The following is a 144,179-nucleotide window of genomic DNA, read 5'->3' on the forward strand; positions in this document are numbered from 1 at the left end:
AAACAAACAAACACAGTGACTTTAATAATTTGATAGAAATAATATGATTATTAAAAATAATTCAAGCAGTTCAGAAAATCATCACAAATTACACTAGTCAGATACAGTAGTCCTTACAATGTGGTGGACAGCCTTACAGGCATCTATGTATGTATACAGAGAGAAGAACTGGTGGAAGGACAGACAGATGGATGGTTGGATGGAAAGAAAGAGAAGGAAGGAAAGAAAATCATATTATATGTGCTTTGGAGTTTTAAAGTGTTTTTAAATGTTTTTAAATTTTAGGATAGTTTTAAATTAACAGAAAAGCTGCAAGGACGGTACAGAGGGTCTCCTTAAACCTCGTGTCCAGTTGTCCTCACTCTCATGATTGGTGTTAGAGTTTTAGGGAGGAAGACCGCAAAGGTAAAGCTCCATTCTCACCACAACCCATCCAGGGTACGTGCTACCAACATGACTTACCAATGATGATGCGAAGCTTGACTGCTCCGCTGAGGCAGTGTTTGTCAGGTCTCTCCACTCCTGTCCCCCTTTCCACATTGAACTCTTGGGGTAGAAGTCGCTGTGCACGGCCCATACTCAAAGGTTTGGGAATTATGCTCTATCAATTTGAGAGTATATTACCTACATATTTTGAAATTCTTTTGTAAAGACGACTTGCCTATTCTTAATTATTTACTTACTCACTTTTTTGTGTCAATATGGACTGAAAGATATTTATTTTATACTTTGGGTTATAGTCCAATACTATGTTATTTATTTTGTTGCTCAAATTGTTTCAGCTTTGACCATTGAGAGCTCTTTCAGTTGGCTTTGAGTCCCTTTGACGTACACCCATTGTCTTGTTTTTTGAGTATTTCCTTACTTTCTGGCACCACAAGATGCTCCAGGCTCATCTCGTATAGTCCCTGCCCCAGCCCTGGAATCAACCATTTCTCCAGTGAGCCTAGTTTGCCTTTATTGAAGCATAGCATTTAGAATCCACGATCTGGGTGCTGGGTGTGCTCATTGCCACTGGGCGGTGGGGGGTACTTCTTTCCTCTTTGCTCCTTCTAGACCCTCTTAGTTGACAGAGTAAAAAACACACATGTGTATACTAACCAGTGCATATACACATATCTATAAATATTTCTATATGCATCCATCTTTATCTATATTAAGCTAAATATGAGTTCATATTAATGTCTCCAATTTTAATCCATTACCACACATTTTATAGATATTGCAACTGTGGAGAAATGTAAACCAACCTGATTTTCCCCTCTACTACATAACTCACTTTTCCTAACAATTTTGGCTATCTTTGAAATTCAGTCACTTCACCAGGCCATATATTGGAGTTGATCATTTTGACTGGACCCTGACTCCATGAGAGGGACAGAAGTGTTCAGAGGACACGACTAGGAAGCCACCTTCTCCACAACTCCCAGGCAAAGCCCTATGGTGGTGGCACCAACCCCGGGACAAGGAGTTCTCTTCAGCCTCTCCTTTTGTCCAGCTGGGAGAAAAGCTTTTCCCAGGGCAAAGAACTCCAAGTAAGGAATTTGCAATTGTTTTAAAATCACTTAATTTTTAAATTTATGTTTAGATTTGTACAGAGTAAAAGTCACTGTCTGTGATGCACAATTCCATTGCTTTTGACAGATGTATAGAGAGGTGTATCTACCATCACAGTCACAATACAGAACAGTTCACTTACCCCCTAAGTTCCCTTCTGCTGCCCTTTGTAGTCACCCCTTCCCCTCTCCCCTATCTTGGTCAACCGCTGACCTATTCTTCATGCCTATAGTTTCGTCTTCTCCAAAATGTCATGTATATGGAATCAAATAGGATGCAGCCTTTTGGGTCTGGCTTATTTCACTTAGCAAAAATGCATTTGTGATTCCTCCATGTTATACCATGAACTCACTTAATTTTAATATTAATATCCATGTCCTACATCAGCATAGTCTAGATTTTTGCTCTAGAGATTTCCTTGAATTCCTGTATTAGTTTCCTATGGCTGTATAAAAAATTACCACAATCTTAGGGACTTAAAACAACACCAATTTATTAACTCACAGTTTCCATGGATCTGGAGTCTGGGCACAGCTTGACTGAGTCCTCTGTTCAGGGTCTCACAAGGCTGCAGTCAATATGTCAGCCTGAGCTGATATCTCATCTGAGGCTCACAATCCTCTTTTAAAAACTCACTGGTTGTTGGCAGAATTCAGCTCCTTGCAGCCAGCTATAGGACTGAGGTCCTTGCCCTGTCAACACTTTGACTTTAGTGCAGTGAAACTGTTTTTGAATTTCTGACCGCCAGAACGGTAAGAGAATGAACTTGTGAGTTTTAAGCCACTAAGTTTGTGGTAATTTGTTACAACAGCAGTGAGAAACTAGTACTTTTCACATTAGGAGAGAAGTGTATGTCCAGGGGGTATGTTAAACTAGAACAGTGATTCTCAAACTCTTTTAATTGCCAACTCTTGGTAACAAATACATTTTACATCAATATTCAATATGAGCAAGCATACACAGTTGTACACACACAAATACATAAAGTTTTACAAATCAGTATTTATTCCACAAAGTATACTCTGACATTTTCTGTACTATTTTATCCTTTCCATCATTTCATTTTTTTTAAAATGCTGATTAAGACGCACTAAATTGATTTCATAATCTCCTACTGAGTACCTTGAAAAACACTGGAGTTCAGGGAAGAGACTAGGCCTGAGGAAGGGTGGATTGGGACGCAACTGAGATGGGCTTTAAATATGAACCTCTTGACAGCAGACAACAACGGTTCTTAGCAACTCATAATTGGTGCCACTGCCATCAGGGGCCTAAAAGAGTACAGACAATCCAAAGTTTTTCTCTAGAACTCTGAATTCTCTATTTCAATGGTTCTCAACTGAGGGTGATTTTGCAGCCCAGGAGACACTGGGCAATGTCTGGGGACATTTTTGCTGTTACAACTGGGAGGCAGGCCACTGCTGGCATCAAGTGGGTAGAGGCCAGGGATGCTACTGTGTATCATTCTACAATGCACAGGACAACCCTGACAACAACGAATTATCCAGCCCCAAATGTTGAGTGTCAAGGTTGAGAAAACAGCTCTAGTTGCATCTTCTCTTGGTCAACTATGTCCAGAATGACTCTATCAGTCTCTTTTGAAGCCCTTCTCCAGGCTTGTTCTCCCTTAACTATGTCCTAGGGTCCAAAATTATGCCTTTCCTACCCAGCATAAAACATCCACAGCTCTTGTGAATTAAGTTTGTGTTTTAGTCTGTTTGGACTCCTATAAAAAATACCACAGACGAGGCAGCTTATAAACAATAGAAATTTATTGCTCACCGTTCTGGAGGCTGGAAGTTCAAATCAGGGTGCCAGCATGGTCAGGTGAGGACCCTCTTCTGGGTCACAGACTTCTCGTCATGTCCTCATATGATGGAAGAGGCAAGCAAGCTCTACCCTCATGACCTAATCGCTTCTCAAAGTCCCCATCTCCTAATCACATCAACTTTGGGGTTAAATTTCAGTATATGGATTTTAGAGGACACAAACATCCAGACCATGGCAGCTTGTGGTAAGTGACAGCTGCATTTAAAACAGTTTACTGATGAATCTGAAAGCAGTGACTGGTGGAACGTGCAAGAGATCTTCTTGACAAACACACGCTTATTCCAGGATGCTGCTCCCAGTGAAGTACACAACCACACCTGCACATCGTTTCAAACTTGTAAAACTACAAAGTAGCTTCTCTAGTCATATAAAATCTACTACTTTAGGTTATTAAATTTTACTACAGCAAGATTTAAAGTACAACTTGAAAATCATTTGAATGAGACACAGGCAGCATTGGTCCACTGAAAACTGAAAAGATAATGACTTCCACATTATAAAGCTGTTTAGGAGTTTTTTCACTCTAAAGATAATTTTACCAGTGTCCCTAATTCTATGTTTCATTGTAGGGCACTAGAAAGCCGCTTAAGGCTAGAAGGAACAGTCAGTAACCAGCTTCTGTTGTTTCTACAAATAACTGGTATAAAATACACCATATGTTTAGGAAATGACATCTAATTAAAGCCAACATGGGACAACTTTCTAAGGGAGGCCCAGGCCACATTCACAGGGACACTTCACAGGTGGGCAGTGGTACACAAAGAGGAGGGAGTGGTGGTGCTTAGTGTCAAAGGGTGGATTGTGAAAATAATCTATTTTAGCCTTCATATTTGGGGGGTCTTTGGGAAAACAAAATTACATGTATTGTTAACTCCAAAATGAATGGTTTTGTGGTTTGGGTATTATTGTCTCTTCTAGTTTCATAGTAACATGAAAGTACCTATAAAAATAAACTCCAGGAAGTGGAAGATACATTACAAAGAGGGTTTTAAACATAATAAGTAGAATTTCTATCTTCTGAAACTAAGATAGCTTTACTGTGGAAAATGCTCTGATCTTAATTTCTATGTTGCAATATGCAGCCCCTCCCCAAGCCCGGGGGAGGTTGGAGTGGTGGTGAGCAGAGGTCTTAGTAAACCAAAATTAAGAGCTTGAATAGTTAAAGAAGGTGTCTGAAAGAGAAGGTTTCAGAAGGGCAATGTTCCAAGCAGAACAAATCCTTGAAAGTCAAAAACATTCTTTACTAACCATGTCTCTCCAATTCCCCCATCCTCAAAGCCCTGGTATTCACCATTTTACTGTCTATTTTTATGAGTTTGGCTTTTTTTAGATTCCGTATATGTGATATCATACAATATTTGTTTTTCTTACACTAAGCATAATGTCCTCAAGGTCCATCCATGTTATCACAAATGGAAGGATTTCTTTCTTTCCTATGGCTGAATAATATTCCATCACGTGGGGGGTGTGTGTGTGTGTGTGTATAGTATATGGTATATGTGTATTACCACATCTTCTTTATCCATTCATCTGTTGATAAGACCTTAGGCTGTTTCCATATTTTAAAGCTATTGTGAATCATGTCGCAATAAAAATGGAAGGGCATTTCTCTTCAATATCCTATTTTCATCTCCTTTGGGTATATACCCAGAGGAGGAATTGCTGGATCATATGGTAGTTTTATTTTTAATCTTTTGAGGAACCTCCACATTATTTTCCATTGTGGCTGGACATATTTACATTCCCCATCAATAGTTCTCAAGGGTTCGCTTTTCTCCACAGGCTCACTAACATTTACTATCTCTTGTCTTCTTGAAGCCAACCATCCTAACAGGTGTGAGGTGATATCATTGTGGTTTTCATTTGCATTTCCCTGGTGATTAGTAATGTTGAGCATCTTTTCATGTACCCGATGGCCATTTGGATGTCTTCTTTGGAAAAAATGTCTATTTAGTCCCTCTGCCCATTTTTTTTTATTGAGGTTATGATAGTTTACAACATTGTGAAATTTCAGTTGTGCATTATTTTTCAGTCATCTTATAGGTGTGCCCCTTCACCCTTCGTGCCTACCCTTCACCACTCTTCCCCCTGGTAAACACTAATCTGTTCTCTTTGTCCATGTGTTTGTTTATCTTCTGCATATGAGTGGAATCATACAGTGTTTGTCTTTCTCTATCTGGCTTATTTTGCTTAACATAATACCCTCAAGGTCCATCCATGTTGTTGTGAATGGACTGATGTTGTCATTTTTTATGGCTGAGTAGTATTCCATTGTATATATATACCATGTCTTCTTTATCCAGTCATCAGCTGATGGGCACTTAGGTTGCTTTCACATCTTGGCTGTTGTGAATAATGCTGCAGTGAACATAGGGGCGCATGAGTCTCCTTGAATTGCTGGTTTCAAGTTCTTTGGATAGATACCCAGTAGTGGGATGTCTGCCTATTTTTTAATCAGATTTCTTTTGTTGTTATTGAGTTGCATGAGTTCTTTACATATTTTGGATATTAACCCCTTATCTGATACATAGTTTGTAAATATTTTCTCTCACTCTGTAGGTTGTCTTTTCATGTTGCTGATTGTTTCTTTTGCTGTGCAGAAGCTTTTAAGTTTGATGCAGTCCCACTTGTTGATTTTTACTTTTGTTGTTTCTGCTTTTGGTGTCCTATCCAAAAAATTATTGCCAAGACCAACATCAAGGAGCTTCTTTCCTGTTGTCTTCTAGGAGTTTTACAGTTACCAGGTCTTATGTTTAAGTCTTTGATACATTTTGAGTTAATTTTTACGAGTGGTGTAGGATAGGGGTACAGTTTCATTTTTCTGCATGTGTTTATTCAGTTTTCCCAAGACCATTTGTTGAAGACACTATCCTTTCCCCTCTGGGTGTTCTTGGCTCCCTTGTCAAATATTAGTTGATTATACATGCAGGGCGTTAATTCTGGGTTCTCTATTCTGCTCTGTTGGTCTATGTATCTATTTTTATGCCGGTACCATACTCTTGTAATTACTATAACTTTCTTCTATAGTTTCAAATCTGGAAATGTGATGTCTCTGGCTTTGTTCTTCTTTCTCATGATTGTTTTGGCTATTCAAGGTCTTTTGTGGTTCTATTCAAATTTTAGGATTTTTTTTTTCTATTTCTGTGAAAAATGCCACTGGAATTTTGAGAGGGATCGCATAGAACCTATAGATGGCTTTGGGGAGTGATGTCAGCATCACGGCAGTATGAGATTTTCCTTTTTCCTCTCTCCTTTTATTTACAACTGATTGGTCATTCATAACCAAACAAAAGTGCCTCTGCAGATTACACCAGAATGCACAGGAAATTTCTACCAACCTGTGCTTCAGAAATTAGGTGAACAGAAACTTGGAGGGGGCTGTGGATCCAAGGGAGTCAGTGAGCCTGCCCCACACCCACTTGCCCTGACTGGGGTGGCAGGAGGGGAGGGCGGCACTGGAGAGTGCAAAATAGGCTTGATGTGCTCAGCCAGCTTGACAGGAGAATCAGGCACACCATCAGAGCAGGGTAGAGATGAGTTTGGAGACAGAAGACACGGAGAATCTCAAGGAGTTAGTCCCCCTCTTCAGGGCGACATTCTACATGCTGAGATTTCACTGGAAGCAACAATGACCTCCCTCGCAGATGAAGTGGAAAGTGAAGGCAGTTGAGTGACTGACTGCCCAGCCACATGGGTCACAGGGACCGGTTTCTCTCCAGCATCACGAATTTCTGAGGCAGGGCTGGGCGGATGGAGAGGAAAAGGGAAAAAGCAGATAAGACATAACATGGGGCATTGAAGGAATGTGTTCCTTGCAGTCAGCTGCAGGCTTTCAGCAGGAAGTCCACCCATGGACCCCTGGGAGTACCCCCACTCAAAGATCCCCCTATCGGGCAGTGGGCACTCACAAAGCCCAGGTGCTAAGCCCACACCTCCCCTGAAATCTGCCACCAGTTTTTTCCATGCCGGCTTTTTTTAATGTGTGCTTCAGAGCACAGCCCCAGAGCCAAGTCAGGTGAAGAGAAACCAAAAACTTGAGCTATAGTGCCACCCTGTGGAAAAGAAAGGTTTCTAATTTCCTGTGTGTCAAACTATAACAGTGAAAGTAAACAACTAAGAAAGGTGTTTGCTGGGCGGCCTGGTTGCGTAGTGGTAGCCAGGGAAAAAAATGAAAGTAACCTACAAAGGAACCCCGTTAGGCTATCAGCGGATTTCTCAGCAGAAATGCTATATATAGGCTTGGAGAAAGTGGAATGACGTATTCAAAGTGCTGAAAGATAAAAATTGCCAGCCAAGAGTACTTTATCCAGAAAATTTATCCTTCAGACACGAAGGAGAATTAAAGGCTTTTCCAGACAAACAAAAACTGAGGTAGTTCACCACCACTAGACCTGCCTTGCAAGAAATGCCGAAAGGAGCTCTTCAAGCTGAAATGAAAAGATGCTAATTGGTGATATAAAAGTAAATGAAAGTGCACAATACTCTAGCAATGATGAAAAATCAAGTCAGAATACAGATGGCTTTGGGTAGTATGGCCATTTTAACAATATTAATTCTTCTGATCTATGAACACAAGCTGTCTTTCCATTTGTTTGTGTCTTCTTCAATTTCTTTCAACAAAGTCTTGTAGTTTTCATTGTATAGATCTTTCACTTCCTTGGTTAAATTTACTCCTAGGTATTTTATTGTTTTTGAAGCTATTATGATTGGGATAATTTTCTTTAATTCTTTTTCAGATGTTCCAGTTGTTAGTTTATAAAAATGCAACTGATTTCTGTATGTTAATTTTATATCCTGCAACTTTACTGAATTCATTGATTAGTTCCAATAATTTTTTGGTTGAGTCTTTGGGATTTCCTACATATAAAATCATATCATCTGCAACTAACTTCAATTTTACTTCTTCTTTTCCTATTTGGATGCCTTTTATTTCTTTGTCTTTCCTAATTGCTGTAGCTAGGACTTCCAGTACTACAATGAATAAGAGTGTGAGAGTGGGCTTCCTTGTCTTCTTCCTGATCTTAGAGGAAAAGCTTTCAATTTTTCTCCATTGAGTGTAACGTTAGCTGTGGGTTTGTTGTATATGGCCTTATTATGTTGAGGCATTTTCCTTCTATACCCTGTCTGTTAAGGGTCTTTATCATAAAAGGATGTTTGTATTTTGCCAAATGCTTTTTCTGCATCTATTGAGATGGTCATGTGATTTTTATCTTTCATTCTATTAATGTGATGTAAAACATTTATTGATTTGCGTATGTTGAACCATCCTTGCATCCTAGGGATGAATCTCACTTGGTCATGGTATATAATCCTTTTAATGAGTTCTTGAATTCAGTTTCCTAATATTTTGTTGAGAATTTTTGCATCTATATTCATTAAGGATATTAATCTATATTTCTCTTTTCTTGTAGTGTCCTTATCTGGCTTTGGTATCAGGATAATGCTGGTCTCGTACAATGAGTTTGAATGTGCTAGCTCCTCTTTAATTTTCTGGAAGGTTTTGAGGATAGGTGTTAATTCTTTAAATATTTGGTGTTATTCACCAGTGAAGCCATCTGGTCGTGCAGTTTTCTGCATTGGGAGGTTTTTGATTACTGATTCAATACCTTTACTTATTATTGGTCTGTTCAGATTTTCCATTTCTTCCTGATTCAGTCTTCGTACATTTTGTGTTTCTAGGATTTTATTGAGGTTGTCAAATTTGTTGGTATATAATTGTTCACAGTAGTCCTATGCATTTCTATACTATCAGTTGTAATGTCTCCTCTTTCATTTCTGAATGTCTTTTTTTTTTTTTCTTGGTTAATCTAGCTAAAGATTCATCATTTTGTTTATCTTTTTGAAAAAGCAGCTCTCAGTTTCATTGATCCTTTTTTTTTAATCTCTTTATCTTTGCTCTGGTCTGTATTATTTTCTTCTTTCTGCTAACTTTGGGCTTAATTTGGTTTTTCCTACTTCCTTGAGATATAAAGTTAGGTTGCTTATTTGAGATTTTACCAATTTCTCAGTGTATGCATTTATCACTATAAATTTCCTTCTCAGAACTGCTTTTGCAGAATCCCATAGTTTTCAATATGTTGTGTTTCCATTTTCATTTATTTCAAGAAATATTTTTATTTACCTTTTGATTTCTTATTTGACCCACTGACTGTTCAAAAGTATGCTGTTTAGTTTCTATATATTTGTAGATCTTCCAGCTTTCCTCTTTTTACTGATTTCTAGTTTCATTCCACTGTGGTTGGAAAAGACAGTTGGTATGATTTCAATCTTCTTAAATTTGCTAAGACTTGTTTTTTTGTCCTGTCCTGGAGAATGTTCCATGTACACTTTAGAAGAATGTTTATTTTGCTGCTGTTGGATGGAATGTTCTGTCCATGTCTAAGTCCATTTGGTCTAAAGTAGGGTTCAATTCCAACGTTTCCTTGTTTATTTTCTGTCTGGATGATCTATCTATTGCTGACAGTGGGGTACTGAAGTCCCTACTATTATTGTATTATTGTCTATTTCTCCCTTCAGATCTGTTACTATTTGTTTAATATATTTAGGTGCTCCAATGTTGGGTGCATATATATCTATGATTGTTGTATCTTCTTGGCGTACTGACACCTTTATCATTATATAATGACCTTCTTTGCTTATTGTAACTGTTTTTAGCTTAAAGTCTATTTTGTGTGATATAAGCATGGCTACAGTCACTTTCTTTTGGTTTCTACTTGCATGGAATATCTTCCTCCATTCTTCACTTTGAGCCTATGTGTGTCCTTAAAGCTGAAGTGAATCTCTTGTAGGCAGCATACAGTTGGGTCTTGTTTTTTAATCCATTCAGCCACTCTGTGCCTTTTGCAATCCATTTACGTTTAGAGTAACTATCGATATGTAAGGATTTACTATTGCCATCTTATCCATTGCTTTTTGGTGTTTTGTATTTTCATTGTTTCTTTTCCCCTCTATTTATGCCTCCCTTTGTAAATTGGTGATCTATTAGCTTCATGATCTTGGATGTCCAAGTCTTTCCCCAGGTTTGTGAAGTTTTCAGCTATTATTTCTTTAAATAAACTCTCTGTCTCCTTCTCCCTCTTTTCTCCTTCCAGAACCACAATTATTCTAATATTTGGCCTTTTGATTGAGTCCCACAGATGACTCAGTCTTTCTTTGCTCTTTTTTGTTCTTTTTTCGTTGTTCACTTTTAACTGTGTGATTTCTAAATTCCTATCCTCTAAGTCACTAATTCTATCTTCCACCACTTCTACTCTATTAAAGATGCTCTGTATTACATTCTTCAACTCATTCATTGAATTCTTCAGGCCCAGAATTTCTGTTTGTTTCTTTTTAATGATTTCTATCACTTCAGTGAAGAGTTCATTTTATTTATTTATTTATTTCCTAATATCATTGAACTGTATTTCTGAGTTTTCTTATAGTTTGCTGAACGTCTTCAAAACAGCTATTCTGAATTCTTTATCAGCTAGATCACAGCATTTCATAGTTTTGAGCTTGGTTGTTGGAAAATTATTTATATCTTTTTGGGGTGACATATTTTCTTGATTCTTCATGTTCCTTATCTTTTTGTTGCTGCTCTCCCATTTGAACTGGCAGACACCTCCTTAAATCTTGCCTTCAGATGGGGTAGTGATCATTGGCGTTACTATATCTGGGGTTTCCTCAAGTTCCTCAAGGTAAACCTGCTCGATTCTCCTTACTCTCCCTTGTGGGAGGATTCTAAAGCTTTTACATCTTTTATTCTTGTAACTCACCAGCTGGCTGCCGGAAAGCTCTTTTGCTTTCCTGAAGGTGGCACTATAGCTCGTTTGTGGTTTCTCCCTCACACACAGAACCTAGGCCATTTTTTCTGAGAGCACTCCAATAACTGGACCTGCTCCCACCTCTGCACTTGGAAGCACTCACAAAGATCTGGCCACAGAGTTGGGGGAGATGTGGATTTAGCACTTGGGGTGACAGGGGTGCTCATGGACCCAGCGGGGAGATTCTCAAGCAAGATACTCTCAAAGTCTTGTAGGCAGGCATCCTACTGAAGTCCTGAAGCAGTCAGCAGGAACCATGTTCCTTTAATGCCCTTTGATATTCTTATCTGCTTCCTTCCCTTTCTCCTTCTTTCTCCCAGTCATGGAGGTCCTGCCTCGGTCCTCTGGGTGCTGTTGAAGAGAAATGGGTTTCTCCAGCCAGGACCCACAAAACTGGGGTAGTCAGGTACTCATGGTTTTTCATCTCCTCCACAGAAGAGGTCACAATCACTTGACAGCTTAGCCCCATGCAGTGTCACCCAGGTAGGGAGAGCAGACTGGTGTTCTTCCCTCTCCACTGTGTATAAACTCTCATCCTTCCTGCTCCCATAATGCACTGGAATCTCCCCTCGGGCAGGCTAGACTTGTACAAATTCTCTCACACACCTATAGGTATCTGAACAGGCCAGAACTCTCCAGGCTTTTCCCCTACCAGGGCAAGCGGGGACGGAACAAGTTTGCTGACTTCCTTGGCTCTGCAGCTCTTACCAAGTCTGCTTGTCTATTTTTGGAAGCACAGGTAGGCCAGAGTCCTCCTACGTCCCCTTGGAATAGGGTGCTTGGTCCCACAGCTCCTAGTGAGGCACTTTTGTTCATGGACGGAGTCTAATTAGATTTTTTTAAAAAGAGGAGAGAAAGGAGGAACATCTTATGTCACCATGATACTGACGTCACTCCCTGTCAATTCTCAGGGAGAAATCTCTTACAGAGATTATTCAGACATAGAAATTATATTCTCCAAATTCTGTGGTCTTACATAGGTAGTAGCCTAATAGGTATCCTCACCTCTTCTTGACCTGCAATAATAGGTGATGAGAGATTTTCAGATATTGAGGTATTTGGGGTAACTATTTGGGTTCAAAACAGATTCAGCTTAAACTAAAGAAGCCTGACTTACAGCCTATCAAACAGACACTTACATCTGCTTTAACCATTAAAGAATGCACTCTCTTAAGATAAGAATGCATACCTTCCCTCCTATGCCCTACTGGTAGCTCCCTGTTGGTAATGCCTGGTCCCTTTCATGCCTAGTCCCTTTCCTGACGTCCGGGTCATATTGACCTGCTAATTTACAACTGAAAATTCACCTCTTTGAAGCTTTGATGAATATGTATCCTGGACGTGTTTAATGTATGTCCTTTGTCTAACACTCTACTGAAAACAATGCCTCTCTGGAAAGCCTTCTTCCTTTCTGGAAAACACCTTCCCAGATTATAATCCTCAATTTGGCTCAATTAAAACTCACCTTATTTCTCTTATCTATAGAATGGTTATTGGTTATATTGCATTGACATAGGTCACTCTTCAGTTTGATATCTCTGTCCGTCTCTGTCTCTGTCTCTCTCTCCACACACACGCACATGTACCTGTTGTTTTAAAATCTGATTTTGGAGTCATACTGAGTGAACTTTGTTAAGTCAGCAGCTGGAACCCCAGCAGCACGGTCCTAGTGAAAGCTGATTATCTCCAAAATAGCTGTGATTTTCACTAGACAAGTCATGATAGCTACTATTTTTGGTGCTCTGCAAGATATTTTTTGGTTAGACTTCAATGAGCTGTGGAGGGATGGAGGCTAGGGACTCTTCTTTGCCAACTGGTTTTCTGATATGAAGAGCACGAAATCACTGGAGGGCAGCTGTAGATTAACGGTTAATACGACTCTTGTTGTGCCCCTGGAGGAACGACTTCCTTCTAGGAACCAAGACCTCCATACCGGTAGATCCTAGAGTTGTGAGGACAGGAAACAAAAATACCCCTAGGGGGTCACTGGGAATGGTTTAAAGGGGGAAAATCCTACTGCTACCCTTTGGCACCTGGACTCATGTAGTCTACCTGTTGGGAACAGAGCACCATATAATGGTTGTTGATTTAGGGTGTATGTTACACCTTAGAGAATGCTGCCCCATCTTCGCAGAGTATCATCTCGAAGCTGGTGTCTCAGGTGTGCCTTTTTAAAAGACCATTCCATCTCTCTATCAGTCCATTAGCCTCTGAATTTGGCAGCAAATGACAAGATCAGTTGATCTCATGGTTCTGTATTCACTGCCACACTTCCTTTGCTGTAAAGTGGATTCTTTGGTCCTTTGTGATGCTATGTAGGATCCTATGTTGGTTGATCAAACCCTTTGTAAGTCCTTGGTTAGTGATGTTGGCTGAAGCCATGCAGCTAGCAAAGGAAAGCACACAAGGAAAGGAAAGAATATGTGTCAACTCTATTCAGGATTAATTCACTCCCCTTCTAAGGTGGAAGGGGTCCAAAGATACTTGCCATCAAGCGTCTATTCGTTTCCTCAAGGGAAGGGGCTCAGCATTGGTCCCTGTTCCTGGTAGATAGGACATTTGACAGAAGCAGTAGCTAAATCATCCTTGGTGAGTAGGATCCCATGCTATTTGGACCTATGTGTAGCCTCCATCCCTGGCTACTCTGTTCAAGCTCCCATTATGCCAATACTGCAGTGGCCAATAACAAAGGCACAGTGACACTTTGCCGAGTCATCCTGCCTATTTGGTAGTATAGTCTCTCTTCTGTGACAGATGATCTCTGATGGGTAACTTGATTCAAAAATCTTCATATTTTAAAGCTCATTCCTACAGATCTATCCATATGCCTCCTCCCCAAACCTTCTTGTCCCTTATCTTCCAATCATTCTCCTTCTAGGCCTTTGGCTAACCAGCCAAGCCATTAGCTATTGCCTATGAGTCATACATACCTATTTCCTATGAGTCCTTGGGCCACTTTTATTTTCACACAAAATGGATGCCCATGTATACAACTCAATGCTCTGCCCATTGTAAGGACTTCTCACCGTTTTCCTTCCCTGGAGCTGAAGGAGAGGCAATGGCCAACAGTGGAGAATGAAACTGGGGCCAGGATTTGTGCAGCTTATTTGCACTCTCTACCTCCATTCTTTCCATGTACCACTTGCATCTTACTACAGATTGTTGCTGGATCTGCTTATGATTTTGTGAGTTTAACAGATCAAAGCTCAGTTCTGGATGTATGATCACTTCCATCATCAGATGCTTGTTCTCAACCAGGGCCCAGTAGCACCCAACGAACTATCTTTCAAAAGATGTATAATTTTCCACTGCAGGTGGCATGGTCTGGTTGCACTCATAGGGCGTTTATGTTGTAATTCTCCATCTGGAGCATGCCATAAACACCACACAGCATCTTTTTCCATCACTCACAGCTCTCATATCATTGGGTCTGTCAGGTAGAATAGTCCAAGAGGAAGGATCACTTGTATTGCAGCCTGGACCTGTCGCCGATCCTTTCGTATTCTAGGCCTCACTCAAAGCTAGAAGCTGTGTGTGTAAATGGGCTAGAATTGTGTTCCCAGCATGAAATATGCTGCCTCTAGAATCTGAAGAGGCCTACCAATCATTGTGCTTACCTCTGAGTGGGAAATTTGTGAAATACAGTACTTTGTTTTTACTTTGAAAGTGATATCCTAGGACATCCCAGATCATTGGATCCCTAAAAATTTCACCGATATGTTAGGCCCCTGAATCTTCACAGGACCTATCTCCCACCCATGGAAGGCATGTATCTTACCAAGGCCTTTGACGTGCTTGCAAGTTCTTATTCATCTAGTTTAAGTAATACAATGTTATCAATATGTGGACGAACGTGATATTATGTCCAGATGACCAATATCCCTTCTGACTATATCATGACTAAGGGTAGGTGAGGTAACATTTATAGTACACTGTTGTGTATCCAAAACTTCAACTTTCTGGTCCTCCCTCCTAACAGGGATGGAAAAGAAGGCATTTACCATATCAATGGCCACATACCATCTACCTGAGGCCTTGATAATCTGCCCCAACAAAGATGCCAAATCTAGCACAGCAGCTCCAAGGAGCTACAACTTGGTTGAGTTTGAGGTAGTTCACTGTCATCCCCTCCAGGATCCCTAGGGAACAGACTGATCAATTAAATGGGTATGTGATGGAGACCACCTTTCTTTCATCTTTTAGGTCTTTAAGTGTGGCACTAATCTCTCTCTTCTCCCCAAGATGCAATATTGCTATTTATTTACTATCTTGGCTGAGTAGGGGGCTATTTCAAAGCTTCCACTTTGTCTTCCTTTCTATAATAAACAGCTCATCTCACAGATTAAGGAACCACTATGGGTTTTTTCCAAACACTAAATGTGTCCATGCCAGTTAGATATATTCAGGGATGGGGAAAATGACCACTAGGTAGATTTGTGGACCCAGAAGACTCACTATGAGCTAGACCTAAGCCAGGACTAAATGTATTGCTCCCTGTAATGGGAGCAAGGGGGCATTACAATGTTTGGTCTCTAGTTATCAGTGTCAACTTGGAAACTGTGCCCAATAATCCTCAAAATATTGAGTATTTTCCATTTCTCTGTGTATGGTTACCCAAATAAGTCCCTTTGGGGAAGCAGTGGGAAAATCATTAACACATGAACTTGCCATGGTATGCAGGGTCCTTCTGGTAGAGATTTAGTCTGTCACTCAGTGAGTTCTGGGTCTGAGAATTGGCTTAGGACCAGAAACTGGAAAAGAGTTCCTGACTTTTTATTGTGGTGGCTGCTCTCAGCCTCCTGATCATCCACTTTTTATTTCTTTTGATTATACAGATTGGGCAATACCCTTACTGGCTGACCATCTATCTTGTACCTACCGAAGCTATGTTCCATTAACCATCTCTATAGCTCTCTGCAGATCACGACTTTAGCTGCCATCTTGACCTTGCAGTTCATTAAGATAATTTACTCACTTTGCTCCTACCAGTTAGGTACCACAACCTGGTATCTATTATTTCAGGATCTCATCATCTCCATTGTTATTAGGGCACGCAGCATTTCCTACCATCAGCCTTTGCCTTCAGAAGACAGCCACTACTGAGCTTCTAAATCATGCTGGTGTCCCTTTAAACAATACATTCCTCATTGCTTTGGTAAACAGAGGAACCTCTGGGCTATCTTGCCACACACAGTATATTCACTCTAGCACGCACACTTCTCTGAGCTTTTTGGTCCCTTCTTCCTCTTGTCTGCTTTGGAAGTTCTGTTATATTTCACTTAGCTGGGCCAAGCTAAGAGGCTCAGGTTTTCTCCAGGCATCCAAGAACTACCCTAGCTGTATATCAGCACTGTCTCCCCAGGTCCCTGCCAGAGCATTAAACCTTTTACCATGGGAGAGAGCTGACATATAAACTCTCCCTTATCCAGTTTTATATTTCTTTCCCCTTGATCCAGAACCCTTAGGATCCAGGCCCATACATATGCTCTAGGCTCCTCCAGGTTTATTTTGGCAAGGTTCTGCAGTAACTCTGGCAGGCCCAGCACTTCCCTAGCCCAATTATGCTGCAAATTGACCTTAGCTACTGGCTTGGTGATCAGAGCAAGTGAGGCAAATCCTGAGGAGGGTGCATGCTATCCTGCAAGGCACAAGCTTCTGCAACCTCTTCAAACAAGGGAGAGGGAGTGGTAGTTTAGCAGGAAGAAATGAGCTACTTCTGCAGGTCCATATCCAAGATTGTAGTGTGCATTAACCCAGATGTCCTCATCCCAAGTCTCAGGTCCTACTCCTTTCCAATCATATCCCTGACCTTGGTGTAGCAGACATGATGGGGCTGGAATCCAACTTCTCAAGGTCTGCCAATCCTACAGTTAAGTCCAGGGCCTGATTCACAGCTTTTGCTGTCCTCCAGCTGCAGGAGATGAGAGTCTTTTGATTTGCCGTCAAGAAGGTCATCTGGCTTTCATACACACTCTTTAATTGGTGATTAATCACTCTCAGCACTTCACTAACACAGTGATTGCCCCCAACAACAGCCATCCAATTCCATACTCTTTATAATTACCACTTCGCAATTGCCTGAGACACTGTCCCTGCCAGGGCAATCCCTGTATCCCACCCCTGTTCACCATTGGTCAAAGTGTCCACAGTTACAATGCTATGGCATGCTAGTGGTGATCCAGGCTCCACATGCCACCAGTAACAGGGCTCTCGAATGCCAGCCTGCCAGTGGGTGATCAAGCTCCAGAATCTCATTTGAGAATATCCCTCCTCAGACCGTTCTTGGCCATAAGTGTCTTAGATGGGCTTCCCTGAAAATCAGACTGAGATGGAGATTTGTTGGCAAGACATTCACTGTGGTATGCCGTTGGGATCAAAGCCTGTGAGGGTCCGAAGGAAGTAGGATGAGGCAGAGTGGGGAGTTAGACTGCAATGCAGTCACAACAAAGGCCTCAGCTGACGCTGAGCAGCACGGAGCTGGAGCTGGCACGGCCTTTCAGAGTTGTCCTGCCTTAGCCAAGGGGGCTGGGCTTTTAGAACTTGGGTAGAGGACATCTTTGGAGAGGAGTCACACCTTCGAGTGAAGTGGCTCCCTTCAGCTGGTGGCAGTTCTCAGAGATCAACTTAACTGAGTGCTCTCAGCCACCAGCACTGCCTGCAGCTGAGGGAATCAATGCCTCGGTCCTAAACGATGCAGCCAGAGCATCGCTCCAGGCATCAAGGCACTCTGTTTTGCTTTACCCCACAGTTCACATAAACACAGCCTCAGATTAAAAAGTATCACCAATACTAGGATTACAAAAAACATTTTAATTTTGGGGGGTCGGGGAGAGGGCAAGTTTTTTTGTCCTCAGTGGTATACAGACAAGTGTTTTAGTCGTGTGAAACAGTTATCTCTGGGTGACTATGTCATCAACTCACTATATAGTTCAATTCATCTGCTTTGCTTTGAATTTTTAGGGGTTACTTTCTTAAGATTTAATTTTGGTTATTAATTATGTAAAGTATTTACATGGTTCCAAAACAAGGTACATTCCAGAAAGTCCTGCTTCTACCCCCAAACTTCTGCCCTGTTTCCTCTCTCACTATAGATATATTTTAAATATATATATGGCTTATCCTTCCATTTAAAAATATAAACAATACACACACTCTCATTCTCCCTTTTTCTTAAATAACTGGCAGCATACTGTGATAGTTAATTTTATGTGTTAACTTGACTGGGCCATGGGGATGCCAAGACAGTTGGTCAAACATTCTGGGTGTTTCTGTGAGGGTGTTTTTGGATGGGATTAACATTTAAATGGGTAGCAGGAGTAAAGCAGATTGCCCTCCCTAAGGTGGGTGGGTCTCATCCAATCAGTTGAAGGCCTGAATAGAATAAAAAGGCTGACCCTTATCTAAGTAAGAGAGAATTCCTCCTGTCTGCCTGCCTTCAAACTGGGACATTGGCTTTCCTGTTTTCAGATTTGAATGAGTTTTATAATAAATCTTTTATGTAAGATATCACCAACACCATGATTTTATCTTATTTAAAGAGATTTATTATAAGGAATTGGCCCACGTGACTATGAAAGCTGACAGTTCCAAGGTCTGCAGGGTGTTGGTAAGCTGGAGACCCAGGAGAGCCTAATGTGGAGGTCCAGTCTGAAGGCTGGCAGGCTTGAGACCTAGGATGAGCCAAAGTTTCAGTTTGAGTCCAAAGGCAGACATTCTTATGATCTAAGTAATCTTTGAAAAAAATTCTTTTTTGGCAATTTCCTCCTGTAAGTTTTCTCTGTTAACTCCTCTCCTGAAACTCCTACTGGTCAGATATTGGATTACCTGATTCTCTACTTTCACCTTATCTTTTCTTTTCCACCTATTTGTCTTTTTCTTCTACCTTCTGGGAATCCTCTCAAGTTTATCTTCTATTAAATGTTCAATTTTATAATATTTAAAAATATATCCAAGAGCTTCATTTTGTCCCCAGATGTTCCTTTCCTGACTCTATTCTTGATCTGTTCTTATTTCCTTGGGTGTCTTAGCCTGGGTTCCCTGAAAACAGAGCCCATGACAAAGACTTAGGCACAGGCACTTTTGAGGGGAACGTAACCCCAGGAAGGTGTAGAGGATGAGGACTAAACAGAAAAGGAGGAAAAGTTAAAAAAAATGGATGCGTTAGGGAGTTGGTTACTGCTACCGGCAACTGGCTCTCAATCCCATGGGAATTTCCGAGAAATCTTTTTGAAATATTCTCAAACTGTCTAAGGTATAAAAAGGAGAAGTACCTATTCCACTCACAGGTGTCAGAGTGGTGTTACGTTTCTCTCACCTCCAAACTGTGCATACACGAGTGCCAAGAGGGCTGCTGCAATGTTCCAAAGGTGATGGCGGAAAAGTCCCAGGGCAGTGGGGCCTAGAGCTAGGGCCCAAAACATGGCAATGTCCAGTTGTGGTTGGGTGAAGCTGGTCAAAGACTACGACGAATTGGTTACTGCAGCAGGGGCTAGAGTAAGTGGTGGGGCCAAGAGGATTTTGAAGTGATATTCAGGGGTGTCTGATATACATGGAATAGTAATGACAACTTTTAATTTTCTTAATGTCTTTCCTATTAGTTTGATTATACTGTTTGCATTCATCTCTATCTTTCCTATTAGAAGCTCTCCTCAAGTGTTTGATGATCTGTGGCTGTCTGCTCATATGTGGGGCCCTAAAAACCTGACTGGAAGCTCTGTGTCCATGGAGAGGCTTTTCAACAGAGGGGTTTTAGTGGAGGAGGATATCATGAGACTGTATCAATGGGAGGCTTAAAACATCATCAATTGTAGTTCTTTTCTCTTGGGCTAATTTCCTTATGGGAGAGTAGGCTAGACTCTCCTGCCAATAGGGTGGAGTGGGGCCTGGCTGCCAACAATCCAGGAGGGAGGATGAGGGGAGTGGGCTGAGGTCTCACCATTGAGAAGGTATTCTTTAGGGTCATCTCCAGGCTGTTAGCTGAGTGCCTCTGCCCTCAGCTGTGTCTGTGCCTGTAGGGGTGAATGAGAGGCAATGGCAATCGCTACAGTTTGATATGGTAAAGGGGATCTAAGGGTCTATCTGCTTCAACATAAAGTTCTAGGTAGTTCTCCCATTTTCAGTCTACTACTACCTCCAATTCCTACAATCTTTCTGGGTTCTGCAGTGCAAATCCACATGCTTCCATGGTTATTCTACTGCCAACTTAAATTTCAGCTGTCTCAGATTTGTTCAGTTCTATCATTCATTCAGAAGTCTTCCAGCTTCCAAAATTTTATAGCTGTTATCATCTCTCTGATTCTCTTTGTCCTTCTGGATCTGTTATTAAAAAAAATTCTTTATGGTCACTTGTGGTTCGAGAGAGCCCGAATGTAAATGAATGTGTTTAAGAATCTATGTTTAACTGGAAGTTTCTCCCCTTTTACATTCTAAAATATTAAAAAGTATAAAAGTTTAAAGGCCAGCACGGTGGCATAGCAGTTAAGTTAACATGATCTGCTTGGGCAGCCCGGGGTTTGCCAGTTCAGATCCCAAGCGTGGACCTATGCACCACTTAGCAAGCCATGCGGTGGCAGGTGTCCCACATATAAAGTAGAGGAAGATGGAAATAGATGTTAGCTCAGGGCCAATCGTCCTCAGCAAAACGAGGAGGATTGGCAGCAGATGTTAGCTCAGGGCTAATCTTCCTCAAAAAAAAAAAAAGTTATTTAATATCCCTTATTGTGCACCATCCATGAGTAAACACTGTGAGAGATTTATAATAAGGGCCATTAAATAACTCACTCTCCCCCTTGCCTTCTGCTATGGGCTCCTTACTGTTTCTCAAACACCTCAAGCATGCCCCTAACTCTGCCCCTTGCCATTTTTTATTTCCCATCTGGACTACTCTTGCCCCAAAAATCCCCAAGACTCCCTCCCCACTTCCTGCAGGTTTTCACTCACATGCTACTTCATCAGAGAGGCCTTCCCCTACCCACTCTCTACAGCACAGCAACAGCCCAACTCACCTCCTACTCTGCTCCTATCCTTTTCTTTCCATAGCATTTATCACCACCTGACATACAGATTTATTGTTTGCCCCCATTTGAATTTATGCTCTAATATAAACTATTTTGTTCCCTGCTATATATACCCCACGACCTAGAACAAGCCTGGCACATAGCTGATGCTCAGTAAGTAATGATGGTGGGAAAAAGGGAGAGGAGGGGAACGAGGGGGAAAGGAAAGAAAGAAAGAAGGAAGGTTGCTTGGTTCTTTGGGCATTGTATTTGACAGAACACAATGGGAGACGAAACCCTTTTGACTGTTTCTTGAGATTAAAGTATGATCTGGCCCAGAGGTTTCCCTAATTTTGGCACATCCTAACCAAACCATAATTTAATCTTCCGATAATTTTTTCTCCCAAAACAAGGAGAAAAGAGAAAAGAAAATACTGTCAAGCACTCTGTGCAGCGCTGTATCTAGCTCCTTGCAGACAGGGACTTGTCCACCTGGCAAAACAGGCACTTAAAGAACATCTGTTGAATGACTGAAGACCAGGACCTCCCTGAATGTTCTGCTTTGCACAGCCTTCCACTAGGACCTTTACAAATCTCCGAAATGATGGACATTCTGATAATCACAGACTGAATTTCCTGTGGCCTCAACAGGATAGGGCTTAGAGTCAGATTAATTTTATTTAGAAAAAATAAAGTGACTTTTCTTACATCCCAGGGCTCTTAGAGTAAAATTCACACACGCCACAAATCTAAGGCAATGTTTCAAAGAGAACATTTGGGGAGGGAGGACTAAAACTGCAAGGAAAACCTAGGTCTAACTGGAAGAGGAACCCGCTCATGGTTCACAAGACCAAACACGAAAATGTGGGCCAATTACGAGAAATCAGAATGTGAGAATGTTAGGACTTAAAAAAACAATTTAGCTTTGACTTTGGGATGGAACAGTCAAGTGGAGCCGCAAAGGATTTTGCGTTCAAAAGCAAGTAAGTATTTGCTGAAATTATCTTTCATCATCTTAGCAAGAAGGGATCAGATACAAGGCTTAAACCTATGTGTATAAAATAGATCTTGCAATTTCTCAATAGAGATTTTAGAAAAAGATTTATCATCTCCCACTCCAGATCTCACCCTACACAATAGGCTATGAGATACACTACTCTTGATTTGAGAAATAATTGAGCTTCAGAACAATTTAGTGAGCTTCTGAATATTAAAAACAGAAGTACCAGTTAAATAAATCAACATAAACAGCTGCTTAACAGTGATAAAATATACTTTTATTTACTTTGTTGAACCTGAGGGTCGTAAAAAAAATTATTGCTAAAGTAGATATCAGGCAAACAGAAAGGTACTTTAGAAGCCCAGTTACCTTGGAGTTTATTTAAACTAAGAGAAAAAGGTCATAATGTTTTCATGCAATACATACTTGGTTCTTTAAATAACAATTGTGACAAATAACAGAAATAATTAAGGAATGCTGCACTTGTGATCCATACAAAACACCAACATTTTGGGTTGTACATAATTTAAAGAAATGTCTCAAACACTTTTCAAAATACTGTAGTAGCCAAAACACAGAGGCATGCCTTAGGTGGGCACAGGAACGCAGTTTAGAAAAGAAAGAAAATCACACTAGAACTACTCAATTTCTTCAAAATCACTGAGCAAGAAAAGCAACACTGCACTTCCATACCGATTTTACACAACTTCTATACAGTACCTTGACTTAAATCCAAGAGCAAAAGTTAAGACTCTCCTCCTCTATTTTTGGTAAACAACTGCATGGTAAACTTAGATGACTTGTCCCCCTGGATTTTACCTGGGAGTGGCCTTTTAAATTTTTTATTTAAAAGAGGGCAGGTTTGGCACTTTTATACTGATGTCACCAATGTTAATATTTCTTGGGATCTCAGGAAGATTCATATTCTTTACAGCTGATACAGCACGGGCTGGAGCTCCTGCTAAGCCAGCCTGTATACAGAAGCAAATAAAAGAAAAAGAAAATGTACAACTCAGGTGTAGCTCATCACAAAACACAAAAATGGAGGACAATGATAAAAGATTTTCATATAACAAGCTTAGAGACCAGATGGTAGTTTGAATTGGTATGGGATGGTTACTTTGAAATACTAATCTATAAAGAGAAAACAGTTGACACATTAAAAAATACAGTGAATACATGCAATGATAACAATGTAAAGACTGAAATACAAATTAACCTGTACTACTTAGATATCACACACAATATTGAAATTACAAAACTTAAGAGCTTCACCTATATCTTGATTTAACTGACTTAACGATATAACCACGAAACATATTTTACATTAGTTTCCTTATGAAACGTCTCTTGCAACAATAAGGATAGATTTTGGTGTTTTCTCATTTTTAAAATGCATTTATTATCAATATATGCTGTGAAATAAAAACTGAAAGTAATAGATCATGCTTGCTTAGTTTCTTGACTTAGGGCTAAACCCTTAAAACATTCCAAGTGATAAAATCTTTTAAAATTTATTTTTTAAAATTATGGAGGCTCCTCTAAACTTTTCTAGGAAAATTCTAGAACATTAAAAAAAAATCAGGTTTTTAACGAGAAGCCTCAACCAGAGAACAGTTCTGCCTAAAAACGACTGAAAGAAGAGGATCATTCCAACCCTTTGATGCATTAGTAAAAATATAATGATTAAAAATATTGTCATATACAGTAGATTCAACAATATTTTACAAAATACAAACTTAGAGAAAGAAAAGCATAAAGGCAAAAGGTAGTATATATAAATAAATGAATTTTAAAATTTCCAGTACCATTAGTGTACAATTTTTGTCTTTCATCTTAGGAAAATTTATAATTTTGAAAGAAAATACACTTAAAATATAAAAGGAAAATGAATATATATCATTTTTCTCAAATAGCTACATCAACAGTCTTCATATTTTTAAGGTTTAATTCATATACAAAATAGATTTCATCAATTTTTCTTGAGGCTATATAATAAAGTAAAGCCAACAAAAACATGTGAATTCAGTGGCATACATCATCTTGAACAAAAGCAGACAATTAAGTAGCAAAAACAAATCTTCCACTTTGCTTAGAATACATATATAAGAGACAATGTCCGTGTAATTAGGAACACTAGTTTTAAAGTTCCTTTTTGTAATTTTAGAATTTTTTTTCTCTCATGTAATCCTACCTCTTTCGTTAATCAAAAAAAAAAATAGTAATAATAAAGCTGTTACCTGAGAAAAATCTTGACTGATACAAAATAGGCCAGTGTAAACTATTTGCTGAATAAAGGATACAAACATTGTTAAGCAATGAAATAAAAGCCATGGATTATCAAGTCAGAATTGGAAATAATAGAAAAATCAGTAAAATAGTATTAATAATAGATATGTCCACACAGGCAATGATAAGGGTGATATGGATGAAAAACTCCATACCCAATTAAAGAATGAATAGGGCTGGAGAATTTAATTTTTGTAATTAAATGGAGGTTATTGTTTTTGTTACGTAACTAAAAATTTGATTGACCTCTACATTTATACCTACCTGAAGCAACGCAGTTTTTGTTGTACCCCATTTTCCTCCCACTGCCCCAAAAGACGTTGGAAATACAAATGAACATTGTTTAGGGTGACACGAATCATATTCAAAAGGGTTTTTAACTTGATTATTTCAAGTTCATTGTCTAGCTATCAAAATTTAGAATGGTTTAAGATCAAAGAAGAATCCAATTCAGAGAGCTTTACCATCCTTGTAGGCTCTCTTCATTTTACCAGGAAGTATGCTGTCTGCCAAGGGAACAGAAATTATTTTATAAAATTACAGACATCCTAGAACTAGTTCATTTTTCCAGGTAGAAGGATTTTGTAATTTTTCTAATGGAAAAACTAACTTGCCAATATTTTTACTTTGGAATTTCTATACAGGGTACAAATGATGAGTAGACTATAGAAAATTATTGATAAGATATTTGAATATAAATATTTCAAAAGACATGAATTATTAGAGGACTTTATTACTGAGAAAGAGAGAGAGAAGGTAGGTGTGAATATGTGTGTATATGTGTTTTACTGGATGCTATGGTTTACATTTATAAATAGTAAAAATAATTTTTTCAGTATTAAATTAAATGTCATTGTGAAGAAGCCTTCCTTTCCATAATACCCTGTACCATGAACAGCTAAAGTGAACTTAAGCAAAGTAAAGGAGAATAAAAATGAGTCCTGTTCAATTTCATTAGATTAAGTCGTTTCTTTGTGATCAAAGAGGGTGTTGACTGTTGGCTGCTAATGAGAATACATAAAGTCAATACAGCAATTGATTTAAATAGCATAAATGTGCCAAGTTCTTATCATGTAAAACCAAAAGAAGTTTCTGAGTACAACAAACTACAATTCTTCCAAACATAAGCAGCAAGCCATAGACATGCAAAGGATGGTAACTATTCAGAACACGCAAATGAATTAAGAGAATCAAATTATTTCTCAAGCATGTTCAATACTTTTGCGTAGTATGTCATGAATTTAAATGGTAGGAAATAAAAAAATTGTAATGTAGTACTTCAATTAAGTTTTAAACTAACATTTTAAGAAATCAGATTCAGCAGAATATAAAAAAAATATAAGAAGGACTGTTGTTCAGTAAGTAGATGCTTAAAAGACCTATCAATGTTCATATAGGAAAACTTAGGGCTTAAAAAAAAAAGATCCGCATGACTCAGGTAGTCAACACCAGAAGTGCTATGAAACAAATTTCATTTTCAGATTTCCAAGAAAGTGAAGTCTGAAACATTTTTACTAAAGAATAAAATGCAAAAGAGGTAATTTGCCATTAGGAAATCAGTTTGCCAACAGAAAGGTGTAAAGTAATTTTCATCTTAGTTAAGATTTCATTTTTCAGTAAAATATACTCAAAGCAACAGGATAACTTCTACTAACATAATTTTTTGAACACTAAAGTTTACAGAAATTAAGTTTACCTGACTTAGTAGTATGTACAATTTAAAATGTAAAAATAAGATACTTCTGACAATATAACACAGTTCTTGAAGATTTCAGATTACACAGCTGACACAAAGCAGAAATAAAAAGAATGAAACCCTACTGGAGAAATAACTTGTTTCCATCTGTTGTTATACTCGAGCACCACCATGGCAGGTAGACTGCAGCAACTCCACTAACAAAAACAAATATATGAATCCAAAGCAGTTAAGAGTATGAATTAGATGAAAGAATGAAGTACAGTATATAAAAGAATGGTCATGTTTTCTCTCCCATGAGATTAAATAAACAGAATTAAGAGAAAGAAAACAAAATGAAGTCTGCAAGTATACCAAAATGAGGCCAAACAGATAGAAGACTTATACAGACATACTCTCGGAAATTTCAAGCACTTGAATCACAAAGATAGTAATGGATGGATATGATTTGTTTTTTATTTTGTTTTTAAATTGCCAGACCCAAAAATAAACAAAATATGTGCAAGCAAAACTGAAAAAGCAGCATTACTAAAATATAATCCAAAGAATCTGAAAGCTCCCTTTTCCTCATGCAATAAGCAATTAACTTTCTTTAAGGGAAAGGGAAAAGAATCTGGATATGTATTTCATCTAAGACATAAAATACCATTCCACCATCTTAAAATATTTTTTCAAGCTTGAAATATAGCATCATAAGATGGTAGCTGGGATGATTTGTACATACTAAAACCTTTACCCACCCTTCCTGCTGGAAGTTGCTATATGCATATTCATCATTTTGACCTAACAGCAAAGTGAAAGAACATCAACATTAATAAACACAATAGTAAATGGTTTCAGACTCAAAATCATTAACAAAATAATGGCAGATTTTGAGAGCACGTTTTGAGCAAAATAGAAAATGTCAGTATTTCAATTTCTTAATGTAAGAGTAACTTTTACTCTGGGAATTTATAATAGGCTTCCTCATTGCTTTAAAGGCAGTGCTTTAACTGCAATTATAAACAGATTAGAAATGCTGATAACAATCCTATAGTGAGCAAGAACTACGGCATTATAATAAAAATTTTATCAAAATTAGAATATTTAAAAATTTTAAACCTTCCAAATTACTAGTCATTTTATATAATCTTCAGTTATAATTTCTAGCACAGGATTTGCCTGTATGAAATAAATATAGTAGACTAATGCCATTCATGGATTTATTAACTAGTTTTGACCATTACAAGTGACCTTAGGGGTCCTCACCATAATTTAGTAGAAGAACAAAATAACTGTGCACGTCAAGGAAGAGGGCAGAACCAACTCACAAGCTGAGTTTCCAACATCTGTATCTCAGGGCCATTTTTCTTATTCTATACTCTTTAAAAACGTTTGCTTGATTTTTTCTTTCAAGAAAAAGCTAATTACTAGATCTAGTGATGGAAGTTAAGAGACCCGAGCAGTTGATGGTTCTTTGCTAGAAAATAGCAATTTCACATTAGTTAAAGACTGGAACACAGAAATCAGCAGTGATTTGGATCAATGGAGTAAATGAGACAATTATGTATTATCTTTTCCGGGGATGAAGCAATATGGATCCGGGGACCAAAAGTGGTAGCCCGAGCTGCATAAGATAGCTCACGACTCAAGATAAGAAATTATAAAGCCACTTATATGTTGCTGCTTCTCAAACACATCCAGAAAGTAATAATTTAGTGGCTAAAAAGCAATGCCAAATTCTCAGCGGCATTTTTCTAATTAGTGCGGTACGTAATCTAACCTATTAAGTTTATAGATTTTGTTCCTCTATGGGACTCAATAAAGCATTTTCACTGTGAAATTTTTAAATGGAGGCTTCCATTTTCACTTTTCCTAAAATGGCTTTGTACAAAAAAAGTTGTTCATCATCATCTACATGGAAATTTTTAAAAAGTAATTCACACAGTTAACTTACGGTGTGAAAAAATGTAAAGTTAGGTCTACTAAAAATATTTCCAATATTTGCCAATACACTTTGCAAAAACCTTCAAGCTTTACAATATTTTTTATTAAGTCTTAATGTTTAGATGTCAGAAGGTTGCTACAGTGGAAATTCATTTTATTTTGGTCAATATATTTAATTCCATTTTTTAGAGCATTTAATTCAATTTTAGGAGATTTTTGATCTTACTTTCTGTTGGCCGCTGTTAGTCAAAGCTGTAAAAGCAATTCTGTTAAGACTTTGGAACTGAAAACCATTATGGGGGGTAAAAAGTACTATGTAACAGTCCCTAGTCTAAGCCTTCACTGCTTCCCACTTTGTATGCAAAACTCTAAAGGTTCAGCTTTTGGTTTTTAAATTAACAGCTTCCAAAACACAGCAGGCAATTTTATGTTAAGATCCTAATTTAGAACGATAGGGGGAAAAAAATCTCTGAGAGTTAAATTAAGATTGCTTCTGCCATATGATGCTCAAAATAAACTCTAAATTTATTACTATATACAAAGTAAACTGTCATTTCTACAGAAGTAATTTGTCAGTTAAATGACAATGTTTAAAAAAAAGAACAAAAAATTTAAACTTTCCTTTTACAATGCAGGCAGACAAAACAGAACAAACATGACATCAATGATATACTAGTAAAATACACTAAGTCCAATAAAAGATGAAGAAACTACAAGGAGAAACTAGAATGGAAAATAGGCTACAGGGACTATATGGGTTCATTAACACAAAAAATTTTTGAGTCTGGCCTAAATAATTAATTGCCTTTGACATCATTTTGCTTTCCCTTTGTTAAAGTACATTTTTCTCAAAGTCAGCAATACCTTGTCTACCTGTCCTGTCTGGGAGATTGAAAGATAAAGGTCTGTAAGAGAGAAGAATGGAAAGAGCTAGAAAGATCAGGATGTTCGGAAAAAAGAGGACTGACTTTAAAAAAGTAGTGACTAAATTCAGACCCATTTATTAATTTAAAAAAATAACATGAAACACATAAAAGCTAACCAGTCTCCCCAACCCCACCCCTCTACCTCCACCCCCAGGGAGTCCTTTTATTCCTAGGCAGATTCCAGGGCGCCTCTTACACTTCCCCCATAATCCCACCAACCTCCCATCTTAAACCCTCCTTTCCCAGGATCCCAATGGAATAGTAAACCACTTTTCTAGCAAAGTAGGATAGATGAAAACACATTGAGAATATATCTTTGCTTCTGCTCCTTTAAAGATCTGGGTGATCTTTGCTTCTACCTGTCTAGGTACTGGAATTAAACCAGTTCACTTTCGACTGTCACTGGAAATACCTTTAAGCCAAAATAAAATCTTCAATTTCTCACAAAGTAAAGGCACCTAGATGGATCCATGTTATATTTTAAAAGCTCTAGCTGAATTATAGCTAGGCTTATTTTTAAAAGATAACTGCTATTCTAAATATTACTTAAAGTAATTTTTAAAATATGATAACTAGGTCTTTTCATCAATCATGATATTCTGGATTTTAATTAAGTCTTTCTCGGTAAGTTTTTGCTTATGATAAATTTTAACTAAAATTTAGTAAGAGTTAGATTAATAAAAGCTTATAGTTTACTCTCAAATAATTTTGGATTATTCTGTGGTCATATATTTGGGAGATATAAACAGTTTAAGTAACATGGAAATGGAACCCACGTGAAAACTTTTGACATTTCAATGTGTCTGGAATAAAGTTGATAGCCTTCCATTCTTAAAATATATGAAAATTACTGAAAAATTTGAAGGTCAATGTTATTTTCAACACAATTTCTTAAAATCTGATCATGGCTTCACTTTGACTCAAAATCCTATGTTAGAACTAAAATATTAGCAGACATCACATATAGAGGAACGCTTGATAAGACATATAATATGTTGTGGTTTATCCCCAATCAGATTTAAAACATACTTTCTTGTAAAGGAGAAAAAGAAAAACTAATTTGGTAGCAGATAACAACTGATTATACAAGTTAAAAGATGATCAGTGGATGAAAAACAGAAGTATTCACCAGTATTCGAACCATTTTAAATAGCATTGCTTCTGTGAAAGGATTTTTAAGTTACAATATTCTTATAACTATTTCTATTGAAAATGTAAATTCTGTATTTTACTGCTCTTTATAGAGAGGGAAAACTGTCTCATTAACAAAGTTTTACTGGATAATCAAAAAGCAATATCCATTACGCAATTATTATAGGTCCTTCATGACTTTTGTCAATATTTTATATATAGCAAACTAAGGAGAAAAAGAAAAAACAAAAAGAGGACACCACCAATGGAAAGGAGTTAAACACCTGGAAATGTGAAAATTCCAGACAAGAGGGCAATATATTTTTACAGATGATTATGCAGAATTCACAAATTACCACATATTCATTCATTTTAGACTGATTATTCACGGATTGTGTCACTGTCTGTCTCTTGGCATTTAAAATCTATATCCATACAGTTTAGTAAAGCAAGGGTTAACAGATTACATAAGTCTCAAGTTATCATTTTAAGACTTTAAAAACTATAGCTTAGAGTTTTATAGTAAATCTCTTACTATACTAAATAATATATTGCAAATCAACTATTTTAAGTAAAATTGAGTCGTTTTGTCCTAAAACAAAATTTTCCCTATTAATCTGGTTTATGTTTTCCCTTTTCAAAAACCAACTTTTAAAAATTGGCTATAGAACACACAAAATATATACAGTTACTTAAAAGAGTCATAATTTTAAGCTCTTCACTATTACAAGCCTCTCCTTTGGGAAACCAACAGGGATGGTAAATTGACACAAGAAGTGCAGGATTATTTTAATTTAAAATAGAACACTGGAAGATGTTTTCAAACAAAGCTTCAACTGTTTCTAACACTCAGATTTCAGATTATGCATCATCCTGTGTTTCATTCAATTCCAATGAGCATAGCATTGTGTTAAACTGATGCTTTCAAGTGTCAACAAGATAAAAATTCTTCAAAACTCACCTGTTATAAATTAATGCTGACATATTTTTAATACCTTCCTGCTTTTATAGTAACATTTACCTTAAATCAACCAAACACCTGAACTTGTACTAATAAGTATAAATAAAATTTAGTTTTCTAATCTGAGTTATGACTATAAATACCAAAGGTTAACAGTATCCTCAAACATCGTGTTGAATGAGATATTGAGACTATTCATCTCTCCAGACTTCTGCTCTAGTAATAAGAAGCAACCAGAATAATATGAACTTGAGTGGCTCCACTACAGCACCCGTTACTGATGTTCAGCCTAGGTCTTGAGGGGAGAGTCACTAAAATTCTAATGTAGGGTTTTATACAATGCTAAAGTGCTGGTTGGTCCTCATTTACCCAACTTAACAGCACAAAGTTAGCTGTGTATAACTAACCAACTCCTTCTCTTATAGAATGCAATAAATGCCACAAATACATGTATTATTGCATAAAATATGTGACTTAGCTAACTTCTCAGTGACCTTTGGGAATGACCCAGAATTAAAAGATTAAGGCATTGAATTTCTTTTTTCAATGTGCACTCAGGCTTGCTAAGCACCTATTACAACATAACATTACTTCTTCATAAGAATTCTATTTCCTCTCCTTTCCTTTTCTAGAAAGTTTTGTAAATTTATCTATCTTCAAAATCTATCAGTTCTGAGATTTCCTTGATAATTACTGACTAGGGTTTTACAAAGCAAATATTGATTCTACTATTCAAATAAATAATTTTTTTTAAGCAACAAGAATTTGGAATTGTGTTTATTACCCAAGGCAGTTATGACCGTGTCTAAAAGAAGAATACACAAAACTATTTGGTAGATAGTAGTCACAGAACATTTAACATAACAAAATTCGTATATTTTATTTCTTAAAAGTGAATCAGCATACCAGCTGTACTTAAGGGGTGATACTGAAGGACAAACAGTGAAAGCTATAACTCATGCATAATTTATGATCATGCTTACTACCTCCATTAATCAGAGCACTTTCTATTCTTACCTCAGATTTCTCCAGTTTATTTTGTGCATCGATTTGTGTAACAATCTCATTCATATTGGTCTCCAATACCATTCCCCCCATCACCATTTCTGCAAGAATATTATGAACCTAAAGGAAAAAATATACACATCCATAAAGAAAACTCAGTAAAAAATGTTTATTGCTTTCAGTAGTTGTTGTTTCAAATACTCCTGTGTCTATTTTATAAGTGTGAACTGTAAAATAAAAATAATTTGGAGTGAGGGCTCATAATCCACTTTCATCACTACTGTGAAGCCTCAGGCAGTTAGTTACAAAACCTCCTAAGTCCTAGTTTAATGGACTGTAAAATAAGAGGTAACAATAGTACCTCCTCCACAGACTATTGAAAGGATTAAATGAGGTCATCCATGGAAGTGCCCCAAACAAAGTAAACGATCAATAAATATTAGCTACCATTACTATTGTACCAAGTTTAATGCTTAAAAAAAGCTCTACAAGGGCCTTTTATACCAGATTCTTAGACAACAATTAGTAAGTTGTTTTATGCTCAAAGTACTTAATGAAGCTATGTGGCATTATTACAAGCTCTAGATTGAAAAAAAGTAAAATTTTCTTTTTATTGCAGGTATTTTAATAATGCTTTTACCCCAAAGCACTCTCTATATGTAATATTCAGATTTTTAACGATCAAATACATCTTAAAGTGACTAAATATAGTGTTTTCCATTGGGGAGAAAATATATAACCCAAGTGTTTTTTCATAACGTATTTACTGGATCAAAAATCACCAATTCAAAGCTGAATTAGCTTTCACAAAATAGTATACTCTGCTATAATTTTTTTAAAAAATGTAGCAACATTAAGAATGATGACTGAAATTATTTATGAACACTGACTCTATCAGTTATCAGTTGTACACCTTTCAGCATTTCTTGACCTTTCTGAGTCTGTTACCTTATCTGTAAAATAGAGATAGAAATAGTATAGACACCTCACAGGACTACTGAAAGAATTAATAATTCACGTAAAGTGCTTAGCACAGTACCTAATAGGTATTATAAGGTAATTTTATTTTTTTAAACAAAAACTTTTTTTGGTTAAATATAAAATTATATTTTTCGATTTTCACTCCTTTAAAACATTTCATGCAGATGTATTCATGATTTAAAAAATGTCCTACCATTATTTACTATTTTTTCATTTTGGAAAGATGGACATCTCATACACAAATTGTGAAGAAAGAATTATAGAAGTTACTTTTCCTAGCAAACAAAACAAAACCACCAGAAGCCACAATTGTTTTAAAATCTAGTGCTACAGATGTTAGCTCAGGGCAAATCTTCCTGAAGCAAAAAACAAAGGGAATATTGGCAATGGATGTTAGCTCAGAGCAAATCCTCCTCAGAAAAAAAAACCTAGTGCTAAGTATCATCACTTCTACTATCCTTTCTGTTACTAGATACCATTTATTAAAACTATGTTTTGATGCTGTACTTATGGTATCTAATTTAATTCTCACATTATCCTTTGTTACAGCTGAGAGAAAAAACCAGCTTACTCAAGACATAAACTAATAACATGTGGCAAACCAGCGACTCAAACCTAAGCCTGAGTGATCCAAGTCCAATTCCTTGCTTTCTTCTGTCAACAATAAATGAAATTGATGCAGCTAATTAATCTTTAGTCATAATGTACGAAAATTCAATTAAAGGTCAAGAAGGTGATTAGGTGATAAAATTACCTTACAATAGCTAGGACGTACTATATAGCAGGGAAAGTGTTCAGAAAGAAAGGCCATGGCCAGCAGACAGAGATTCATTAAAACTTCCATTTTAGCAGAACTTACTTTCTTCTTTTTAAAACAAATTCTCATGAGAAAGCACAATTTGTAATGCTGTTAAAAGTATAGTAACTCCACCACCCCCACTTTGCTCAGGCTTTCTTATGGGTTCATCTCCATATACACTGTACCACTGCCTTTCCAGAAACATCTTAGAACACAAGCACTAGATTAGTGGAAACCATAAATTTCAGTATTATAGGAATGCTTACCAAGTTTAGAGGTATCAAAATATGAGCAGCCTGCAAATGTAGGTCCTACCCAAGAAATTCTAAGAATATATGTCAATTTAAGAGATAAGGACTAGGATATAAATTTGTCCTCAAAGTAAAAATAACTCCTATGAAAGCAAATTCAGAAATCCAGAGGTAGAGACAGAAAATACAAATGAAGGGTCTGTGAGCTAAATCTTAAGGAAAAATAATCTCATTCATTATAAAGATAATAAATGCCTAACAACTTTATCCTGGCTGAGGAGGTGTTATATGTTATGTAGAAATTCAAGGAGATAAACAGTATGGGAATGAGAATTAGTAATTGGAAGGCTATTCCAGTATTACCAAGGTTATGGAGTACAAAGTAAGGTATGTCACATGAGGAGGGGAAATTTTGAAGATGAACATAACATGCCCAGTGATAGAAAAATTCATGTTCCAAGAATTGAGAAAAATTTTTGGCAGACTTAATAAGAGAAAGAGGACGATAAAAGCTCTGTTTTTAGCTTAACCCTAACTCATATGGTTGACACATTCCAGTATTTTGCTTTATAAATTTTATTTAAAACAGATTTTTATGGAAATAAAGGAAAGGATGACAATATGGTTACAATGTAACTCATCTACTAAAGCACTTTGATGTTCACCCACAATAAGAGTTTAATGAGTTTTTACTCTTTTTCTGAACTTGTATAGATATTTAAGTGTTTTAAAAAGTTGCAAATACCACAGTAACAATGTATTTTTGCTTTTTTTTTTTTAATACATGCCCTGTCTACCCAACCACAAAGCTTCTCCTGGACATAGATCATAACTTCTAAATTACAATACAAGCAAATGATTAAAAATTTAAGCCAATACAGAATCTTATGTATGAACAACAGTAGTTTCCACTACCCTCTGCTTCTGTTATCAGCTCCCGCTATCCAAAGATAATCACAGTTAATCATATTTTATACATCCTTCTAGAAAACTTGTCATGCATATACTTGCCATATGTGTGTGTATGATATCTAATTTACACAAATGAGATCACACTATATACATTATTTTCACAGTTCTGCAAGAAAATAAGGAATGGTTGAAAGTTAGAGGCAGGAGAGAATGAGAATGCAAGTTAAGAAAATAATAAAAGATACTGGTGCCAGATTTACGTAGAAGAATAATAAATGAAACATTTTGGTAAGAGCAAAGAAACAAAAATACAAAACTGTAAAATGGTGAATCTACGCTATTAGTTATCACATACCTAAAAAATGAAAGAAATCTCCAGATTCCTCAGAAATAGACATAGCTTATTAAATGAAAAAAATGAGTGGGATAGAACAATTTCTATAATATGGTCCCATTGAGGTTTACAAAAAAAATTATACACATACTTAGATATACCCAGAAAATTTCTGGAAATGCATATAAATACTTTTATTAAAAAAAAACAGGCTTCATTTTTTTAGAGCAGTTTTAGGCTAACAGCAAAATTGAGAAGAAAGTACAGAGACTTCCCATATATATACATAGCTCCTGCCCCTAACTTGCACACCTTCCCCCATTATCAACATCCCCCAGCAAAGTAGTAAATTTGCAACAACTGATGAGCCTACACTGACATATCATAATCACCCAAAGTTCACAGTTTAACTCAGGGTTCTCTCTTGAAGTTGTACATTCTATGGGTTTGAACAAAGAAGTAATGATGTATCCATCATTATAGTGTCACACAATTTTCACTGCCTAAAAATCCTCCATGCTCCACCTATTCCATCACCTTCCCTCCTCAACCCCTGGCAACCACTAATCTTTTCACTGTATCCATTGTTTTGCCTTTTCCAAAATATAGTTGGAATCATACAGTATGTAGCCTTTCAGATTGGCTTCTTTCACTGAGTAATATGCACTTTAGGGCTCCTCAATGTCTTTTCATGGCTTGATAGTTCATTTCTTTTTAGTGCTGAGTAATATTCCATTTTCTGGATGTAACACAGTTTGTTTACCCATTTATGTACTGAAGGACATCATGGTTACTTCCAAGTTTTGGCAATTATGAAAAAAGCTTCTATAAACATCTGTGTGCAGGGATTTGTGTAAACATAAGTTTTCAACTCCTTTGGGTAAATACCAAGGAGCGTGATTGCTGAATTGTGTGATAAGAGTATGTTAGTTTTGTAAGAAACAGCCAAACTGTCTTCCAAAGTGGCTGTACCATTTAGCATTCACCAGCAATAAATGAGAATTCCTGTTGCTCCATGTCCTCACTGGCATTTGGTGTTGTCAGTGTTCCAGATTTTGGCCATTCTAATAGGTATGTAGTGGTATCTCATTTTTGTTTTAATTTGCTGCAAATATTTTTTTTAACAGATAGTAATTACCTAAAGAATGGAACTGGAGGACTCAGGAAGAACGAAGCCATCTTTCATTTTATACTTTTATTTGTTTTGAAAACTTTTAACATGTGCATATATTACTTGAAAAAAAAATCTTGCTAAAATAAAAGAGACACCATGCAGTAACTCAGAGGAACAACATTAAAGGCAATGATCACGCACATGTTTAAGTTATTTAGGAGGTAACACAAAGGTGTTGAATATCTGTTAGTGATAAGCAAAGACAAGCCTGCCACTTTTCATATATGTTTAAATAATAAGAATTCTATCTTATATATACATCAATGCAGAACCTGGAGACTTTTACTTAAAACTACTCTAACATATTTAATATTAAATAGTCTTTATGTTATTTTATTTTTATTTATAAGATATAGTGCACATTGTGGGTATCTAATAAATACTAAATACACTTTTTTCTTCAAGATCATTTATCTCAATTATCTTAAAATTCAAAAGTTAAAGAATAAGGCATTTATTTGGTATTTAAGTTTTTACCATTCCATCAATAAAACGTACTTATTAGATATTTATATATAGTGCTTACAGAGAGCAGCATCCTGACTGGAGTAAAGCCTACATAATCATTGGAGAGTAGAATGAAGATCAAATGAGAAACATTTCACTTTTTGACAGTTACAAGCCCTCTACTAGGCTGAACAAAGCATCTAAAAAGGGATATAGAAAGGAAAGGAGGTCAAATTATGTAGATTCTTTTCTATGGATTGTCACTTGTTTTCAGAGCATAAAAAGCTACTTTGCTATAATTTATGCTAGAAAAGATGTCCTCTGCGCTAAATATTTTTTAATTAGACTACATTAATATCTGATTATAGGGACAGTCAAGTAAAATATGGCCTATTCGTTCTATTCAATACTTCACTTAAGAATAAAGATGTTGTGTATGTATTAATATGGAACAACTTACAGAAAGATGAAGTTAATAAAGCAAGGCATAGAACATCACGTGAAATAAAAACAAACTTAAATACTCACTGAACCAAGAGAACTATGCATGTCTTTGAAAATATATAGGAAAATAGTCTGGAAGTCTACCTAGACAAACTATTAACAGAAATTACTTCAGGGAAAACAGTGTGAGATGGGAGTGAGTGAGTGTAAGGAGGGGGATAAGGTAAGAAGAACCTTCATGTTTAATTATACAGTCTTCAGAATTGTTTGACTTTGTTTCTAAAGAAATATAAGCATTATTATTGCAATTTTAAATAATAAAATATCTGACTATGGATAACACTCTAATGTTTTTTAATATTTGTGTGTCTATGAGACACGCAGAGACACAGACAGAGGCAGACAGACATCACGTATCTTCCTCAAACAACTGCAGACCACTTGAGGACTGGGCTAGGGGCATATTCATCGCATAACTCTGCAGGGTGTTAACTACTAAATAAATATTTTGTAAAATGTGTTTTGCACATTTTACTCCTTCTCTGCTTGTGAAAGGAAATTGAACAGGAAATTTAAAAAGGGGGGAGGGGCAAGCAGAGTTACAAGTCTACTGTAAAAACTATAATACTGTAAGATAGGACTTTTTAAATTAAGACAGAACAGCCAATTATGATGAAATGATCAATTATTTAAAATTAGGTTAGAAAATTTCCATTTACGTACTTCTGTGGATCATACTGCTACTAATCTGATAACGAAATTTTAATACATATATTTGCTAATAAAAATTTTAAGCAATGAACTTAATCTATTAATATCTCTATTTGTAATTCTAAATGGTCTAAATAGATCTCTATGTTTTGGTATTTCTTCAAATCTAAGCTACCACTGATTAAAAAAAAATCATTAATTTACATACCACTGAAAAGGAAAAATGTTGCCAATTAAATAATGATGAGCTATAGAACATAACACGTATCCCGATCTCAAAAATGTTAAAATGTGAAAGAAAATATGCATTTTAGAATCCATGAAATATGGTATTTTCATGTCATGATTTAGCTCCACAAGGGCTGATAGGTAAAATAAAAGCTATAATGAAAAAATTTAAATAAGAAAATGAATGTCTTTGGGTTTTACTGAAGTCACTGCAAACACCATATATATACTGGAATTTCATTAAATCTAAAAATCCTTAAAATTCTGGTATAATTGTTCTCCAGCAGGATATCTGATATATCAAAGTGTTACACAAATCAAAACTTTCACTTGATAATGTTACTAACCTTGAGAAAGTGTTTGTTAAAGTAATCAGTTCTGTCAGAGAAGCAAATTACAAGTATGGAAAAGGAGAAGGCTAGCATAAATTCTGCAGTGTGGCACTAGACTCAGGTATTAAGAAGAACTCAATTATTTTTAATACATATAAAGATACAGAAATAGGTACAGGTGTGTGTGTGTGCATGTGTATGTATAAATACATCTATTATATCACCCCTGTAGCAATGAGCATACATGGTGCTGAGACTGTCATTTCTAAACATCACTGTCCACTAAAAGAAATTAGGGTTCCTTGGAGAAATGGCTATCTCAAGGGCTGGGGCAGAAAATATATAAGATGCTCTGTCCAAAGAAAAGGCCTAGAGGGGCTGACCCTGTGGCCAAGTGGTTAAAGCTCTGTGCGCTCCTCTTTGGCGGCCCAGGATTCATTGGTTCGGATCCTGGGTGCTGACATCCATGCTGTGGAGGCATCCCACATACAAAGTAGAGGAAGATTGGCACAGATGTTAGCTCGGGGCTAGTCTTCCTCAAGCAAAAAAAAGGAGTAGGATTGGCAATGATGTTAGCTCAGGGTGAATCTTCCTCACAGGGGGAAAAAAAAGGCCTAGAAACAATCACCAGCCTCATAATTATGAACACCTCCAGATGATGGTTTCTATACACCATTTCCTACTGAAAGGAATCAGGGCTCCTAGAAGGAATGGCTGCTAACACATCTAGAGCAGGAAATGAACAAAATGAGTCTGGAACATCTAGTTGGACCTAAGACAAAGCAACTATTAAAGTCCATTGGGGGAGGTCATGTCAAAAGGACTCAGAAGACAACCTGAAGGGATTCCCACTGGCTAGAGATGGAGCAATATGAGCATCAAAAAAAAAATAATATCTGCAATCAATTAGAACAAATCAATCATGTTAAAATTCATATGTCACAAGGATACTAAAAAAATTCAATGATCATGGTAGATATGAGGGAACCAAACTGTTATGAAAACTGGAAAATAAAAAGAAATAGTCTAGAATTTATCCTTCCTTTCCTATGTAAACCATACCTTTTAAACCCATCATCTCTGTTTTTCAATGGATTATTTCATTCAATTTACACTTAATGTATGGAATAATAAACTATTTTAAATTATTACTTTGTTCCCCCATGTTAGTTTGATCAAATTTTATTTATAATATATCCCCCCTCTTTTCAATCAGAGATTCTATGCCTACAATTTTCATTAGTGATTACTATCTCTTTCCTTGCTCTCTTAAGCAAATATGACTTTATTATTACTTATAAAACAAATATAAAGTCTTTCTACCAGTGCGATGCCTTGGTCTCCTACTAAAATGCTCTCATTATCCCCTGTTCTCCTTTCTCTCAGTTGGATAAGAGCCTCAAAATACTTTTATAATACATGTTAAATACTTCAAAGTCTCTTATCTTTTCCTTCATGTCTTCTACCTCTTAATCTTTCAGTCCCACACTTTGAGATTATTTCCTGCACTTATCGTCTACCTATAATTCAAGTTTCAACTGTGACCATCCTCTTCTTTTAAACATTAGTTTGAAAAACACACTCTAAAGCCACAGAAAGACTTTTCCAAACTGCATCTCCTTAAATATTTTTTATTATTTTTAAATTTCAAGTGTTCCTCTCTCTCCTCCGGTAGTTCTTTTCATGGGGCATATGTTCTGATTGTTCAAACTGTTCCTTCATTTCTCTTGTTGAGATGGCATTCCTTTTCTCTGTTGGCTCACTAATACTCAGGTCTGGTTGCTGAGATATTCTTAACGGCTAGACTTCTTCAGTTGGTGAAAGGAAAAGGAGTCTCTCACTCTGTGGCCTGTTGTTTAAGGATAGGCTGTCAAACTCCTCAAGAGGGACTGGGCTGGAGGAAACCATTGCTCCAAACCAATTTTGGGTAGGGGAAGGCTATCCCACTACTTCAGATACAGAAATCAGTGACTGATAACAGAAATCAGTACTTAAAGATTTGTAATGAGAAATTCCTAACAATCACAATGAAAGAAAAGATGCTGGCTTGGTGGGTAGTAGGTCACGTGGAAACTGTTATATGGAGGCTAGAAAGTTAGTGATCCATGTTTGTAGTGGCAAACGTTTGGTAAAACTGTCATCTGTGATACCTTGAAAAGCAAATAACTTTACCCCTGAAAACTCTTTTCTCTTTGACATAGAAACTGACAGTTTCAGACAGTGGCAGCTTTGTCACCATGGATCCCAGAGTGACAGCATGTGGAATATGATAAACATACTGCATGAATGAGAAATATTCTGATATTTGTTACTGCAGCATCAATTAGCCCACCCTAACTGATAACAAAAGGGGTATTCCTCACAACTTCCGCCTTTGATCTGCCCAGCTGTGGTCCAAAAGCAAGAGGAGGGTTGTGTGCAAAACTTTCTGTATCTGTCCCTAAGAAAAAGTGAATTGAGCAGGTTAGGAGATGCCTGGCTGTAAGAAAGCTCCAGGGTGCTTAAAAATTGAAAATAATCCTACTTTCATAGAAAGGCTGAAAAAAAAAACAAAACTAGCATTGTTTTAGATGGAGAATGTACGGTCAGGAAAGGTCTATATGACTGGTCTCTGACTCTTGGTATCCTAAGTTTTTCTTAGTGCATTGAAAAAAATTAAAACAAGAGCTTAGCCCAGAAAAAAGAGACATAGCTAATTTGGGGAGGTTCAAAAGTAGTGATACACTGTTGTATGAAATGAATATTACACATTTTTAATTTTTTAAAGACATATTCGTTTCTGTAATTATTTGTACAAAAAATATCTAAAAATATACATGCTCTAAAATGTTAACACTAGCGTTAATTAAACAAGGAGGCCATTAGTCTGAGATGATTCTAATTCCTTAGCAGCCTACATAAGCAAACTGAAACCTAAGCCTATAAATGCCTCAAGGTTAAGAAAGTAAAACTAGGGACAACCAATTGCAAACAGCCAATTCGGCTTTCCCAAATAATGCAACCGCTTATTGCATGATTATAGCTTTAGCAATCAGATCATTGCCTTGCTTTGCTTCTGCCACTTCTCCATACGAGTCTTTTCCCTAGCTCCTGTCAGTGGAATGCTCCTAACCACTTTCGGTTTGGCGCTACCCAACTTGAATCAATTTTTGCACAAATAAACTCATAAATTTAATATGCCTTGGTTTATCTTTTAACACGGCAATCTCTGAAATTGAGATGACTTCTATTTATTTTCCTCTCATATGTATTTTCTGATTTTTCTAAAATGAAAGTATATTAACGTAAAATAAAAGTTTTAAAAACATTGTGTGTCATGTATGGAAGTTGTAGATGAGTAGAGCCTAATTTCTCTATTAAGGAAAACTTTCATTCTCCAGTACAAACACGAACGCTTGACTCTTACCACAACATTTTAAAATAGAATCTTCAATTTTCTTAAAAAATTGCAAGATGTATTATATAAGCTAATGATCATAGAGCAGTCATTTTAAAAAGAGCATTTTTAAGCATTTTAATCATGTACCAAAACATAATTTCAAATATTGTACACCCTAATGTCTAAAAATAACAGGAGTCTTTGCAAATGTGAAAAAGCATAGGATATATTAATTAGAGAAAAGCAGGAAAAAACTAAAAATAGACTTAAAAATATCCAGTTTAAGTTCTCTGTGAAAAATGAATTAGTACATGAAATCAAATCACTTAGTAAAGAAGAAACATGATCTAGGGGATTGGCTAATGATAAATGTATTCTTTTGATGTTTACAAATAATAAAATTCATTCCTTGTGCTATAGCTGGAGTAGGGTAGTGGTTACATAACTACAAACATTTGCCAAAACTTAGTTAACTGTATGTTTAAAACTGCTGAATTTTAATCAGTGCAAATTATTCCTCAACAAAGTTTATTTTTAAAAATCACTTTTTTTGGCTAAAACTTTTGACAGATTATTCTCAAACTATTTTATTCAATGGCTTAATCATTCAAAACAATCTGTTACATTATGCAAACTTAATACAGAAAAAAATCTGTATATACTAAAAGTGGAATTTCTTCCTCCTAAATTCTATATCACCAAGACCCAGTAACACTAGTTAGAAAACTCAGTCAGGGGCTGACGCGGTGTTCGCGGGTTCAGATCCCCGGCGCAGACCTACACATCGTGCATCAAGCCATGTTGTGGCGGCGTCCCACATACAAAATAAAGGAAGACTGGCACAGATGTTAGCTCTGCAACAATTTTCCTCAAGCAAAAAGAGGAAAATTGTCCACAGATGTTAGCTCAGGGCAAATCTTCCTTACACACAAAAAAGAAAACTCAGTCATTCTTCCTTTCTCTCACCTCCAGCTGTCAATAGGCCAAGAAGCCCTGTCAATTCTTTCTTTCACCCCTACTGTTCTGCCTTAGTTCACCACTTTCTGGACTATTACAACAGATCCTAATTGATTTCCCTGTCTTTAGTTTCCCACTTACCAACTGAAACTCCGTAATGTAGAAAAAAATGATCTTGCCCAAAAAAGGGACAAAGCAACAATAACCATGGCACTAAAGGCACTCTAAAATGAGGCTTCTTGGGGCCAGCCTGGTGATGTAGTGATTAAGTTTGTGTGCTCCACTTCAGTGGCCCAGGGTTCGCAGATTTGGATCCTGGGCATGGACCTACATACTGCTCATCAAGCCATGCTATGGAAGTGGCCCACATACAAAAAAAAAAGAGGAAGATTGGCACAGATATTACCTCATCAACAATCTTCCTCAAGCAAAAAGAGTAAGATTGGCAATAGACGTTAGCTCAGGGCCAATCTTCCCCACCAAAAAAAAAAAAAAATATTAGGCCTCTTGATCAATGTTAATCCCCCTCAAAAAAGGCCCATACTTTATATCCTTGCCTGAAGAGCCAACCTCTCCTTTTCTGTGAAATATCTACTAATCCTTAAAAAGCCAATTTAAATGTAATTTCCTCCATTCACACCCTCTGGGGCAGAGGTAGGTGGTTCAGCTGTGTTCTCATTAACACTCTGAACATATTGTTACTTGTTAATGCCACTGTTTCCTCCTCCAGATATGAATTCCGCTGGAGCAGGGTCTGAATCTTCTTCACTAAGCACAGTACCTGGCTCATAGTAAAAATAACTTATGAACTGAACAATAAAGTTATAAAAACAGTACTATTCACTAAATCCATTTTTACTTTGACAAATACAAATTAATATTTTTCTTAGGTTTAGAAGATTTGACAACAGAGAAATAGTACCTTGTCTACATGGAAAATTAAATCCAGTTCACAGACATTTTCAAAACACTTGTCTAATGTTTCCACAAATACCTAAAGAAAAAGAAAAGAAAAAACGGTTAAAACTTTCTGAGAACTGTATAAGTCCATTCAAATGTACTATGTACAAGGCAGACAACTCTTAACTGTGAACTAAAACTTTTCTCACTCTATTATTTCTCTTTTATAAATTAAAAATTGTACTAAGTGCAAAAGGAGTAGTTATAGACTATTCTTCATGTAAACTATTTTGTAATACAATAATTTACAAAACAATATAAACTTTGCTGAAAATAACTAAACACTAGAAATTCTTAGCACCATTACTTACAAAGCACTGAAAGATATTTAAATCGGGTTCCCTATCTTCACGTCAGGAAAAAAAAGAGCTTATTAGAAGTATTTATCAAGATAGATGGGCACAGTTCAAGTCTCTACCATATCTAATGTAGCCACTAATTTTTAACTGGCAAATTAGTATAAAAGATCACTAAAAATCACTTATGGAAGGAGCATAAGCTTTGGAATCAGATTTATCTGGGTTCAAGCTCTGGCTCGAATACCTTTTATGACCTTCTGTAGGAAAGGCTTAACTCAGCAGGCCTGGGTTGCTCAAACCCTACACATTTCCAAAAATGACCTGTTTCTCGCCTAGCTCTTGGCTAGCTCCTGGGAACTGAGCTCTGAGTCCTTGGAAATTTCTATCTGATAAGAATGTTTTTGCACGCCTGAGGCCTTGGGCCACACTGCACCAGTGTGAGCAGATAGTTTATGCTAACAATGTGATTTATGGTGAACACCTCTTTTTCTTTGTGGTTCTGGAGCTTAAGCAACCAACGTCAGTCACATAGGTGCTACAAGTCTATGTGACTGATCCCCCCAAAAATCCTGGACACATAGGCTATAGTGAGCTTTCTCAGTTGGGAATACTCTGCACATGTCATCACATATCATTTCTGGGGGAATTAAGCATACCTTTGTGACTCCAGTGGGAAGGGACACGTGGAAGTTTAAACCTGGTTTCCTCCAGGTGCAAGATGATCTCGGGAACCTCTGAGACAAACTTTCAAAAGTCAATCTCTTAAACTCCACCTTGCATAGCTGTCTCTAACTATTCTATTCTATTCCTATTTCTACTCTCACTACCCTTCTAAATGGTAACTTTCATAGATAGAATGATCATACAACTTATCATCCAAACTGGGGCATATTAACAGTAAAAGGAGCAGCTAGCTATTAATTATCATTATTATAATAATACTATGTAATATTGTCATAATATAATAATGGCCTGAAACAACAGATGTAAACCAGGACTGTCCCAAGAAAACTGAAATGTATGGTCACCCTCTTCATAGATGATTCTATGAGACAAAGAGTAAAATCTCAACAGCAGGCTTCCTGCTGTAACTGCTCCAACCTCAGGCCATTTTATACAGATCCACAACCCAAGGTTCCTTCCTGGCATCAATGTAGATGTATAAGACAGGTGAAACAATGTAGATATGTAACTATATGACTATAATCAACACTGTCTTAGACCAGGGGTTGGCAAATGTTCTCTGCAAAGGGCCAGAGAGTAAGTATTTTAGGTTTTGAGAGAGTAAAATTTTTAGGCTACACAGTATAGCACAAAAACAGCCATAGACAATACATAAACAAATGACCATGGCTCTGTTCCAATAAAACTTTATTTACAAAAACAGGTGGCAAGCTGGATTTGACCTACAGGCTATAGTTTGTTGGCCTTTGACTTAGACCAAAGTCACTAGGAGAAATAAGAAGTCTGTAGTATCCAAGAATATACAGTTTACTCATAATTTCATTTATGAGAAGAAGGCATTATTAAGATGACCAAGTATGGGAGATACGCAGGTCAGCATCAAGTGAGTTTCTAATTTATTTCAATTTTGTGGTAGGTAGAAAGTAAATATTGTTGAGTATCCACCCAAACTCCCAATTTTATCTATTTCTCCTCAAGGCCTTGGTGATGTGGCTCCTGAAATGACTTTATTCATTCTAACTAATTCAAATTAATTTTCCTTGTTGTTATAATAGCTTCTTATTATAAGGGCTGAACAGGATAATGCTGCTTGAACACAGGTAAGCACTTAACAAATATTGACTACTTGGGGAAACAAAGAAGGGACATGAAAAAGAGAAAACTTTTCCCACTGAGAAAGAAAATATTAACTTTTGAAACAGTGTCTTTAACTTGGAAATCATCTGAATACAAATTTATAAATAAGTTATGGGAAATAAAGGGATTTAAGTTCCATCCCCCTTCTGTAAATTTTTACTGAAGTATAATATACATACAGAAAAGTACACAAATCATAACAATGTATAATCTGATAAATTTTCACAAAGTAAATATACCTGTGTAACCAACACCCAAAGCAAGTGTTAGAATTCTATCAGCAGTATAGAAGCCCCTCCTACTCCATCAGTCACTATTACCATCAAAGGTAACCACTACCCTGCTTTCTAATACCATAAATACATTTAGCCTATTTCTGAACTATATTTAAATGAGATCATAAAGTATGTAATCTTTTGTGAGTAACTTCTTTTATTTATCATCATTTTTGTGAGAATCATTCATGTTATTGCATAATACAATAGCTCATTCATTCCTGTCATACAGTATGCCATTGCATGAATATATCACAATGTATTTATCCATTCCACTGCTGACAGAAATTTGGGTTGTCTCCAGTATGGGACTAATACATTTAGTACTGCTAAGAATATTGTTATATGTCTTTTCGTGAATGTATATACACATATTTACTGAATGTAGACCTAGAGTAGACTTGCTAGGTCATAGGGTAGCATATATTTAGCTTTAGTAGACAGTGCCAAATAGATTGTCAAAGCGATTATAAAAATTTACACTCCAATTAGCTGTATGAGAGTTCCCACAGTTCCACAAACTTGTCAGCACTTTATGTTGTCAATCTTTTAGTTTTAGCCATTCTTATGGGTATGTGGTGGGATGTCACTGTGATGTTAATTTGTATTTCCCTGATGGCTAATGCGATTAAGCACCACTTCATATTTATTAGCCATTTAGATATCCTTTTTTGGGATATCTGTTCAAGACTTCTGCTCATTTTTCTACTGTCTTTATCTTATTGATGTATAGAAATTCTTCACATATTCTAGATACAGTCCTGTCATATATACAGATTACAGATCTTCTCCCACTCGGTGGCTTGCCTTTTCATTCTCCTAATAGTGTTCTTGGAAGAACAGAAGTTTTAAATTTTAACATGGTCCAATTTATCAGTTTTTCCTTAACAGCTAATTTTTTTCTATGCCCAATTTAAGAAATCTTCGCTTACAACAAGGTCAGGAAGATATTCTCCCAGAAGAAAACAAAAGCTTTACTGTTTTATTTTTCATGTTTGGATCAAATCTATCTGGAATTGATTTCTGGTTATGAATGAGGTAGTCGTCTTCCTTAATTTAAATCATTATTAGACTTACTAATCAGAATATAAAGTTCCAGTATACCTTTATTTTTTCATGATTACTTTTCCCAGTTCCACTGGTTTGATTATCTATATAGTGTAGCCATTATTTTTTAACCATCAGAAGATGACTATCTTGGTGAAAATGCTGTCTAAATAGTTTCCTTTCACTTATGTACATTTATAAAAGATCAGTGGAACCTGCTAAATGTGCAGACTATGTTGGGTAAAGAGAAAAAAATGTTTTCTTGGTAGTATTAAGTGTGCCACTGGTGAACTATGGAGTGGCAAAAAATATGGGCAGCCTAAAGAGGCAGTGTGGTATAGTGGTGAAGAAATCTGAAAGATCTGGCTTCAAATTCCTACTCTGCTGCTACCTAGCTATGTAAGCTCGGGCACCATTTAACCCCTCCAAATCTCAGAACTATAAAATAGTGATAAAACTACCTACCTTTCTGGATTATTTTAAAGATTTAGTTAAATGATTTAGATAAAGTATTATTCATCTGGATGTTCAAAATATGCGATGATTATAAAATTAAAACAGAAATAGAAAATTCTAATTCTGCTGATTAACACTGAAAGATAAAAGCAAAGTAACTACACACTGAGGCTGACAAGCCTTTGTGATTTGCTTATTAACTAAGAAAGAAAACCAGTGTCAATATTTAAACCAGAACAATACCACCTATGAAAAATGTAAATACTTTAAGGAAAAAAAAAGTCCCCTGCAGCAAATGTTAGTATAACTCCCTGTTCTTAATTAAGGAAAAGAATTCTTAAGATTTAAGGCATTCAAAGGCTACGTTTAACTAAAAAAAAAATCAAAATCCTCTTCAAAAAAACTTTCCATTTATTTGCATTTGATTTGGCAAAAATTACTTAGTATAATTAGAAATCTAGAGGCCTAAGGTAGACAGATACACATTGCTGATCTGTTACATAGACAAGGCCAACACAAAAGCAAAATTTATAAACTGAAGTAAAGAAATTAAGGAAAACAAATCAATGGACCTTGTGGGTTCTAGCCAGAACAACAACAAAATAATATAGTTGTCGTTGCATCATATTTCACAAGGAGAAAGATAAAAACAGCCAAGAACAAGAAGTGACAAAGTAAATGGCACTCTCTAGCATTTCATTTTAAAAACGATATAAAGCTTAAAGTCAATTTCAATATAGTAGTTATCTATAAGTAGCTACTCATTAATCTCTGGCTTTAATGAATTCAAAGGCTAATGGGAGCAAAATAATTTTTAATTTACTAAGAGAATCATAATTTAAGTTTTTCTTCATTTTAATAATTACCTAGTTTTCCAAAAATAAATTTAAAAGATAGAGATATCCAGAAAAATGCCACATCCATAAACAGTCTCCTTTCCCTGTGCCCTTCTATCAACAGAACTTCCTTGTGTTTTCTTTATCTTTAACTACAAATTTATATGTCCGGGCCACAATGGGTAACAGGAATCTATTACGAGGCAGCTCAGTATTTAAGAGTACTTAGTACTTAAGAGCACAAGCTTTAGCATGTCTCTATTAAAATTCCAGCTTAGCCTCTAACTATGAAATTTAGGGCAAGTTATTAACTCTAAGCCTCAGTTTAATGAAATAATACTTTATCTGCCTTCCTCATAACTATGTGCTTAATGATAAAGTTAGCTAAAAATCACTGACTACTACATGTTAGTCATTTAGCCATGGGCTTCATGTACAATATCTTTTTTAATGCTTGCACCTATTTGATGAGTTAGATTTATTATTATTACCTCCATTTTGCAGATAAGGAAAATGAGAGTCAAAGAGGTTAAATAACTTGCCCAAAGCTATAGAGCCAGTACAAAGCAGAGCCTGAATGGCTAACTACCACCAGCTTGCTTTAATTCACTGATCTTTCTAACAACCTCATAAGGTCCGTAGGCAGCATACTGAAACAGGCATACTTTACTGGTAAAAAAAATTCAAGGTCTATAAAGACTAAATGACTTGCTCAATATTGTACTAAATTAGCATTAGCAGCCATAAGTAAAATAATTTCACAACAGCTAGTCTAACACTCAGTATCGCAGTAATGACAAACGCTATGTACACATGGAGCTCTAGTTTATACACATATTCTAACACTGTGGTCAAAACATATCTTTCTAAACCTTAACGAAAAGGTTAGCTGTTAGTTCTCAATTTTTTTCCTAACTACAACTGAACAAGACTGATGCTGATGTAATCACTACATGTGATACAGAAAACTGTAACAGAATTTGGAATTACCTAGTGAACTTTTATGGCTCCATTATCAGCTTGGAAAAATTAATTGAGGACAGTATGACTGCTTATAAATAACTCAAACAACCAACATTAAGAATTAATGAACTTCTATTCTCACACTGTAAATATTTTAGCACTTCCAATGAAGATATGCTACAACAGAAAAGACTAAAAAAAAGCTAGCTATCAACTCTGAAATTTGCTTATATGACTGTCAATATCATGATAAAGTAGTACATATCAGAAACCAAAAAGGATGACCTTTTTACCTAAAAAGAATAAAAAAAAAACAAGAAAGAAAACAGAAGCTGACTATTCAATTTGGTGACAAACTGGTATAAATTTTATATGTAATTTACTAACAATGCCTTCTCTCAGACTTTATACTAAGATATAAAGTCAAATCTGGGACAATATATGCATACCTTAGAAACACAATCTTTGCATAAAAATATTTGCTTCCAATGATCATTTGAATGGTATCATTTTTTAATATTTAAAAAGTCAAAATGAAACATATGTTTAGTAACTATATGTTGAAGTTTTCTTGATCCATTCTCTAAAGAATATGCAAGACAAAGAGGTTTTGATCCAAACTCGCTTGGTTTATAATTTTCCACTTTACTTTTTACATTACATTTGCCTTTCTCAAAACTAGAGGATGGACAAAGCAAGAAAATCAGTTCTAATTAAGCTCTGAATAGCCGTTTCATGACACAGAACCAGAAACAATGAGCTACTCCCTTCCACCTTTGTTCACTCAACCGATGTTTTTAAAGTGACTGAGTCATGTATGCTCAGCACTCCCCTTAAGTATTTAATGATCTAGGTAATTGCAAGGGGAAAGAGAGCAACTACAGCACTTCAGCATGTTCATGGCAGTGATCATATTAATCCCTTTAAGGTAAATTACAGAACCTTTCTTGTTTTGTGTGACATGATAGATCATTAGGATCTTTTTGTAAAAACAGCTCTAGCCTACATTAGTAATGGGAAGATGACACAATTCTCCTGAAATCCTCTTTTTTGTATCTTATATAATATCAAGGCAAATTATCAACAATTGAACAGTAATGGCTACAAAATTTTGCAAAACACAAGACATAGCTTCCACCTTCCACAAACACGTGATGGAATTTACTTCACATATGATGTAGGATATCTGTTCTTTGACAACTCCCCGTAGAATTTCATTCTGAGAGATAACAACTATGCTATCATAACCATTAAGATTAGCCAAGGGATCAAAATATCATCAATAATGATGACTTAAATCTCAGGACACAAGTGTAAAATACTTCTGATTTGTCTCTAGGAAAATTCACATTTGTTTTAGTCTTTCTTAACTGAAGTATTTCTCTTCAATAAAACAGACTGAATTTGAAACAGATTACTTTTCCCCTGTTTCTCCTCTTGTAACACTGGTAGCTAGCTCAGGAAAATAAATGACAGTGTTTGAGAATTGAGTGCATAGGTCTATCACTCTCATCAGCTGTGGATAATTGACAGATAAATATAAAGCATAGTTCCATATTAAAAAATCATTTTCTAAAAGACACAAAGCTTCTCTGAATTAACAGAATAATGATTTAACTACTACCTATATGGGATAAACCAAGAAATGTAATAATGAACAGTTAAAAGGCAATGCAATACGGAGTTCTGATCAACCCTTAACTGTTCCCAATCCATATATAAGTAAAAGTTGGCTTCTCTTTCTTTACTAGAAAAGCCTTTGGGAAAACAAAACACAACAAAACTTTGCAGTGTTTCTCAAGTAGTCCCCAGGAGGAAAGTAAATATAAACCCAAGGGGTCTTGGGGACTTATTTGCCTCAAGCTCAAAATTTCTTTCTTTTTTTTTTTGATTGGCCCTGAGCTAACATCCATTGCCAACTCTCTTCCTTTTGCTTGAGGAAGACTGTTGCTGAGTTAACATGTGTGCCAATCTTTCTCTATTTTTGTGTGTGGGACGCTGGCACAGAAAGGGTTAACGAGCAGAGCGCATGTCTGCACCCAGGATCTGAACCCACAAACTTAACCACTATGCCACTGGGCGGCCCCATCAAAATTTCTTTGAAGTCTCCTCTTAGAGTTTTTAATATTATAAAAAATTTCTATTTTACCTTATAAGACGTACATGTTAATCTTAATACACACGTTTATCCTAAAAGTGTCACTTCCTTACCACCAATTAAAAAAAAACAAAAACAAAAACAAATACCAAGATTACTGCCTGGTTTCATGTAACTCAGCTATCTAGCTCTTCCTCAAAACTCAGTTTAAGAATTATGGATTTAGAGTAATCTGGCATATTAACAGTTCCATTTATCACTTGTCTTTTTTTTTTTTATTAACAATATTTGACACCAAAAGCCTTATCTAGCCACTTATATTTTCAAGCTTTGGTACTCAGAATTCTGACAAAGTTGCCTGCTTTGGTTAATTTCTCATTTAGTCTACAACACTAACTAGATCTCATACCATGCCTCCTTCTTTGCTGATTTCAAAAACATGAAACTTGTATGGCAAAGAAAATTTCCCTTTTACACGCAGCTTTCTCCAATCTATGACTTGCCTACACCATGACTCTATGTTTTTGCCCTGTCTGGGGTCAAGAAAGAGAAAGAAAACATAAGTTCAGAGCATTCCTTCATGATCATCTTAGTCCAAAACAATTATTTGTACCAACTACTCTTTTTTATTGTGAGAGAGGTAATTTTTTAACTTTTTATGGAAATATCACAGACAAACAGAAAGCACAAATATCTTAAGTGTATACAGAGCTTAATGATTTTCACAAGTTAAACACACAAATGTAACCACAGCTCAGACAAAAAAAAATTACTAGCATATAGCAACCACTATATTTTTCTAGCTAACTCTTCTTCTAATTAACCTTCAGGTTTTGTTGTCAGTTATTTTACAAAGAATGCTAATATTAGGCATTAAATACATTCATTCATTCAACAATTATCTGTCAAGGACCTACTGTGTTACAGGTGCAATTCTATGCACTGGGGATAAATCACTGAACAAAATAAACAAAAATCCTGGCCCTCATAGAGCTCATATTCTTGAAAGGGTAAATGACAATAAACAAGACAGAGCCAGTCAAATATATAGTATATTAGATGATGACAGATACTAAAGAAAAGAATAACAAAGCAGGAAAGGAGTTATAAATGTCAAAGAGAGGGAAAATTTTTAGAAAGAAGGGCCAAGCAAATACCCTATCAAGAAGGTGACATCTGGGTCAAGACCTGATAGAATGATGGAGCTAGCCATGGGAATATCAAATGGAAGAACAATCTAAGTACGAAGGTCAGCAAGTACAAAGCCTCTGCGGTAGAAGCATGCCTAGTCTATCTGAAAAACAGCAAGGAGGCCACTGTGGCTGGAGCAGAGGGGAAAGGAGTAGATGATGAACCAAGATAAGCAGTAGGGTATGGGGAAGGGAGTCAGGTCATGTGGGGCCTCATGGGTCATTTGTAAGGAATCTGGCTTCTACTCTGGAGTGAGAAGGGAAGCCACTGAAGAGTTCAGAATGTAAGATGTGACATATTTCAATAGTATCACTCTGGTTGTTTTACTCAGAAAAGACCAAAAGGAAAAGACAGTGGAAGCAGGGAGACCAGTCAGGAAACTACTGTAATAAACCAAGCAAGAGCTGATGGTGGCTTGGACTAATGTGGTAGCAGAGCAGGGAGTAATAAGTGGTCAGATTCTGTACATCCTACAGGGGTTGCTGAAGAAGAGGCAAGAGAGATCAGGAAACTGAAATGAAACAACTAAAGAGGTAGATGAAAACCAGGCAAGTAAGATGTCCTAGAAGCCAAGTGAAGAAAATATTTCCTGGAGAAGAGATTAATAAATAATCTTAATCAAATAAAGGAGGACTGATGAGAACCTCTGGATTTAGCAATAGTAGAGCTGAAAACCTGACTGGAGGGTGTTCAAGAGAATGGGAGAAGAAAAATTTGAGACAGTGTGTACAGACAACTTTTTAAAATTATTTTGATGTAGAGAGAGAAAAAAGTGAGGCAGTGGCTGGAGAGGGAAGCAGGGACAGGAATTTTGAGAGAACACATTATAGGCTAGTGGGAATCATCTACAAGAGAGAGGAAAAATAATACAGAAGAAAGAGAGAGAACTGCTAGAGCAATGAGAAGGACACTAGTATATAAGTGGGCACGCTGGCCTTAGCTAGGAGCCTAGTGAGTTCATCTCTCACAGACGAGAAAGTAGAGTACATGGACACAGACGCAGTCTGTAGACGCTCTCTTCTGATTGCTTCAATTTTTTCAGTGACCTAGGAAGCAAGATGCTAGAGGTGCTCGAGGTTTAAGGAGAGAGGAGAATGTATCAGTAGTTGTCTAGGAATATGGAAGAGTGAATGGACGAGGGAAATATAATATGATTACTAGGTACCATTAAGGATTCACTGAGGTTAGGGATCATAAATCTAAAGTGAGGCCAATAAGTATGGTTATGTTTTTTTCTCTAACTACGTTCAGATGTATGGGTTCAGGGAAGGAGCTGAGTAAACACATAACTATGATTATCATGACTGATGATGGAATTTAAGCTGGGTAAGGAAAGTAAGACATCAGGAGGATCAGGGATAGTGAAAAAATGACAGATTTAAAAGACTGAACGTCCCAACAGACTTAAAGAATTGTTGGAGTAATAGAAATTGTGAGATGAAAAGATAAGAGGTGGTAGACAGAGAGTGGAAACTGTGAAGTTGAAATTACGGATGGACTGCAGTTTGGATAAAGATAAGCTCTACAAATGAGTAGTGAGGTGGGGTAGAGGGCAAAACTCAATGAAAAAGAGGAATTCTGGATTTGAAGACACCAGGATACTGGGGGAAATATACACATGAATACTGAAATCAACAAGAATTATCACTTACGTAGTATTGGAGTGAACGTGAGTGAACTGAACTAAAATCTGTAAGGAAACAATCCTCCATGGGTCTTCCATTTCTGCACATAATGTGAGCAGAGGTACTGACTACCTTTATTGTAGACTATCTTTCCAAGCAAGCTTCTATAACAAATAGCCTTGGAAAATAGAATATCTTTCTCCAAATCAAAGGGTAGGTTTACCTACACCCTTGGAAGATATTCTCTTCCTCCAGGACATGGGCAGACATACTTAGTGCCCAAAATAAAAGACTCCAGTTCCCTAAGCTTGGGGTTCCTCTCCTATAACTCAATCCACTGTGTATGCAGGTATCACATGGCCCTCTTCAAGTCACCTTTTGGGAACTGGGACTTGAGGAACCAGTGTAAGCAAATGCTGTTATTCTGGCTGCTACTTTTGCTATTAGAAATAAAGCCCTTTGTTTCTGGCCCAGAAGTCTCCTATTTTCTGCTGGCATCCATGAAATTGTGGTAGTTAACTTGTTAGCTTGCAAATAGGGTAAAATCTCAGACTCTTGAAAGTTCTTCACAAAATCTCCAATGACTGGGAAGTGAGGATAAGAGATTACTACAACAGGATGGGGAGAAGGTGATATAGTTTGATAACATGAGATAAAGTTTGGAGACACTTTAGAAGAAAGAATCGTCTAAAAAAAGCAATGCAAAGCAAACAGAAACATCCAGGCTCAATGGTATGAAGAAAGCAGGAGAGAAAACTGCTACTACTTAAGATTTGTAGGTAGTGTCATTAGAGAAGCCAGATGTAACTTGGAGCAAAAAGGTGAAGACAATATTACAGAAGAGGTTGAAGATAAAGAAGAATTTGCTGATGACTGACCTTGAGTTCCGGAGACATTATGAAAGATTTTCAGGAAACACAGGGAGGGCTGGGTTTTAGGGTCAGATCTGGATACATATGTTAAGAGACCCACAAGTCCTAGGCTTCTTGTGGTGACATACGAATATGAAATAAGGGCATGATGAAATTAATTGTGATTACTCTTAAACAGATTAAATTAGTCTCCATCTTTCTACATCCCTCATCCCTCTTTTACTCACCCAACATCTACTATGGAACAATTTATTTCTTACCAAACAAAACATCATTTTTGAAAATTTAGAACAGACAAGTTTGAAAAAATATAAATGCCAAAATCGTTATTTAAGACATTAAGAGGCAAATGTTAACTTACTTGAATTAGATCTAAAATGCCAAGTTCACTTTCTGAAGAATCCACACAGAAGACAAAATATAATGTTGCATAATGTCTATAAATCAGTTTGTTGTCAGATCCTCCAATTAATCTAAATGACAAAACAAAACAATCAGAATGTTACAGAACAAAACCAAAGACGTTTTTATTACCTCAAGCAAACTGACCATTTTGTTTAAAATCTTTTATAAATGTTTTGGCATAGCATTTAATGGCACAGCATTCAAGTGAACTTATATCAAAGACTAAATTTAAGATGGCTGTTTTCTTCAGAGATATTAAGTAAAAGAAGCTAGTGCTTAATTTTAGTTCACTCACTAAACTATCTACTGAGTACCTACTATGTGCCAGACATTGATAGTGGGTAAGGAACAATAAACAAACAAATAAATAAAAAAAGTTATCAGAGTGGAAGAATCATGGAGAATCAAAACAGGATGATGCCATATTGATGGAATCTCTACTTTAGGTTGACTGTTAGGAAAAAAGTGACATTTAGGCTGAGATCCAACACTACAGAGCCAGCCATGAAAAAATTTAGAGAGCTGGCCCAGTAGCGTAGAGGTTAAGTTCACACTCTCCATTTCGGCGGCCCAGGGTTCGCCAGTTCAGATCCCAGCCATAGACCTATGCACTGCTTATCAAGCCATGCTGTGGTAGGCATCCCACATATAAAATAGGGGAAGATGGGCACAGATGTTAGCTCAGGGACAATCTTTCTCAGCAAAAAGAGGAGGATTGGCGGCAGATGTTAGCTCAGGGCTAATCTTCCTCAAAAAAAAAAAAATTTAGACGAGCATTTCAGGCAAAGGTAACAATGAATAAAAAGGCCATTTCATCAAGAATGAAATATGTATGTTCAAGAAAGAGAAAGAAGACTTGTAGACAAGGAAAGATTAGTAAACAATGAGGTCAGAGAAGTAGGCAGATCAGATCATAGGGCATTTTTAAGTGCTTACTAGATTTAACTCCACAGGTCACAGTTAGTCACAGAGCCTAAGACTGATTATTCACTAGAAAAAAATAATAATATTTCTTAAGTTTTGGACAGATTTACCATCAAGATCTCCTCCAAAAATATATTTTGTTTTGGAATATAAATGAAAAATAACTGAGCTACGAGATTCTCAGTTCTTTCATCAAATATTTTTATATATATTGACTGGGGTTTCAGCATTTTTAAAATAATAATTTAGGAATCATTCCAAACACCTTATATTTTTTAAATATAGTTTAGCTATTTCACAGTTAAATTTACAATAATTAGTTCACCTTCTCAAAAGACCCTTTAACACTAACATAATATAAAATCAAGACTACATGTACTCAAAGCTAACTGAACAAAACAAACAGGATATGGGGAAATAGCATCTATTTCTTACTCAGTAAAAGTACCACCAAATTCTCAAGTTCATAGAAACAACTTCTCTAAGTATACATTACCTTTATGTCCTCTAATAGCAAAAAGTGGAAATGATCTTTGATAAGAATTAAAAATTCCTAGTATGCTAGACATGTTTCTAAAAAGGATATTCAATTAAAAAATAAGTGCACTTTAAAGATTCTCTGAGATTATTTTTATAGACTATGACTGCAAATGTTCCTTGAAAGAGACAAAAAGAGCACAAATAGCAGGCTCCGTTTCAACCTGAACTGGCAATTTAGGGATTATCTTAAACTTTTGTTTGGCTCTGCTTTAAAAGAAGACCAAACTTTTGAAAACTATAAGTTTCGAAATGGCTATTAATGTTATTAAAAGAAAGCAAAGATATTAATATGCAATATGACAAGTATGTATTTTGTCTTTAAAAATACAATTTTATCTTTAAACTACAGTACAATACTGATAAATACTGATACAAATTCTTGTATGGAATGCAATATACTACATAAACCCACAGAATTTTAGAAATCTTCTCAGTCCAAATATTTCATTTTACAGAAGAGAAAACTGCGGTACAAGAATTTAAGTGACCTGACCAAGAAAACCAGCTTGTTATTGACAAAACCAGCACTAAAGCAGATGTGTAACTTCATCTCTGATGCAAAATTTGCTTTCTCTTCTTATAAGGTTGGAAAAGAATAATCACAAATGCAAGCCATAATTTCTAGTTCAAACAGTGCCCTGATTAGATCTATTAGATTCTTATATGACTACTACACAGTGTACTGTGCTGAGTTCTAAGTTTCCTATGAGATAAGAGATTAAGAGGCTGAGATGAAAGGAAGTGATAGTAATGGCAAAGACAACTAAACTCCTACAGAAGTTTAAAAGAAATAAGTAAAGTATCATTAAAATACAAAGACAGAAAGCAGGTACACCGTTCTCAACTATTAAATTGAAGGTCTTGAGTTAACAACAAAATTTACAAATTGTAAGCATGTATTTGCAAATTTAAGTGCAGCATGATATAAGATTTTAAGAAACGCAAGTAAACTTTCTAAATGATAAAAAGTAAATTTATGGTCAGACAAGAATGAATTCTCTATTATCCGAACTATTTTTCATAATATGCATTATACATATTAAAATACAGAAAAGTGTAGGTTTCTCTCACTAATCTGTGATTATTCATAATGAGGCTCAGCTAAAGTTTAGTTTCTAAATTATCGATGAGGAATATCTTATTAAGAAATTAATTACATAAACATAGGAGGGAACATTTATGAAACTATTTGAGAGCAAACTGTTTTCATGAAACCCATTAGTTTAAAAGTATTCATTTATAATAGTTACAAAGCTAATTATAAGTAATTCTTATTTATTCATTTTAAAATTGAAAAATCCATTAGCTGAATTCTAATCTATCTAACATAAAGATATGTCTATATATAGATATACATACATACACACAAGATATGTATTTGAAAAGCAGACTGCAGTCTTGTTTATAATAATAAAACAAAAGATGTAATCTAAATGTTTATGAACAGGTCCAGCAACCTAAGGAATACTCTTTAGTCGTTAAAAAGAATGAGGTTGCTCTAGATGTGTTTACATGTAAAGCTTTTCAAAATATTAAGGGAAAACATGCAAACCAGCATACATAGTGTGATCCCAAAAGTAAAATTTTTTAAGGTTATACTTTTATATTAGTCAACGCAAAGTTAATTTTCTAGACGAATACACAACAAACTGGGAAGAAAGACTAAAATAGGGAGGGAGACTTAGTTCACCTTTTATACAGTAGTCCCCCCTTTCCACATGGGACACATGTTCCAAGACCCCCAGTGGATGCCTGGAAGATGCTTCTGTAAGATGTACTAAACCCTATATATACTGTTTTTTCCGATACATACATACCTATGATGAAGTTTAACTTATAAATTAGGTACAGTCAGAGATTAACAATAACTAATAATAAACTAAAACAATTATAACAATATACTGTAATAAAAGTTACCATAGATCTTAGCAACCTGAGCATATACCTTTTTTTTCCTTCCTTGTTAAGTTGAGAACTTTCACCTTTTCACTTAAAGGAAACACTTTGCGGCTGCTCTTTGGCATATCCGAATTGCCAGCATCACCACTCTTGCACTTTGGGGCCATTTTAAGTAAAATAAAGGTTACTAGAAGACAAGTACTGCGATACCATGATAATCGATCTGATAACCAAGACAGCTACTAAGCGACTAATGGGTGAGTACTGAGTAGCATTTACAGGGTGGATATGCTGGACAAAGGGATGATTCACGACCTGGGCAGGAAGGAGCAGGACGGACATTGAGATGAAATGCTACTCGGAACAGTGTATAATTTAAAACGTATGAACTGCTTATTTCTGGAACTTTCCATTTAATATCTTTAGACCAATGGTGACCACAGGTAACTGAAACCCCGGAAAGTGAAACTGCAAATAAGAAGGGACTACTGTACTTCACCGTAAAGTTTGAATTTTTGCCATATGAATATATTACCTTTATAAAAAATGACTTTATAAAAGTTTTTAAAAAGAAAAAAAAGACTGCATATCTTAAAAAAAATTAAGTTAGACGTATATCTAATATGGATAGCAATTAATTCACGTGATCCAATTAATCAAAATTAGGAAACTTTTACTACAAACCAGTTAAAGAGTATACATTTTAATCATGTAGTCAAAGATTAGAAATGTCTACCAAATGCTTTACTTACAATCCTCCTTCTAGGAAATTACAAACATTTTCATCTCTCTTAGATACCAAATGGAATGTCTCCCTGATGATTTGCTGTTGTGTATCTTCACTCTGAGAAAGAATAATTCACACACGTTAGGACTGTATTTCTAGGTTTAACAGCATTTTAAGAATTTTAAAAATAAAAGGTAATAATATCAGCCTGGGAAATACATCTAAGAGATGTCCTTGGAGAACTAAGATATCATAATCTACAGAAACAAAACATTTTTTTTTTTTAAAGATTTTATTTTTTTCCTTTTTCTCCCCAAAGCCCCCCAGTACATAGTTGTATATTCTTCGTTGTGGGTCCTTCTAGTTGTGGCATGTGGGACGCTGCCTCAGCGTGGTTTGATGAGCAGTGCCATGTCCGTGCCCAGGATTCGAACCAATGAAACACTGGGCCACCTGCAGCAGAGCGTGCAAACTTAACCACTCGGCCACGGGGCCAGCCCCAGAAAACATTTTTTGATGAAAAACAAAAAGCAAATACAAACCAAAAAAAGTCAACATTTTATAGTTCACCATTACAATAAAACTAACATTTCTAAGTTTCAAAAACCAACAAGAAAAATATTAGACAGATGAATTACAGACACCAGTAAAAGGGACACTAGGTATTAACTAGTCAAAGCCCATTGTTTTACAAATGAGTAAACTGAAACAGAGAGGTGAATTATAAATAATTCATGTAGTTAATCTATATTTTAATAGAAGAAAGATACAGTAGTTTAGAGCTTCCAATTAAGTAAGTTTAACTAAAGGCAAATTAATATGATTCCACCAATCTTACTCATCTTTATACAAGTGCAGCCTAAAACCAAGAGTTGGCTCAATAAATATTTATTAAATTCACCAAGCAATTCATATGCCAGTAAAAAAAGAGTCAACTTCTCAAACACTGCGACAGAAAATTGGACAAAATCATGAATAGGAATTTCACATTAAAGGAAATATAATGGTCCACAAACAAATGAAAAGATGCTAAACCGCATTAGTATTAAATGAGATGCAAATTAAAATAACAATGAGATAAACTCCACATGCACATACTAGTAAAAGTGTAAAGATATCACGATATCAAATGCTGACAGAGATGTGGAGCCAAAGAAACTCTCATTCCACCGGTGAGAGAGTAAATGATATAATCACTTGGGAAAAGTTTCATAATCCAGCACCTCCACTCCTAGATACTATGCTAAACCATCTGAAATCATTGTTTTTGAACGTCAAAAAAACAGAATATTGGCAATTACGTATATATAACAAACTCTTAACCTGTGTACCAAGAGACATGTAGAAGAATGTTCATAAAGGCACTGTAACAACAAAAAAAGCTAAAAATAACCCAAATGTCCACCAACCACAGAATGGATAAATTATGGTATGCTTATATAATGGAATCCTATACGAAGTAAAAATAAGTAAATTACATGCATTAATATAAACAATTCCAAAACAGTGTGGAAAAGAGGAGGTTTTATTTGGACTGCCATAAGGAGCACCATAGACTTGGATGGCTGAACTAACAAATTTATTTTCTCATAATTTTGGAGGCTAGAAGTTCAAGCCCAAGGTGGCAGCAAGGCTGGTTTCTGAATAGGTAAATTCATAGAGACAGAAAGCAGATTAGAGGCTCCCAGGAGCGGGTGAAGGGAGGTGGGGAATAGGGAGTTATTGTTTAAATAGGTACCGAGTTTCCATTTGGAGTGATGAAGTTTGGAAACCGATAGCAGCAATGGTTGCACAATATTATGAATCGTAATTAAGGTCACTAAATAGGATACTTAAAAATGGTTAAAACGGTAAATTTTTATGTTTTGCCACAAAAAAAAATGTTAAGTAGTAAAAGAAAAACTTCAAACATTCTGAAATTTTAAAGCATACTTTAAAAAACAAATCATGAGTCAAAGAAAAAATCATAATGAATGTTAGAAAACAGGCACCAGAGTCCTAACATAATGGATATTGGAACCCAACAATAACAAAACATCAGAGATTTAAAACTCGTGGGACACATAAGGAAAGAAGTCTCCAGAAACACCAATAAATAAACAGTCCTAGCAACACACACACCACCCCCCCAAAAAAAGAAAGAAAAGAAGTCTCAAAATTCTTAAGAATAAGTATACCAGAAAAAACACAAATAAAGTATAAGGAAAATGATAAAGAGCACAACTCAATGAAGTATGTCAGAGTAGATAAATAAGGCTAAAAGCTGGTGGTTCTTTGGAAAGACTTAAAAAACATATAAACTTCTGGTAAGATCAATCAACAGCAAGAAAAATGGTGGAGAGGAAGAATAAACAACATAAGAAAAAAAAGGGAGACCTAGTTATAGACGCTGCAGAAATCCAACAGATAATAAGCCAGTATGATAGATATAATAAGCCAATAAACTTAAAAATCTAAGATGAAATGGCAAAATTCCTAAAAAAGATTTTTTTTTTAAAGGACGATTAGCCCTGAGGTAACTGCTGCCAATCCTCCTCTTTTAACTGAGGAAGACTGGCCCTGAGCTAACATCCCTGCCCATCTTCCTCTACTTTATATGTGGGACACCACCACAGCACGGCTTGCCAAGCAGTGCCATGTCCACACCCAGGATCCAAACCAGTGAACCCTGGGCCGCTGAAGCGGAACATGCACACTTAACCGCTGCGCCAGCAGGCCAGCCCCCCTAAAAAAGATTTTAATAAAACTGTCTTAGGGAGAAATAGAAAAACTTTAATAATCCTATAATCATAAAGAAAGTAAACAGTAGTTTAAAATATCTCCACCAAACACAAATCAGGCTTTGAGGGTTTTAAGACCAAATTCTACCGATGATTCAAGAAACAGATCACTCCAATCTTGACAGCTCTTCCAGAGCACACATAAAGAATTAACATTTCCAATTCACTTTATGAGGCTAAGCTAACACTGATACAAAATCAGACAGGGAAAGTATGAGAAAATGAACACTGCAGGCCACTCTCACTAAAGAACATAGATACAAAAAAAAATTTTTTTAATTAATACATTATAACCAAAATGGTTTATTCTAGTAATGCCGGGTTGATTTAATTTTAGAAAACTGATTAATATCATTTTATACATTAATTAACATATTAAGGGAGAAAAAGCAAATCATTTCAATAGATGCAGAAAAAGCATCTGATAAAACTGAACAACAATTCTTGAACAAAACAAAGCTCTTAGCAAACTAAAAAAAGAGAATTGCATCTATTGAAGGGTATCCTATAAAATACCTTTTGCAAACATGCAAACATATTCACAAACAAAATGTTTAAACAGTTTCTCCTTATAAGATAGCAATAACTGATTTTGGTTTTCCTATTCAGTGCCATACCAGTTATCATCAGCGCAAGAAGACAAGAAAAAGAAATAAAAGATTTAAGACTCTGAAAGGAAGAAACAAAACTGTCATTCATAGATGACAAGATTTTCCACACAGAAAATCTAACAATTTACACAAAAGTGTTACAATTAATAGAATTAACAAGAACACAAAGCTAGTATACAAAATTCTATTGCAATTCTAAACTTCTGCAACTATCACAGTTGGAAAACGTAATTTTAAAAATATACCATTTACAATACATCAAAAAACATGCAGTGCCTAGGAATAAATGAAACAAAAACACATAAGATTTCTAGGAAAAAATGTAAAACTTTTTATCAAGAAAACTTAAAGACCTAAGTAAACAGAAAAATGTACAATGTTTATAATAAGACTGAATGATTCAATATTATGAAGATGCTCAATCTCCCCAAAATGCTCCAAGGAGTCAAGGTAATTATAATCAAAATTCTAACACAGAGAAAGAGAGAAGGAAACTTGAAAACTTGAATCTGATTCCAAAATTCATATATTTGATCAGAAGATGAGAATAACAAGACACTCTCGAGTAGAATGTGAGAGGACCTGTGGACCAGATAAAAATTATTACAAAACCACAGCAATTAAGATACCATGATATTGGTGCAAAAATAGTGAAACCGACTGATAGAACTAAATAGAGAACTAGAAACACACCCACATATATATAAAAATTTAATTTCAAACAACCTAGGCATTGCAGATCAGTAGGGAAAGGAAGAGTATTTCCATGAATGGTGCCAGGATAAAAATTGCTATTTGATAAAAATTGCTGGTTTTGTTCTAATACAATAAACTTCTAGCTCTCATATTATACTGTAAAATCAATCCTAGGTTGATTAAAAACAAATGCCAATGGTGAAACTACAAGATTTCAAAAATATTACGCCGGAAAATATCTGTATAACCTTGTAACAGTGTTGGGCTTTTAAATAAAACACAAAATAAGGGTAATCATAATGAAAAAGACCGACAAATTCGATCACATCAAAAGCAAGCTCTTCTAATGCTCAAAAGACACCAGAAAAAGAAAATAAGAGAGCTACAAACACAGAGAATATATCTGTAATACATAAAAACTGGCAAAGGAGTAGAATCCAGTATATATAAAGAACATTTACATGCCAGTAAAAAAAATATAAACATTCCAATATAAAAATGAAGACTTAGATAGAAAGTTATCAAAAAAAGGAAACCAGAATGGTGACTTAATAATGAAAGATGTTCAAGTTCATACAGGACAAAAAGAAAAATACGAAAAAGAGGGATAAAAAAAAAACCCTGCTAGTTAAAACTGCAATGACAACCTAAAGTTCCCATGCTATCAGTGAAGATATATAAATAATGTGTAATAATACCAAGTATTGGTAAAAATGTGAAGCAACAAAGCACTCAGACACTACTAAAAGGACTGCATATTGGTACAACCACTTCTGAAAACCGATCAGCATTACCTAGGAAAGCTGAACATGCACATACTCTAGGACAATGCTATTCAACTCCTACTTATACCCTAGAGAAATTCAAAAAAATGTTTACAAGAATGCTTATAGCAGTATTGTTTGTAATAGCAAAAAACCTACAATGTAAATGTCCATCAACACTAGAATGTATAAACCAACTATGGGTTTATTCATGCATGGAATATTACACAGCAATGAAAATGGATGACTGTAACTAGATATAATGCCAATAATTATCTTGGATATGTTGAATTTTTTTAAACATCAAGTCACAGAAGAATATAAACCCTATGATTCTATTTTTTTAAAGTTCAAAAACATGCAAAGCTGAACAATAAACTATTTAAGGAGAAATGTGGTAAAACAAAAATAAGAGAATGATTTTAAAAATTTAAGATGGTGGTTATCTCTGGGCAGAAAGGAAACAGGATGGAATACAACATAGGTGCAGAAAGACTTCAAAGGTATTGGTAATTTTTCTTAAAAAGGAGTGGTGAACACAGTAGTTAGGGTATTATTTCCTATAGCTTAAAATATTTAATATACAAATATACTTTTCTATCTATTGAATATTTTCAAAAAATACTGAAAAGAGGGAGGAAAGGAGGGGGTAAAAGCACTGAACAAGACAGCTGCCCTCTTCTTTCCTTATGTTTGCTTGATCAGCTCCACCACCTCCTTCTTCATCTAGAGCTAACTGGTGTCCCATGGAAGATCTTACCTAATCTAGTGGTTTCAACTATGTTATTATCTCCCTAATTAATTTTCCTATAGCCTATGTTCCAAACAGACATCTCCAATTGTATTTCATAAAGGTGTATTAAAACTTACATGTTGAAGACTAAAGACTAAAAACATCACATTTTTTCCAAAACCTATTTTTCTTACTATATTTCTAATCTCAGTTAATGGCATCACCATTCGCCCAGTCTCTTAAGCCAAAAATCTTGATGATTCCTTTTCTTTCAGTCCCATGTTCATTCAGTCACCAAGTTCTGTTAATTCTAGTTAGAAATAATGGTAAAGCTGGATTCAAAGACATTATCTCAACTTAGATTCTTATTCTCACCCAGAATACTATAAGAACCACCCACATATTTACTCTGCCACCTGTCTGTCTACTCCAGACCATCTCACACATCAACAGAATTACTTCCTAAAAAACACTATTTGTTATTTCCTTTCTTAAAGGCCTCCAGTTTCCATGTGACCTAAAACCCAAACTCCCCACCATGCTATAAAAAGCCCTCCAAACTCAAATCTAGACCTACCTCTGAAGTTTCATCATCTCTTTCTTCTCCCCTATACAACCTACAGCAACCACACTGAACTGCTCCCTTCCTATTTTCCCACTTCCTCATCTCATTCTCCAGCAATACACTTTTACACTCAGCTCAAATATGATTACTTCTGTGAAGCCTTTTTTGACTTTCCAAGGAAAAAATCAGTTCCTTTGCTTCAGTGCTTCCTTGCTACTGTTTCTATTCCTATTATACACTTTTAACCATATGCTCAAATTTCCTTTGTAGATATCTGTAGAACTTACAGACTCCAAGCTCCTCCAGATTTTCTTTGAATCTGAAATGCTCAATAGAGTAGCTGGCACTGAGTAGCCAATAGAGGTGGACTGAATAAATGAATCTGTAATCTAGAAGACAGGATCCACATCCATTTATATTATCAAATATCTGGGTTACATTACACACACACAAAAAAAGGCAATAAAGTAAAGGCGGTATGGTGTAGTAGTTAAAGGTATGAACTCTGTTCTAATTAAAATGGGAGATTAAATACACACCTACTTTGGTTGCCTTCTCAAACCCCAGCTAAAACAATACTAAAAGGATTTTTTTCTTTTTTTTTTTAAGGCATAAACCCACAATGATGAGAACGGAAAAGGAGGATAAGGGCAACAAAATTTGGAAAGTGGTTGAATGAGTGGTAAAGCATTCAGTAAACCTCAGAAAATTTAATCCTAAATTGGTGACAAGGAAACCGAAGAACTAACCCAATTTGTAGCACAAAATAGCCAAAGACTCAGGAATTTCTACTTTTAGGTACCTCTGGAAGTGAAGATGAAGAGGGGAGTGTAAAATAAGGACTGTTTAAGAAGTAAAAGGACCACTAAGTTCCCTCCACCACCCACAAGAAAAGTCTGTAAATTTATTTCTAGGAGTAGATAAAACTGAGGGTCTTTGGAGAGCAAGGGGTGCTATGGGAGGCAGAATAACGGCTCACAAAAGATGACAACATCCTAATCTCTGGAACCAATGAATATGTCCCCTTACACAGCAAAAAGGACTTTGAAGCTGTGATTAAACCAATGACCTTGACATGGGAGATTACCCCAGATTGTCTGAATGGGCCTAATCTAATCACACGGTTCCTTCAAAGTAAAGAACTTTTCCTGGGCTGTGGTCAGAGGGAGATGACTAGAAAAGAGTCGGGGAAATGCTATTCAGCCGGCTATGAAGACGGAAGAAGGGGGCCATGAGCCAAGGAATGTGGGTGGCCTCTAGGAGCTGGAAAAGGCAAGGAAATGGATTCTCTCCTAGAGCCTCCAGAAAGTGATGCAGCTCTGTCAATACCTTGATTTTAGCCCAGTAAAAGCCATGTCAGACTTCTAACTCACAGAACTGTATGAGAAGTTTGTGTTGTTTTAAGCCACTTAATTTGTGGTCATTTGTTAGAGCAGCTATAAAAACCGAATACAGGCACCATACTGAAAATGGGGCGTGGGGGGTAGGTTAAGAAAATGTACACATACCTGATGTTGAAATCTCTAACCCTTTTCCTCAATCAGTTCCCATAGTTCCTACAGCCAGGGCTTCTTCACCAGCCAGGCTGGAATCTGGAACAAACTTCTCCAGGAATTCTACCTAGATCTAAAGATAATGACATTGGAGGTTCCAACTATGGCAGAAACTGCTATCTGTTCTCCAAAATCTAGTTCCTTTATTTCCCAGACACACAATTGAAGAACATTTTTCATTCTACCTTGAATTTAGGTGGAGCCACACAACTCAGTTCTGGCCCAAGGGACATGGTTGGTAGGTGCAGTGGTATGTCAGAGCTGGCACAATTGAGGGTCAAGTGTTTGTATCTCTTGCCAATTCTGCATTTAGTGACATCATGTTGGTAGCCTGAAACTGGCCATTATGGGAGTACTTACACCATGGAGCAAACACTACAAATTAGAGCTTTTTCCTCCCAGGTGAGCCAGTTATCATCCAGGCCTCACTCATAAAAATTTCTGCACAATCTCTCATGTTAGATGTGGAAGTTCCTTTGATCCCTTCTCAAGAACGACAGACAAATGCCCACACAGAAGGTTACAGGTGATCACAAATACCAATACTAGACTTCATGTGAGAAATAAACTTTTACTATGTTAAGCTGCTAAGATTTAGGGGATTGTTGTTACAACAACTGTAACTTTTACACTAGTTAAACTGCCTAGCCTGATCATCTCAAGTAAAGCTCACACAGACAATCTCTAATCATGAATTCAGAGCTTGCAATTTGGTTTTAGTATTCTACCCTCAGACAGAAGCAGTCACCCAAGATCACTAGACATCTGCAGATAGCTCTAACATAACAGGTAAAGACAAAACAGGGGATGACAGCAACTCAAAGGAAATAAACCAAATAGGGAGAAGAAAATTTAAAAATATATATCATTAATATCAGAGAGGTAAGAAAGATAATCCAACTATGAAATAAGAAGAGCATACTATAAAACAATAACATTCATAAGTTTTAAAAGGAGCTCACGGAAATTAAAAATATAAGGAGAAATTTTAAATTTAGGGGAAAGACTGGGAAAATACAGTTGTAAAACGCATCCAGAAAATAGAGCCAAAGGGCAAACACATAAAAAATGGAAGAGAAAGGATAAGAAAAGTAAAAGAATGGTCCAGAGGAACACTGAATAGAAGGAGATTCAAAAACAGAACAGAGTAAACTGAGAAATTTTTCAAGCAGAGAGGACAAGAACTTCCAGAATAAAAGGGCCCATCAAGTAAGTACTCAGCACAATTAATGAAAACAGACTTAGAGCACGGGTCTGTGAAACTTCAGAAACTGCAGAAAAACAGTCTACATACTTTCTAGACAGTAAAAACAGACCATACACAAAAAATAAGAATCAGAATTGCCTCAGGCTTTGTGATAGTAAACACTAGAAACTAAAAGGTATGGCTCAATGCCATCGAAATTCTGAGGAAAAGTTATTTCTATCATAAAATTCTATAGGCAATGTGAAGTTCTAAGACTCTTTTCAAACATGCAAGATCTCAAAAAAATCTACCTCCCAGGACCTTTCTCAAGAAGTTACTGGAAGATGTACTACACCATGATAAGATGATAAACCAAGAAATCAAGTAATAGGAGACCCAACACAGGGACAGCAAAAGGAAGCCCTAAGATAACGTAGATCTAGTACGATGGCCATACAACAGGTCCAGATTGGCCCTAGTCAAAAGATTCCAGAAGAGATTTCTTCAGGAACATGAAACTGATAGAAGATGCATATGATTGAGACAACTAGCAACATGATTGAGACCTGAATTAGTGATAATTAAATAACACACAAGTTCAAAGGAAAAGGCAGTTGTATCTCCACAGAAAATAAAATGTCAGGAAAGAAAAAACTAAGCAGTTTACAACATGGTTTAGCTGAGGATACTGTTCACACAGTAAATTAATGTAAACACCAAAAACACTGATCTCACAAAAATTATGAAATAACTAAGGGATTGAGAAGGATACAGATGTTGGGCGGGAGGGGGAAAAAAAGAGCTAAATAATCATTTTCAATAGCAGAAGTCAATAGATCAGGCCTACAAGTGAAAAATCAGGCAGCAAAACAAGCATATTATTTAGAGATGTGTACATAAATACTGAGTAATCAGCTGAAAGTACTTAAATGTGGGGAGGAGGAAAGAGAGCATGGTATTTTTCACAATAAACCTTAAAGAACTACCAGATTATTTAACCTACACGTACGTATAACTTTGATAAACAAACTAAAAACAAACTAGGAGGAAGAGTATGGAATCTGCAACCAAACTATATGGGTTTATTTCTGGATATGCTCTTTACCAGCGGTGTGACTTTCAGCAAGTTAGTTAACCTCTCTGTACCTGAGTTATGCTCATTTGTAGCATGAAGAAAATAACAACATACACCTCATGGAGTTGTTGTGAGGATTGAGTTAACATACACAAAGATCTTAAAAACAAAACCTGGCACATAATAAGCACGGATTAACACTGACTTATTTTAAAATATCTGCCTCTGAGCCTTGTCATCATCTGTAAAATAAGCTCTAGAACTCTAATGATAGAGTAAAGATCTTAAAAGTTTTCTTTTAAGGAAAGCTATCTTTTTGGATTATATTATTGTTTATAAACAAATAACAAGTTAAATATGTTAAACCTTAACTATGTTTCACTAACAGTGAAAAGAATTTCTCATGTGAACGTCACATCTGCCGCTTGGAATCGTTTTTCTTAAAATGCCAGCAATACTCAACTATGAAAATCAATATTGGAAAGAATGCTTTAAAATTTTAATTAAACATCCAAAGTCTAAGTTAAGATTAAACAAATCACGTTTCTGCTGACATAAGACAATTTGCCCTTCTTTAATAATCAATTTAACTTAACAGCTTTCATAAACAAGCCTGGAAATTGCTTCAGATTTCCTAACACTATAGTTTCATAACAGAAGTCGAGATACATTTCAGTTGGTCACAACTCCTAGATTACATGAGTCTAAAGACAAGTAGAGTTACATAAAGGCAACAGCTTTTATTTTAAATAATTCTTAATGCATTAATGAAAACTAAATTTTAAATTCAGTAACCCACTAATAACCTTTCTCTTTTCCCATGTTCCTTTCCCATCCTTATGCATATGGCATAAAAGGCAATTTTAAAACGAAAACTTCCTTCTAATCAAATCATAAATATGTCATTATCCTCATCCCTCCCTCCCACATACCCTCAGTGGAGAATTTTTTTCTTTAAACGCATTCATTCACTCCACTAGATGTTAGAATAGAGAATTACCAAGATGAAAGAGAAACAGATCCTTTTCTTAAAGAGCTTAAAACAAAAAGTAAAACGAATATAGCTATTTAAAATTTCTAGTTAGTGTTCTAAATCTGGCTTTTTTTAACATTACAAAAAAGAAATAGATGTCTTTATAATAAAAGTTGGAGGGCAATTGCTGACATAAGAACAGTACAAATAACATACTATAAGAAGTCAAGGGGAACTTGATTTTCCACCACAAGACTATCATCTTCAAAGAAAAGTGACGGGTGTCTAGGAAGGGCCTTGAAGAATAGGTAAAATTCAGAAATGTAGAGAATAGGGAATGTGAAGTTGTATGATATCTGAGGCAGAAGGAAGAATGTGGGCAAAAGCATGGAATCAGGAAAGCAAGGAGCATGTATGAGGAATAATAATTAGTTCATATTGCATTAAAAGGAAGAGAAGTTTGAAGACTAAGCCTCAAGCACTCCAACATTTAGGAATCAGGAAAAAGAGAAGGCTCCAGTATAGAAAACCCAGTGAGTGAGTTTGTTTTCCCAGGCCACTCCAAAGTAGGAAGTCTCGCTGGAGACCTGGCGTGTTGAGTAGGCCTCACTTTAGTCTGAATGCATAGAGAACATGCAGTCAGGATGGGGTTACCCTTAAATGGCAAACAAAGAGAGAAGAGGGCACCTACAACAGAAACTGTATTAGCACTTGCTGAGATTATTTCATTAAATTTCTAAGAGAAGAACCCTCTGGTATTTTCCCTCACAATGTATAAAAAAGTATTAAAAATGTTTAGCACACGGCCAGCCCAGTGGCATAGTGGTTGAGTTCACATGCTGTGCTTTGGCGGCCTGGAGTTTGCAGGTTCAGATCCTGGGCGCAGACCTAGTACTGCTCATCAAGCCATGCTGTGGCGGCAGCCCACATAAAAGAGAGGAAGACTGGCACAGACGTTAGCTCAGCAACAACCTTCCTTAAGCAAAAACAGGAAGATTAGCCACAGATGTCAGCTCAGGGCCAACCCTCCTCACATATACACACACAAAAAATGCTTAGCACAATAAAGAAAGCACTCAATAAATGGCAGCCTAGTACCAACACTCTAAAACTATCATCTACCATATGAAGATGTTTCCCACTCTATTATTTTATTTAAATACCAAACAACTGAGAAGATGATATACCGAATTTGAAATATTTAAAGAGAGTCTGAAACATGATGGCAGATGAACGGTCTGAGAACTCAAAAACAATGCAAAATTTAGGGGAGAAGTAAGAGTAAGGTACCAAGACAATTCAATAGGGAAAGAATAGTCTTTTCAACAAATCAACAAATGGTGCTGGGAAACTGGATAGCCACATGCAAAAAATGAAGCTGGATCCCTACTTCACACCATACATAAAGCTAACTCAATGCATCATAGACCTAAATGTAAGAACTAAAACTACAAAACTCTTGAAAGGAAATGTAAGTATTAATCTTTATGACCTTGGATTAGACAAAGCTTTCTTAGATATGACACCAAAAGCACAAGCAAAAAAAAAATAGATAAACTGGACAATATCAAAACTAAAAACCTTTGTGCTGTAAATGATATCAGCAGGAAAGTAAAACAACCACAATAGGAGGAACATTTGCAAATAATATATCTGATAAGGAACTTGCATCTAGACTATATAAAGAACTCTTACAACTCAATAACAAAAAGGCAAATAACTCAAAAGTGGCAAAGGATTTGAAAAGCCTTTTTTTAAAGAAGATATGCAAATAGCGAATAATCACATGGAAAGATGCTCAACATCATTTGTCATTAGCAAAAGACAAATCAAAGTCACAATGAGATACTACTTGACATCCACCAGGATGATTAGAATCAAAAGGTCAGACAATAAAATGAGTTAATGAGGATATGAAGAAATTAGAACCCTCATAGATTGCTGATGTGAATGTAAAATAGGACAGACAATTTGGAAAACAGTCTAGCAGTGCTTCAAACAAACACAGAGTTACCATTTGACCTAGCAATGCCACTCCTAGATACATACCCAAGAGATATGAAAATATATACCCACACAAAAATTTGTACATGAATGTTCATAGCAGCATTATTCATAGTAGCCAAAAAGTGGAAACCCAAACATCCATCAACTGATAAAGGGATAAAGAAAATGTGGTATATCTATACAATGGAATATTAGTTAGCCATAAAAAGGAATGCAGTACTGATACACAGTACAACATGGGTGAATCCTGAAAGCATCAGGCTAAGTGAAAGAAGCCAGTCACAAAAGACTACATATTTTATTATTTTATTTACATGAAATGTCTAAAATAGGCAAATCTATAGACATAGAAAATAGATTAGTGGTTGCCAGGGGCAGGGAGAAGTGGGGATGGGGGAGTGACTGTTAATGGGTACTAGGTTTCATTTGATTTGATGAATATGTTCCAAATTTAAATTATAGTGATGATTGCACAAAAATGAATACAATAAAAACCAAGGAATTATGCATTTTCAAGAGATGAATCTTATAGTATGTGAATTACACCTTCATAAAGATTTTTTTTTTTAAGGTTACGTAATTTAAAGGGGAAAAAAAAAAAGCTGGGGCAAGTTTTACAGCTATCTTTCTCCTAAAAAGTCTTCTTACGAAACTCTTCTCTGGAAGAATCTTGGAGGACTTTATATTTTGTAATAAGAAGGAAGTTCATTCCACAACAAAGCCTAGGGGGCCCACCCGGTGGCGCAACGGTTAAGTTCGCACGTTCCGCTTCTCAGCGGCCCAGGGTCCACAGCTTCGGATCCCAGGTGCGGACATGGCACTGCTTGTCAAGCCATGCTGTGGTGGGCGTCCCACGTATAAAGTAGAGGAAGACAGGCACGGATGTTAGTTCAGGGCTAGTCTTCCTCAGCAAATAGATTAGGACTGACAGTAGTTAGCTCAGGGCTACTCTTCCTCAAAAAAGAAAAAAAACCCAAAACAAAGCCTACAATGAGACAATTCATTCTGAGGAAATACAAAGAGTATCTGAGAACAATCTCTGGAATGTTCTACAGCTCCTTAGCTACATAATGTTCCAACCAAGGGTAGAAAGTAGCAAGTAGTAGTAATAATAAAAGTAATTGTTATTATTAATTTAAGTAACAATTACTGAGTCTTTATTATGTATCAGATTTTACAAGTATGTTTCTTACTAAATCTTCATCAAAAAAACCTTACTCAAAATAAAAGCCCACAGTATAAGACTGGTTAAATAAATTATGGTACAGTATATAATAAACTATTATGTAGTCATTCAAAAACTACTTTCTGGATATGATGCCAAAAGCACAGGAGACAAAAAAAATAGCTAAATTGGACTTTACCAAAATTTAAAACATTTGTGCATCAAAGTATGCTGTCCTTTGAAAAAGGATATCATTCTTTGGACAAAAAAGCAACCCAGGGATGGGGAGAAAATATTTGCAAATCATATATCTGATAAAGAACTGATATCCAGAACATATAAAGAACTCCTACAACTCAACAACAAAAAAATAAACCACCAGGTTAACAAGTGGGCAAAGGACTTGAAAAGACATTTCTCCACAGAAGATATCCAAATGATCAGTAAGCACATGAAAAGACGCTTGACATCACTAGACACTAGGGAAATGTAAAACAAAACCACAATGAGATACCACTTCACATCCATTAGGATGGCTATTATGAAAAAACAGAAAATAAGTGTCAGCAAGGATGTGGAGAAATTAGAACACTTCTGCTTTGCTGGTAGGAACGTAAAATGGTGCAGCTGCTGTAGAAAATGGTATAGCAAGCTGTGAAAAAAAATTTACGCATAGAATTACCATACGATCCAGCAATTCCACTTCTCGGTATGTACCCAAAAGAAGTGAAAGCAGGTGCTCAAACAGATATTTGTATACCCATGGTCCCATGTACACCTAATGACTCATGTTCACAGCAGCATCACCCTCAATAGCCAAAAAGTGGAAGCAACCCAAGGGTCCACTAACAGATGAATGGATAAACAATACGTGGTACCCACACACATATAATGGAATATTATTCAGCCTTAAAAAGGAAGGAAATTTTAACACATGCTACAACATGGGTGAACCTTTAAGACAAAGAGGCTTTCTTTGATGATTTTATCTAATATGGCCTCTCCCTTATCACTCTTCATCCCCTTACACTGTTTCATTCTTCAAACACTAATCAGAATTTTACATAATTTGTTTATGTCTATTTCCCATCACTAGAATGTAAACTCATAAGGCAAGGTACTCATCACAATATTACCAGACGTTAGAACATGGCTATACAAACAACAAATAAATATTGCTGAAGGAATACAGGCAGGAAGAGAGAGAAAGACGACCGCAATGGACAAGTCAGGTAGTATCCAAAAAGGTCACCCCTCTTCTCAAAGGACTAAGTCTAGAAGTGCCTTCTCCTGGAGTTTTAAGAAGCTAACACCTGTTAGCTGGAATGTCGGCCTTTCTTTCTCCTCTACTGCAATATCCTTCTGAGAGTTGCCTGATCCTTCAGTAAAAACTTTGTTTATCTACAGTGCAGTTCAAAGGACTGGGCAGGGGAAGGCTAACAGGGCAGAATGGGCAAGGAAAGAACATGTGTAATTTATCCCAATGTGAGAGTTTTATATAACAAGAGGCTGGAAGGGGACTGGCTCCTCTAGGTGGTCTACAACTCAGAATCACCTTGGCTTACCAGCAACAGTGAAGAAATCCATAACCCACAAAGTACAAAGACGACTTGAAATGCTAAAAACAAGAATGAATTCTTTGACTTTCCAACAAAAATGAGCAAAGACTTCCCTTCGGGATCAGAAAAGGGAAGGGCCCTGATACACTCAGGTTACATATATGAGTTCAATTTTGTAAAAGAGAAAGATGTACACCGAGAAAAAATATATGCAAATTATTAAAGTGCTATTAATATACATGATTGTATTTTTAAACATTTTAACAATGTTAAGAGCCAGACATAAACATATTTGGTTATCTTAAAGCCACATATGTTCAATAAACCCGCCAACAGCTTCAACGCATTCATTTTGTTTTATTAATGTCTAAAAGGTATATATTTTTCACTGGGACATTCTGGAAGGAAAAATGAAGGCTGGAGGAAATACACTAAATGTTAACAGTTATCTGTGGATGGTGAAATCAAAGATGACCTTAGTAATCTTAATACTAAATATTTTCCACGTAATCACAAAAAAGAAACATTTAAAAAGTAAAACAATCAATAATTTAACAATCAATAACTTTACTAAGAAAACATAATATAGCCACCCTATACAAGTCCTTCCTCTGTTTTGAAAGGCAGAGGAATGACCTATAACCTTTCCCCCAAAACCAAAAATCACTGTAATACAGAACATTTTATTTCCTCCTTTACAATTTAATTTTCAACAAGTTTTATCTTAACTTTTTAAAAGCAAGTCTTCAAACATACTATCTACAAAAATTGTGACATTAGAATTTGAATTTTTGAATGATCCTTTGATAAAAGGAATACTTTGAACTAAGATCTTTTGTGGCACATGTTCAGAACCACACATTATCAAAAACCATTCCTGATATTAACAACTTCAGAAGCAATCTAAAATTACAGAAAAGAAAAAATAATATCTATTCAAAAGAAATAATGTGAGCTAATAAAGAGGGAATAGTGGACACTTGTTTACACACCCAATACCTACCCCTCTCTTGCACCTTTCTAAAATAAGACCAATTTTATCATGCTTCCACTCTCATCCTCAGCTCCAAGGGTGGATCTTGATTAGCATAAGCTGTTACTGGTCTTGGGTAGAACTAACCAGACTGAAGTAAAAGACATATTCCAGGACTTCAGGAACAGATCACTCTCTCCTTGTGGACTGAACTGATTACCAGTGATTTCAAGGAGGAAATCAGCTCTTGTATATCAACTGTGTGAAAAGCAAGGCAGAGAAAGAGAAGGAAACTAGGTCTATGACGAGTCATTCGTTTGGTGAATCAAATAATTTTGGAATCTGTCTACTACTCGGCACTTCCTATTACGTATCCTAACCTAGTTCTTTTTAAGTAAATTTGTGTCAGGCTACATTATACCTAATTTATGTAGCCAAAAGCATCCTAACTAACATAGAAGGAAATCAAATCATTTGAAATTATCCTCTTAACAAAACAGCTCAAACAGTACATGTTAATGTGTGTTAACACCTTAATACTTAGAACTGTTTTGACAATTACATCTTGATCATAAAAATAAGTTTATCCCATCTGCCACACTGTCTTAACAATCACTAAAAAAAGATCAGTAAACATGGATGCATCTTTCTTAAGGATTTTTTTAAAAGAATAAAAATGTTATACATACTTATACTTTATATTTTCATGTAAACAAACTCAAAAAAAAGGAAAGAACAATCCTAGAGTTCCTTCTAGGGCTTGCATTTGGTTGACAAACAACTTAGATGCAGTTTATAAGAAAATTGAAGCAACTCATGTTTCTAACAGTTTGAAAACTTTCCTGTTTGCACTGTGGGTGTGTGCACGTATACACACACAATCTTTTTTGTCTGTGGAAAGAACTAAGACAATTCATATAAAAGAAAAACATTTTTATCCTTTATTAAGATATGCCATGGTTCATTACTAATATAGGAATCCAAGGGGTTTTCTTGTTTGACTGCTATGTAAAAATATATCTAGTTTATGAAATATGTCTCATTAGACATTTATAGTGATACACAAATACTGCCAGGCAAATATTAAAAGACTAAAGTTTATTGTTGCCAATTTGCTGTGGCTAAGTATCAATTAAAGAAACAATTAAACCAAGGAAAACATGTGAACTTCTGCAGTCATAGTTCAAGGATATATAGAAGGCAAAAACAAAAGGGGACACATTCTGAGCCTACTCTTTAATTCTTAATGTTTGATTCTGGCAGAATGAACAAAAACTTCAGTTTAGCAAAAACAGGTGTATGATTTCCTATGCCTCACACACAACAGCAGCTTGGAGGTACAATCAAATCTAAAAATCTATTATAGCAGGAATGGAAATCTGCACTATTAAAGGGTAAAGATGAACATATAAATTGTTGTATCATGAGGAAGGATAAATGAGGCATGGAAATCCAATGCAGTAAAGGAAATGAGTTGACAAATGGTTAGACGGTTTTCAAACTGCTCAGTGTTTAAACCATTACTGTTAGACTCAAACCTCAGCATCCTGTCAGGGCACCAACTGTTAACCCGGCCACACTCGTAGATATTGCTTAATAAGTTAATTTCAAAGCTGTCAATCTTATCAGATATATACTTCTTTTAACTTAAAACAGAAACAGTTGAAGTCCCAGCTATGCCACCATTACTTTTGTCCTAAAGGCATGGATTCTTAAAACCTCTAGTTAATGAAAGACTAAATTTTAAGAACTGGAAGGTATATTAGGAAGTCACTTCTAATCCAAACTTCATCTCAAGCTAGGAGACTCTAATGAGTGCATTTAGCAAAGATTTACTGAGAGCTTTCTATATTCAAGATCCAATGTCGATTGCTGGGGGTGACACAAATATATCTAAAACCCAATATCTTCCCTCAAGGGATCTATAGGACACCCCAAGGAATTACAGGCAGTGAAAAGAATACTGTATCATAATAAAGATAAAAATAAAATCCTAAGAACCAAGAGGAGTTTTTCAGCAAGATAAAAGGTCTTAGAGAATGCTTAAGTGATGTTTGAGTCAAGCCTGGAACAGGCGGTTGAATCTGGACATTTGGCAAAGGAAGGGAAGGACATTCCAGGCAGTGAGAATAGTATAAGCTCTGATACCCTATACAAACAGACCTCATTTCCAACTACTCTCCCTTACACAGTCTGCTCTTGCCATGCAAGTCTTCTTGGTGTCCTTCAAACAGGGCAGGTTCTTCAAACAGGCATTGCCTCCTCAGGGCCTTTGCATATGCTGCTCCCTCAGCCTGGAATGATCTTTCCCCAGATATTTGCAAGGCTGGCTTTCTTAATTCCTTCAAGTCCTTGCTCAAATGTCACCTTCACAGTGAGAACTTACCTGGCAATCCTATTTTAAATTGTCACCCTCACACTCTCCATCATCCTTCCCTTTTTATTTTCTCCACAGCACTTGTTACTGTCGGGCATGGTATATTCTACTTATTAGCTTTGTCTATCCCCCTGCCAAAAGAAGAGAGGTTACCTGTTTGTTCACCTCTGGATTTAAAGCACTGTCTGTATGTGGTAGCCATGAAATCAATATTTGTTGACAAACTGACTCATAGAATAAATGAATGAAAAAGATTTCTGCCCTCAAATAGATTATGATCTAGCGGAGGAAGCAACACATAAATAAATAAATAATCCTAAATTATTCCTGAATGAGAAAATACACAGTGAGCAAAACCAAATTTATGAAAGACTAACACACAGAAATAGCTCCTGGCATCCCCACTTCTACATGTCCAGTGACCACAAGATTCTTCATTTTACACCTCCTAGCTTCCGGCACCCAGTAACACTTGTTACTTCTGCAATGGCCAAAAATGACACCAGAAATGCCACTGCTTCCAAAACTGCCTCTTCCCACATTAACCTTCAGCGCTACCTACTGAGTAAAAGTAAAATATATTTTTGTTCCCATTGTTGGACAGGAGAAAGATGTATTCCTGGATCTCCAAATTAAATACATTTTTCTGTAGATAGTTAAATTTCACACTACAGGACTGATTACACTGATATTACGGATTAGCCAAGAAACCTATTATTTTTAATACTGCTTAATTATTAAGTGTAGATATGGAAAAACACATTTTTCAATTGTTTCACTATTGGAGCATACCATTTCTACACTGCAAATGAATGGCAGAGGCAAAATCGTTGAGAGAAAGATCCTTCAATATAGGCTAGTTCTGTATTTTAGGTAAACGGGTAACAATGTAAAGTTAAAGGCATTTTTTTCACTCAGAAGGATCAACTAGAATTTTATCTTCGATTAAAAAAGATATAAAATTCATAAACAGAGCATTTGTATTTAAATTATACTATACTAAAACCAAACAAGAATAGTAGAAAATACTCTTTATCGCCAGCAAAAGCAAAACTACTTTTTTGAAAAGGAAATGAGGAATAAGTTCAAGATTTCTCACTTCAACTAACACCTCCGACTGCATTATCATTTTAGCCAAAGGAACATTTTCACATATAATTTTAAATGGCAGGAGTGATTTCCATCTGGGAATTATCTGCATAAAAGTGTTAGCCTTGGCACAATTTCAACATTTCATTGAAAGGTCATTTCCGGTTCTAAGCAAAATGCCCCAAACTATGCAAAAGGTTCATCTCTACCTTAATCCTACCATTGAGAGTCCAATTTTACGTGTTTTACCCAGAGGTGAATTTTGCCCTCAGATAAGCACATATGTCTATAACCCTCTTTCAATCATTAATAAATTATCTTTACTACCTTAAAACCTCCTGCCTTTTCCTCAATATTTACGCTTCTAAAAGGGTTTTACAAATATCACTATTCCTCATAAGTAGAAGAAAACTAAAAATTTGGGTAAATCCCCTGACGTAGAAAAATGCCAAACCAGCAGGTGAAACGGTAACTTCCAGGTATAGAATTACAGTTCTAATTGGTCAACTACAAACGTCACCGGTTATGGCAGTTGTAAATTATTTACAGCCACTAGGGGAAAAGCCCGAGGAAAACGTCAGGTCTTCACTTATCTTTTTCTTAAATAAGGAGACACCTGAAAGTCACACTGGACAGTCGACCACGTATCGCAACAGACACTACAGAGCGTGCCGTCATCAAGACGCAGGGAGCCGAAGTTCCTGCGCGATGAGAGGATTACAGTGAAAACAGTAGCCCATCGGTCCCCGGAGGAGAGACACAAGTCCACCAGGAGAGGCTGGGAGTCCGGGAGGTGGGGCTGCGCCCCCGCGAGCGGCGCGCAGTCCTCCGCGGCCGCCAGAAGCCGCGAGCGGCAGGAAGGCCAGGGCGCCGGGGGCTCGCGGGCGCAGGTGGGCTGCGGCTGCCCGACCGGCAGGGGCCCCCACGGCGAAGTCTCCAGGGCCTCGCCCGCGCAGCCGGGAAACCACCCAGCCCAAGACGGGCGGAGGAGGCGCCCAGGCAGAGCCACGTCGGAGGATGGGAGCGCTGCGGAAGGTGGGCACCTTGCTCACACCCACCCAAAGGCTGACAGCCCCGGGGCGCGAGGCGGCCGGGGCGCGGGAAGGGCCGCGGCGCGCCCGAGGGGTCCGCCTTGAGGGCGCTGCCTGCAGCCAACGATTCCCCTCGCCCGGATCGGCGGCGGCGGGATACTCACGTAGGGCTGGTAGAACTTGGAGAGCCGCGGCTTCCCGTGGTTGTTGAAGATGAGGATGGCCTTGATCATGGCTGAGCCGGGCCGACCGGGTGGGCGCTGGCGGCCAGGGCGGGGGCAGGCGAGCGAGCCTCGCCTCGGGATCTCGCCAGCGATCCTTCCCCACCCGCCCCCTCTCGCACGCGCGCGCGCGCCCCCGAGTTGCGGGGCGGGGCCTGGGAGGGGCGGGGCCCGGACGGGGCCGACGCGGAGGGAAGCGGAAACATCTCGGCTTGCCGGAGGGGCGCCTGCGCACTCGGTGGCGTGCAGCAGCGATGCCCACAGACGCCTTGCGGAGGCTTGTTGCTGGGGGAAAACGGTAGTTGCGGCATTAACCGTCAGGGGTCTGCAACAGGTTCGACAAAAGAGGACCAGCCTGCAAGCCCGACTTTCACGGTTGGGTTGAGTCTCCCTACTCCGGCGCTTCCTTAGCGACGCTCCCTGACGCAAGGCCCGCCCACTGCACGCTTGTGCGCCGCCCACCACCTCCGCCCTCGTTTTCCACCGAGCAAGATGGCTGAGGAGCCGGAGTCCGCGCTGCAGCTTTCTCCCTCGACTGCGGCTGATGGCGAAGGACCTACGGAGGTTTCCCCAGAAACGGCCACTCCGGAGCCCCCCTCTTCCGCTGCAGTCTCGCCGGGAACAGAGGAGCCTGCCGGCGACACCAAAAAAAAAAGTAATTTTGAGAGCAGTTTCGTTCTGGGCAGAGGTGGGAGGCTTAGATTGCGTCCGTCTAGGCATAGAGGGCAATGAAGAAGCAAAGTTTAGAGCAGGGCCGGTCCCAGACGTGGTTTCTGAGCAGTCAGGAGAGAGGAAGTGTACTTTTCCACCTTTGACTTGAGTGCCTCTCCAGAAGGCCATCTCTGGACGCACCTTCGCGGTGTCGTGCCTGGTACTTGACTGTCACCGCAGTTAACACCCTGTACTCCGATCTTCCTTTGGGTTGGCCAGACTGCGAGCTGTTTGAAGGTGGGAGCTGAGTGGGATCTCGGTGGCTCCAGGTACTTAACGCGGGACCTAATTATTTGAATGATTTAAGGTGATAGAGATGTCGGTGGCAAGTCTGAATTAGAATCCACCCCTTCTGACCAGTTCGCTGTTTTTTATGCTAATTGCATGTGAATTCACTCCTTGAACCAAAAAACTGGAGTTTTACCCAGTACGAAGAACGCTAAGGGAAAACTAAAGGCATAGGCGTCATCCTTTTTGTTTCTTTGTTTTGGTGAGGAAGATTGGCCCTGAGCTAACAACGGTGCCAGTCTTCCTCTATTTTGTATATGGGACACTGTCACAGCGTGGCTTGATGAGCGGTGTGTAGGGCCCCGCTGGGATCGGAACTGGAACCCCGGCCTGCGCAGCCGACCCTGCGAATGTAACCATTACACGACCGGACTGGCCCCCTTCGCTGCCTTTTTTTTTTTTTAAACACCATTTTGGAACCTTTGTAAGTGAATCATTTCCTTGCGTGAACCAGCTGTCCCCACGCTCTTTATTGAGAATTAGTTCGCCATTGTAAAATACAGAAATTCCTAAGTGGGGCACTCTATGTAGGGTTGCCTGAGAAGAGCAGCAAATCAGCATCTACAATTCGAAGAGGTTGACCCTTGGCCTCAGGTTTTCTTAATCCAGAGTCTTAAAGCGTAGGGACGGCGTGTTTTCCAGTCAGTGATCTCACGGCCTGTCATCCAACATCAGTTTCTGCTGCTGTGGAGGATAATTGTCTCTCCTAGCGCTGTCCCGCTTTAAGCAGACTGCCTCTACATTTGGGGGAAATCTGTGTTGTTGCTTCCACATGATGCACTAGTAGAGGAACAGAAACCTATGATTATTTCTGTAGATAACCGTTAGAATCTTTCTTCAAAAGAATCCCATGAGTTTTACAGATTCTTGTTCCCTTTTTTTCTTCCAATTTACTATAAGTAGGAACAGGGTTTGTTTCAGGTTTGTTTTAAGCTCTAATAGTCTTAGGAAAAAGCTGACTACTTGACCTAAAGACAGCTGTGTAAAACAGAGGCCCAGAGCCCAGATAGGGTCTGAGGTTATGCGGCGTGTTTTCTTTGGTCTGCACAGTATATATCTTTAAATCATCATTTAAAATCAGATTTTCATTTTCTGGCTCCTGTGAGTATTTGAGTTTGCCTCTGATTTAAAACTTAGTTTCCAGCTATTGAATTTCTACTTTGACATTGTTCTTTTTTGAGGACCTCTTCTGAAGAAAGAAGCTTAAATATTTCATATGCTCCATCTTTCATTTAATACAGAGGAAGAAAGATCATTGAAGCAGACTGAGGTTGTTGGTCCTGACAGTACATTAGGATCACCTGGGAGAGCTTTTGAACATATCCATGCCAAGGCCCTACTTCCAGAAGATTCTGATTTAATTGATGTGGACACCTGTAAATGTTCGCCGAGTTGAGTCTAAAGTGTAGCTAGGGTTGAGAACTACAAGCACATCACCTTTAAAATTAAAGAAAAAAAAAACAAATACAGTTATAATTACAATAAATGCTTTTCCTTCTCTAGCTTCTTGTCCTCCTGCTCTTCTTCAATAGTACAACTCAATATTTTCTGCTTCACTTTCTTGAAATGCCCAATTACAATTGATTTATTGCTAGCCCCAAAGGATTGAAGGAGCAGGGAAGGGGAGGTATAGAAGGTGAATTAACCAAAATCCCCTCAGTTGTCTCCCAGTTCATCTCTATTCCCTACATGAATGAAGCTAGAATTATTAAGAGGAGGAAGGAAAATAGACTTTAGCAGCAAGATAACCTGTGTGCATCACCTGTTCTAGGTGCCTTCATTCCAGGGGTAAACTTGAATACATTGATTGGGACCCAATTTTTAATACCAAAGAATGGTACAAGAAGGATGTAATAGAATAGAGTTAACTTTAGAGGGCAGCAGAACACCATTTTGCTTTCAGTGTTGCTTTTGATGGTAGATGTCTTTTTTTTTTTTAAGCAAAGTAACTTCAGGAGACAGATTCACAGTCATTACGTTTGCATCTTTGTATGTTGGATTATCAAAACCTTTGATTTCTCCAAACCTTTTTGGCCCCTAGTTATGTATTTTCTTTTTAATAATTTTTATTGTCTTCTTTTATTGAAAAGTTTATTGTAGAAAACTTGGTGGTGACAAAAAACACAAGTAAAACTAAATAATAATAGCCTATAATGTCACTACTGAGAAGTAGCATTTGGGTGCATAGGCCACGTTTATGTGACTATGTGCTTGTGATGGTTTTAATGAAATTGAGATCATATTATACATGCTGTTTTATATTTAATACATTTTGATAACTTTTTCATACTGTAAATATGCTTTTATGTGTTTCTTTAACGGCAGCTTAATCTTAAGAGTCAATGAGTATGAGTTATGAGCTGATACTCTTCTAAATGCTTTACGTGTACTAACTCATTTAATCTTCATAACAACTCTAGGAGATATGCGCTATTATCTTCCTTTTACAAATGGAGAAACTGTGGTAGAGAGTTTAAAGAGTTTATTCAGATATATATACCTAACAAGTGGCAGAGAGGATTTTGAACCCAGGGAGTTTAGAGAGTGTGCTCTTTAAAGACTACACTATATAAATTCTATCATAGAGTATAATATCCTTTATTTAGCCAATCTCCTCTAAATATCTTTGTTGGATATTTAGGTTTACCATTTTTTTTTCTATAAATGTTTCAACGAAGGTGAAATCCTTGTAAGTGAATCTTATCACATCTCATATTTTCTTAGACTGGATTCCTGGAAGTATTATTGAGTCAAATATATCTTTAAGTATTTGGTAATGTATTACTGTATTGCTCTCCAGAAAGGGTACACCATTTTGTATTCCCAATAGTAGTATCATCTACACTATTATTCTAAGATTTACTAGTTTGGTAGATGAAAAAGGTCATGACATTGTTATATATTTTTTCCTATCTTAATAGACCATTTATATTTCTTCTCTTTGGAATTTGCTGTTATGTTAAAATGCATTTTAAAGATTCATTTCATGGGGAGACTTTGTGGGACTGTAGGATCAAGGAAAAAAACCTACAAAAACGTGATGAAAAAGAATCTTACCGAACATTTTTACATCTTGGGTATACCTCCAGCATCTTAAATACATAAACTGTATGTAGATTAAAGGTTTAAGTTTTCTAAAGTCGTCTTCTACAACATTCTCTTTAGATGTTTTAGTATAATGGTCAATATTTTTTTCTTTTACAGTTGACATCCTGCTAAAGGCTGTGGGAGACACCCCTATAATGAAAACAAAGAAGTGGGCTGTAGAGCGAACCCGAACCATCCAAGGACTCATTGACTTCATCAAAAAGTTCCTAAAACTTGTGGCCTCAGAACAGTTGGTATGAAACCAATGGTGATCATTTCCCGACAGGAATTCATAATAGTTCCTAGGCAGCAGTGAATAACTGTTGTATATAGAAATGCATATAGAGCCACATATGCTACTTTAGTGATATGCTTGTATTTTATATATTAGTGGAATTTGTGTACTTTATTGAAGGATTCTCTGGGGAACCCTGAAATGAAATGAATTTTAGATTTTCTTTTACAATGTGAACTGAATTTTTTTTTACTTACTGTATTAGTTGTTTTCCTCAAAAAGTCACTGAATGCCCATGCAGAAAGATCTATCATAGCACATTAGTATGAAAGTTTTGGAGTTTTTAAACTTGTTTTGATGTCAGTGTTGCTTCCTTCCTGTTCCTCTTGAGGTAAGCAATGTATCTTTGCCATAGGTTGTGGAAGAACTAAGGGATATACTTGTTTCATATTATACTACATGTTAAGTACTTCTTGGTGGCAGTTGTAAGGATTAATATTTTAAATGCCACTGGTTTTTAACTTGATATTTGACTACAGAAATTTGAGTGTCTACATGTGTTTGGCATTTTGTCATGTTATGTTAATGTGTTAGACACCATTATCTGCAGATCACAGTCTTGGTCAGTACTCACACAGATAGCGTATGAGTGGATATGTGGTTGAGAAATTGCTAAGTGTTTTTTAAATACGAGTTGAGAATTTGTATAAGCGTTGGGGAGGGATATAGTTGCTTGTAAACACAGGAGTGAGAATAGGTAAGATGAACGAACTGATTATTTATAAAAGTGGGATGTTTTGGAGTTTATTTCTCTTTGTCAATGAGGAGAAAGAAACTACTCTGCTCTAAGAGTTTAGCTACAAGTGGTTCTCACAAAAGGGACATAGGCACAAAAGTAAGGGCAAGATAGATTAATCACTAGAAGTTATTTGAGGCAAGAATAGCATAAAGCCAGGCATTCCTCCAAAGGAAGTTGTGGGAAAAGCATTGGGAATATTTGAGTTTCACAGGTGAACATCTCTCATTGTGATCAGAGTGAAAAAAATCAGCCTGTTTTATGAGTGCCATATAGAACTTAATTCACTGTCAGAGATGGTCAAGATTATAGTGTCATCCACATGCATGTGGTAGCTAAAAGCTCAGGAGCAGAGGACCTTGCCTAGAGTTCGAGTCTAAATAGAAAAGTTAGGGGAATGAGGACATACACTTTAGAGAAATGAGTAGACGCTATGTCTCTACTAAGGGTGCAGCATGAAGAATTGGAGAGGTGGGAAACCAGAAGACTACCAAATAATTCAAGCATCACTTTTAGAAATTTATAGATAGAAGAAAAGACAAAATGATGCTATGTTCTGTGTTAGTGTTAGAGTCTTGACATTTTGTATTGCCTATATCCAGCAATCTGAAAGGATTTGATTGATATCAATATGTATTAGGTTGTACCATGTAAAATAGCCATCAATCTACCATTTTAAATTAAAAATTTTATGTGGTTCGATCTTAACCCTTTGTAGTGAATCTGGTGATGCTTTCCCATTTAAGCAATAGGAAACATAAACAAGTAGAATCATTTTTGTCACTTTCCTAGATTAAATTAAAACTCACATCTTCTGGCTTTTATCTAGCTGTACCCACATTATTTTAGCAAAATGGATGTTAAAGAAAAAATGTTGAGGATTCTGGGAAGATAGCAGTGATATAAGGCATAGTCAAATCTCCAAATTCCCACAAAAACATAACCAACTAGATAGCAAAACCAGAAACCCATGATTAGTATTTATAATAAAACTAGATGATAAAGTATCCTCATGAACCCTAAAATGCAAGTTGTTGGGGACAGACCATCACCAACCACAGGATCTGCATGGTATCAGCAAATGTGCTGAAAGAAGCAAGCAGCAAGATTGGCATCTGACAACTCTGAGAAAAGGAGAACCTGAAAACAGCTAGAAGGTATTCACTGGAAAGCACAGTGGGCCCATTTAAGAATGTAGCTGAAATTGAGAGGTTTTATTTCTCCAGTAGCAGGTGATTACAGTATATCTGCACTAAGGAGGACTGGAGGGACTAGAGCAGTCTAGCTGCTGAAAGCTCTCAAAACAGACTCAGTAAGGCTCCCTTCCAGGACAAGACCCCACACTGAGGAGGAACTTCTGGAAATGAAACAGAATTGATCAGGGTAGGAATATGAGAGGAAGGGAGGAGAAGGACCAGGTCAAAGTCGAGGGAACAGAACCTGGAAAGTTTAGAAAGCAGGCCTGCATACCGTTGAACGCTATACAAAAAAACAACAGAAGAGGGGCCAGCCCAGTGGTGCAGTGGTTAAGTACACACATTCCACTTCGGTGGCCCAGCATTCACCAGTTTGGATCCCAGGTGCGGACATGGCACTGCTTGTCAAGCCATGCTGTGGCAGGCATCCCACATATAAAGTAGAGGAAGATGGGCACGGATGTTAGCTCAGAGCCAGTCTTCTTCAGCAAAAAAGAGGAGGGTTGGTGGCAGATGTTAGCTCAGGGCTAATCTTCCTCAAAAAAAAAAAAAAAAAACAAAACAGAAGATGGAGCTCTGCAGAGTTAGAAAAACTACACTAACCCATCTCATTCTAAAAGCTGAAGAAAAAAATTTCATATAAAAACAAGCAACAGAGAAGTATCAAGGTCTAATCCCATACAGTGATATAAGAAAAAAAGAAAAGGACAAAATAACATCCCTAAAGACAATGAAAACATGTCAGAAAAATGTACCTACAAGATAGGTCAGTAACTGTAACTTAGTGTCTTTCAGCTTGTTTTGAAATAATAAGAAAATGATACAAGAAATGTAAGAACAACATATCAACATTAGTATAAAACTCAAATGAAGTAACAGAGCTCAGGAAAAGCATTATAAATAAGTTATTTCACGGGCCAGCCCCATGGCCAAGTGGTTAAGTTCACACACTCCGCTTCAGCGGCCCAGAGTTTCAGCAGTTCAGATCCTGGGCGCAGACATGGCACCACTCATCAGGCCATGCTGAGGTGGCATCCCACATGCCACAACTAGAAGGACCCACAACTAAAAAAATATGTAACTGTGTACGGGGGCGCTTTGGGGAGAAAAAGGAAACATAAAATCTTTAAAAAAAAAAAAGTTATTTCAGAATGGAGACTTAACTGGAAGGAATGTAAGAGCAAATAAATAACAGATAATGCCTTAAGAAAAATAGAAGGCAGGAGCCGGCCTGGTGGCCGAGTGGTTAAGTTTGCATGCTCCACTTTGGTGGCCTGGGGTTTCACCAGTTCAGATCCCGGACATGGACATGGCACCGCTCGTCAGGCCATGCTGAGGCGATGTCCCACATAGCACAACCAGAGGCACTCACAACTAGGATATACAACTCTATACTGGGGTGCTTTGGGGAGAAGAAGAAGGGGAGGGAAAAAAAAAAGATTGGGAACAGATATTAGCTCAGGTGCCAATCTTTAAAAAAAAAAAGGCAAAAAGAAAAATTCTTTTTTAATCAAAAATGAACAGTAAAAAAGATTTGGGAGAAAGTGACAGAGTATGAACAAAGGACAGTGAACATAGAGATAACAGGAGTCCCTGAAGAAGAAAACCAAAGCAAAGGAACAAAACAAATACTTAAAACTATAATTCAAGGGAAATTTCTTACAAAAAGATTTGAAACTACATATTAAAAAAATATACAAAGTACTGCAAATACCAGCCCAGAATAATGAGCACCACGGCACATTAAAAAATCCTTTCGGGGCCGACCAGGTGGTGTAGTGGGTAAGTTTGCATGCTGCACTTCAGTGGACCACAGGTTTGAATCCCTGGCACAGACCGACACTGCTCCTCAAGCCATGCTGTGGCAGAGTCCCACATACAAAATAGAGGAAGATTGGCACAGATATTAGCTAAGGGACAATCTTCCTCAAGCGAAAAGAGGAAGACTGGCAACTTCCTCACCAAAAAAGAAAAAAATCCTTTGAACATCTAGGGAAATAAAGAGGACCTGCCTTAGAAAGAAAATTAGGTTATCATCACTTTGACAGCAAAGATAGAAGGAAAGTGTAATATAAGGATTTTTTTTTAATTGCAGTAACATTGGATTATAACATTATATAACTTTCAAGTGTAAATTGTAATAGATTTTGAATTCTGTGTAGATTACATCATGTTCACCACCCATAGACTAGTTATAATCCATCACCACACATTTGTGTCTAATCACCCCTTTTGCCCTCCTCCCTCCCCCTTTCCCCTCTGGTAACCACCAATCCAATGAGATAAGGATTTTATATACAACAAAACTGACTTTTAATCAGGGCACGAACTATTAGCAATGTGTAATGACTCAGGGAAAACTGTTCCCATGAACCCTTCCTGGGGAGTCTTCTAAAGAAAGCTTTGTAACAACCAGAATAACTAAAGAGATATCAACATAAAGACTGGTGATTTAAAAACAAAATCATTATTCTTTAAAACTAAAATAATTTTATCTTCCCAAGTTCTAGCATTTGGCAAAAGATTGCATTTTGAAAATTTTACTTCCGTGGAACTTACGTTTAAACTAGCTGAAATGCTCTTTTTTATTAAAGTCACTTTCAGTTGCTAATTCCTGTTACAAAATCACATTGAGTTCCTGTCGTTCTCTACCACGTCTACTCTACTGTCCCCTCAACACTCACACCATCTTAGTTTTGTCCCTTTTGCCTACAAAATCCTAATCACTATTCTCTTCACCTAGTTAAATCCTATTTATTCCTCAGGTATCTCTTCCAGGAACCCTTCCCTAACCTTTTTGCTTGGCTAGACTAATGCCACATCTCTGTGTACTACACACTTCATCAGATGCTCTTTTCCCATACATGTTCTCATTTCTTCATGTGTGACTGGCTCTCCAATAGAGCAAAAACTCAATGAGAGGAGAGATCATATTCTTCATAGTTCCATACCTTGTACAGTTCCTAGCAAATAGACAGAATGTTTGCTGAAATAAACCAAATTGTCACCAAGAGCCCTTATCCTAATTTAAAATGTACCAATGAGTAAAATCTATGTTCACTCATAGTTAAACTGCTAGGAGCTCAACACAAATTATTATATCTGTATTACAGGAAATTCACATTAAAATGCACACTGATTTCTGGTAAGTTTCTGAAATTATTTTAGAACCTTACTCAGCCTAAACCATGAATTGATATTTCTGCATGAACTATTTTTAAATAATTTAATAATTAATGTCTATTGAGTACATATACCAGCCATCAATATGTGATGCATACTATCTCATTTTATCTTTCCCAGGAGCCCCAAGAAGTAAAGATACTATTAGTTTCCGTATTTACAAATAAGGAAACAGGCTAAGAAAAGTTATTTGAATTTAGAGCCAAGATTCAAACCTAGATCTGTCTCAATGGAGCCTCTACTTTTAATTACCACATTGTATTGCCCAAGGGAGAAATGTAAGCAATATTTATTCTTGTTATAGTTGGTGGCCCAAATAGTTTCTATCAACCAACTATTCTGATATATATATATATATATATATTTTTTTTAATTATGTTAAGCCCAGGAAATTTTACTCTTAGAATTTGATTATAGACAAAGGACAATTGGGTATCTTACCTGTAAATACTATCTTTTGTTTTCTAAAAAGAAAATTATCAAAAGTCACTTTGATACTGTGACCTTTTGTTACAGTATCTGTAGGAATTTTTTAAATACTAGAAATGTTTTAGTAAAAAGAGACTAAACTGAAACATTGAACAGTGAATTCTTTAAAGAACAAGGTTATAAGGACATTAGGTTTCAATTATGTTACATTTTTCCTACCTCATTTGGCTGCAGGTGACTTTACAGTAGTGGTACCCAGCCTGAAGTTCAGTACTTTTGAGAGTTTTCAAAGGTGGTAAAGGTCAAAAAAAATTCAACCATATATGTCATTTACCCAAGAAAAATGCATGGACTATCCCAAATGTTAGACTTCTTGATTTTTGGCTGTGTGTGTGAAATTTTAAGAGAAATTCTGTCTCTAATTATGAGTAAATAGGAAAATTGTTAGTTTTAATGTAATTTCTTGAATAAACCTTCAAAAGCTATTTGTAAACATAATATTTAAAGGTTTTTTAGTTATAAAAAGTTGGAAACCACTGTTCTAGGAACAAAAATTCTGTTATTTTTGTTCTCTAGAGGAAAGACATGGTCTTCGTAAAGATCTCATTAGTTGACTAATTTATGAAAATTAGAAGTTTAGGAAAGCTTTATTCAGTTCTGAAGACAAACAATTTGAAATAGCTCGTGGATGGGAACACAGAAAAATGCAGATTAATCAAAATACCATTAAAAGTGAGTTGTGATAATTTTTTTTTCTTGCAGTTTATTTATGTGAATCAGTCCTTTGCCCCCTCCCCAGACCAGGAAGTTGGAACCCTCTATGAGGTAAAATATTGCTGCTTTGTTTTCTTAATGAAATGTGCACTTCTGTGTATAGTATGATCATTAATTCACATCATCATTTTATGAAGTGATATACCATTCTTAATTGTCTGTCAGCAAAGAAGAAATTACTTTCTTATTCTCTGTTATATCTGTAACGCCTTGAACATAGGTGGGTCTCAAAAAACTGTACAGTGATTGAAGAATTAAGAAATGAGTAGTACAAACAGAAGCTGACTTTGAAGTATGCCCAGAAAGTAAGGTATCCTTTTTTACCTACATCTAGTTTCATCTACATTGTTTATATAATCAGTAATCTAGATCTGCCTCCAAGAAATTGAAAAGGAGACTGCAAAGAATGACTTTATTCAATATCCTTATAGCTTCATGGCAGTAATCATTAGAGTATACACACTAGCACCAGTAGAAAATAGTGTGTACATTATAGTCAGAGATGTAGAGAATGGAGAAGATTAAAATATGTAAACGTGTCCATGCTTAAGATGCTGAAAGGACAGGTTTTTATTAAAAATTTATGATTACTGGTAAGTGTCTGATAGCAACTTTTATCTATAAAGCTATTTCTTTTAATAGATACCTTACATGTATGGGTTATTTATGATACACTTTTTTTTCTTAGTTCCATCTAAGAATAACAAAAATTGAGTTTAATTTCTTGCTTTTTTTCTATTTGTAGTGTTTTGGCAGTGATGGTAAACTGGTCCTGCATTACTGCAAATCTCAGGCATGGGGATGAACTACAGAGAAAATGATCCTGCTAACTTAAAATGAATCGTCACAAGGGAACTGGGCTCTGGAAAGTGTTGATATTTGTGGCAAGAGACTTGTGGATTTGATGAACTCAGCATGTATCTACTATGAGCTATGTTTATGTATAAAAAAATTCATAGAGTAGATGGACTCACAAAAATGTGATTTGTATTAATACAAATCATCATAACCGATCAACATTAGAGTATATCCATTACTACAACCGTTGCTCCAGATCTGCCTCCAGGGTATTGAAAAGGAGAATAAGACTGTATAAAGCTTCCTTATTATCAGTTCTCAAAATGAAATTGTTTACTTATAGAGTTAGCACTCTGCTGATTTTTTCCTACTGTAAAAGTCGGTTTACTAAAAGATTCTTTTTGTGTTTGTCCAGGGAACTTCAGTTTGTTTGAGGTATGGGATATGCCTTTTCTCGTATGCATTTATATCTACAGTGTTACCTTGGGAAACAAAGCTGCATTGACCTGCTTGCTTTACACCTTACGTAGTCCAGTAGAGGGCAGCGCAGCTGGCAGAAAGAGGCAGTCTGGTTTTACATCTGGGCCAGATGATAATGGAGGAAAAAAGCTGTTCCTGCTAATTTCTAGGAAACGTCTAGCCAAGAGAGCACACATGTTGACACACTGGAAGCCTGCTTTAGAGAAAAATGCATGGTTTAGTTATTTTATTGGGAAACAGAAGGAATTTTACAAATTCTAGACAAGTGATTCATACAGCTCTTTGCAGTCCTATCATATAATGATTCTTGAGCCCCAATGGTTATAACTATGGTGTTATTCTGTCTCTTATTTTTAGTGTCAAAAGCACTTGATGCGTAAACCTGGCAACATCTTTCAGTTTTTTATAATGCATTTTCCAACTTGAAAATGCTAAAAGAATAATTGAAAAATAGCCTTAGATTTTGTGTGTATTTCACTAAAAGTACCATTTTTACTAATACTGTTACTGGTAATTGCCTGAAGTGACATTTATCTTTGTTTCTTTATTCTATATTATATTTGTAATGCAGCATTAAAAAAAAAAATTCCAGTAAATTGAATGGAATATCCAAACAGGATCTGAGATGTGTATGAGAATTCTAAGTGTTTATCTTCAAAGGTAGTGAGATGGTATGATTTTGTCAAAGGACTCTGAACTACACTTATGTCCCTTAAACCCCGGAATGTACTTTATGGTTAATGATCTGCCATACATTAGCTTCAGGGGGTGCTAAGGAACAATTTGGTTTACAGTGATGAATTCACTGTTCAGTTCTCATTTTCTGCTCAAGAATGAATTATTAAGTCCCCTTGTACCAATGTCCCTGTTTATTAAATTAATACAGCTAGTAGTTAGCACTGGAATAATACAGGTTGAATTGTCAAATTTATCTTGTAAGACTAGGTAAGAAATTAGTATATATGTTGAAAGCTGGAAAGTATTATTTTTGAGTCAAATAAGTTGGATTTGGAAAAGATCTGTTTTTTAGCTTCGTCTACTTACAGTTTACTGAAGGATATGAATATATGCATATATATTTAACAAATAGCAGAAATGTGTTTAATTTATATATTGTGTTTGCCACTAAGGTTTCAGATGATAAAATATTTACTACCTCAATCCAAACTACTTGAGTTTGAATTTGTGACATCAATTTAATTGTTCTCTTTTGATCTAAATAACTTACTAGTTTAAGTCTAAGGTTAGCTAAATATATGTACCTTGTTTTCTTCCCTAATAACCTTGAAGAGTATATAGGGCTTTACACTTTTTCAAGCCATATTTATATTATTATCTCTTAATCCTTACCCAAAGAATTAATCGCTCCATGCTAATTTTACAACTTTTACTTGTAAGCCGGATCCCATGAGTTACTGGGTGACTATAACGTAAAACACAATTCACAAATATTTTTACAGATGTTTATACTGTCTTAATGGTAATTGAACTTGGGGGGGCCAACTGGACCCTCAGGTTATATTTTAAGTTTTCCATGTTTATGAGAAAAAGGATGTCAGTAATGTCATGCTTTTATCTTACCATGCAAAGATGACCCACAGCACACAGAGTGTATATCATATTAGAATATTGTGTTTCCATCTTTGAAGGTACCTATGTCAAGGACTTCATAATGAGTTCCCCTTATTAGGGTATAAGGTAAGCTAAGAATGTTTATCTGTAATGAAAATAAGATTGGATGCTTCCTGGAATCTTTGATTTTCCAGAAGTTTTAACCCTGAAGGGACCTTAAATATCATCTACTCTAGTCAGATTAGAAAACTCAAAGAGACATGCAGACTATGCCCTAGATTATTTAGCATTAGTCAGCTAGTTTAGTTGTGTGTAACCCAAAGTGGAAAAGTCTGCAGTGTTCAAGGGGTATGATGATCGCCTTTCATACGGTTTCTGTTTCATTTTCCAAGGATTATAATATACTTGGTAAGCTTCTGGCACTAGGGAAGTCAGCAACAGACCACATAAGGGAAGGAAAAGTATTCAGAAAACAGTTCAGCAGGTTTAGTCTTACAAGTACTATTTCCCTACAAGATTATGAAACCCACACTGGATTATTCAGTTTCCCTGAACATACCTTGGGTTTTTTGTTTCCTACATCTGCTCATGCAATTCACTTCTGTAAGTGTCCTTATACCTTTACCCTTTCAAATCCTACCTCTCTGCTTAATTCAGATTTTAACTTTTCCTTAAAGCTTGTCTGAATCACTCATGGAGGAGATACTCTCTCCCTCATAAGAACACTTAACAGTAAACTACCACTATTACAGTGCTTACTGCATACCACCTTATAAGCATGTGTCCAACACCCTTTCATGATTGTAATGGCCCTGAAAATAGGATTTTTTGTTTTTTTATCTGGTAACCTCACACATATAATAGTACATTTCCTTACACACACATAATTAGTAATTGATTACATATTGAGTGAATAAAATTAAGTGTGGCTTGGAAAGTATAATTTAACTTAGAAAAGCAACAATAAAGGAAATCTGCGTGTTTTAAATTTTTGTATGGCAGAAGATAAAGGAAAATATTTGCAACATATGACAGGGTTTTAATGTCCAGAAGGTGAAGAACTCAGTTCAGTCAATAAGCAAAAACAAACCATCTGAAAAAAGGGCAAAAAATGTTAAAAAGCAATTCACAGAAGAAAATATAAAAATGTCCAATAAAGAGTGAAAAGTGCTGAACCCTATTAGTTATTTAAAAAAAAAACACAAACTATGAGATGCAGATTATCACTATTATAAAAGCAATAATTAAAAACAATGTAATTACCAGTATTGGCAAAGTTGAGAAGCTCTGTCATATTCTTGGTAAATGGAATGTGAATTGGTACTACGTTTTTAGGAGGCAGTTGAGCAATATCTATCAAAAGCCTTGAAACTGAATATAAACTTCCATTTGTTCATTCACATCTTGAACGCCTACTGTGTTCTCAGCATTGGAATAAGGTTCCTGTTCCCATGGTGTTTTCATTCTAACTGGGAGGCAGATTTTCAGGTACGAATTTAAATACTTGAATTTTTAGAAAGAATGAAAGGTAAAAATGTATTTGATACTAGATTTACCTGTGTTTTCTTATATAAAAGATAAAACGTGTATGTGTATGAGTGCGATTAGAATCTAAGAAGAATCCTTATAAATCAACTCCTGTAGTCCCTTCTGTGTCCTCGTAGCAGATAGACAGGAAGCTTATGTTGATTACTTCTAGTGATGGCCACAAAGAAAGCCCTGTCATTTTGTGATGGCTCTATTCCTTACAGAACTGTCTTCCTTGCTACCTTCCTCCCTGCCTCTTCCAGTTCTTGGTTCCCAGCTCTAGTATGTAGATCTACCAAGCGCATCTTTTCCCCCATTCCCACCCCAGTTTTCCCAAGTCTTCTCTTAGTCATGGCAAATCCATTCCTTCCAGTTGCTTAGACTCATTCTTGATCCCTCTCTGACGACCCACTTCCAATCTATCAGCAAATCCTGACAGCTCTACCTTCAGAATATGTTCAGAATCTAACCATTTCTCATCTCTTCTGCTCCCACTCTGGCCAAAGCCACCATTAATCTTTCACTCAAATTGTTGTAACAGCCAACTGATTGGCTCCCCTTTATCTCCTCTCTCCTCCAGGAGGTAAATCCTTGAACGGCTTCCCATACCAGAGTAAAAGCTAGACTTTAACATTGTCCTACAGGGCCCGGCCCGGTGGTACAGTGGTTAAGTGCACACCTGTTTCTTGGAGGCCCGGGGTTCATCAGTCCGGATCCCGGGTGCAGACATGGCACCGCTTGGCACGCCATGCTGTGGTAGGCGTCCCACATATAAAGTGGAGGAAGATGGACACAGATGTTGGCTCACGGCCAGTCTTCCTCAGCAAAAAGAGGAGGATTGGCAGCAGTTAGCTCAGGGCTAATCTTCAAAAAAAAAAAACCCACAAAACCATTGTCCTACCAGGGCCTGTATGATCTGCAGTCCCCACTTACACACCCTGCCACCCACATCCGTGTTCATCAGTGTTGTTAATCAAACACTAAGCTTGCTCCCATTCCAGGGCTTTTGCGATTGCTATTTCTTCCACCTGGAAACCCCCTCCAGACAACTACATGCCTCACTAACACCCTTCAGTCCCTGCTCAAATATCACTTCATCAAGGAAGTGTTCCCTTGAACTCCCTCTCAAATGACAACTTACCGCCTCACTACCCTCCTTCCCCTGCTTTAATTTTCTCCATTGTATATCATATACAGTATTGTGTGTCCTTTTCTCCATGTATACGTATGTAATATTTGTTAACATGTCTACCCCCCTCGTTAGAACATAAGCCCTCTGAGGGCAGAGGTTTAGTTTTGTGAGCATACATTAAATGGATGAATAGATAAATATTTCCAGACCTCTAATTCTGGCTCCCTCCATGGGGGGCTGTCTACTCCATGTCAATGTCTGTCTTAAAATGTGACCATCATTGCCCTTGACAATGCAGAGTGCAGTAGAACTACCTTTCTGGATCTAGGTATTCTACTTATCTTCACAGACCTTGTAACATTAATCACATTTTTTTTCTTTTTCTTTTTCTTTACTTTTTTTGACAGTTAATAGGTTACAAGGTACAACTCTTTTAGGGAGAATTTGGGTGTCCTTTGCAGAGAAACCAAAAAAACTTGAAACAGGTCTTTGCTGGATTTGAACTCAACCCTAGGATCTCCAAAGAAAAACTACCACTTGAATTACTCTAGCTAGTTACCAGTGTGCTTTTCCTAACTTCATCATTTATGGGTACATAAGGCACTGTGTGCTAGGCATAGAAGAGGATGTAAAAATATAAGTGGAGCCTGTCCTAAAAGTTCTTACTGTCAAGATGATCCACATAAGTAACTGTAACACATGCCGTGTAGTGGTAAGTGCCATAAGACACCGATTACTGCGCCTGTTGTTCAGGAGGGGATATAGCTTATTTGAGAGGAGAGCACTCGGGCTAAGACCTTAAGGTAAGATTTGGACATACTGAAGTGGCCTTTTAGAATCTAGGCAGAAGGAAAAGCTTAAGCCAGAGAATGGATTTGATAAGCACCAGAAATAGTGACTAATTCATTTTGGCTGAAAGATACATTTATAAAGAATAGTAAAGGGTGAAAGATGAAAAAGGTGTTTTAGAGCCAAAACATGGAGAACTTTAAATGCCAGACTGGCAAGCCTAGTGTGTACGAAATAAGAGTTATTGAGAGTTTCTGACCAGGAAACATCATCAGTTTGCACTTCAGGGTAATTAATCCAAAAGCTCTGCATAAAGGATTCACATGGGGAAAGCTGGAATCCAGAAATCCAGTTTAGGAGGCCAATGCAGGAATCCAGCCAAAATAGAATGGAGGCTTGAACAGGTAGCGTTACAATAGGAATAGAAAGCTCAGAAGACATAAACGATATGGAGACAGAAAATTTAGCAATTGGTTGAAAGGTCTCGAGAAGCAAGGAAAGAGGAGGCAGTGATGGATGAGGTTTTTAAACCTGGGTAGCCTCATTGCAGAAATACAACCTCCAGGACTTGAAAAGCATGCTTGAAAGGAATTTTAAATATATTTCATTTGAGGTGCCAAAAGGTGTTAAACAGAGATTGCTCTCAGCATATAAAATCAGGAGATGTGGGAGGCATCCACATAGAAGTGATTAATAAAATTGTTCAGGAAAGGGTTTAGAGAAGGGAGGTGAGGAATGTGCATGTGTGAATATGGCTGTATTAGCAAAGATTCTTCAGGTCTTTGAAGGTCAATCAGAGCCAGAGTAGATAGAAAAAGAATTGTCCAAAAGATTTTGAGAAGTGTACTCCACTATGAAATACAAAGAAGTTAAGCTTGTGTTTGATTTTTGTTGTTCATCCCAAATATTCAAGGATTAGAATAGCTGAAATGAAGTAATTAAGATATTCAATAGAAAACATTGACAAGAAAAAAATAATTTTGAGTAAATAATGAAAAGTGTACAAGTTACTCTCCCAAAATAATCAACCACCTCTCTGCAACACTTATCACGAAAGGTTGGCTTCTGGAGTGCTTTCTACCTACAGCCCTTTTTGAACAATGGTTATTAAACTGTCCTTTTACTTCCTAACAACAATGTTAGAATACTTATAGTGTAATCAGTTTAAAATAAGACTTCAGGTGGCACAAGTAAATTTATGATATATACATTATATGATAGACACATATACATATATACATACATACATTGAAGCAAAGTCGGAAAAAACACCAATTTAAATCCAAATTCCCTGGGTCCGTTTATAATGAGAAAGAAGGACTCTATACTTGCGTTTCTTTTGTCCCTCACATTTTCCTTATTTTCATTCATACTAATTTGTGTTCTCCAAGCGTGCTAAGTACTATGCACAACATTAGAAATGCGTTTCCCTACATGTATTACCAGTAGGCCCCTTCAAGCACACGCTTACAAATAAAGGATTTAAGTCGTCATTAGAACCCTTTAAATTGGAAGCCAAAAAAATAGCGTTTCTTTTCACCTTTAATTGATAGACCAGGTCTTTGCACTGAATATTTTTTAGGAAATGTTTGATTTTAAGATCAAAGAGGGACACCTGGCCTTCCATCGTTTCACTGGTCTTGCTCGAGACTCGAGTCTCCTTTGTCAAAATGTACTTTTGAGTATAGTACATTTGAAAATTTTTAAAGGGAAGTCTTCGACTTATTTTCACCTAGCCTGGAGCATGTTATGGATAGTTTCAATAGACAAAAGAGTTGCTCTCCAGCCTGGGAATGGAATCCATCCTCAACTTTCGCGACCTGCTCGCAATTCCTCACCTCTATTTGGGAGGAAGTGTCCCTTTCCTTGCGTTTCCTTCCTCGGTTTCCCCTTAGTCTTTTTCTCCTGACCCCCTCTTTCTACGTCCTAGCGTCGCGAACCACAGCCGCCAAGAGGGGCCTCAGAGCAGGAGCGGAGGGCGCGGGGAGAGCGGTTGGGATGGGCGTCCAAACTGTGCCCTGGTCGGGTAGGGGAGAGACTGCGCGCAGCCCCCTGCCAGCGCCCGGACACGCGAGGGCGGACTCCCGCGCTGGCTGCGGTGCTCGGGGAGCCGGGGCCGCGTGCGGGGGCCGTGCCCGCACGCTCTCGCGGCCTCCGCCTCCGTTCTCGGGTCGCTGGCCGCCTCTCCCCACCCTCCGAGGGATGTTGGTACATTCCCGCTGACTCCGAGAGCTTAAAAGGGCTCGGGAGGCTGAGCCCGGCGGATTTGGTCCTGATTTGTGTGCGCGGCGTGTCTCCTCCGCCCTTCCCCCCCACGCCAGCCCAGACCCTCCCCGCCGCCGGGGGAGTCTTGATAACTTGCCGAGGGTTTCTGTACGCTGTGGCGCTCTAGCGTTTAGGGGTTGTGTGTGTCTAGCTGTCTAGCTCGCAACTAAGGCCCCACGCCCCCAGCTCCTCGGCTCGCTTAGCACCGCAGCCCAGCAGGGAGGAGCGCGCGCCGCCAGCTCCGCAAGGGATGGAGCAGACCGAGGTGCTAAAGCCACGGACCCTGGCCGATCTAATCCGCATCCTGCACCAGCTCTTCGCTGGCGAGGAGGTCAACGTGGAGGAGGTGCAGTCGGTGTTGGAAGCCTACGAGAGCGACCCCGCCGAGTGGGCAGTGTACGCCAAGTTCGACCAGTACAGGTGAGCGCGCGCTAGCCCCGCGCGCCGAGGACCCCGGGCGCCGACTTTGCCACCGAGGAGCGGGCGTTGGGGAGGGGGTCCGGCCCAGGGAGCGCGGCCTGCGCTGCGCCCACCCTCCCGCTGCGCCCGAGCCTTTCACGCCCCGCGGCGCGGCGCCGCGCCTCCTCGCCCGCGGGCGGCCGGGCCCGCGCTCCGCGCTTTGGCCCGAAGGTGGATCCTTGTGGCTTTGATGGCCGCTGGCCTGAGAGTGCAGCGGGCTCCCCGAGGGGAGGCCACTGCGCGGCTGCAAGCTTTTCTGTTCTGGTTGCGCCCGTCAGTCTCTCCGCCCCCACACCGCCGCTTGTCCCCTGCCCTCTGGAGCGATCGCTCGCCTCCGACGCGGAGATGCGAGGAGACCCGGGGGCCCGGACACACGCAGGGTCTACCCTTCCCGCCACCCTGAGGAAGCACAGGGGTGCTTCCAGGAGAGAGCTACATCAGCCATCCGGAGAAAGGGCTGAAGGTGGAGGACACAGTTCCCCGACCCCAGTTCTCCATCGCTTCGCTCTCGGTCGCCTGCAACCAGGCACCTGCCAACAGGCATTTTTGCTAATATAAAATACTTCCTGGGGTTGTGAGCTGCTGTTTTTCATTTTATACTGCTCCTCTCCCAAACCAATTTAACTTCCAGGACTGCGGGTTTATTTAAACCCACTATCAGGTTCGCGAATTAAACGACCGTTGCTTTTTCAGCCCCCAAGCCATAGGCTTTCTGTTATCCTCAGTTCTGAGGACCTGCAATGTACATTGAAGCTCGCTGCTTCCCAGATGTGCTTGAGTGTGATGCCCCGGTGGGCTGGGTCCTTTGCAGCCTCCGCGTAGTGATTAAGTAAAACTTAGTCTCTCTACCAATCCTCTAGGAATAGAAGTAAAATTTAATACCCCTGAAGGGTGAGAGGTTCTTTTCCGAAGGGCAGCCTGCGCCTCAGGTTTTGTGGTTGGCTGGGTTGAGGGTTGAGAGAAGGGGAGGGGCGGGGGGAGGGGGGGGAGAAGAAAGAGAAGATTGTTTTCCTTGGGAGCGGTTTGTTAGTCATCTCACCTAAACACACGCAGTGTGCTTGGTAAGGTTTTGTGGCCAAGGGCTGTTTCAACTGTATTTTAGGATTTGAAATTAAAAAGTGAAGCCTACTTAGGATCCCATTTTTCACTTACAAGTGACTCTAGGAAATTCTTTGGGTTCGTATCAGCTCAGTTTACGGTGAGGTCCTTCTGTGGTTGCCAATAAAGCTACTAGAGTCGAGTTTTTAATTTTGCCATTAACTCCACATCATTGAGGGCTTGTTATGGACCAGGTGCTCTTCCCAGCACTTTACACATGTGTTAACTCATTCACCTCACAACAGCTCTCTGAGATAGGTACTGTTCTTACCCCTGTGTTATAGGTGAGGCATGGTAGGCAGTAAAAAAATTGAATTACCTGCACAAAGTCATACTTCTATCACGTAGCGGCCCCTGGATTCAAATTAGCATTGTTCCAGAGCCGGCACTCCAAACCACTACTAAACTTCCTGCAGACGTGGTGCCATAATAGTTTTCTTCTGTCTGAATATATTATTGACCAAGTGAAATTAATTAACCAGAAGCTAGGTTGTAAGAGCTCTTAATCTTTAGAACAAGGGCATTTCCAGGGGCCTTGAATACCTCTTGATTCACAAGCTTTAAACCATCTGAAATGCAACCAGTTGGACCTATTCCACAGGTGCCTGAGGCACAGCTGATTATGGATCCAGTCGTGGGTGGCCAGTTGGGGGAAGGGAGAGGAGGGAGATGGGAGATCAGAAATCAATTTGATAGTGTTTTTTTGTGTAATAGATGTCCTAGCATTGTGAAGGATTCTGGTCTCTGACCTTGGGAAGGCCAGTGCAGAAGAACCAAGATAGACTATGTTCCAGTGTGGGCCACACAGTAAATTCTCTGGAAGAAGCCCCAGAGAAGCAAGAGGGGTGACCCTAAGACTGAGGAAGGGAGAAGTAGGATCCTGGTGCAGGAACCGAGTTGACTGTGAATGAAAGGCACACAGCACAGCCCCTTAAGGGTAGAAAGGGCTGCACAATCAGGATGACTGACATCTAAAAAGCACTTACTAATCAACTCCTCAGTGACCCTGGTCTGCCCGCACTTGGCCTCCAGCCTGGAGGAGGAGAGGGGAGGAAAGGGCATATGGAACATAAGTGAACAGATGACCCTGTGAGCAAACACTACCCCAAAAATGGGGTAAAGAGTCCTTTCCTTAATGATGACAGTCTAAATGAATGTCATAATTATCAAACTTTGCTAATTAAATGGCATCAATAGTACCACTTGAACCAATAGAAACATTAAAGTTGAATTTTTTTCCTAGTGGTATGGTTGTAGTTGTTTTGGTTTGGGTTTGTTTTTTTTTTTTTTTTTTTTTTTTGCCAGTTACCTGGCTTCTCACTCTGAAAGGTTTAGAGTGTTATTTACTTCCCTGATGTAGCTTGTCTGTTCTGGTACTTAGGTTAGCCCCTACCCTATTTGTGCAAGACTTTTCCTTAGGAGTGCCTTTGAATGGGGTTTGTGTCTGGGCTATAGTAAAACTAAAGAGAATTCTAGAATAGCTATTTAGTGAAATCTTGTTTCTCAAGTTGTGGTTTAGCTAAAGGGAGGGGGAAAAACAAAACAGTAGTAACATTCTTGCCTGGAGCAGTAGTGCAGTTTGCAAATACCTTCTGTGAGAAGCTTTTATTCTTTTTATCAGTTTGAGGCTGTCATGTGGAGAATCATGTAATGTGCTTTCTTTTCCTGTTGCCTTTTCAATGCCATTAATTAAAACTGAACAGCTGTAAATCCAGTGATTCAAAATAGAGAAATGTCCAAAGTGAACTGTGACAAAATATTTTTCATTTGTGCTGAGTTTCTAATTAGAAAACCACAAAGTTGCTTAGAGGTAGAAATATTAACATTTGTAAATGAATGCTACTTGTGACACACTGATTTTTCTCAGTGCTTGTTTCCTCAACCAAATTCAAACTTCTGAATACATTCTTTTTAGGTATACCCGAAATCTTGTGGATCAAGGAAATGGAAAATTTAATCTAATGATTCTATGTTGGGGTGAAGGACATGGCAGGTAATACGACTATTCATTTGCAGATATTTATTAGAGTATCTATTCCAGCATATGAAAAGTACACTGCCAGCCTGGCAACAAGTTTTGCGAGCACTGACAAATCTCATTTTATAATTATTTGTTTACAGTGTCCCCTAATCCCAACAGAAATTCTCATGGGAGGGGTTTAGGCATACCCCTGCATATCAAAACAGTTCCCCAAAATAGGTAGTAAATCAAAGGAGATAACCAATTTAACTTAATCTCTATCTTTTATGGATTTAAGCTTTATATGGAATTATGCTAAAACTTGACCTTTGTGGTGCTTTGACGTATGTAAACAATTGTGAGACCAAAGACCAACACGTCCACATTTGAAGTTAGAAAAACAATTCACAAATTCAGAAAGTTTCCTTCAACTTCAAGTTAATTGTGTACTTTCTTTATATATAGGATAAGGCAAGTTAAACTAATACCGATTCTTTGAGACTTGGTTCCTTAATTTATCCTTAGTTTACACATTTACCAGTCTTATTACCAATTGAGTATTGTTCTCTCTTTAAACAGATCCTTCTCAGTCTTTTGAGAATGGTGAAAACAGTAATCCAGACCCATGTTTGATGGGAGAAAGGAAACATGAATTTACAAGACTTTGGAAAGTTAGGTTTATAGAGTACATTTACTTAATCATATGGAATGGAGTTGTTTTCATTCATTCTCTCAATATTTTTTGAAAACAAATTATATGTCAAGAGTATGACTAGGCTCCATGGATTTAGGAAACAAGTTCTTATGATACATGTATGGGTTAATAGAATTTAACATATGAAATAAATGCCAATAATGTATATAGATTCGTATCTTTTAATCAACCCTACAGCTAGTACTACTTAGTAAACTTAAATACCATTTACTCTAAGATTACATGAATAAATCCTTTCCCCAGATCCAATTTACTTTCTCCCACCAATATTGAGAGGTTATCATAGGTAGGGTACTCTAAATCTATAAAATGCTGACATTATATATACTCTACTGTATAATTTTAGGGTAGTAACGCATACACATACTCTTTATTCCCCAAAGAAAGGAGAAAAGAGAATAAGTCTGGGAAAAAACTAAATGTTAAGTATGATGCAGTTATTATAGATGATTACCTTTATCCTTTCTAAAACTTCTCTAATGTAGTTTTATAATCAAATTCTAGCCCAGCTTAACTGAGTTATTAAAAGCTATATCTTTGGGGCCAGCCCAGTGGCATAGTGGTTAAGTTCATGCGCTCTGCTTCAGTGGTGTGGGGTTCATGGGTTTGGATCCCTGGTGCAGACCTATATGCAGCTCATCCAGACATCTTGTGGTGGCACAGGATGTTATCTCAGTGACAGTCTTCCTCAAGCAAAGAAAGAGGAAGATTGGCAACATGTTACCTCCGGGCTAATCTTCCTCACCAAAAAAAGAAACTATGTCTTGAAGAAGATAAAAGGTTGCTGGTTTTGTGTTTGTTATCAAACTAGTATTACAGCAAGGTTTAAAAAAATTAACTGTTCTTTAGTAGGGGTATGTGGCAAAACTGTACCCATTATATGCATTGATATGGAAGATGGTATTTTTTATTACTTTGCCCGGAACAATGTTGAATTATAAATTGATGACATATAAAAATCCAGCTGAAATAGATTTTGGCCTAGGAGATGTCCTTTTGACAGTGTGCAACTGTAAGCTCTGGGCAAATTGTTACTGTAGGTCTGGATCCTGGACTATCCACTGAGTTCAGTTGTCATTTTGTGTCTATATAGTAGTATCCATGATCACACCGACTCCCACTGCTTTCTGAAGATGCTACAGGGAAATCTAAAGGAGACATTATTTGCCTGGCCTGACAAAAAATCCAATGAGATGACCAAGAAGTCGGAAAGAATCTTGAGGGAAAACCAGTGTGCCTACATCAATGGTAACATCCAATACCTTTTTCTGAGGGCAAGTGGGAAAAACTTTGAACTCCCATCTGAAATATTGCTTTCTTACATGTGTGCAACAGAACTTGGATCGTGGAGTCATGATTTCAAATACTTGGGAAAGGACCTAAAAACAATGGGTTTTGTTTTTTAATGCTCTGCATCTGGATTGGAATCATTTATTAAAAACATATACAGGTAGATTAGTGCCCACTGAAAAGTCATTTACCTGCCAAATCTTAGGACAGTTAGAATATGAATTTACATTAAGTAGAGTCTTTTAATAAAGGATTGAGGCCAAGTTGGAAATACTGGTCTTTGTGTTAGAAAATGTAAAGAAATGTTTTGTAAGTGATTAAGAATGCTAGCTAGTCCCTGTTTTTCTAAAATGCATACAGCATACTTAAAAGAGTATTCTCTAGGGAAACTTTGCAAAGCTTGTTATTTAGCAGTGATTTTTAGATCTCTTACCAAGAATTCCTTCTTTCCCCTTAGTGCGATATGGGAGAGGCAAATGCTTTTCAGGAGAGGCAGTGATTCATGTCTGTATTCATAAAAGGGGTTATAGGGATAATCACTTTCCAAAAAGCTTGTTAAGACTTATTTTTTATTGCCATTTACAGATGAGATTGCCAACACGTAGGAACATTAAATAACTTGTCTAAGGTCACTTTTAAAAGCATTTAAATGGCAGCCAGGATTTGAACCCAAGCACTTTGACCCCAATGCCCGTAATCTTAATCAGGATGCTATCCCACTTCTATAAAATAAGTTATTACAGAGATTTTTCTGGCAAAGCAGGTTTTTTGTTCTTCTATCTTAAAGTCCAGTATTGGCCTTGATACTTGGCCTAAATTTGTTCATTAGTTTAAGATTGCAAGCCACTTACAAAGGTCAAATTGTATAGAAAAATTTTTCCCCCATTCATATAACACAAAGGTGTTAGTTTCTTGTATAGCAAGAAACTCCTATTTAAGGGAGGCTATATGTATAAGGCATACCAGAGTTCCAAGAACAGGTTTGCTGCCTCTGTCACTTACTATAAAGCCAAAAGCCTTTCAGAATAATTACTTTCATCTAGAGTCACAGCGTCTTTGTGAAACTAGATCAGATCTTGAAGAATAGGTAAGCTTTTTCAAGGGTCTTCAATACAAAAGCCTATAGGAGCCAAGCAGGTAAGGTAAGTGAGTGATACAGGCTGACAATAAGGCTAGGAGAACTGGTATGTGCAAGCCACACTGTCTCAGAGGACAACAATGGCCACCCAGCTCCAGAAAGATCATCCTGATTTCTTTTTCTGTAGAAGAGAAATTCCGATTTTTATGGGAAATTTTGCCAGTCAGTAAAATATTGGGTAGGATAAGATAAATATTTCTGTGGACTAATTACCCATATGATCGGAACCCACAAACTTTCAACGTTTGATTTTTATAGATGCAGGAATAGGAGTGCAGATGGATAGTGATCAGTGGGAAGGATGTTTCAAGTATAGAGAAGAGCATGAGTGAAGAAGGTACAATCATTGCAAAGAATGAAAACTATTCAGGAATGACCTAGCTGGAGGGAAGAAGGAAAAATGGGCTTGAACAGAAGTAGTGGAAGGGAAAGTGAGATCAGGTCCTGGACCTCCAAGACCAGCTTAAAGTAAGAGTTTGCTTTGGTCAACAGAATTTTATTTGGGAATATCTTGATCAACTCAATAGCAGTGTGCAAGATAGGGTAGAGGAAACGGAGAACGGGGGTGAGGAGAGCAAGTTACCTACTGTAATAGGCAGAAGGTAAACATGGACTAGACCAAACTGCCATCCATTAGTATCACCAAGAAAGATCTAATACTACTGTGACAGAGAGTACACCATGGGCATAAAGGAAAGGAGGCAAAAAACAAAATAATAATAATGCTGGGATTATTAACAATAGGGATCAGACATGAGCCTCAGGGGCTTCTGTAAAGGATGGGTGACTAGTTTTTGCAGGGTCTTTGCTTGCAGGATTGTCCAAGATGCGTTGGGTGGTGTATGTACTTGCAACTGGAGAAACAAGTAATTGTATAAAGGGCAATCGGTTCTTAAGAATATTGAACTTTCATTCAAGATTGTGCATAAGCCAATATATTATGAAAGCAACAAACTATAGAATTAAAGAGTTTGCAGATCTGAGAATTAGGCCCCATTTTTAGAAATGAGGGAAACCGAAGATCCTAGAAATGGTGAGTTGTTCAAAGGTAACCTGGCTAGCTACTCTAGCTGAGAGTAGAAACTAAGTCTTCTGCTTCTAGGCTTTGCTCTTCTTTATCATGCAAGCTCGTGGAGCTAGATCAAAGCATTAAGCCAAATTAGGTGCCTGCGTTAACTACACTAATTACAATGAGTTCCTTAATTAGTCCTCAAACTCTCTCCTAACGGCATAAATTTCTTCTCAACATATTTTTTTAAATCCAGCATTTTGTCTTTATTTATTTTGATCTTGAAGACATCTCCCCCAGGGCCTTTTGACCTGCTTCAGTGTGGATTGGTTGATCTCTAAGCCGGGGCTCAGCTGTCATCCTGGAGTCCCCTCACATCATCCAGGCTTTCCCTTTGCTCTCTCCTGTTACTGATCCCCTAGTTTCCTGATCTCGTGTCTGCTTCATTCTTGGTCCATGCACTTGTTTTGGTTGAGCATATCCTCCAATGGCTCTACGAGAAAGGGTTCATGGAAAGTAAATTTTTGAGACCTCATATATCTAAAAAGTTCTATATTCAATTCTTGTCACATGATTGATAATTTAGCTGGATATGGAATTATGACCTTGCAATCATCTTCTCTCAGAGCTATGAAGTAATCCCTTGTCTTTTAGTTTCCAGTCTTGTTGAGAGTTTGGTGCCATTTGATTCTTGAATCTTTCTATGAAGCCTATTTTTTCTTTCTAGAAACTTTCGAGATCTTCTGATATGTTTTCTCTGTCCCCAGTATTAGAGTGATGTACCTTGTTTCATGACTCTCATTCATTGTGCTGGGGACTCAGTGGGTTCTTTGAGTCTGGAAATTCATGTCCTCCCACTCAAGAAAATATTCTCAAGTTATTTCCTTGATTTTTTTTTTTTTGGATCTATTTCTGAAACTTATGTTGCTTAGATATTAAACTTCCTGAAGTATTCCTATAAATTTTTAATCTTTCCTATTTTCTGTCTTTGTCCTTTTATTCTTGAATCTTCCTCAGTTTTTCTTCCAAACTTTCTATTCATATTTTATTTCTGATATCCCCTTTTTTATTTCTAGAAAGTCTTATTTGCTGGTTCTTTTTATAGTAGTTTGTCTTATCTCTCTGAGGATATTAATAGGTTATTTTTAGTTTTCTCCTGAGTAGTTTCTATTTCAAGTTGCTTTTTTTCAGGTTGCACTGGTTTCTGTCTTTCATACGAGAGGCCTTGCTCAAATATCTGGTGGCCTTGGCTGTGTGCTAATATTTAAAAACCAGGGACAAAAAAGTTAATTGGTAGCTCTGAACTCGTGAATGGTGTTTGTCAGCTGGACTTCACTCTAGGATAATTTGGCAGAGCTTTTTCTTTGAGGGACAACCAATGGCAATCCGATCGGATTCCCTGAGAAGCTGATTCTCATCTCCTGCCTGGAGAAAAAATTCCTGTCTTGCAACGTTTTAGCTGTGAGGTGGTGAAGAAAGCAGCGATCCTACCATTTGATGTGTAAATTTTCGCATAAGTCACCTGTTTTTCACCTGGCATTCACCAATCCTGAGTTCATCTGTTATACTCTTTCTAGAGAATAGATTTAAGAATTCTTCAGGGGGAAGGAGTAGAAGTGGTGAAAGGGATTTGAGACTCTACTTAAAAAAGCTTCCACCCAGTTCTTGTATTTTTTTTTATTTGAGTTCATAATAGTTTACATCATTGTGAAATTTCACTTGTACATTATTTCTTGTCTGCTACCACATAAGTGCTCCCCTTCACCCCCTGTGCCCACCCCCAAACCCCCTTCCCCTGGTAACCACTGCAATTCTTGTATTCTCAGCCGCATCTTCACCCTCGTTTCCAGAAGCACCTGTGCTGCCAATTCCTGAGCTGTTGGGAGTTTTACGACATAAATCAGGCAGTCCCATGGGAGCTGAGGATTTAGCTTTCTCTCCTCTGAGAAGCCATCCATCTACTTTCAAACTTTCAAATTTTTATTAATATTTTCTCTTTTCCCATTATCTTTGTACGGTGATGCCTTTTTTCTTCTTTTACTGCAATTGTAGAGGATTTTCAGGAAAGAGTAGAGTGCACATAGCTTACAGTCTTTAATTGGAAGTTCAATTCTAACTAATTTCTATTCCTATGTATAAAATTGATTTGTCATCTTAGGTGATTGACAAAATTTTTACCTGCAGCTGTCGTCTAAGCTCCTTCGTCTCTCCCTCCTTCTTGGATATTGTTTAGATTCCATTGGCTTACATCGAGTAGAGAACACTAGCCACACAGAACCTGCTGTGAGTCTTCACTTGTACAGTCCGCCTTTTGATACATGCCATGCCTTTGATCAAAGAACAGGACATAAAAACAAAGTCACCATGACGTTCCATAGCAAATTTGGAATCAGGACTGCATTTGTAAGTATCATTTCTCTCTCCTAGGTTTAAGTACTTTGTGGGTTGGTAACATTACTGTATGCATTGCTTTTTTTATTCTAGATATTATTTGAATATCTTGTTTTAAGGATTCTTGAGTTGAAGAATGAGATGAAACTTAACTTGGAGGAAAGGCCCCTTATATCCTAATTCTTTTAACTTTGGAAACCATATTTTCAATTTATAAAACAACTTGAATTAGATGCGAAGAATTGTTTATTGAGAAACTTCAAAATGTATTCCTAAAGAAAATGGGTTTTTTTCATTTATTAGAGAAATGAGTGAAAACTATATTATTTGATGTAAGCACTGTTGCTGTGACTGAGTGTTCATGGGTCTAACCCGCTGGGACAACACAAATAACTTGCCTAGTTAACCTTTGCAAAGTTGAGACCCTTTTCTGATGATATAAATTAAAAAAACTTGCCTGTTTTGATGGCCAAGTTGCTTTTTCTTTGAGTAGTGATGCTATTTAGACCACAAATAAATGAGAGTAGACTATAGTACGGTCCCCCTTGAGGAACACCTGTTTCTGCCTTAAAATAATAAGGCAACCAACAGTAATGTGGTATGGCAGTCTTCCATCTCTGGTGAAATAAATTGGCCATTTAGTGGGATGGTCTTTAATTAGCAGTTGGAACGTCCAGAAATAGACAATGCATGAAAACAGAGCCTGAAAACCATCCTCGTGAATCATCAAGTATAGCCTTTGAGAGAAGCTGGGGCAGAATTTTCTGACGTGACTGCCCTGCTTTGTTTTCTGCATTCCGATCCCCAAGAGATACTCTTATCACAGCAACGAGACCACAGGGCTCCAGTGCCATAGCTGAGTTTTCATTCACTGCTGAAAAAGCAGGACTGCTTAAAACAAGCTGAAATGTCTCATGTAAAGATTCTTACACACCTTTCTTTCTTTCAGACAACTTCTGGATCTCTGGAGAACAACTAAGGAGCACCAGACCCTCTGAGGTTTTACTTTAAGGTCCACTGAAAGCTTTGCCTTGGACAGGAAGGCCTCTCACCATTTGCAGCCCAGTAATATACTTTATAAAGCCAATACTTAGATCTACTGTAAGGCAGATGCTAACTATAAGGCATTAAGTAAGCAAATAGTGCCCTGAGCTACTACAGGAGAAAAATCCCACTATAGAAAGAGAAGGCTCATGATTTTAAAGGCCAAATCAAGTACTCTCCTGGTTTCATCCTCTAAATCCATTGGAACCCTACTGGGAAAGTCAGTGAAGGTTTTTATAGCTTTTGGAAACACTTTGGCCTCTGAACTGTAATTAGCAATAAATAAAAACAAGAAACCACAGACATCTGATGCCCACCTTGTTACTTGGAGGACTAAATGTGGATGTTCTTAATATACTTTGTATGTTCTAGTATTTGAAGAGAATTTTTTGAATCTGGATTTTATTTTTTCAATCTTATTTTACAAATTCCTGTTCTATAAATCATAGGGTATTGTAGATAGAGAAACTTAAGGTACTTTGCCATTTGGTAGTGAAATGAAGGGCAGAGGATTTAGAAAAGTACCCAAGCCCACAACAAACCAGAAACACAAACTCATGTCAGTGTGTCCAGTGGTCATGGTCAAAGACTTTGTACTGCTACAAAAATTGCCAAGTAATTTTAATAAAATTGGATTTGAACACAATTGGAAGTTGGCTTTCTCTTTCACATGATGAGAATTTCATATAATTCTTGGTTCCTTAGATTTAAGTAGACTGCCACAAGTACTACAAAAGATGCTTTTATGATCTAAGAATATGAGAGGGCCAAAAAAGGCATTCAAAAGCAGCTTACCTTTTTAGGCTTTACATGTGTTCACTAATTGGCCACAGATACCAACCTGAGGGCCTCTGGCCCTAATGCAGCTCATAGACTGAATGAAGTTTGCCTGGAAATTATATGTGGGTCTGTATGCGTTCAATGTGAATTGGTTTTCAACATTTAAAAACTGGAGATTTCATAGAAGGTATAGAGTTCCAGCTTCTTGAAAATTTGAAGTATCTGGCAACATTGGACCTGCCTTGCATTTTCATTGACATCCGTTGGCTAGGCTAGGATCTGCCCTTAGATGGGGCCACCCCTCCAATCTACAGCGGCCCCAACCTGCCTGTTTCCCTTATTTCTGTTTTCCTGCACAGCCCACATGCATTTGAGTTTGCTGCCCCTACTTGAGCCAATTTTCTTAGGAATATCTGTCATAACCTTGGAGTTTATCATCTCTGGAAATTTAGAAAGTAAAGTCCTTTGAAGATAGTTTCTAAATAGGTCATTGATTATGTTCTTTACACTATCTCATAGAATTATTTACATTTTAGCTTCCTCTCATTTTGAGAAGGATGTTAACATTTATTGAGTGCTTACTACACACTATGTATTGTAAGTTGTTTAGCTGTACTAACAAACTTAATTCCATAAGACTTCCTAGGAATTAATACTGTAAAGTTTTTCTACTGGTGCTGTAGTACATTACTACAAACATGGTTGCTTAAAGCAGCACAAATTTATTTCCCTCAGCTCTGTGGCTCAGAAGTCTGACGTTTTCACAGCACTAAAATCACCATGTCAGCACGGCTGCATTCCCTTCGGTAGGTTCTAGGTAGGATCTGTTTTCTTGGGGTTTTTTTCCAGCTTCTGGGGACTGCCAGCATTCTTTGGCTCAGGATCCCCTTCCTCCATCTCCTAAGCTTGCAATGGCAGGTTTAGTCCTACATCTCAGCATTCTATCCTACTCTCCCTTCTCTACCTTGAGGGACTCTCATGATGAGAGAACATCTCCGTCTCTGGATTATACCCTCAGTCATGTCTGTAAAGTCTCCTTTGCCCTGTAAAGTAATATGTTCCTAGGTTCTGAGGATTAGGGTATGAATGTCTTTGGGTGTTATTCTCCCTGCCACAGTCTGCCCTTTTGCCCCCCAAAGAGCCGTGTCCATCCCACATGCAAGGTAGATTCACTCCATCCCGAGATCCCCAAAGTCTCATCCCATCACAATGTCAACTGAAAGTCCAAAATTCTAAATCTTGTCGACTCAAAAGTTCCAAATCTCTTTTAAATTAGGTATGGGTAAGGCTCTTATAATCCATCCCGGGACGCAATACTTCTCTTATTAAGCATGGTTTAGGAACTTCCCAAAAGTTACCCAGCCAGGATTTTACAGAGCTAGGATCTGATCCCATATAAAGTCATTCTCTTTATACTCAGGCCTTTCAGGGTAGAAGAAACCTGGGCCACTTCCAATTTTTGTGCTTCCTGTTATATTTTTTTTAAAGTATGGTATATTTAAATGTTTAGTAGCACTTTTAACACACAAATGGGTAATACCCTATGTGTGACAAGTAACGGCCAAATCTAAGTTTGAGGATCCTTGTGAATGTGAGGCTCGGCCTACGCAGCCGCTCTGGCTGTCCTGCCCACCCTGACCTCAGCGATTGGCCGTCTTCTCCACCACCCATGACAGTGTTCACAAGGGAGCAGACATGCTTCTCAAGAAGCTCAACATACCCTTGGGTCGATGAGGTGTTTACACACATGGCAAGGCGGTCAAGCCATCAAGGGCTCAAATGGATTATGTAGGAGGGAGAAGGAACATTGAGGGCTGGAATCATGCTTGTTGCTAAAGGATGAATGGGAGATAAAAGAAGAGAGAAGGACCTAAGTCTAGAAGAGGAGATGAATGAACCCCACGTATGAGGAGAAAGTGAGAGGCAGGGCTGGCGGTAGGCCCACACACCGTCTTACGACTTGGTACCTCCCATCTCACCTACGGTTTGAGCTTCTACACTTGCTGTTCCCTCAGCCTGAAATGCCTCTGTCCAAGTGCTTTACATGGCTGGCTCTTCTTGCCCTTCGGATGTCAGCTCAAAGGCCATCTCCCTAGAAAGGAATTCCCCAACCATCTGTCTAAAAGCAAAATCTCCAGGCACTCTCTATTCAGTTTCACGGAAGCACTTACGGTTCTCTGAAAGTGTCATTTCTTTTTCCTCTCCTTTATCATCTAAATCCTACTAATAGGATCCAAGCCCCATAAGGAAAGAGACATTGTTTCATTCACTGCTGTATCCTGAGCATGAAACCATACCTGATACATAGGAGGTGCTCAATAAACCGTTATGAAATGAATGGAAAAAACCCTCAATCTCCTTACATAATAATTTTGTATTAATGTACCCTGATGCTATGGTCTTTTCTATGTGCCACCAAATCAGTCCTGCCGTGTTATTTTTATCAAGTATGGAAATTCTAAGGATCATTTTTTTAAACCACAACTTCTTTCATAAGGCCCGTGTCAGGGCTTATCTTTTGGTGTGGGTTTGTTAATCACGTACTTAGACAAACACTGACGAATGAAGGGCTTTTATGTGTGTTTCACGGGGGAGAGCAGCATTAATTTTCCCACTTTGCAAATGTGCTTAGCCTTTATTTCCCAACTCACAGACCACTTTGAAAAATCTCTGAATGCTAAAGAACTTCTCTGCAGAAAGGCTAGCACACAAGAAATTTGCATAGAATTTCAGAAAAGATTCCTGGACCATCTGAAGGTCCCTAGGGGCCCCCATTAAAGAATTCTGCCCTATGTGAGTTTGGACAGATTTTTGGAACCCCTCTTTCTGCTCTAAGAGGTGAAACTAGGAAACAAGCTGCATAGGCTTTAAGTCAGTACAATAAAATGCACACTGTACTACGAGGCAGCCATGCAGGCCATCTCCAGCCTGTGTCAAAGTGACCTTGCAACCCTATACATCATGATGGAAGATGCCAGCAGGACAGATCCATAACAGGAAAAGACAAAAGGGTACCTCAGTCTCACATGTCTCAGCTGCATTTCTTAGAGATTGAGAGAATAATTAACAACCCTGGTCCTTGCCTCCCTCCACGCGTAGATAACGTCAGCATCTCTGAACTTGTTTGATGTATAGCCAAGGAGTTCTTGTTTATGTTACCCTCAATGTATAATCTGGAGAAAAGCCCAGATGTATTCCATCTCTTTTTTGAAAATCTAGTCGTAAGTTTGTTTTCTTTTCCTCTTCCCCGCACGTACACTGTTATGTGAAGGAGCTATAAGCTGCGCTTAAAGTCACGCACCCCGGAGCAATTCCATCAGAGCGCTCTGCTGAACTGTTTCCCAGGGTTCGAACTCCCCACTCTGATTATTGAATAAACGCCTTCACTAATATCACCTAGACTCTTTATTTCAGTCAACATGAGCCATGGCATGTGGGGATTTATGGCTGTTTCACTTCATTTTCTGCGATAGGCGGGCACTAGCAAGCTGGGCTACCAGTTAACCTTTTAAAAGTTACAATGAGGTTTCTAGGAAACACCAGAGGCTGGTGCTACCTTGTCTAGGCACGTCCACACGCGTTTCACAAGATCTGTTCTCTCTGTCTGTAAAGACATGAAAGACATTTCAGACTTTCACTACTTTATTTATCCAGTTGATGAATGTTTTCGTTAAAAAGCGTGTGTGGAATGAGGCTGCCCCACGGCTGAGTGGTTAAGTTCGTGTGCTCTGCTTCGGCGGCCCAGGGTTTCGCAGGTTCGAATCCTGGGCACGGACATGGCACCACTCATCTAAGCCATGCTGAGGCAGCATCACACATACCACAACTAGCAGAACCCACAACTAAAAATATACAACTATATACTGGGGGGGGCTTTGGAAAGAAAAATAATATCTTAAAAAAAAAAGTGTATGTGGGTAGTGAAATAAGCCAAACACAGAAGGACAAATATTGTATGATTCCACCTATGTGAAGTACCTAGAATAGGCCAGTTCATAATGATAGAAAGTAGACTAGACGTTACCAGCGGCTAAGGGGGAGGAAGAATGGGAGTTACTGTTTAATGAGTACAGAGTTTCTGTTGAGAATGATAAAAATGATTGAAGTGTAGATAGTGGTGATGCATACACGGCATTGTGAATGTATTTGATGCCACTGAATTGTACGCTTATGAATGGTTAAAATGATAAATATTATGTTATGTATATTTTCCCACAACAAAAAAGTTATTTCTAAAAGAAAAGTGTATGTAGGGGGTGAAGGGGAGTGTGTGTGTGTGTGTGTGTGTGTGTGTCTGTGTCCGTGTTGGAATAGGTAAGACATACTGTCATAGAAAACACGAATGATATGAAAGGGATATGGTGGGAAATATGCTTTCCAGTCCCGTCCCAGGCTCTCAGTTGCCCTCTCTGGAGGTAACCTATGTGACCACTCTCTTGTTTCCTCATTTGTTTACCCCAGTGTTTATACAGAGGGTAGCATTCTAAAGCTCATGTTGTGCAATTATAAGGAGATCTTTCCACTTCAGAATACAAGTGGTTCATTTATTCTTTTGTCCTGCTGGCCGCGTGATATTCCGCGGTATGAGCATACCGTAGGTTACTTCACCAGTCCTCCATTGATGGACGTTGATGTGACTTTCAACCTTTTACAATTACAAACAATTCTGCATTGAGTAACCATGTATATAATGTCATTTCACAAATATCAGTTGACACATTTCTTTATTATAAAGCAACCAAGGTAGCTCAGCCCCAGGAAATGAGATAACAGCAGAAGAGTACCCTTCAGTGCAGAACCTGATGTCATCACACTTCCATTCATCCCCTTCCACTCCGTTCATCAGTCAAGTGTGTTTGTGTGAAGCCTCCAGTGCTGTGAGAAGCTTGACACTCACAGAGGTTACTATCACAAGCAAGAAAGACCAGGGAAAGCCCACGTGTTCATGAGAAAACTAAAGATCTAGTTGTGGTCAGTTTAGACTTCTGTGTCTGCTCAACAGGTAGGCTGATGCATTCCTGATGTTTGTTTTTATCGCTGTGCTTTTTGAATGGTTGGAGAAAATGTGATAGCTTTATGTGCAATTTGAAAACATGCCTCACAGTTTGCTTAATGAGGGGCATTTTGTTTATTTTTCGAGTAATTCATGAAGAGACATAAAGAAACTGTGACAGACTGAGATCTACTGAATATGGTTTTGAGCACTGATTTAAGCCTAAATCAGTAGCCTGAGGAACATCCTTGTACAGGTTCGAGGAAATAGTCATCTGCTTAAAATATTTCTATCTATATATCCAAATACTTTTGTGACATGTATAGTTTTTACGTAAAAAGTACAACCAGAAAAATTCCTTGCACATGAGGAGTAGAAATATTATAGAACTAGAAAGTAATCTAATGTAACTGAAGATCCATTAGCCTTCGATGCCAAGAGCCCTCCTAGGCGTGTCATAGCAAGAAGAAAAATTGTCATTTTCTGTCATCGCAGATCACTGTGATGCACCTTTTGGTGAAAGCTGTATGATTATACAAGTTTATGTAGGATTCATCTAACTAATAAATATAAAATAATGATATCATGGAACTGTGAAGATGAAATGTACTTGAGTGAGCATTTAGCCAAACAAGTCTTTTGATAAATGAAGAAACTGAGGCAGGTGAGGTTAAGGTTAACCAACATACCTGAGCAATGTTGTGCTGGTGCAGGTTCATATTGCCCCATGGGAGCTGATGTTCAGGAATTTTTCAAGCTGATCGCTAGGTTAGAGCTGGCCATAGTGGGAGTATTTACACTGTGGAAATCTATCAATGCTACAAATCAGGGTAGTTCTCTTCCCCCAGAGAGCCTTTATTAAACATTTGCCAGCATACCGCTATATCTAAGGCTATTCAGCCAATTCAAAATAAAGACAAAGTGTGCCTGGACTGTTTAAATATATTTTTTTATCCTTTCATTTTTATTGGACTTCTAAATTTTTTAATCACTTTTGCATATATAGATATATGTTATTGTCACTTCAGAGAAATCCTTTAAAGTGAGACAGGTTATTATTTCTCTACGCTCCATTTCAGAGATGAGGACATTTAGGCACATGTCCATGAAATATTTTACCCAAGGACACAGAGCTAGGTAATGGAAAAATCAAAATAGATGTTGGTTCTGCCCAGGACACATTGAACCTTTGGCAAAAGAGAAAAACTATTAAGCAGGGACAGAAAGTCAACAATGTGGCCAACGCAGTGATGACTCTATGGCTTTCCTGTCTGAAATTTGTCAACTAGTTCCTGACTTCATAGTTTAAACAAAAACACTCATGAGGTATTCAGGCTGGACAGGACAGTGAAGAGTCTTATTTTTCCCAAGTGTATGCAATTAATTATGTCATAGCAAAGGTTGCAACTGGGCTGTGCTTCATTCCTACTTATTTGACAGGGCACAGGATATAAACTTTGGGACTATGTTCATAGATATACCCCCCATGGCACCAGACCCGTATTCCAGGTTGTTTCACTTAGGACTTGCTCAATTGCAAGTGATGAAATGTGACCCAAACTGACTTGAACAAAATAGGCTGTAAAGTCCAGAGGACACTCAGGCAAGGGTGGATTGAGGGGTTCAAACAGCTTTTTAGGACTCTATCTTGTTCTCTTCATTTCTTGACTCTCAAGTCTAACCTTGTGGTGTTAAGACGACCCCCAATATCTTGAGGCTTACAACTTCAATTTCAATTTTGGCAGAATAAGGGGTTATTTCTTCACAGTCTTTCCACAAGAATTAAGGAATTTAGTTATATGGGCTCTGATTGCATTCCATCCCACCCCTGACCCATTCACTATGGCCAGTAGGGTATGATCTCTGCTCTGGCCTGAGTCACATGTTTGCCTCTGGAGTCAACGGTGGAACCAGTTCCACCAAATCAAATAGATTAGTGGTGGGAGGGGTCATCAAGGAAAATTGGAATTCTGTTATGAGAAGAAAGGGGAAAGGAGAGACTAGACGCCAGGGAGATAAAAATCAACAGATTTCCACTACATAGGAGCTCAATAGATTTCTGTTGAATGAATGAGTAAAGGAATGAATGAAAAATCAAAACAACTAAGTCACAATCACCTTTTTACCCCTGATAATACTAATTAAAACAATTCAAGCCTGGTTGTTTTTTTCTTTCTCTTACTGATGAAACCTAACAGAATGCTCCATCACTCCAAAGACAGAGGACTTTACAGATAGACTCATGGGTATTCTCCAATATCTAAATATCCTCCATCAATCCTAACCCATGTCAAAATTCTTCCACCAGAACTACAGCTCTGTGTAACAGGAGACAAATGGGCTCTTTCTATTGTCCCAGGGTTAACTAAATCCTAAGTGAAACAAAAGGTATCGAAAAACCTCATATTCTAAAAAGAACAGACAAAAGTCACTGAGAGGCTGGGGTCAGGCATTTCCCTTCAGGACTTACTAGGAGGTGGCAGATCCGCAACAACGCCATCCATCACCCTTTCCCAGTCTATCTAAGATAAGGTTGAGGTGTTGGGAGTCCTTGCATTGCCATTGTGAATTGCTCAAATCCATCTCCTTATGTTCATTCCTAAATCTATATGACTGCATTAAGTCTGTTAGAATCACATTCCAGCTCCTGCTGTGACCACACCTGCCCACCCCACACTCTAATTCCATCCCCCACCCCAACAGAACCAGGTTTTCCATTCAGATCTTATGCCACTCTGTGCTTTGGCCAAATGACACTGTCTTATCTCACTGTTTTTGTTCTCCCCTCTCCTGCCTAAAATGCCCTCTGCCCCAGTACCCGCCTTCTGGGAGAAAGAGCAGCTCCTCTCCAAGGCCCAGCTCAAATATCAATTCTTTCAGAAGTTTCCGCAGTGGAAGGGAATCTCTCCATATTTGGGCTTCCATAGAATTTCATTTTCACTTCCTTGTAGCAGTTCCCACATTCTGCTCTTACAGGAATTTGTGTTTGATCTGCTACTAGATAACAGACCCCTGAGGCACTAAACAACCCCTAAGACAGAGCTGCGTTCAGTGGGCGGCAGCTAATTCTTGTAGTATTAAGTTGTAGCAAGACAATTGTTTTTTTTTAATATTAATTTGCATCTTGTTTTTGCTACTTTAGAGAAATCAGAAAGAAGACCAGCCACTGAGATTTTTTCTAATTGTATTTTCCCTGCCTCAATCCAAGAGAGTAGTCTGCCTTTGAGTTCCGTTGCCTCAGGGGCTAAAGAAGTGGCTTCAAGACAACCTCTCCTCCTGGCCTCTTCCCCCCCAACTCCCAACAGCCTAAACTGATTGAGGAGATTATGGTGGGTATTCAGGGGTTGGGTAGGGTGGGGAGGCAAGCACTTAGAAGCCTTTGTATATGGTAGCTGAATGGAAGAGGACGTAGTTTTTTTTAGTAGGACCTGTGTCCCATTCTCTGGAAGTATTTTCAAAAAGAGTAGATTTATGGTGCACCTAGGAAGGCTGGACTCTGGCAACTAGTGCCTCCAGCCTTGGCACAAAGCAAGATCTTTCCAGGGACCATACAGATCTAAGCAATGAGCTTATCAGTGACAACCAAGATGAACTGAAGCCTAGAGGTATTTATTTCTTGGCATCACATAAACTTCTCGAATTCTTGTGTAATCCTGGAAGGGAGAAGGAACTGCCTCCAAAAAGAACTAAAATTGAATTTCCCACCAGCCTTGTAGGATATTGACCAGGAGTTAGAATTAATTTGATTCACAGAAAAGTAAAATAATATAGCTTCTAATGTTGGATAAGATCCTGGCTGCTGTGAACCAAATGTGAACTGAGTCAGAAGGGATTTTCTTCAAGCTGGGTTCAGATTCATAGATTTGCACTTCACTGGACCCCAGGGCAAGAATCTGCCGAGAACATCTGGGTTTCTACTTCAAAAAACGTCCAAATCGTAAACAAAAGAGTACAAATAGATAGCGTAAGGATAGAGGACAATGCCATCCAGTGATCAGGGGAGCCTGATCTGTGGGGCTGAGACATGCACTTTGCCTTGTCTTCTTTTGAAAACCTGCATCCTGCATTATAACAGCTTATAAAATAGTCACTCTTGGTTCCTGGGAGGCAAAAGGAATTTATCAGGGGTTCAAAATGTACATCATCATCAACAAATGCAGTAGTTAAGTACTTCCTATAAACATGTGTTACACATTGAAACCTTCAAATTTTGTCAGGTAGGAGATGAATAGTGTTATAGGATGCCCTAGTATTTTTAGAAAATTTAATGACAATAAAAAATTGGGAAAAAATATGTTTTAAAGTCACAAACACTTTCTGAATTTACTTTTGGGAAAGAGTAACTCTGTTCTTGGAAACTATTTTTGGACAGTCCTGTAGTACCATAAATATAAATCAAGGAACTAAGGAGCCCCCACCCCTTTCTTTTGGGGAAACTGTGATGCCATCACTTATCTTGATACGGATGTTGAGATAAATAAGTTTAATGCTCTGGGTGATCATATGAGTTGGATTTATGTCTCTGCAAACTTTGTTACTTTGGAATAAAGGAATCTTTTCTCTGTGTGTATGGTCAAGCTGGGGCCCACAGGAGACTAGTTGCAGAAACCTACAGGAGAGACAAGACAGCCTCATGGTCACCTCACTCTGCAGAAGCCATGGTGTGTGGGAGAATTGACCACCTCAAAATATGTCTCTTTTGCTTGATTATTTTTAAGAACAAAAGGCTCAGAAGACTCAGGAAGAACATTTTGACCTTCCTCCATACTGCCTAAAAAATTTTAAGATAGTAGGCCTGTTTCAGGAAGGAGCTAATACCATAAGACAACTATAGTATAATGTAAAATAGTTGTGATAGAAAGACACCAGAAAGGCCCCCCCTTTTTTTTTTTTTGAGGAAGACTAGCCCTGAGCCAACATCTGTGCCCATCTTCCTCTACTTTTTTTTTTAATATGTAGGACGCCTACCACAGCATGGTTTGCCAAGCAGTGCCATGTCCTCACCTGGGATCTGAACTGGTGAACCCCGGGCCGCCAAAGCAGAACATAGGAACCCAGCTGCTGTGCCACCGGGCCGGCCCTGAAAGCCCATTTTTATCAAAGTTCTGTCTTTTGGGTGATATTGTCTATAGATGGCCCAGCAAACACTTGTTTAACAAGTATTTGAACTTCCATCACCATGTAAATTGCCTTCCTCCCCTCTGAAGTCCAAAACCACTACCCCCAATATCCTCCTTTGTCTTTAGCTAAAGATGGTATTTAAGGTGGTGGCTTCAGCCATTCTGGCAAATTATTCCGTTTTCCTGGGTTTCTCCCATGTATACGCTTGGTTAAACTTTGTTTTTTTCCTGTTATTCTGTCTCATGTCAATGTAACTCTTAGGCCAGCCAGAATGACCTAGAGGATAGAGAAATTGTTTTCCTCCCCTACAGCGGAGAGGAACTGGACTGGTTTGGAGCAATTCTGTGGGCATTCCTCTCTCAGTGTTGTTCAAGTCCGAATAAGCCAAACTTTGGCAAGGTATCACTGTTGGACTGTTTTCTGTGGTGAGTGTCCTGCTGGGGCCACAGGGGCTAGATCACATCCGGAGGTAGGGAGCAGGGGACGGGGTGGGGCAGGCTTTCTCTGAAGGGAGTGTTCATTTCCTCTCAGTCATTCCAGGAAGAGGCAGAATCTGGCTGAGGGAAAGAAGAGGCCACAGACTAGAAGGGAGCAAAAAATCCCTTCCCCTTCCCCAGCAGAGGAGTGTAAAATGTGGAACAAGTCCAAGCGTTTTTGTAGGGGTGCAGGGCTGTTCCCTCCAGGTCGAGGCAAGTTGCAGCCCTTTAAGGGACCTCAGAGTAGTTCTGAGGCTGGGGTCTCAGAGAAGCCACATCTCGCAGGACTATGAGGCTCTGTACTATATATAGTTCATTTCATCATACCCACACCCTCAGAGATGTCGTGCCCATTTCAACTAAGTCTTTGCGGGGCTATGAGGGATAAAGGGAAGGTTTGGGATGGACTCTCAAAAGGGCCATGGTGTCCTCTCCCTGAGGCCAGAGTTGGGGTTGCAGTGATAGGTCCAAGGACAGTCATCTCCAAGAATCATTGGCAGCAGCATTAGGCCAGCAAGCAAGCACAAAGGGGACTTGGTGCACACACATGAGACAGCATCCTGCACAGTCTCAAAAATACCTGGGGGTTGCTTTGCAAGGACTATGGTGCAAAATCATGCTGGTGGGGTCTGGAAGCTTCATCATGAGGATATTTAATAGAAATGTAATGATCTAAGGTGTCAGATGCAGGCTGGCGAGAGCTTATTTGGACTTATTACAAAAGTAGCATCTCCAGGGAGGGCAGGCCACCTGGCCAAGCAGTCTCATTCTGTGTCCCCACGTCCCACCCTTCCATTGAGACACTTTCATTCCAGTTCTTGCTGCCACCACCACGCCTGATCCCAGGAAATGCTTCTCCCTCTTCAACACTTTGGCCTAAGCAAGGATGAAGCTACTCTCCTTAAATCTCTCCTTGAATCTCTTGAGCATGGTGTCGTGTCAATACTAAAAGGAGTTAGCTCATCTTAAAATAAATAAATTTTAAATTTGACCTCAAAAGAGATTTAATGAATATTGAACTCAATTAATTATAAACAGGCTGAATTCTTTTAGGCTAGTTTTTCATAATAAAATATTGGCAAAAAATACATTATAAAAAATTATAAATAAAAATTTTCAATATGGATATCCAGATCCTATAATAACTTCACTCTAGTACTGGGACAATTTCACAGACGCCTCCTCTGAATTCTTTTTCTATGTTCCAGCCTGTCTCCATGGAACAAGTGCCATCATATTCTCTACCACACAACAGCAATGTCCTGAATGCCTTATTCTCTCTTTTTTTGTGCTAGTCATCCATCTTGGTGCTCACCCCTACCACTTTCTCATTTCTGTACTGAAGGATGGACCTTCTTCAGAGCTGATTAACAATTCAGAGTAGACTGACAAAAGAATGGCAATATAAACCCACAATATCATAAGCAATGGCCTAGTTGTAGCATGTTCTTACAACAGCAATTATACAAATTTATTAAGAGGAAGACAATTTCTGTTATATGCTGCTACTCTGTGTGGCAGATTGTATTTTCCAAAATGGCTATAGCAATATTTCTGGACCCACAGGCTCTTCCAGAACATATTCCTACTTCCCCTCTCCAAACCTAGGTGAGGTCTGTGATTGCCTCAATGAGGAGAATGTAGCAGAAATGGTATTCAGTGATTTCCAAAGATAGACCACTATTTTCTGCCTTTTCTCTCTCTCTCTCTCCCTGTCAACACGCTCACTCTTGGAACCCAGCCACCATGCTTCAAGGAAGCCCAAACCAGCCCAAGCAGAGAGATCACATGGAGAGGCCCTTGCAAAGAGGAATTGAGGCCCCCAGCCAACAGCCCACATACACTGCCAGCTGTGTGAGTGAATGAGCTTTCAGATGATTCCAAGTATCATAGAGCAAAGAAAAGCCATCCCCTCTGTGCCTTGTTTGAATTCATGACCCTCATAATCATAAGCATAACAAATAATTGCTTTATACCACTACATTTTGGGATAATTTGTTACCCAGTCATAATAACTGGAACACACTGGTAGATTAGAGATACAGATATCAGCTGAATCCGTGTTCGTTGTCTTCAAGGAATTTACACTTCCGTATTTCTGAGATTCCTTTCATAGCTGCACATGTTGCGGAAGCTTCAGGGAGCCTGAGTTTGGAACAACTTGAGAGATTTTCCTGGCAGTTAGACATGTAGAGTTGAAAATACCAATTTTGTCACTGATAATGTTGATTGGTGAATATGGCTTCAGAACTGTGGCCAGCTGGGTTTGCCAATATCTCACTCCTCAGTCAGACATAGTCACTCACCTAGCACTGGCCCACCTGAGTAACTGCAGGCCTCCTCCCCCACCCCTTCTCACACACCTGTCCCCAGGGCTAGGCCCCTTTCTGCCAGGCAGGGAACACTCTCCAACACTGAGGAAGGGGCTAAGTGAGCATGCATAGTTCCTTTCCCCAAATTCAGATTACTCCCTCCTTCTCCCACAGAAATGAGAGGAGGAGAAAGACACCAACAGTATTAGTGCAGCTGAGCAACTTGCACACGGAAACATGAACGTCATACCTCTCACCATATTATTATTAACTATTTATATTTCTTTAATTTTTTCTACATTAACCTTTTCCTAAGCAAATGCTCCCATGAAATCAGGAGTTTGATTTGCTAATTATATATTTTCCAGTATACATTAAAATAAGAACTCAACTATTAAAAATTGTCCATGTGTCATTCAAAATAATGTATTTCACACTTGGGGAAATGATGCTATGAGAAATTGACACAGGTCACCCCACAAAGTGGGTAAGCTCCAACTCAGGCAGATATATGATTCAATGTTTGGTCGAAGGCAAACATGAGACGTGAAAACCGACATTAAATTAAAAAAATTAGAGAAGATTACATTTTACTATTTTTTTTCCAGCAATATAATCCTGATGTAAATGGTAGCAGAAGATTCATGAAGCCAGAACTAGAAATCGTTACATTAAAATGGAGTCTCTTGATTCTTCCAATAATTCCAGCATTGTGGGCATGATTCAGAACAGTTCTATATTATTCTGGATTCTGAACCTTGGTGCCTTTCCCAACTGCCATTTTCTGAGCCTTTGAGGCAAATTTTTGTTGCCTTACATGCACTCTCCTCAACCTTGATGACAACAGGTGCTGTTCCATTTCTTTCCATCTCCCTTTTTCCTTTCCTACTCCTGGAGCCCACTGGGGAGAAGTCAGAGTGGGGCTGCCAGCCTAGAATGAAGTCATGGAACCGTTGCAGGATGGTGGTTACAGTGTTCTCAGTTGCTAATAGTGGTCTTTTAGGGCTGCTTCCATATGTGATTTAAATACAAATTTGAAATAGGAAAACATCTCCTTTCACCCTGAACCCCTAGACTGAAATGTCCCTCTCATTTGATTTCCTTCTGTGCCAGACTGACTCATTGCAACAAAGAGGGTGAGCCAGCCAGGCCATAGAAGTAAGAAGCAGTGACAGCAGGACCAGGAAAATGCCGCCTTCTACACTGACCTTTCTTCACCCAGAGGGGCCTATTCGACTGAAGGTTAGATAACCATCTCTTAGAGGACACTGTCAAAGAAAGAGCAGAAACATTTATGGAAGCTCATCCAACTAAAGCAACTGTAAAAACAGGAAAATACCTCTGAAATTTGGGGCCACTCTGCCTCTCTCCGATATTATCAAAGGTACCTTCCAAAGTCAAAAGCCAAGCAGCAGGGGCCAGCCCCATGGCCAAATGGTTAGGTTTGGTGTTCTTTGCTTTGGGTGGCCCAAATTCGCAGGTTTGGACCCCAGGCATGGACCTACACCACTCGTCAGCCATGCTGTGGCAGCAACCCACATATAAAATAGAGGAAGATTGGCACAGATGTTAGCTCAGGGCTAATCTTCCTCAGCAAAAAAAACAAACCAAACAAAACACCAAGCAGCAGCAGCTACAAGAGAAGGCATATAGTTGATATTCCCTGTTCTGTGCTACACTCTCCCACCTTGCCGTGAAGGCTGTTGTTGGATGGATTGTTCAAGTATAAGAATCAACTGGGGAAGCTTTTTTAAAAAGGTAGTCTCCTGGGCCCACCCCTAGAGAGTCCAATTCTTCGGGTCTGGAATGAGGATCAGAAATCTACACTTTTAACAACTTTCCCCAGAAATCCAGGGCATGCTTATGCAGAAGATCTACAGAACACACTTGAAGAAACACCACTCTCATTACTATCACTGGAACTTTCTTCTGCTATAATGCTTATGCCTAAACTATTTCTTAGTAACTCCTCTGAATTTTAGTATGTTTCTCCTTTGACTTTGTTTTCTAGCCTATGTCAATCACAGCTCTACTCTTGGAGGAACAGAAAAACCATTCAGCTGAGAGCCCTGAGTTCTGAACTTGCTCTGTTACTGGCTCGTACTGGGATACTGGGCTCTTAACTTTAGGGCTTAGTTTCCTTATCTTTCCTGTAAATGAAATTTTTTCATGCTAAGCTCCATAGAACCCAGGATTCCTGGATTTCCCCCAAACTCAATGATTTAATGAGGGGTGAAGTATAACTAATAGTCTGGGATTAAGGCCCTTCCAACTCCCAACTCCCCCAGCAACCAAACCAGCTTGGTTTTGAGATTTTACTTTATATATTGCAATTCCAGTAGTGGTTTTGTTTGGGCAGGGGAGAGACTCCACTGCTGATTTTTTCTTCTTTTTTAATCCATAGGATTTAGAGAGTCTTTAAAGAATCTCTTTGATCTTTAGTGTCTATGATTCCAGAAACCCTGAATGGAATCTCTGGCACAAGTTCTTCTTGGTAGGATTTTTCTGCCCTACCCCATCCCCAATCTATGGCGGCCAGTTTTATTAGGCTAGGGAGAAAGGATTCACTTCTGGGAAATATGTTGTATTAAGAGCCAGAGGCATGAATGGATGACATGGGCACTGTGATAATCAGTGTTTACCAGGGGATCAACTCAAGAGTCATTTAAGCCTAATTATCAGAGTAGGACAATGCTCCATCCACTTCTGCTCGGTCTCCACCAGAATTACTGCTTCCCCTCCATGTTGCCCCCTCACAGTGATGTCTCTTATAAATTATCTACAAGTTGTGGTGTAGATAGAGACAACAGATGTCCGGAGGACACCCAGAGCACTTAAAAGGTACAGTTCCACCCTGAGAAGCATCATATCATCTCAAGACGAGATAAGATAAACCCTCTGAGTTCTTTCTCTCTGTTCGAGGACAATGTGCTATCACCCCAGCAGGAAGGCACTTGTACTGGGCAGCAAACAAGGGAGAGACCCTTCCAGGTTGGGCAGCAGTGGCTGTGTTCAGCTATGATAATGTGCTAACCAGCAAGGGCGAGGCACGTGCAGCTTAGCAGGAGCAGACGAAGTTTTTTCTTTGGCCAGAGGGATTGAGGTCCTGAAAGGATTAATGACTTCCATTAATTGAATAATCAGGAGATAGCCTTTCCATTCATGTGTATAAATAAGGAAAGTGCAGTACAAAGAAATACCTGCTATCTCTGGACATGCTGGAAGACACAAATGGCACCTGCCCCAGATTGCCAGCATCCTCACCTGCTGGGAAGTGCTCTGTCCTCCACATCAAACACCTTCTCTAGAGAACACAGCCTGGCAGCCACAAGCACTTAGCTGATGCTGGACTAACTTGTCCTCATACCACTCTAATCATCTCCTGGCCAGTAGGACGTATATATCATTATAGGCAGCCCCTAAGTTGGCAGTTCAGATTGTCACCAATAGAAAAAAAAAAAGCTACCACTTACATATATAAAACCTGCTTACATAGAGTTAAAACTTTGTGTATAATACCATAAACTTTGCCCAAATTTTAGAGAACCCTACTAGGAAGCGAAACTTTGGGGTTAAAAAAGTTCCAGAAAGAAAGTCTGCTTGGGTGAAACTCAATTCAATAAATGGATTCATTTATTCAACAGACATCTATTGGCCCCTCTTAGGTGTGAGGAGTGGTAGCAAATTCAAACAGAATACAGGCCCCATTCCTGAACAATAGCTCACACACACACATACACGATAAACATCAAACTAATAGGAATAATAGTAAATGTCATGAAAGAGATATAAACCAAAAAACTGTGGAAATTGAGAACAGAAATTCTGACATATTGAGGTATATGGGGTAACTATTCTCATTTAAACCTGATTCGGCCTGAACTAAAGAAGACTGACTTAGGCCTGTCAAACAAACGTTGTACAACTGCTTTAACCATTAAAGTAAGGAACGCATTAAACATTATCTCAGAGTTAGAGAATAGCCTCTTTGAAGATAAGGATGCATACTTCCTTTCCTATGCCAGTATCAGTACTCTTGAAGATAAATTTCCTTTCCTGGACATCAAGGTCATGTTGAACTAAATATCTCTTTGGAATTTTGATGAATATGTATCGTGGACATGTTTGATGTATGTTTTTTTGTTCTAAAAAGGTATAAAACTGTACTGAAAGCCATGCTTCTCCCGAATGCTTTCTTCCTCTGTGGAGACTACATTCCTGGGCTAGTCCTCAGTTTGACTCAAGTAAAACTCATCTTCTCTCTCCTATCTATAGAATGGTTATTGGTTATTTGCACTGACAGGGAGCTCTTCTGCCCAAAGGATAGGTGGGGTTTTTACAGGTGGACATGGAGGATAGTATATTGTTGAAAGGAAAGTCTCACAACAGCCAAGCTCACAATCTTCTGTGTGGCATGCATTTAAGGAGGCTTTCCAATCTACGAAAACTGAATCCGATTTGTCTAGAGGGTGGGGTGGGAGTGGAAGGCTGAGGAAAAAAGCAGAAGGCAAAGGCTGAGGACTTTGGGCTTATTCTGAAAGCGGTGTGGAGTGATCAAATAGAATAGTTATGCGATCAAAGCTGGGCAGTAGGAAATTTTACCTGGTTCTTGGTATGAGTTGGGTTGGGGAAAAGAAAGAAGTAAAGGCAGGAAGGTCATTGTGGAGGCCCCTGCAGGAGTGCTAACCAAGAGATCTGGACTAGGAGTTGGCATTGGGAATGGTCAGGAGGCAGGGGTTAGAGGAGCCACTGCCGAGGTCAAACCCACAGGACTTGGTTGTGGATTGGCTGGAGGGAGCTAGTGTTCAAAGACGACTCTGAAACCTCCACAGGCTCTAGGAAGAAGGTGTCTGATGTATTTAATACAGAAAAGTCAGGAAGAAACGTATCCTAGGAAGATAAAACTAAGTTTGATTTTGGGTAGTTTCATAAGCAAATAGAATTTATGAACTGACCTGCTCTATATTAATTCTCTTATCAAACCGAATTGCACTGCTCTTAGTAGAATACAGCCTGAAGGGAAACAGGAGTGAGGTGGGGTGAGGAAACAGATGCAGCCAAGGGATGGAAGATGCTTTACAGGACGGCCTGTTCTATGTGACTCACCCAGATAACAAAGTGCAGAGTCATTTAGTTATTGTTTCCATTCTATTAATAACTTTCTTTTTTCACCTTTATGAAGGTATAATTGACAAATAAAATTGTAATATATTTAAAACGTACAATGTGATGATTTGATGTATGTATATGGTGTGAAAGAATGCCCACCATTGAGTTAATTAACAAACACTTCCATCACCTCACATATTTATCTTTTTTGGGGAAGCGGGAAGAACACACGTTTTACTCTCTTAGTGAATTTGAATTATACGATCCAGTATTATCAACTATAGTCACCATGTTATGTATTAGATCCTCAGACCTTATTCATCTTATAACTGAAAGTTTGTACCATTTTACCAGCCTCTTCTTCTTCTTTTTTTTTTTTAGGATTGGCACCTGGGCTAACAACTGTTGCCAATCTTTTTTTTTTTTTTTTCTGCTTTATCTCCCCAAACCCCCCCGTACACAGTTGTATATCTTAGTTGCACGTCCTTCTAGTTGCGGGATGTGGGAGGCCGCCTCAACATGGCCTGATGAGCGATGCCATGCCCGTGCCCAGGATCTGAACCCTGGGCCGCCGCAGCGGAGCGGCCGAACTTAACCACTCGGCCACGGAGCTGGTCTCCTACCAGCCTCTTCTTATTTCCCCCACTCTCCAGTCCCTGGCAACCACCTTTTACCATTCCACTCTCTTTCGATGTGTTTGACTCTTTTTTTCCCTTTATTCCACATATAAGCAAATTTACTTAATTTACCTGGATAAACAAATTATGAAGTAAATAGAACAGAGTCTATGCTATGCTAACATCTATTGCCAATCTTCCTCTTTCTGCTTGAGGAAGATTTTCCCTGAGCTGACATCCATGCCAGTCTTCCTCTATTTTTTTTTTTAAAGATTTTTTAAAAATTTTTTTCCTTTTTCTCCCCAAAGCCCCCTGGTACATAGTTGTATATTCTTCGTTGTGTGTCCTTCTAGTTGTGGCATGTGGGATGCTGCCTCAGTGTGGTTTGATGAGCAGTGCCATGTCTGCGCCCAGGATTCGAACCAATGAAACACTCGTCCGCCTGCAGCGGAGTGCACGAACCTAACCACTCGGCCATGGGGCAAGCCCCAGTCTTCCCCTATTTTTTATGTGGGACCCCACCACAGCATGGCTTCATGAGTAGTGTGTAGGTCCACATCTGGGATCAGAAGCTGTGAACCCCAGACCATCTGAGTCAAGCGTGTGAACTTAACCACTGTGCCCATCAGGCCAGCCCCCAGAGTCTAATTCTTAGACACATGATGAGAAGAATTGTCACAGTAGTTTCTTCCAGAAAAAAAATCCCCATGCAAATCATTAAAGGTGGCTTTAATACTGCATGAAAATCTAGTTCTACTTATTTTGCTTTATCTTTATCTTTTGCCAAGATAAAAACTTGTCTGCATATGTGAATTCAGCCCTTATTTGCAAGAACATCAAGGTTCCTTCCATCTACATTTTAATTAATTAATTTTTAAAATTTCATGTGAGGAAGATTGGCAACAGACAGCTAACATCTGTTGCCAGTCTTCATCTTTTTGCTTGAGGAGGATTGTTGCTGAGCTAACATCTGTGCCAATCTTCCTCCATTTTATATGTGGGATGCCACCACAGCATGGCTTGACAAGCAGTGCTAGGTCCACACCTGGGATCTGAACCTGTTGAACCCTGGGCTGCCAAAGCAGAGCATGCAAACTTAACCACTACACCACTGGACTGGCCCCTACAATGTTTTGAGATCAATGCAATTAATCTACTTCTAAGTCTGACGCACTTACTTTACCCATACTAGATATTGGCAGGAATTCACAGTAGTCTCAACTGGGAAAAAATAATTTGCCTTATTTACAGTTTCACTTTTAGTCTGGCAAGATTAAACCCAACTTCAATTTTTTAAACTTCAAAATCCAAAATGTTTGGAAACATAGAATTCTTTCATTTTGTAAAGTAATTTTCACATAGTTTTTTCAAAATAGCCAAAAAGTGATCTCTTTTACTCCTTTCACCCTGTCCTCACTACACAAATGTAAAGAAACTGATGAAAAAATTGATCTAAAGAGATTTCAAAGATTCATGTGAACAGAGGTCCAAAAAGCCAGTCCACTCTGTGTCCAGGCAGGAGGTGAAATCCCAGGAAGTTGTTTCCTGGAATCAGAATTGCAGAGCAAAGTACCCTAGTGAAGAGCTGAAACAGGGGGTCGGGGTGCTGAAACCGAGGCCCCTGGCTGACCAGCTGAGCCCACCTGACTGCTGGGCTCCGGAGCATCTTCATAGGGTGGGTTGTTCCCAAGAAATAATAAGAACCATAATCAAAATAAAAATCACCACTGTAGCACAGCTACTTATGCAAGGCCCTGCATTGCCTACTCACATACTCTTTCACCCCATTTCACAACACCCTTCTGAGAGTGTGTTTTCATCCTCATTTACAGAAAAGGGCATTGAAGGCTGAGAGCAAGCTGCAAAGCAGCAGACTTCTGATTGGGACCCAGTTCTGTCTGCCTCCAAATTGTGCTCCCTGCATCCTGCTGCTTGCCTCTCCAGCAGGTTTTTCTTACACACTTGGGCAGGAGGCCAGATAAGGATCCTGGCTTCAGGCCTGAGCTGTTCAGATGCTGAGAGCCAGGAAACTAAGCCCTTGGGCATAAAACTGAGACTCTTTCCAAATTCTCCTGGCAGAAGGCCCTTATTTCAGAAGTTCTTACTTCCTTTTCCATTCCACTGGAAGTTATTTTCAAATTTCTCCTGCTCCTAATAAAATAGATATTTTTCTACTATTATATAAAAACAAGATACTAAGGGGTTCTATTGACCTTCTGCTTATCCTCATGATGTTTTTGCTTCCTCACTCTCTAAACGAGAGCTTTTGAAGGCTAATACTTCCCTTTTCTCCCACCCGGTCACAATTCCTATTTGCTGAGATCCTTTGGTACTTTGAGTTCTAAACTATTATTAATTTTTCTCTTGCCATATTTGTCCTCAAATTCTTTAATTTTTAGCTCTTTATTTGACACTTACATTACAAATTCCCAATCTCTCTACCATTATTTATTTATATTAAACCACGTGTGTTCTAAGGTTCATTGCTTGTCACTCTTATATCATCTCTTGAGTTTCCTTTAGCTTGAAACATTCTTTCTTAGTATTTTCCTCAGCTAGAATAAGTGTGGGATGTATAATCTAAACCATCACATTTCATTAATAGGTTTCTCTTTTCTCTGGGAGGTGAATGGCATGTTGACTGAGAGCAGACTTTTTAGATTGCATTCCTTTCTTTTGATGCTCTGTAGATAAGATTCCACCATCTCCTGGCTTCCATTGTTGCAGGTGAGTAGTAGTCTTGTACCAATCTGACTTTGTCTTTTGTCAGCAAGCACGTACGATTTCTCCCTATCCTTGCAATTCAGAAAACTGACCAGGAGGGAGCCCTGATGGCCCAGTGGTTAAAGTTTGGCACACTTCACATCAGTGGCCTGGGTTTGGTTCTGCGGCGCGAAACCACACCACTCATCCGTTGGTAGCCATGCTGTGGTAGTGGCTCACATAGAAGACCCAGAAGAACTTACAACTTTACACAACTATGTGCTACCGCTGGGCAGGCGGTGGGGGGTGGGGGGAAGAAAAAAAAAAGGAGGAAGATTGACAATATGTATTAGCTTAGGGCGAATCTTCCCCCACCAAGGAAAACTTACCAGGACATATCCAGCAATAGACACCTTATTTGTTTTTCTAATCCTGCCTAGAACTCAGTAAAGCTTTTCAAGGTGATGGCTTCAGTATATTTAAACCAGAACTTTTGTTCTTTGTTTTGAGATTTTTCTTCTGCTTATCACACCATTAATTGCATTTTCAATTTCGTCTCTCTTTTTCCATTTTTTCACTGAATTATTTAACTTCAAAATAATGCTTTTCAGGCCCAGAAAGTCCTTTTTATGTTGTAATAGAATCTCCTTGAGTGAGTGCTTCTTTATTGTTTGTTTGTTTATTATTAAAGTTGCCTTCTGTCTCCTTTAGCAATCACTACAGTAGAAGCTAACCCAATTCTGGGTGTTCCAGTTGCTCTTTATTCTTTTTTTGCTGCAGGGTTGCCTGGAACCATTTCTTTGTTTACTCTTGGCTCTATCTGCCCCTGAGGTTTAGTTAAGCTATGGAGATGCAATAAGCAGAGGTGAAGCTGTGAGAGAGACTGCAGATGCAGTGGTCTCTGCCATGGTGGGCTTGGGGTGGACAAGCAGGCAAACTGTGACTCCTTCCTTGGTCAAGGACCAGAGCGGAGCTTTCTGCTCCCATTCTTCTCACTAGTAAAGGCTAGTGTTTCTCAGGGAAAGAGAGGAAGATGTGCCCCTGTTCAGCTGCCCCAGAGTGTCCAGTGGTTTCTCCTGAGCCACCTGGAGGCAGATTGGCACAGTCTGTCCTGTTGGGGCAGAGATCTACATATTTCCTCAAGGCAATCTCTCCCTAAGATCCACTCCTCATTCCAGGATTCTTCCCCTGTATTTCTCAGGATCTGGTCTGATTTTCAACAAGGGTACCAAGACTATTCAATGGGAAAAGGATAATCTTTTCAGCAAATAGTGCTGGGCAACTGGAGAGCCACATGCAAAAGAAGGAAATTGAATGCTTATCTCACACAACGTAAAAAAATTATCTCAAAATGAATCAAAGACCTAAATGTAAAAGCTTAAACTATAAAATTCGTACAAGAAAACATCGGGGTAAATCTGTAATACCTTGGATTTGGCAACGGATTCTTAGATATGACACTAAAAGCAAAAGCAACAAATGAAGAAATATGTACATTAGATTTAATCAAAATTAAAAACTTCTATATTTCTAGGAACCCTATCAAGAAAGTGAAAAGAGAACACACAGAATGGGAAAAAAATCATATATCTGACAAGAGACTTGTATCTGGAACATATAAAGAGCTCTTACAACTCAATAATAAAAAGACAAAAAACACAATTTTTTAAATGAGTAAATGACTTGAATAGACATTTCTCCAAAGAAGATATGCAAATGACCAATAAACATGAAAAGATGCTGGACACCGTTAATCATCAGGGAAATGCAAATCAAAACCACAATGAGATACCACTTCACACCCACTGGGATGACTAGAATCAAAAAATCAGATAACAACAAGTGCTGGTGTGGATGTGGAGAAGATGGAACCCTCATACACTGCAGGTGGGAATGTAAAATGATACAACCTCTTTGGAAAACAGTCTGGTGGTTCCCCAAACAACCAAACTTAGAGTTTCCATTTAACACAGCAATTCCAGCCCTAAGTAAGAACTTAAATGGAACCAGCCCAAATGTACATCAACTGGTGAAAGGATAAACAAAATGTGATATATTCACACAATGGAATATTATTTGATTATAAAAGGGAATGAAGTACTAATATTTGCTACAGCATGGATGATCTTGAAAATATTATGCTAAGTGAAAGAATACAGTTACAAAAGACCAGATATTATATGATTCTATTTACATAAAATGTACAGAATCAGCAAATCTATAGACAGAAAGTGGATTAGAGGTGCTTAGGGCTGGGTGGTAATGGGAATGAGTGGAGAGAGAGGATGGGAGACAAAAGCAAATCGCTGAAGGGTATTGGTTTCTTTTTGAGGTGGTGAAAGTGTTCTAAAATTGATTGTGGTCATGGTTGCACATATATGTGAATATAGTAAAAACCATTGAATTGTACACTTTAAACAGATAGATTATAAGGTGTGTTAATTATCTCTCAATAAAACTCATAAAAATACACTATTATGAAAAAAAGAATAATATTGCTACTGATATTGCATAAGAGCAAAGATTAAAATAATCCCAAGCCTGTGTAACCAATAAAAAGATAAGCAATGCTCCCAAGCCTTATATAATGGGCAAAATTACAATATACACATAGGTATACAAAATGCTGCAATTTATTATAATCTATAAATATAACTCACAAAAATTAAACTCTATTAAAATTTAAATTTTACCTAAATGTAGGGCTGCAGATTCAGCAAATAAAAACACAGGAAGCCCAGTTAAATTTGATTTATTCCTAATTACCTATGCATATATACATTTAGATAAGTGAAAAATATTGCACGGGACATACTTTAAAAATGTGTGTTATTTGTCTGAAGTAAATTATAACCATCGAAACTACATGCCACTTTCTTTAATTTTATTTTTCTGATGACATGGCTGTCCTTAACAGCTCCTTGCTTCACCTAATTTGCTAATAAAATTCCTGTGGTTACAGTCCATATTCCACCTACATTGTAACATATCCACAGTGGTTGCATTCAACTTATTTTGTTTTTTTTGTCCATCTAACCTTCATCAATGAGAAAATATGCTCAATAGTAGCATTATAAACCAGTAAGCTAAACACATCCTGGCATAAAGCTAAAATTCTGATAATTGCTCTTCAAATTTCATTTCTTGAAGCACATACCATCTTTCATGCCATAACTTGCTTTTCTATTCTTGAAGATTATGTTGCATCTCTTGATCAATAACTTTTTTAAATGTTGTCCATTGATACGGAAGAGGATTGTTGTCCATTTTTACTTCCTTCTTCTCCAACAATACACGTGATTCCACTAGTTCCTATCCTGGAAGAATATTTAGTAACAGCCAGTAAAAGAATCAAATTTTTCAAAGGATGATGTCAATTTCAAAACCTAATTATAACAATTACAATAGTAATTATCTATTTCAAGTTGGAATTTCTTTTCCTGTTTGAAAGTACTATTGCCTCTTTTAAGAACAGCCTTGATAATGAAAGGGATAAATTTTTCAATTCTTTCTTTAATATATTCAACAATTTCCTTTAAACAAGGCAGTACTTCGAAAGCATTGTTGTTCTTTTGATTTGCATAATCCTTTTGCTAAAGTGATTGAAAACTGTAAACAAGAAGTAAATAGGCTTCACTTAATAGATTATTAAAAACTCAGCAAGAATCTTGGGGTTCTTTTCTTCGTAAGATTTCATACTTTAAGTGATAAACCAAGGATTCCTCCAAATTTATTTGTTAGAGCCAGCAGACGTTTTGAGAGAATTGAATAATGCCAACAAAACCATAAAATTTTTAAATTGCTCAGTACAAACAGTATAATGCTGCTGGTAAGCATAAATGCTGAAGTAAGAGAAAAACTTCATAACAATGTCACGACAGTGTCAACAGAAAGAACATCATATGCTATTTGAGCAGCAGCATGCAGAATATGGACAGACAGCCAAGACTTTCTATGGAATCATTCATGCCTTGCTTCGACTTTGCATAAACTTTTTCTGTACCCTTATGCAAATGTCTGCATGGTCCACATTAAAAGCAATACAATTGATCTCATTAACTCCTAGCTGATAAGAGAGTCCTTGCTAAAATTTGCTAATATTTCTATAGTCTTACCCAGAAGAGATTTGACTCACAATGTCTTCCTAAGCAAGACTTTTTCAGAAAAAAAATACTGCACAAGCAAAAGGAACATTTTTTCTGATTGTGATTATTTGCATCTGTGGCTATGCTGCAAAAAGATCAGGAGGCATTTAGATCTTTGATAATCTGTAGTAGTAAATGCAGCTATTACACTTTTTATTATTGCTGTAGATTTTGTCCTGGCACTGAATATTTGCTTGCAGTTTTCAAATCAGAAGATACTTCTGGTAGCAGGACATTTAAACAGTTATTCAAGCTGAAAGACAGACTGTGGAAGGCCGCTACACCTTCTGCTGTGTTTATTTTATCTTCATCTGAATTTCTGTAAATAAAAAAAAAAATAATCTTTTTCTTTGGTGCTAGTGGAGGAAATCATACCTCTTATGCTCAGCTGTAGTATCTGCTGGTATGTCTGACAGTTTTTATATTGAATGGACAATTGCATATTACACAAGGAGCTTCAAAAGGACTTTTTCTTCCTCATTTAATGTGTCCACTGTTGAGAAGTTCATCACAAAACTTACTCTTGTCTTTTGGCATTTGGAATTTCAAATATACACAAATAAGAAATTAGCAATTTGCTGTTAACAATCACTGCAAAATTTGTAAAGATGAATTTGATCATCTTATGGACATGTCAGTGCCATCAGCCACTCACAAATCGGAACTCACAAAGAGCTGTAAAGAGGGGCTGCAGGGTTGCCATCTTGTCAACTAACAAAGTGAACGCAGTATCGGTATGAAAAAGGTAAACTTCCTGTGTGCCTGCAAGGGAGATCTATACTATAAGACACCGTTTCCTTGAGCAAAACCAGAATTGACCTTACATAAGGTTTTGAGAAGCTTGACATTCCGGGATTGGGGGATTTTCAGAAGCAGGAGCGTGTAGAGATTGAAGGATTTTCAGCTGTATTAGCGTGGTCACTGGAGGAGGGCTCTCTTGACTCCTGGGGTGGGGCACTTTCTGATTGGCTGTTGTCTAGAAGCACCGGCTGTCATAGACGGCTGACTGGCAGGATTGGGGGTTTGTCACTGATTGGCTTTCAGAAGCTCGGGGCTGTTAATGTGCTCACTCTCAGATGCTTAGAATGAGGCTGTTGACCGGCTGATTTCCAGAAGCAAGTCCACGAGAGTGAGGCGCTAGCTGTTTGGCTGGTTTTCAGAGCATGAGTCCTGATAGGAAGTTATCTTGAATTAACAGTAGTTACTTGTTCATAACTTGGGAATGTGGCCAAGAATAGTCTTTTCTTTTCTTGAGTATGAAAAAATAAATACTTGCAATTCTCAGTTCCCCTTTTGATCTCCCCTCAGCCAAATCTGCAGAAGAGACGATAAGAGACTGTCCAGATGTTTGTTTGTGGAGGTATGGTTTTCAACCGGGATCGCCAGTTAAGTGATTTAAGCACCAATTACCGTGCCAGATAAATAGCTCAAACTGCTGAATTTTTGTAATTTCTTGAAAAAAGCCGAATACAGGGCATTTATGGTGTCCTGACAAAGTTAATACAGGACACAGGACAACATAATTAACTACGAGGCATGTCCTGCATATTCAGGATGCCTGGCAAGCCTACCCAAATATAATATTCTAGCTATAACAAACATTAAATATTTTATGTAACAGTAAAAAGATTTGCTTTCTAAAATTTTAGGTTTTTTTTTAAAAGATCATTTGAATGACCTATGTTTCTTTAAAAACAACGAATTAAATTGAGCTTACGCCTTTTTTTCTTTCTCCTTTAATCTCCCCTTTACGGAGATAGTTAAGATCTATTCCGTTAAGGGGGGTACTTAGTTTCTCTTTTGTTGATGATGGTAATAATTTCCCACTAAAAAAATCCTGAAAATCAGATCTAAGTTTGTGGTTATCCTTCCGGCTTTTGCTTACCTCTTTGCTTTATTCGAAGCTATGACTCCACCTCTCTCTCTGAGATCAATAAATACCACCGGGAATGTGATTAATGGCTGGTGTTGCCTTTTTAAAGTAGTAGGTCAAGAAGTTCATATTTCTTTAAAAGTTTTCTTAAAACAATTTATCCAGATCATAAAGCAAAAGCATTTTTAAAGAGGCTTCAAGAAATCTCTCACTGATCTCTTAATACAGGTCAAATCATCATCATACTAATATTGATATAAATGTGCTTCATTTTATGCTATATGTAAGTTCTCTAGAATCACAGTTGCTGTTTAAAGGAAATCGATTGTAAGTAACTTTGAGAAACCTAACTGTAGTTCCAGGAATCTGCAAGTCCATTCAACAGATGCAATGGAGCAGAGGGAGGCCACAGTTATTGATTAGCGAATTCTGCGCAGAGCAGCTGGGCAAGTCAGCCCTTCCCCTTTCTCTCACTCACACAGAGCAGTGGCTGCAGCTCTTTGACACCACAGTGGACTCTGGGAAGGAAACAGCATGGCAGTGCCCCACACAGCTGCTGACTTAAGAGAACACTAGGCAGACCTCTCACACACAGGACCCCTACTGGAACACCTCCTCCTGGCCACACGTCCTACTCTGCCCCACAATCCCTGAAGGCAAGCTCTGGTAAACAGAAGCCAAATCGACAGAAATGTATACACAGAGCTACAGATACAAAGATCAGCACACAACCGAGAACCACCATCTGAGGACTGTGAAAGAGAGGCACCAACCTCAACAAAAGACCAATGCTCGAAGAAACAGAGTTCACAGAACAAATAGAAAAGACTCCAAAATAGTTATAAGTAACATCCTTGTGTGAGAAAAGAGGGATATAGATACATATTAATATATAACAAGATAGGCAATTATGGAAAAACCCAAATTTTCAGAAATTAAAAATATGATCATAGAAAATTTAAAAGCTCAGTAGATTAGTTTAATAGAAGAACGGACAAAATTGAACATTAAATATTTGTCGGAAGATCTAGATGAAGAATTTTCTTATAATCTGGCACAGTCCAGAAGTTCTGATGTTCGCCTCAGAGGAGGGAGGGAGAGAGGGAAGAGAGGGGGCCGTGGGAGAAGGAAGGAGGCTCTAAAAAATAGTCTTTAAAAAAAGATTAAAGAATTAATAAAAACAAAACAATGAAATAACAGGTCTTTAGTAGATATTAGTAAGTATTAACACATTTTATATATTTATTCATAGACTTCATTGTAACACAACATATTCTTCTTCTCAGACAACTAGACAAGTCAAATGGCCAAACTTATGTGAGAATAACATGTAATTATCTAAAAACAAAGTGTTTTGGATAGATATGTGCAGATTCTGTCAAATTGTGCCTGTGTGACTTGTTGATAGACGTTGAGGTCTAAATATATATAGGGAATGCTTTATTTGAGTGGGGAAAATATACAGATCGGATGAAATGAGAGGCATGTGTTACATGAGAACAGATTCAAGAGTCTTGAGTGCTCACAGATGAAACTGTTATTTCCTCTGCTTTACCCTTTCATAGCAATACCAATACCAATGCAGTATTGATTAGCTGCATCCTGTACTTCTATTTGATTAGCTCTAACATATTCTTCTCCTTCCTAATGTTTTTTGGGTTTTTTTTGTTTTTTTTTGAGGAAGATCAGCCCTGAGCTAACATCTGCCAATCCTCCTCTTTTTTTGCTGAGGAAGACTAGCCCTGAGCCAACATCTGTGCCCATCTTCCTCCACTTTATATGTGGGATGCCTGCCACAGCATGGCTTGCTGAGCCGTGCCATGTCCATACCTGGGATCTGAACCGGAGGACCCCAGGCCACCAAGGCGGAATGTGCACACTCAACCGCTGTGCCACTGGGCTGGCCCCTCTAATGTTTTTTATTCTTTTGCCCTCCTTCATTATGAAGCATTTCATTTCGGTCTTACAGTCTACTAGCTGGCCTTCCCTCTGGTGTTGCGTTCTCATTTCTTCTACAGTTTCTCACCATTCTTACCAATGGTTCAGTGATTTTTTGACATACTAAAACCTTTAGATTTCTCATTGGGTAAAACCATCAGAAAAGTACGTTTTTATAAACATTTTAATATATTGAATTTAGTTCAGTATAGGTGATGAGTTTATTATGTGCTTCAGAAACTCAAAGCTTAATTTAGAAAATAAATGATCAGAAACACTGTAATCGTTATACATATTATAACCCCCCCACCTCTTAGTGACAACATTTTTATAAGTTAACAGGCATGGTTTTCATATTTTTGGTGATACATTCACATTTATTGGTTAAAGTGGTCAGATAAAACCATGCCCAGCTCTTCTTTGAGGAAAAATAGCTAATGTTTTATTTGTTTTGTTTTTGCTTTTTAATAGTAACCAAATGAGGGAGAGAGAGAGAGAGAAAAAATTGAAAAAGAATCCAACTTTGAAAAATCTGATAAAGAAAAAAGGAAAAAATATGGAAATAAAGTATGAGACAAACATATAAAGGAGATTTTATATTTTTTTGAGAGTACTACATATAATTTTATGACATTAAATTTTAAAATCTTTGCCTTTACAGAAAACAGAAGAAATGGGAGAAAAATAGAAAATCTGAATAGACCAGTATCTATAGGAAAAAAAAGAGAACCAAACATTTATCCACAAAAGTATCAGCCAGCCACATTATTCTGTGGGGAAATTATCCCAAACCTTCAAGGAAGAGATAATTCAGGTTATAGAAAGTGTTCTAGGTGTACACGAAGACGAAAAGTTTCCTGCCTCATCCTATTAGGTTCGAATACAACCTCCATAACCACCACCAACAAAAAACGAACAAAACTATAGGCCATCTTGAATCGGGTGCCCAGCTGTAAAAATCACAAATAAAATATTAGCAAATGAAACTCATCAGTGTATTATCAAATAGAGTTTATCTCAGGAATGCAAGGATGATTCCATATTAGAAACTATATTGATGTTATTTAAAACAGTAAGAGATTATAGGGAATAAATTTTATGATCTTGAGGTGAGAAAAAGACTACTTAAGCAAGACTCAAAGCTTAGAAACCATGAAGGTTAAAAAGAAATAAATTAGACAAACTATAAACATTTTAAAACTCTGTAGGACAAAACTGACCATAAACAGGTAAAAGACAACAACCAGCAGATATTTCAGAAAACATCTGAAACATAGGATTAATATCTCAAATACATAGAGTTCCTAAAATAAATAAGAAAAAGACAATGAAACTGAATTAGCAAGTCACGGAATAAATTCAAATGACTAAGAGAAAAGGAAACATGCTCGACTTCATCAATAATCAGCAAAATGTATATTAAAACTGATATATTCTTCACTCTCAAGACTGACACACAGGTGGGGAAAGGGCCATTTTGGCAAGTACACAGAGTAAGAGGTATTCTCTTATCCTTTTGGTGAGAGTTCAAATTGAGTCGTTTTGTTTTTTTGTTGTTTTTAGGGCAATTTAGCTGAATCTATTAACATATTCAATGAGCATTCCTTTTAAATCACTAGCTGTACTTACAAGAATCTCTGCTAAAGAAATTCTAATTGTAAAGGTGTAGTTCAGTGAAGCAAGAGTTTGAAAACTTGGACATTTTGATTCAATTTTTATAATATCCATCCCATCTCTCCACCATTGAAAGCTGCAGAGCGATTTGGAGAACTGACCTCGGCAGAAATGGTGGGCCTGAATGTAAGAGTAATCCCAACCCCGTTGCCACTGATTGGTTCAGAAATGGGCATGTGACTCAAATTTACCCAATGAGATGTGAGGACTCTTTAATGAAGGTTTCTGGGAAAGTTCTTTCTCTTACGAGAGAACAGGAGGAGGCAATTTTCCTTTTCTATTTGGCTATGCAAATAAGAAAGCGTATAGTTCTGGTTGCTATTGTCGGTCATTTTATATCCTGCAGTGAGCCGGCCTTGGGATGAAATGGATATTGAGAATGGCAGGGCAGAGAGATGAAAAGAACCTTGCTCCACGATGGCATTTTTGAGCCAATAAATCAACCAGCAATAATGTCTGCTTTGTCTCTGGAATTCTAGTTATGTGAGCTAAAAATTTCTTTATTGTTAAAGCAGTTCTTATTACTCTGAGCCAAATGCATCCTAATTGATGCAAAGTACACTGCAGACTGTTAGTAATAGAGAAAAATATCCAGCCCACCTAAATGCTTGTAAGCAGAGGAGTGGTTAAATAAATTATAGCATCCATATTATGGGCTACTAGGTAGTCACTAAAACAAATAAAGTAGATCTCTGTGCATGGATTTGCA

The 144,179-nt window shown here is 37.9% G+C and overlaps 2 protein-coding genes across 6 annotated transcripts; one reads left to right on the top strand and one right to left on the bottom strand.

Annotated features, from left to right (window-relative positions):
• Positions 1-22,439: 22,439 nt before the first annotated feature.
• Positions 22,440-85,599, bottom strand: AP3S1 (adaptor related protein complex 3 subunit sigma 1). 5 transcript variants are annotated; one of them, XR_011525191.1, is made up of 9 exons: positions 81,307-82,669; positions 60,031-60,122; positions 55,872-55,983; positions 43,990-44,061; positions 32,131-32,238; positions 28,960-29,000; positions 26,910-26,952; positions 24,425-24,472; positions 22,440-23,155 (listed from the first exon to the last, which is right to left on the bottom strand). XR_011525191.1 is itself a non-coding variant. In XM_070569519.1 (7 exons), exons 2-7 carry the CDS (start codon positions 82,201-82,203, stop codon positions 23,027-23,029), a joined length of 1,410 nt encoding a protein of 469 aa, XP_070425620.1. In that variant the 5' UTR covers positions 82,204-83,799; positions 85,420-85,599; the 3' UTR covers positions 22,440-23,026. The 5 variants fall into 5 exon arrangements, 3 of the variants coding, with proteins under 3 accessions (XP_070425620.1, XP_070425619.1, XP_070425621.1); XR_011525190.1 differs by lacking the exon at positions 26,910-26,952; XM_070569519.1 differs by lacking the exons at positions 24,425-24,472; positions 26,910-26,952; positions 28,960-29,000 and adding an exon at positions 85,420-85,599 and having other exon boundaries at positions 81,307-83,799.
• Positions 85,600-99,829: 14,230 nt separating this feature from the next.
• Positions 99,830-112,375, top strand: CDO1 (cysteine dioxygenase type 1). The gene is made up of 5 exons (XM_008513891.2): positions 99,830-101,045; positions 104,098-104,175; positions 105,951-106,105; positions 110,528-110,697; positions 111,635-112,375. Exons 1-5 carry the CDS (start codon positions 100,876-100,878, stop codon positions 111,662-111,664), a joined length of 603 nt encoding a protein of 200 aa, XP_008512113.1. The 5' UTR covers positions 99,830-100,875; the 3' UTR covers positions 111,665-112,375.
• Positions 112,376-144,179: the final 31,804 nt, after the last annotated feature.

This window comes from Equus przewalskii, chromosome 13, assembly GCF_037783145.1.
Source record: "Equus przewalskii isolate Varuska chromosome 13, EquPr2, whole genome shotgun sequence".
In the NCBI taxonomy this organism is placed as follows: Eukaryota; Metazoa; Chordata; class Mammalia; order Perissodactyla; family Equidae; genus Equus; species Equus przewalskii.

What these genes read in the sequence shown, in the direction of transcription:
- AP3S1 (XM_070569518.1), bottom strand. Translation starts at nt 82,203, where the DNA reads ATGGCCTTCTGGAGAGGCACTCAAGTCAAAGGTGGAAAAGTACACTTC. An exon ending in AATTTCCTAGAAGGAGGATT is followed by an intron (nt 55,984 to 60,030) that starts GTAAGTAAAGCA and finishes TTTGTCATTTAG; the next exon opens with ATTAATTGGAGGATCTGACA. An exon ending in TCAGTCAAGATTTTTCTCAG is followed by an intron (nt 23,156 to 24,424) that starts GTAACAGCTTTA and finishes TTCTGTATACAG; the next exon opens with GCTGGCTTAGCAGGAGCTCC.
- CDO1 (XM_008513891.2), top strand. Translation starts at nt 100,876, where the DNA reads ATGGAGCAGACCGAGGTGCTAAAGCCACGGACCCTGGCCGATCTAATC. An exon ending in TGGGGTGAAGGACATGGCAG is followed by an intron (nt 104,176 to 105,950) that starts GTAATACGACTA and finishes GTGTCTATATAG; the next exon opens with TAGTATCCATGATCACACCG. An exon ending in CCAGTGTGCCTACATCAATG is followed by an intron (nt 106,106 to 110,527) that starts GTAACATCCAAT and finishes GATATTGTTTAG; the next exon opens with ATTCCATTGGCTTACATCGA.